This window comes from Platichthys flesus, chromosome 10 (genome assembly GCF_949316205.1).
Source record: "Platichthys flesus chromosome 10, fPlaFle2.1, whole genome shotgun sequence".
Lineage (NCBI taxonomy): Eukaryota > Metazoa > Chordata > Actinopteri > Pleuronectiformes > Pleuronectidae > Platichthys > Platichthys flesus.
Window position 1 is genome coordinate 21,076,537 of NC_084954.1, and position 144,179 is coordinate 21,220,715.

Consider the following 144,179-nt stretch of genomic DNA (forward strand, 5'->3'; position numbering starts at 1 on the left):
TGCTCATCCGAAAGGCTGAGGAAGTCCTTTGTTCCCAGGGCCATTCGGCTTCATATCGCCACACAGAGGGAGAGTGGGGGGGAGAGATCTTCCCGGCATGAGTCGACCATATTCGTGGCACCTATTGCACCTCTGTCTGTCCTGGGAGAGGGATCCCTCACATGTGGCTATCTCTGAGGTTTCTATGTATTTTTACCCTGTTAAGGTTTTTTTTTGGTAGTCTTTCCTTACTCTTGTTGAGGGTTAAGACCAGAGGGTGTCACGCCCTGTTAAAGCCCTATGAGACGTATTGTAACTTGTGAATATGGGCTATACAAATAAAATTTGATTGATTGATTGATTGAAATTCTTATATATATTTAGATATATATATATATATATATATATTTCTGCTGTTTTTATAATATATATACAGTTTATATTTTTGTGTACTATCCACTCCAGCAGCACAAGAACACTTTACTACTGGACACTGAAACAGTCACATCATTGCATTCCATTCCTGTATCTGTAAATATCCTCTCTGTATGTGATGTATGTGATGTATGTGATGTATGTGATTTATTTGATTTATGTATGTATGCCAGTTATGTGTTAAGTGTACAAGCTACTGGATGATCTGAATTTCCCACAGGATTAATAAAGTATCCATCTATCTATCTATCTATTAGGATACGAGTTCTCGAGATATGCGAGCCACATCAAGACAAACAGAGATTTCTGGAATTGGTAGATAGACGTAATCCTACAAAGTGAAACCATCTCTCAGGTACTGTGTGCACACAAGAGTGACGGTTATTGGAAGAGTTGCCACTTTCTGTGTGCAAACCTTTCTGTGCCCCTTAAATCCAGAGCCAGTCTGAAGGTTGCAGGAGTCAGACAGCAGAGCCAGATCCCCCGAGCCCGCGATAAGGAGTCGGTGTTAGATCTGGCTCAAATCCTGATCCCTGATCCACCTCCCCTCCACCTGAAAAGATGAGCGAGGCCGACTCATCTCAATTCTGCAGCACCTGGGCGTTCCCACGTGTCCACAGAAACTCATTTGTGCCTATATTCATTAAGCTGAGCTTCACGTGAACAGAGTCGAACGAGGGAGATGCAGTCCGTCTGATACAGCTGTTTTGTGTGGGGACATTTTCTCAGCAGAGGCAGCTCAGGACCAAAGACTATAATAGCTTATAGCTGCTGATTGTAATAATCCCCCCCCCCCCCCCCATCAACTGTATGAACACATGAGTGAGTGATGGTGATGACATAGTGCAGAGTGAACGGGTTACTGGGGTTTGACGCAGGAATGGTTAATGGGAGAGCAGGTGGAGAGGCATGCAGACAGATGAACAGCGGAGGAGCCTCACACTCAGCTGCCGGAGCCGGAGGAGCAAACAGAGATCGTCGACTATTTGTCTGCAGCGGGAGAGACGGGTGTGATTCCAGCGCACAGGCAGCGACACACGCACGGCGGCTCTGTGTATAAAGCCCGACGCGCCTGTTCGAGTGGACCGGGATGTGGTCTCCGCCCGCCTGGGTCGTGGAACGGGACGCCGGTGAATAATACTCGAGGTCGGGCGGCGCATCGCTGGATAAAAGACTTGAGAAACTCTCGTCGAAGTGAGCGGACGGAGAGAAAAAGCGGCTTTTTTTAATGGGAGATGAATGTGACCGGGAAACAGAAGGCTGAGCTGATCGAGCGACCCGCCAGCCTCCCGCTGCCAACTTCGGTGAGTGAACCTGCACCGTGAGATCCCGCAGCAACGAACTTTATTCACAGATCAGTGGTTTCGATTCCCCTGTCACCGTGTGATCCGCTGAGCCCCGGCTGTCTTTAAAACACTATCCGCTTCGTCCCTCTACTTAGCAATACTTGTCAATTCCCAGCTGCATTTCAAATATAAATGTCCGACATATTTTTAATAAACCGTGGCACTGTTACATGACGCAGTTTCTAACTTTTATAAACAGCTTTAATAAGTAACCCTCCGTCCATCACTGGTGCAAATAACGTTACATCTTCCAGGGCGGCCGCGACCTGTTCGTGCCGCGCTACAAGTTCACAGCGGTTTTCCTTGAACCACTGCAGTGTGTCGTTTATAAATGATCAATATGTTGATGCCGAATCCACCATGAGACTATGTTAATTCCGCTAAGGCTAGTAACTGTCATGTAAAAGTCACGTTCTCGGATCCACGAACAAGTCAACTTGAAATGTGTAGATCTGTGAGTGGAGGCTGGTGTGACGTTCCTCACATGTGGGGGTCCAGGGTGTTTTGGTTACACACAGAGTAGCTTCTCTATTATGACTTAATATCTTGTCTTGGTAAGCACTGTCTGTACATCTGAGAAAGTTGTATTAACCAGCAGCCTGTGTATATCTGTGATCAACATCAATTAGTTTCAGTAAGTGCCAGATAAATAATATATTGTCTGCGTGTTGTATTGTTCTGGTTCCTCAGTTACACAATGGCTGTCATTACCATTATTTTTCTTTTATCAGATACAGACGTTCATACACACAGTGATTCTTAACGGCTTCATACTTAATTGGGCGTTGTGGTCAGGCTACTTGAACAAGAAAGCAAATCATTTTGAATCCTTAACCGCCTTTCATATCTTCTGTGTGGATTGATTCAAATAAAATGCAATACAAACACAAAAAAATTACAAGACAATCTTACTGGGAATAAAAATAATCACACAACATTTGATAATGATTGTCTTACATATCTACCTCCTTCCATGAACACCTTCCATTAGTGTGTCACGTGTCACTCATTTGTTTTTATGTAAGGTTTTAAAGGGTCTAAACAGTGAAGCTGCTGGAGCCCTATTGCATATGTTCTGATCCTTAGTCAGTTCTGCTCGTCCAATCATGACAAATCTTTGCTGATCTTGGCTTTTTCAAGAGATCGTTACATACATCAATCTTGGACTTTACATGCCAAAGACTATTCATCAAAAAGTCTTAGTACGTTTTAAGGCTTCTATGACACCCATGCAATGTTTGGTTTTGTCTTTATGACATTCTGTTGAGTGAAAATTATGAAGGTCAGACCAAACAGGCACTATGTATTGCTTGGTTTTCTTTGACAAATTGTCAAAACAGTTCATCTTTTCTACCGTGGTTCATAGAAACCTTTCCTACTTTTATCAAGATATTGCTTTGATAACCTCAATCAACATGCCAATTGATACATCGGTGTATGAGGTCATGAAGCAGTGTACACAACCTTGAAGTAAAGAGCTTGAAGTGGAGCCACAACGAAGACGATTATGTTCAAGTCTGTCAATTCAACTGTGAGAGGGAGTGAAGTTTGTAAGGAAAGATCACCATGCTTAGCAAAATAGCTCTGGAGTTACCTTTTTGTTTAACAATCTAAATCTGCTTCACTTCACCTGATTTAATGCCAAATCTTGAAAGTCTTGGGTGACTGACGAAAACAACATATCGTGAACAATAAAACAGGATAAATTAATTTAAATCCACCCAAACTGCTTGGACCCCAGAGATTGTCGCTCCCAGCGACAATCTCTGGGTTCAGTTAACAGACCCCTAAGGTTAAATATGACCCATCTTTGACTGCATGGAAAACAAAGTCCTCTTAGGCCAGTCTGACAATTCGGGACCCATCTTTGCGGTACCCCTGGGCAGTTATTTCAACATAACAAGATCAAGCAGGTATCTAAATGAATGGAGCCAGAGTCATAACTACACATTCAATAAAACATTTAATAATAATACATTTATTTGGTATAGCACCTTTCAGAGAAATACTTGCTTCCCAAAACAGATCATAAAAATTTACAAATGTACAACAATAAAAGCATAAACCACAAGAGGAAAGTGTAAGAGAGGACCATAAAAAGGTAGACTTAAACCACAGGAAACCAAGGGCCCCCAGAAGACATAAACTAAAGGACAAGCACTAGGCTTCTCTGGGTGAAACAAAGGCCAATGTGAACAGATGGGTCTGTTATTCAAAAGATTCTACAGAGACTGCAGATCACAAGCCTAATGAAAGAGTTTCTTAATGTTTCTTAAATTATTTTCACCCCCGAATGTCGAACACCCAGTAGGCCCTGGGCAGATGGCCATCAGACCCACTTGTATGTCGTCCTGTTGGATCTGGTTAACAGCCATGCAGCAGCTTCTGGACTATTTGTAGACAGTTCAGAGGTGATTAAGTAGACATTGGAATTACATTAGTCCGGTTCAGGAGGACACAAAAGCGTGACCAATCATCTCCAGCTGGTTGTAAGCACAATTAGTTAATAGATATGGTAATCGAAATGCTTAGCCTGATTGAAGATAAACTCTATCATCTGAAGACGTCTAAGCCACTAAGGGCAACGAAAAATATTTTGGTGCTTTGGTGCAAGTCTCTGTCTTCCATTTGCCATACAGTGTTTACAGTCCAACTAGCAAAGGGACATCAACATCTACAACTAGCGACATTTTGGCTAATCACTATTAACGGCTATCTGAATATGAATGCAGATAAGTGTAATACCCACTAACCGATGCATTTAGGCCAAAGCGTTCCGCCTCTTTTTCTCGTTACAGGGGCTGTTTAACATAATTCGTCAAATTAGGTACTGAAACCAGAAGGCCTCCGGCCCCAAAATCTTGTCAGTCTCCTGTAGATTCTGAATATTCAAGTGTAAAATCTGTTCATAGATTAGATAAAAGTTAACATAGAGATTTCTCAAATTTGACCATAACGGTGAGAAAGGATGCAAATACTCTCAGCAACATGGGGAGCTAATGGTGATCAGAACCTCTGTCTTTTGTGTGTTTAGCTGCATGGTAGTCTAGCAGATGCCAGAAGATACCTGTGTTATCAGTCTTAAAGGAGATATAAAGCTGAATGTCCTCAAACATTGTGTACACGCTGTCTGGCAATTGTTTTTGAACAATGGGCAGCTTGAATATAACATAATATATATAACACTCTATATGCAAAGAATTATATATGTCATGTCTGTTTGCAAAGACCAGATTATTTTCTTTTAAGTCAGTCTGAGTTTACAGATGTGTTTGATGTCAATATTTGAGTGTGTGTGTCAGTTTGAGAGAGCGAGAGAGAGAGAGAGAGAGAGAGAGAGAGAGAGAGAGAGAGAGAGAGAGAGAGAGAGAGAGAGAGAGAGAGAGAGAGAGAGAGAGAGAGAGAGAGAGAGAGAGAGAGAGAGAGAGAGAGAGATTTTTTTGAAACCTTTATTTTCAAAATTAAAACAAAACTACTGTCAAGGTTTCAACGGATCTGTACAGTTTCAGCACAATACTAAAACCTACCTAGAAAGTAATATTAAAAATTAAAACATCATCAACCACAGAACACACTACATCATTAAAGCACCACTGTTTGGTGAAGCCATCCATGTCCTTCATCTCTTTAAAAAACCTAAAATCTACCCACACTCTTGCTTTCAGCAGCGAGATAAAAACAGGAAGAGCTTCTTGTCCTGTCCTGTCCTCCACTTTGTTCTTCCTGCTGCTGTAAACTGACATTTTTGCTTCTCCTACGATTCCAATTTAAAAGTTTTTGCACTCATTCGTTTTCCTATACCCTACTCCTAAAATGAAGACACTCTTAGACCATGTCTCACCAAACTGTTTAAAAACCTTTTGCAGTGTATTAAAAAGGAAACAGAGTCTTTTTCAATCATAAAAAGCATGGAACACTGTCTCTTCTTCTCCACAAAACGGGCAATTGCTCATGACTGTTGGGTTGATGATGGATATAAAACTGTTAACCGCAATGGCTCCGTGTAAAATCCTCCACTGCAGGTCCCCAGTCCTCTTCCTTAAAGGCGGTTTGTATAGAACCCTCCACACCGGTTTGTCATTGATGTCCAGATCCAGTCTCCTCCTCCACACCGTGTCAGGCCTCACATCCAGCTTGCTCCTGTTCAAGGTTAAAACACAGCATTCATACATGGCTCTCCCTTTTGCTGTGTACAGGTCCACTTGCTTCCAGTCTGTTTTATTTAAAAAAGGTCCTGAGAGCCCATCCAGATTCGGGTTAAAACCTAGCTCCGGAAAGGGGTCGCTGTTGTCAGGGGTTTCCGCTCCATCAGAATAATCCTTAAGCATTTCGACCTCCTTGTCCGTGAGTCTTTTAATCCATTCGTTTAAAATCCGTTCTGTCTGTCGCCTGGACCTCTGCCCGATGAGGGTCGCCACCGCCGGGATGTTTTTTAGTCCAGGACCCACTGCATCGACGATAGTCCTCAGGGTCACAGCTCCGGCGGTGCACAGCATGCTGGTGAGGCCTGGTGTGGAGCTGCTCTGGACATCCAGTCTGGCTCCGTTGATCAGCGGCTCTTCTAAAAGCCAGTGTAGAGAGTTTGTATGTTCCAGCCTTTTCCATTTAAAAAGACTCCATGTCTTAAAAAGTGACTGATAAAAAGTAGATAATCCATACATGTTAAAAAGCTTAAAATCCATTAAGAACAGTTGCATGTCTAAAACCAGCCCAGTTGTCTCCCTCAGGATGCTGCTGGTCACTTGCATCCACACAACATCCTGTGGATCTACAAGATACTTTTGTAAAAACTGTAATCTAAAAGTAGATATTCTACTCTGAATGTGCACCAACCCTTGCCCCCCCTCCTCCTTTGGTAAAAACAACACACACTGGGGCACCCAGTGCAACCTGTCCCAAAAGAAGGCTGTTAAAATGGCTTGTAGTTTCATTACTAAGCCTTTCGGTGGTTCCAAGCATGCCAGTCGATGCCACAGAGCAGAAGCCACCAGGTTATTTAAAATCAATGTTCTGCCTCTGTAGGATAACTGTGGTTTCAGCCATTTCCACTTGCTGAGCCTCCCTTGCATTTTCTCAGCCACTCCCTCCCAGTACTCCTGGAACATGGACTCATTGCCTAAATAAACCCTGAGGTATTTGAGACCGTCTCTCCTCCATGTTAACCCCCCGGAAGACTTGGTAGACCCCCTTCCCACCTTCCAACTGCCAGCGCCTCACTTTTCCCCCAGTTCACCCTAGCCGCTGACATTGTTTTAAAATCATCGACAATTTTTCCTGGACGTCCTCCTGATTTTTTACAAAAACGATAATGTCGTCCGCATATGCTGATAAAATGTGACTTTTTTTTAAAATCACTTAAAATCAACCCTTCAATATTTGCTCTTATCTTCTTTAGCATAGGTTCAATAGAAAGTGCGTATAACATCCCTGAGAGCGAGCAGCCCTGTCTCACCCCCCTGTATACTTTAAAAGGTGCACTCAGGCCTCCATTGATCTTCAGTACACTCTCAATTTCCTGATACAGAACCTTGATCATAGCTATGAGACAAGGGCTGAGGCCAAACCTCTCCAGAGTCTTCCAGAGGTAAAGGTGCTCAACCCGGTCAAAAGCCTTTTCCTGGTCCAGAGAAATGAGACCAGTTTTTATGCCTAATGAACTAGAGAAGTCCACAATATCACAAATCAAGGACACGTTGTCCAGGATAGACCTACCAGGCACACAGTAAGTTTGGTCCTGGTGTATCACTTCCTCCATCACCTCCCTCAGACGGTTTGCCAGCGCTTTGGACAGGATCTTATAGTCAGTACATAGCAGCGACACCGGACGCCAGTTCTTGATCTCCTGAAGGTCTCCTTTCTTTGGCAGGAGAGTTATCACCTCCCACTCTCTTTTCCAGTCGTTCTCATTATTAGTGTCACTGTGTGTTTCTTGTAGGAACATCACTTCAGTCCCTTTCAGCTTTAATTGCTGGAACATCAGAGACCTCTTCACAGCGTCTCTGGCTCCGTTAACATTCAAAGAACTGATGTTTAAAAGACTCATAATGAAAAATGTAAAAAACCCACAAAAAAACAGGACTGATTTGTAATCAGGATGCACTTTATTCATCATCATCATCATCATTGTTTTTATCCTGCCTAATTTTCTGAACAATTTTCTTGAGTCTGTATATCTCCTGGTCAGTGAACCCTCCTCTGCCTTTGCTGCTCATGTGCAGCCGGGCAGAGTTTGAAAACTGCTCTTTATCAGATAAATAATCCTCCAATTTCAAACCCTTCATGTTCTTTGTTTTCTGGAGAAACACTTTCATCTTCCCCGCACTGTAGCTTCTTGAGCTCTTCTGGCTTCCTGTCTTGAAGTCGGAGGATTCACTGTCAGCAGAGTCGGTCTCCATGTTAGACTCAGACTCTCCTGCTCCTCTCCCTCCTTTCTTCACTGTCCCTTTCTTAGCTTTTGAGGTTCCACTGTCGCTCCTGGTTTTTCTTTTAAGACGAGGAACTTTAAGCGCCTCCTCGTCCCTCTCCATGTCAATATCACTTACTCGGCCTGTCTCCTCCTGTCTTTCCTCACTCACCTGATCTGCCTGTTGGACCACCTCTGTCCCCTCTTGTCTTTCCTTGCTCACCTGCTCTGCCTGTTGGACCACCTCTGTCCCCTCTCGTCTTTCCTCGCTCACTTGATCTGCCTGTTGGACCTACTCTGTCCCCTCTTGTCCCTCCTCACTCACCGGAACCTCCTTCGGGATCCCCCCTGTCCCTTCCTCATTCAACTGACCCTCCTTTGGGATCTCCCCTGTCCCCTCCTCATTCACCTGAACCTCCTGTTGGACTCCACTTGTCCCCTCCTGTCTCTCCTCACTCACCTGGCTCCTGCTGAACCCCCCCTGTCCCCTCCTGTTGTTCCTGAGTGTCAGCTGTCTTATTTCTCTGAGGACACCCTTTAGCTTGGTGTCCATCTTTTCCACAGCTGAAACACTTTGTGTTGTTTGAAGATACAAATATGACATAATCAAACTCCTCCACCCTGTTCTTGAACACCAGGTTCAGATCCTCAGTCCTGTTATTAAGAATCATAAAGAGATGTCTTCTGTGGGACACCACGTGTTTTAACAGCGGGGACTTGCATCCTGAGGACACTTTCTTCACCTGAGACACGATCTTACCGTGTCTCGCTAATTCTCTCAACAACGTCTCATCTCTTATGAACAGAGGGACGTTGGACAGAGTCACTTTTACCGCCGGTGTGGCGAGGGGCAGAACAGACACGAACGTATCGTTCACTTCAATCCCGTTCGCCAGCACCATGTTCACCTTCTCTACGCTGTCCAGAAAAATGACAACCGCGTTGTTCATCCTCGCAGCGGACTTCACTCTGCTGTTGCCGACTACCCTCCCATAGGGCCAGACTACACTCCTCCACGGAGCACGGGAAAGCCGTAGCGATCTTAATACCGTGCTTCCGGGTTAACCTGGCGAGGTCCATGGCGTTTAGCACGCCAGCCCGCGGCCGACTGCAAACACTCACACACACACACACCACCTAACACCTCATCCGTGTACACCGTAACACCACCAACACTATAACCAACAATACACTATATAACTATAATCAGAATTATCAATAAAGAGATCAAAATCGCACAAACCGCTCATTTACCGCCACCTCTCTCAACTCGCACGCACTACACCACCACACTCAGAGAGAGAGAGAGAGAGAGAGACAGAGAGACAGAGAGAGAGAGGAGTAAACGGAAGGCTGCATTGTATAGATCCTCCATGAAGAAAAATTTGAACCATTTGAAAAAAATAGGAATCCTCAGTGTTGATATTGTGGCCACAAAGAAACAAGTGTCCATGGGCCCATTCGAATGTCAGAGTGATCAGATCTCATGATGCATGCAGGAAGCATTCGGTTGCATTCAGACCTGCACTTTGCACTGACCACCTGTGCTCGAACCACTTTCTCTTGATGTTATTACCAGGTCTGAACACCCCAGAGAGCTGGGACTTCATGTCATCAGCTCATGCATCATTCAAGTTTTTGTTTCAATATCCTCCTCTTCCAAGCTCACTTGAAGTCTGCACCCACTGCCACCTCAGCATGCTTTACAGTTTGGCTGTGCCAGGACATGGTTCCATGGGTCTGTTGTATTCAGGATTCTTTTACTGCTTTGAGTCCTCCCTTATGATATATCAGATGGTATTCTGATGGCTTGTTATTGCCTCCACTGGTTACATAGCATCTTTAATTCAGCTTTCTCCAGAGTCCTGCTTTGTGGACACTTTCTCTTCACAATTCATTTGCTTTTAGAGCTGGATACCTCAGCCTCAGGGCACACAGGTCAGCAGCTTGACTCTGCTCAAGAGTGTGTTCGGTTTTCATAAACACACCTCTCTCTTCATAACTGACTGGCTAAAATTATACAGTAAGCAGAGTTTTGTTGCAGGGCACTTTCTCACAAACTGTTTTGTTTGCGAGGCTTTCAGTCCATCATGCACATTTATGATCACCTGGTGTGCTGTTTTACACTGTTAACAATAGACTTGATTGCTCTTCCACGATATTAATCTGTTATTTTACAGGTAACTATTAACTGAACGTCTCTAATGGTCCAAATTATATGCTCAACAAATTAATGTTAAATGAATTACATATAGATGCCTTTTTTCATGCAGAGAGTCACAAGTTATCTTCACACTACTTACCTGACTGTGTAATATTACAGGCCCCCGTTTCTGGAAAACATAAGCCAGATGTAGTGCTTTGCCAAATAGAAAAGGTAATTATGTTCCAACACAATTTCCATCCAGCGAATCTGTTCTTAAACTGCCAATTTCTGCCAAGTCTCATAGACAGGTTATGTCAGCCTGCTCTCTTCATTATTTTAGTTTGAAATCGACCTTCAATCAGAAAAAGCTTCTTACAAGGTCTTTTAGAAATGATAAATGTTACCTTCTGAAAGATTCAGATAAATCGAGTTCAGTGATTGGCATCACTGACAAATTAGATAAAAGAGGTGAGGAGACACTCCTCTCCTCTGTTTGTTTTCACCATAATACATTAGGTATAAGTCACAAATAGAAGTAGTCCTCCAAATTTCCGCTCTATTTCTGAATCATAAGTGTGAACATTTTAGTAACCGATGCAGGGGACAGGAGAGGAAAGCAAGAGGTAAATTAAATGCAGCTTGCTATTTGATGTTAAAGGTGCTTCTGCAGTTACAGTGAACTGTAGTTCCAGTATACACAGGTCTGTGCCTGCAGTGAATGTGAGCATATTGGTCCGGTTGTGTGTTTGAAATGGTTGTCAGGATATACTAGAGCTATGATGGACAGGCATGGTTGCAGAATGTTTTCCTGCCTCCTCATGCTGTGAGAGACTACCGCCCATCTCTTATTTCAAGCAGTACTACTTGAAAACGCCTAAGTTCAGGTATTGACATTAGGCCCTCCCTTGGTAAAGGCTGAAGAGGTTCTCCAGTTGCATCAGTTCATTTTAAATCTGTAAATTCCCTCCTAAGATCTTAGTAACTTCTAGCTAATTTTAAACTAATGATCCAAGACCTTTTTAGGTATCCACCGCATGGGAGACTGTCCAAGAAGGTCCCATAGAAAAGCTCAGGTTAGTGGCTGTGAGCTCCTTTTTATTGGAGTTGGGTTGGTTAACCAGTTAGAAAATTAATCATTGTTTCTCCATAGCAAAACCCACAAATAGAGTTTGAAAACAATTTCAATGGAGCATAAATCTCATCAATCTTTTTGCTTGTCAAAGTCAGTTAGTGATGGTAAAATAGACACATTTTTACCCCCCACACCCACTGAGGAAAAACAACTGTGGATCTTGCCATCTGTCAAGCCTCAGGGGGCAGTTGTGAGCCCATTATGGCTAAGGGCACCACAATAAAGCGAGCAATGGAAAACCTACTTTAACAAACTAGACAAAGGTGAGATTGTTGCTGTATTAGAAGAGTTTGCTAAAAAGAAGGATGAGTTTAAGGATAATGGTTGGGTTGTCATCCACTGCATGGGAGAGGTTCCTGAGCATGATAAAAAAAGGCATTTATGAACAGCTTTTATCACAAGCTGTAAAAAATACCTTCCAAATGTACAGTTTTATGGAGACAAATAAGGTTTTGAAACTTACTATGAAGTAAGTGCCAGGATAAGATCTGGGCTGGATTTATGTTTTTCGTTTGTTTATGATATCAGAAATGTGCTCCCACATACTTAAACTTTCCTACCTGTTGGTGCTTACTGCCAACTCCAACTTGTCATCCAGTTTAAAAATGACATCATCATGTCTGTTGCATCCACCAATGGTCAACCAAAAATTTGCAAAATTTAAGGCGATTCAGAAAAGGCTCAAACATTACTATGCAAAGGTTTTGTGTTGACACCAACAAAATCATTCCTGCCCATCTGACCCTATTGGCTGGATTTGCCTTCTTTTCAACCTATCTCTTTTCCCCCAAATTATCAATTACATTGGTCTACCACAGGAGGGACATATACGTCAATCGATAAAAAAATTGTATATTATATGTATATATATATATATATATATATGTATATTTATATACATATATATATATAAAAAATTATCATGACTTACAACTTGAGAAAGCCTAACAGTTAGAATCTGCAAACTTCATAATGGCCGAAACCCAAGGCTGCTTGGTGGCTGACTGCTGGTGATATCTACTTGTTGGTCAATGAAGCTTAGAGAAGTAACATGCAGGAAAAACAATCCAAAGCTTAGATCCCAACAATTGGGAATAAATAGAGAGGACTAAATATGATTATCAGACAATCAAAGATTGTCCGCCCCTGTTTTAAAGGCATATTAATATGTAAAATGTCCCAGCCCCTGTGGTCACATGCCTCCGGGCTTCTCTTAGCAAGAGCTGTAGAAGCATAATTATACCCCTGTGAGGTGTATAAGTCGATGCTTTTGTATTCAGGGACTCAAATCATTCCAACCTCCTGTTGGAACATGAACATGTGCCCTATTCTCTTTTGCTTTTCATTGTCCTGGAGCTACTCAGGTAATTGATAAAGACACAAAACAACCAGGCTTTTTATTGTAAAACTGATTCTCAGTTTCTTAACAAAAGTCTATATTAAATTTTCCTGCCATCGCTGGAGTCAGACTGTTTTATTTAATGTAACTAAAGTAACATGTTGTTTCATGCTATAAAGCATTTCCTATATATGCTGTATCAAATTTGTTGTAATACTGTACTTAATAGTTGCATATACATATTTAATTTCCTGTCCGGTGGATCGGGACTTAACTATGTTAATCTCCTGGTGGCATAAGAGCTAACGGCAGGAGCAACCAATGAGCGTTAGGTAATGGGCAAAAGGGCAGAATCCACTGTTACATCATACATTTGTTTTTTTTAAGCTTATAATTAGTCTCTGTAGGAAGTGCAAAGATACATATTATAGCATTGTGCACTCCATTATTCAACTGACATTAAATTCTTAATTAGGTGGTGTTATAATTTTTTAAATGTCAAGAGGATATGTAGTGTCATAAATCTTGATACATCAAAACAAATAGTGCTGTCACTATCTAGAACCCTCCTTGAAATGGTTCCCTAGTAAATAAAGCAAAACTCACCCTCTGCATTATTAATACCCACAGCGCTTCATTAGCATTTTTATTTAGATTCAAAGCAGGAAACTTATGCATTTTAATGTCCCAATTCATTTTTAAGTGAGATATAAAGAAGCCTACCTTGTCCCTGTAGCAGCTGATACTGGATCGTTGTGGACACTTTTAACTTCAAACAACTGTATTTTGAAATGCACCAAAACAGTCCTGGTGTCTAAGTGTGAATATGTCATTGAAATAAGAATAAATTATGTTTGGAAGAATAAACAATCCCAGAGTAAATCCTTAAAATCTACCTTCACCATAACTACCCCCTAACTAATGAAAGAGAAAAATATGTGCATTAGTGTTTAAAGACAATTTTATTTCTCTTAGAGTAATTCCCTTCGTGTAGTTCTTTTTCAGCCACATTCTAAATTCTCATTTTAGATGGACACCGTCCACCGTGCTGATATTTGAGCAGTAAAGCTCTGTGAGATAAGCCTATTCAAACAATGAATATACAATGGCGAGGAAATACGTCAAGTGGTTTCGATTCCCAACAGAGCTGAGCTCTGAGTGGAAGATTGAACAAGGTGCATCACGGGAGATGTACCATACCTCAATATTTTTTATTTTTATTTTATTTTAATGTATTGTATCTTATTGTATTCAAATATACCGGCGGCTATGATGACTTAATTTCCCTTCGGGGTTGAATAAAGTAATCTATCTATCTATCTATCTATCTATCTATCTATCTATCTATCTCTAGGAGTGCTGAGCACTAGAGGAGAGCCTCATCCATAGCTACAGTGTTTTGACCTTGCAGGATATTGATATACAGCATTGTAATGCATACAGTGGATTTACTGACACATAGGGGAATTATTTATCTAAAGCATGTGAGGTAATCAATCTACAGTTATTGAGTAAATGTGATATTCAAAGCAGGATTTGTGACATAGAAACATCAAACACCTCATCACACATCATTATATGCCAAGAAGCTTCTTCGGATTTGTAGTCTATGTGTTCAAATATGTATCGCTAAAATGTTGGTGAACATATAAAAAACTTTTTCTAATGCTCAGCAGCTTCGCTGTTGTATGAGAAACTTTGAAATGCCCATGATAAATTTTGCTTTGAAGTCAAGGTTTGACATTTTAGGAAAACAGTAATTTGCTCTCTTGCCAAGAGTTAGATGACAAGATTGATAACACGCTCATGGCTGCAGGCTAAATATGTGGCTACGGCCAGCAGCTGGCCAACTTAGCATAGCAAGAAAGCTGGAAGCAGAAATTAAACGTAACCGTTTGATCTGTACAAAGAGCAAAGTGGAAAAACCACAATGTGTGCTTTCATTGGCAGTCACTGCACCCAGCCAAGAAATAGTCTGGCACATAATTTCTCTAAATGCTTGTTATTTATGCACGTTGGTTAATTGTATAAAATAAAATAAACATGCTGTATGACATGTTACTTATTAAAAGGTGAATCTGTATTTACTGTTCCACAGTCCTGCTGCAGGTTACCCCTGAGTCATGAGCTGCTGCTAGTAGAAGCATATTCAAAACAAATGAGAGACATGCTGCTCCATTGACGAACATAATCTATCACTGTGAATTAGATGACTGCCAACTGTTTCCTGATACAGTCCTTTAAAAAGCCACAATCGTCGTGGTGTATCTGCAAGTGAAGAGCTGCTCAACCTCTGTATTGCTGCCAATCTGAGGTAAGGGTTAATCTTGATTGACAGGGGTGAAAATAGTTCTAGTAAAAGTAATTATTAATCAGCAGCATGCTAAAGCCACATTCAAAGAAATTATCAAAGTTGTCTCGTTAAAGATGATGCGTGATGGATGATGTGCAGCATTGTATGTTGTTTTTTGCAAACTGAAAGTAACTTTGCCATAGTTTAGCACTGGATTTCTCAAACTTGCATGTTTGCAACTTTGAAATATGCATACTGGCAAAAATGCTATTGCTCACGTTTTGCAAAATATGGGTGCTTGCACTTTTGCTGTGGAAGCCAGACCTGTCTGTATAACCAGTGTTGCAAAAAAACGAAATAAAGAGAATAGGACCTTTACCTATCCATTTCTGATAGTTGATATGCATATAGCAAATGCAGCTGCAAGTTGAAGCTCTCAAATAATTTATTTTTAACAATTAATGATAAAAAATAAACTGTATGATAATTTACATTATTGTGTCACCTTAAGATGGTACATGAGGTGTTGAGCAGTCATCCTCCAACAAGTAGGTCGGCAGTAATGTCCCAGTCTTCCCCATCTGCATGCCGAAGTGTCCTTAGGCAAGATGCTGAGCCCTGAATTTTGCCCTGAATTGTGCCTCATAGATGCAAAAATGTGTGTGAATGGTTGAACTGTAGTGTAAAGGGCTTTGAGCGGTCCTCAAGCCTAGAAAAGGACTATATATAAACCCTTTACCTCTGTGGCCATTTCACTGCTGACATAATCTCAGGGCAGACTTAATTGACCTCAAAATGAAGACACATGCTGAACTCTGGGTTTTGCTTTTTTGTGCTTTCAGCTAAAGCTCAGTAGGATTTTTAAATGCAAAGACCTTTTAAAGTATCCAGTTGAAAGTGCTCAGCTTGACACAAGTAGTAATTGTGACCAAAGCAGGCATTATCCGGTACTTGACATACACACTGCTTAGCCGTTTCCCATCTGAGAAAAAAAACATGTTGTAGAGCTGCAGTGAGTGCATGTCTGAGTCTAAGCTTACCATTCGAGCATAATGAGACCATCAGTATAAAAAAAAAGTGAGAAATTAATTGACACATTAGTAGTTATTTCTTGTTGCCGTATATGGTTAAACGATTAAGGCCAATCAGGATCTGGGAGCCGGTTGGATTTTTCAGGTCTTTTAATATTTCATACTCATTAACAACCTCTAGGTTCAGATGGATGAGCTTTTATTGTAGTCTGGCCTGTAGCCAGAGGCAAAATTGGGAGTGAAGTGTGGTTATGGCCCAGAGACAGCTCCACTGATCAAATCTCATGAATCATGGTTGAAACTGTATGAAATCCATGATGAGGGGGTTGTTAATGTTAAACTGAACTGATGGAACTTAAGGGTGATTCAGTGGGGAGGGCTGTAAGTGGATTAAGGGTAGAAAACGTTCGCCGGGTAGACGTTTTCCAGACGTTATGTGATTGATCAGGATGAAAAAAGGGAGAGTGCATCTGGAGAGTGTGGCACTCAGCCCTGGCTGCTGGCGATGTCTCTCTGTCACTAGTAAGTGTGTGTCACTTGACAGCTGCGGTGCTTTTCAAGGTTATCAGTGTCTGGAAAGTTGTCTTCCACTGCAACCAATGTTAACTCAAATGTCAAATACTTCCAAAGCAAACCGGAGTGGCTGAGGAGGCTGAAATGTCAGGGTTGTTAAGATACGCAGGGGGGAATGATGGCACAAAAACTACCATCCTTATCTAAACACATCAAGCTGAGAAACAAGCTCTGTTCCAAGGCTGGACTTACAAATGCAGTGACAGAGGAGTTTTACTTTACTTACTCATGAAACAGATCCTCAAGTTGCTGCTTGACTTTAGCTCCTCTAATTTCCATAAATGAATACATCCATGTACCAGGGTCACACCATTAACGGCAGGCTTGGTAATTTATTTTGCTGAAATCCTCTTTGCGTCCCAATGGCCATCAATAAGTGTCTGATAAGCCCTTGCAGGACTAATCAGAACCGATTGTTTATTCAGATTGAATGAAATGATTGGTTGGCATACGCACGACACGTTCATGTGCTTTGGGGGCGTAGCTTTGATGAGAGGGCTGTTGGGAATTAATTGGATCAGTTGCATAAAGTGTAGGATGCTCTTGTTCGCTTTTCCAGGCTTACCAACCCCAGCTTAAAGTGGTGTTAAATGCTCTGCACAAAATTTGTGACATATAGGAACTTCTTGTAGGGCTTTGGTCTGTTGGTGATGTGCTAACTGTTAGCTCCATAGTCTGTATAAAAAAATGGATCACATTTCTCCACTTTCTAACACTATCCTTAAATTAAGCTGAAATATGGCTGATTGGAACCATTTGATTCCGAATCAGAGGGCTAGGATTTGATGATAAAACGATTATCGATGCATCAAAGAATTTTATTTCTATAATGATGTTTTTTTTTCAATCACTGTGTGAATCCTAGAGGTATGCGATGATCAATAGCCTCATTATTTGTAATTTTACTGTTATTAAAAGTGTGTTGATTACAGTCAGTGCTCGTCACATTGATTTGACATTCATTCCGTTAGACTTGTGTGCTGCATCTTTAGCTTTTACTGTATCTGCATTACTCTGCTGGTTAACAAGAGATTCTGAGAAAAACTCCAGAGTATGTGATTATCTCCCTGTATGTGTCTGTTTGTGTTGGTCCTAACAAAACTCATAACAACATGTATTTTAGTTATTAATCGATGATGTCGGTTAATTAATCCAAGTTGTTCCAGTCACTTGAACCCTGATGTCCTGGATGCGTGGGTCTCCTTTTGATGAACTACGTGCGCACAGTGTGTTTAAATCCTCATAAACTCTAAAGTGAATCAACAAACAAAGCAATGTTCAGGTCCTAATAACTTCTAATTAGTGTCATTGTTGCAGAGTGGAGGGAGAACACTCAGAAAGGAGAGCCTGACGCGGACGACCGGACCTTTAATGTGTGTCTGTCCTGATCCTGAGGCAACGATGGTTATAATCATGCAGTGGCTTGACATTGGTAAAAAAAATTACCCGGAACATGAATCTATTATTTCTCTACATCATTGCAGATTCGGCCACGTTTGCATCGCATTGCACCTAAGAATCGATAAATTTCACCACCTCTAGTATGAAGTATGTACTGCATCAGAGAAAGCCTAATATTCTCTATCCTGCCAGATTTGACTAAAGAAACTAGAGTAAGTAAGAATATTATTTTTAGTTTTTGAGTGCCTCAACTGCCAGTTGCAGTTGCCCCTGCTTGCTTTCTTAGTTTTTTTCTTAATTATATTGTCACCCTGTTGTCTGCATTCCAGACAACAGGGAGATCGCTGGACAGTTTGAACAAGTTAACAGCCCTAGTGAGTTATCAGTGGGACTGATGTGTTGTGGTCCACAGAGACGTGGCTACAGGACGGTGCTATGGATCCCATCAACACCTTCTAAGTTTGGAACAATAGGAATAACAGGAGAGCAGAGAGAGAAGAGGTGGTGGGGTTGCTGAACCAAATATGTCACATTAGCGTAAAGGAGAGTTTCTGCATCCCAGACGTTGAAGCTGTGGGACTGCGTTCAAACTCCCTGGCAGTTCTCACATCATGTCCTCTTGGTTGTTGTTTACATTCACGGAAACTGTGTGTGACATCATCCACACTGTTTACACCCCACTCCAGCACACTGATTGCTTCATGAGGCTCTCCACAATAACTTGGTTTGTGGACTGTACAACCAGGACCTTTAACTGCTGCATGCTAACGATGAAGAGGACTGGAGGTGCTACCTCCAATACTACTTTCTGAAAATGTTAATTTATACATTTTTCCCTTCACTTACAGTGGATTTATTATCAATTACTTTCAGTTATATTGTAATACTCCCTCTTTCCTATACTGTATGTGTTGCAATTGTAACTTAACAATTACACTGCATTGTTTAATACTAATATATTTCTGATTCAGAAGTAAAACAAAATTACCTCAGGAAGAACCCATACCATTTGGAGCAGATAAAGGAATATATATATTTTTTTTTACTGAACTGTTGTTGATCGTCGATCAGAGACTGGCTGATATGATGGTCTGCCTCCTCAAACTGACACGCAGACAGTTGACTTGTCTGACCCGCTGCAGTTTAAATGTATTTTAAGCTTCTCTGTGACCATACATGGATTGCTTTGTTGCCACCTCCACAAAATCAACACTGATTCATCCCCTCATGCTGATTGAAGCTTGACTTTAATTGTCACGTCTTTCTTTATAGATGTCTGAATTCATTAATTTATTCAGCCCCTTCTCACTCTGCTCCTTCACCTCAGCTCTAACTCTCTCACTGACACTTTGACACACATGGACACGCTTTGCCACACACACACACACACACACACACACACACACAAACAGTGTCATCTGACACATCTGTAAACTCAGACTGAGTAAAAACCACATCATTTGGTCTTAACCAAAAGAAAGAAAGGTCCTGTATATTTGACACAGGGTGGGGAAGTGAAATATAATCACAAGTTGTCATAGCTTTTCCATAATTGCATTCGCTGGTACTAGAGTGTGCCAATGCGCATGTACGCCCACACGCACTTGCACAAATATATCATCAATTGGAGGTTGTTGTGCTAACAGTGGACTATTGGAACATTTTAGCATATCGCTCACCCTAGAGTCACACTTAGTGGAGGTATACACTCTCCTAGTGCATTAGTGCCCTTTGATTTACAGCTTGTCAGACACATTAAATGATCTTTTCTCAGTTTATGCTGTAAATTAATGATGATGAAAGATGTTCTGACATTATCCTCTTTTTGTAGAATTGATTAAGATCTTCTGTGTGCACACCGCATGCATGACTCAAGGATGTATTCTTCCATTTCAAGCCTGTAAGGTATGGGTATTGTAGACTATGCAATATTTTGTGATTTTTTTATTTTCTAGGCCACTAGTATTATGTGCATTTTTCCTGACTGTTATTCTAAACAATACAACTTTATGTAACCCGGGTTTAAATTGAATCTTTAAGTTTAAATTTTTTTAAACTTTATCTTCCATGAAAGTGTTAAAATCCTAATTAGATTTGATAAGGCATTCAAAAGTATTCGGATTTGACACAAAATGCTGTGAAGCCTAGTCCTGCTTCTTAAAGGCAGACTTCAAGATGAGCTTCGTGTGCAGAAAAAAATGGTAAAACCAGTCTGTATGTTTGAGCTGTGTGTTTCATGTGCTGTGAGCCTATTTCCTGCTGGAGAACATGCATCCTGGTGCTCTGATTCCTCATGTTTTTCTGATTCAGTTGTGCTTAACCAACTAAGCTCTCTCTGATTCACTACTTCCAACACTGAAAAGCGTGCTTCAGCCCTCCCAGTGGAGCCACTTCTGTGATCCCTCAGTACAAACACTACAAACAGCTCAGATGGTGGTGGAGACAGTTTGCAGCTGCTCTCACACAATTTAGAGGTGCTACTGTTTCAAACATTGTGATGCTTCGCTCAAATCTTGTTTCCTAGTTGCTTCCTGTTGTAAAAAAGAAGGACTGTTGGTGCCTGGGATGTTTGCTCTGGCAGAACAGAACTCCCATGTAATGTGGTCAGCTGCACACAGTAACCCTGTTTACGTGGACACCAATAATCTGACTATCGACCTTATTCTGACTAAGACATTACAGCGACTATGATGTTTACCCGAGTTGCTTACAGAATGTCTCATTAATATTCGGATTTAAGAGCTGTCAGATTATGCCTCACATCAAAATTACGTCCATTACTGCTTACAACATTTTAACCAGAGTTTTAATACCACAACTAAAACAGTTAAATGCTCAATGCACAATGCTCCATTTACCATTTTGAGTTTTTTATTTCCAATTTTGCAAATATTTTAACTCCTACTTTTCCAAACTTGTTCACACTCAAACTTTGGGCATGCACCATCCAGCAGCTGTAAACGGCTTTAGTTTTAGTGTTTTTTAATGCTTTATCTCTTATATGGGCAATGTCCTTTTAGTCAACTTTGTATTTCGTTTGTTTTTTTCCGCTTCACTACTTGTCAAGCTCTTTGTTAGATTGTTAAGAAAAGTGCTATATAGATAGATATGGAATATATTGGGGCTGTCCAAACTTTTTGTCCCGAGGGCCACATACAGAAAAATATACAAAGGACCGGGCCACTCACGCTGCCACGCCCCCCTGTCCTGGAGCGGACTGTTGACAGTGTGACTCAACCACGTCGCTCAGGGTGGGGGGGCGTGCCAGCGTGGCGGCGTTCTGAGGGACAGCTGGCAAGTCTGGAAGAGAAGTGCAATGCAGTGGGCCATAGTCCATTATATTACATTAAATTTCATTTAGCTGACGCTTTTATCCAAAGCGACTTACAATAAAGGCCGGCACATGGTTCTGCAACTGCGGCTGCAACATTTCATGCAGTTGTGTCTATGGACTCGTTTTAATTTAAGGTTATCCAACGAAGACGACCTTAGCGACGCCTTCTTTGTGTGTGGCAGTCGTCATCGATTGTCTATTACTTTATTACTGTTTCTGGAGGACAAATTTGTCCTTGATCTTTCTCCACAGCTTCGTTCACTCGTCGACCTGAAATCGACCTTAGCCGAGATCTCCTTCCAGGAATGCAGGCCATCTGCAATTCCGTCAATGATGGGTTATATAAGTGGTCATACTTTCGGACCTCTTCTGCCAAACGCTCTTCTATTTGGACCTGCCGGTATTATGAGGCATGAAACTCTGTAATGTGCCTTTTAAAAGAAGTGTAAACTAGGAATACTCCACATAATTAATTAATTTGATTATTGCTAATTCTAAATATGACTGTATTTGGGTTAAAGTAATTAGAAAATGCTCTAGTTAATTTGGTTATTATTGGAATATTGATGTCCTCGTAAATCACAGTGTGTTTGACCAGCAGACTGCGTTAATAATTATTCCAGAGTCGTTATCAACTATTGTCCCATTCTCAAATGCTTCATTGGTCTACTAAAGAACAGTGTCGTTTTTCACTTAAGGGTACTAGATTGAAACTGAGTACGAATCTAGAATGCTTCGGGAGCAGAATAGTTTTCTCTTTCTCTTTATAACCATCCTATTCTGGGATACTTGTGCCTTCACTGACCCTAAGCAGCTGGAGTCAGAGCCTGTGATGAGGACATGATGCTGTCCTGTGGTGTTAGTTGCCAGGTGAACCTGCAGTAAGTGTCATTTGAGGCTCCAATGTCTGTGTGGTGCAGTGAATGACTACATGGTTTCTGGGGGGGGTGTCGAGAGCTCAAATTTGCTACACTTTGACCCAAGCTTTGTGTTGACCTTTGTCGGTGAAGCCAACTGCTGTGCTGAATGATGGATGGAAAACTTTTAGGGTATAATAAAGAGAACAAACTTAAAATTTCCTTTATATCATATTTAATTTATCTGTGCCTGCTCTCTGGGTAATGTAAACACATTCATCGTATCAACAAAAAGACACACAAATTTCTCCTCGGGCACAAAACCAATGTAACCTGCACTGGTGACTTGTTCATAAGCACTCCCCGAGCTAATGTGACCGATCTGTCTAATCACCAACTGTCATGTCAAATTGCAATGCAATGCAATTCATGGTGGACTGAGTGTGTGCACCGTGTATACAAGGAGAAGCTTCGTACATCAAATATAAGTCAGCCTCTGCTTACTCCTGAGTTCAGAAATCTCCAGGGTTGAAGTTCTGTCTATTCTTTAACTCATTCACAATCCCCTGCTGAAATTTAAACGCATTCAAATTAAGAGAGACGGAACTACAAACAAAACCTTTAAATGGCCTTTTATTAGGTCAATGCCTTTAATTTGATGATGAGAACATCGGAATTGTTATACATGTTTTTTGATTTACTAAGACTGAGATGCTCTTTGAAAATCTTTTGGACTTGCAGTCTTTCATAATTTATGTTGCTCTCTTTGATCAATCGCAGATTTCAAGACAGTATGCTTTTTATATGCAATTGCAGCTTTATCTCAGTTTGAACCCCCCACAGAGTTGGGAAGAAATTGTTTTACCCACTGCAAAACAAAAAAGAGAGTTATGACAGGATAAATAAATATACTAAGCAGTGACAAAGTGTGTTGTGAAGCCCTTAACTAGTGTTCTCCACCAAACATACAACCTAAAAAGATTGAAAGCGACTCTCATTTAATCAACAGATGTAAAAGTGAGTTTTCTATTCATCCACTTCTAGTGTGGACTTAAGTGTATAATTTGCATCTTGCCAGAATAGTCCTTTATTGGATCTGTCAAGGTGAATGTGTGAAGGTGATTCTCTCTGAGAGATTCAACTGATGAAATAAAACAGCTGTTTTCTGAAGTCCTATTCTGGTTTTTAAAGCAAGACGGCCAGTCACTATATTTAACAGTCAGAGGTCAGTTTAACAGTGTTTCATATGTAAATACTTTACACAGTTTACACACCGCGCAAAGCTGGGGGTTTTCATATTTTTATCCACTGTACCCATAGGAAGTGCCCGACGGTGTGTCAGGCACATTGTTGGCGCATTGACCAACAGATAGACCAACAAAAACCTGGTCTGAGGTCAATGGCTTGATTTTTTTTTGTTTGCTTTTATTTTAAGGACACTAATGATTATAGTATATGTATAGGACGATGTACAACACACTTATATTCAGCTTGTAACACACACAGGTGGCAGCTGTGGCTCAGTAGTTTAAGCCCCAACCAAACTTACTGGAAGAATGAGCTATTTTTCTTCAAGCTGTGTGATAAGTGCTACATAAAAGGACGGAAACCATCTTTGAAAATAAATTATTTGATGTGTATGTTATTTTTTGTTTGGTCCATGTCCCATCCACTAACATGAAGGAGGTGGAATATGACATATACTGGAGCCACCCACTAGACTAGAGGGACATCAAGCTACTTTGGCTCCACTTTTTGTGGAGAGTTCATGCCGTACCATTATTAGTTGGAACCAAATCATTAAAAAAAAATACAGCTTCGAAGAATAATTATATATAGTCTGAAGGAGACAACATACAAACTCACAAATAAGGACAAGTGAATCCTCAAAAAGACAGGATATATTGCTGTGCCAGTGTACTGAATAGCATTGGGTTTACAGCCTCATCTCCCACAGTGTGGCTGTACGGTTTTCAAGGGAGAAGAGGACACAATTTGTCCACAGTCAGCACAATGAATGCGATAGGCTGTCATGAGATTTTAACTCAATTCAGCTTTGAATATATAACAAATGCATTTGTGTCTGCAGGGGCCGTGTGATATGAATGTTGAAGGTGTTGTTTTCTCCTCTGGATGAAAGACTTTATGACAGACTGCCTAAAGAGAATATGCAACCAGCGTGTGGTGTCTAACGAGATTGTTTTGTGTACAGGTGTCCCACCAGGCTGCTTTTATCCCCTCTATTGTTTTCTGTCTATACAAATGAGATGAGGTTGCAGGATGACACCGAAGTTGCGCAGTCACACATGAACGAGTTGGCAGAGGCACAAGGCCGATAAATGATAAGCTTGAGAGCCGCTACTTTATTTAGGGACATCAGTTCCCACTTCCCACACATTTTCTCACATGACGGATTTCTTTCTAGAGGGCCCTATCGCTAATTGAAAATATGAAACTAATCCATCTTCACCAGAGGAATCCAAAACACCCATGACTGCATTCAAATCAACTTTATGATCAACCCACGGGTAATGAATTGTTTTAGGTCTTTAAATGGGGAGGTACCAATAAGGTTAGTTCTGTAGTGTAGGCTGTACATCGAGCCAATTGGTTCACAGCATTACTAAAGAACCAGCATCAGTAGACTGGTGTGTGAATAATTGCCCAGCCCAGCTGAAAACAGTTATCGAGATCACAGATCACAGATCTTCCGAATTATACAAATGCTATTGTACATTGAAAATACATGTGGAGGTTTTATACCTTTTGCTGGGTTTTCCATTGCAGCGTTGACTGACGTCTGAAGACAGATTCTGAGATGTACTAGCATCTTTACTGGACTGGAACATGTGCTGTATAAGTGTATAAATGTTCATAAAAGGCTTTCTCCTTCATCGGGCTGTTACACAAAGAAATGTAAAGCATCTGTCCTTTTTAAAATCTTTGATGACCCATTGTGTTTCTCTTGGGAATGAGAAGCTAGTCAGCATTTCCTCTCACCGTTAATCAATCTACTATTAACAGAAGTCTGAGTAAACGTGGTTCGCATATCTTGACAACGATTAATCTTACTGTCTTCAAATTTGTCATGTGTATTGTTAAGGCCTCAAATAATTAATTCAAGTTTGATTTTAAGAGTTTGTCACAAAGAGTTATTTTTTTAGATATGTAGTGCATAAATAAACTGTTGAATCTCATTCTTATAACCATCGCTTCAGAGTGTCAGCAGCGAAATAAAATGTGTCCATGGTGCAGTCCTTGGGTTTGCATTTAATTATTTATTAAATTAGCCTATGTCACGCTCATGCACCAACCTGTCTTTGGAAGAAATTCCTTCTTACTACCTACATTTGCAGTTTCTAAATAGATGCTGACATTCACCAATATTTTTTTTTTTTATCAGAGATTTGCTCTTATGTAAGAAAGAATCTATGCGCACTCCAGAGCATTGACTACTGATATGCTTATGTCAAAATAATCAGTCATTGTTGTTGGTATTCTTAAAAAAGAAGGAAAGGTTTTAGTGTATATATTTGTTTTGGAAAATTTGTTTAAATTTCTTTTAGTGTATCACAGATTTCAAACAAAGACATTTTGAAGAGGGGAACACTCATTCATTAACATACTCACTCGTATATAGGTATTTACTCACTGGAGTTAACATTAAATGTGTCCCATATTCCATAGATTTAAAGGTTCGGTGTGTTGAATTTAGTGAAGTCTTAGTGGTAAAGTTGCATGTTGCAGTATTCTAAGAAATTTTTAACTGAAATTATTAATAGCATATGACAGAGTCCTGTTGGTTTGACAACATTGTCTGTTAATGTATGTGTTTGCACTGTGTTGTTTAGATGGATCTGCTGTAAAAACAGCAAAGTAAGTAAAAATAATTCATTCATTCAATAATCCCATAAACACTTCCTGCCTCAGGTGTTTGGTGTAATGGCAGGTGAAACGGTTTCCCCCTGTGATCACAGCCAGTTGTGGAGACTGATTTGTGTTACCATAAAATGTTTCCTCTTGTTTTTTTCTCTTTATCTTATCCACCATATATTTCCACAAAGCTGTGAGATGAAGCTGTAATGTATACCCTATCTTCTTTGTGGGAACGGAGCCTAACCCTCATAAGAGAGAATTGGTTGACCTTACTCACCCACAGACTGATTGTCACCTTTTCATCAATCCGACCACTCAAGACTACGTTGTCTCTGAAAGGGTGAGTCTTCTGCGATTCTACTCAAACCAAGATATTGTCTGCAAAACAACAGCAGAACAGCAAACCAGTAAATGTTTTTATTTCTGGCCCTCTAAGGATCCCTCTCTTAAATAGCTCACCTGAAAAGTACTTAACACAACTGTGATTTAATGATTTCAATTGCAAGTATTCCCCTTTTTAGAAACAGATTCAGCTTTATTGCAATGTATGAGTCCCCATACTGGGAATTTGACTCCTGTGTTGCTTCAGTCAATGTACTTACAAAGATAGACAAACAAATCACAACAGACTATTAGAATCTTGCAAAATAAGCGTGACTACTTGTTAGGACGACCACAATTACGGCTGGACCGTACAGCAAAAGAAGACCAAGGCAGGATAGTTTGCATGTCACAGACAGGTTTATTGTGGTCTCTCAGGCAACATGGCACACGTCCTCCAACTCATGCAGCAACCACACAGGAAAAACCCCCCCTCTCACTGATAACAAAATGGCCCCTTATATAGGGTGCCTCGTTAAGGAGGGAGAAACCATTCTCCATGCTGACATGCTCTCCTTTTGACAACACTTTTCTTTTATCATTATACCCACCATTCTCCTATATAAACACCCCCACACACATTTATTTACAAACACCCCCTCATCCCCAATTCCAGCACATTACAATAATCACATACACTAATCTTCCCACACCAATCACCACTTGGTTTCCCCCGGAACTATAAATATGGTGCTTGTTTCCTGGGGAGGCCTTTTGCCCGAACACCCTGGAGACAAAAGAGACTGGTGAGTACCATTACACACACAAACACACACTTTAACCTTCCCAATATACTAACACACACTATTGCACAACATATGATATTAGTCACATCTCATCTTAGCGTTTAATGTTACCACAAATGCACATTAACTCTCATGTCCCTCTTTTGCAGGTGGAACCATGTGGCCATCACAGAACCTACCAGCACACATTTAAAAAGGACAATAAATGTATCACCCATCAATAAAGATGAACTGTTTTTAAGTGTGCACATATGCCATGTGCAAACTCTGCAAATCCAATAAAGTGCAACTGCTTACAAACGCCTGTGCAATTATTAAAGTGCATGTACCCGGTCAAAGTGCATATAAACACACAATGTACATCACGGTAGTGTATTTGAATAATGTGCAGTATATACATTCCGCGTATAGATTTATATTGTTGGAAATGTGTACGTGTAAACCTGAATTGAGGAACAGTATAAATACATTGGGGTTTCTGATACAGATATAAATAGATTTTTCCTGACACCTTAGACTGGTTGTTCATCAGGGGGATGGCCTGTGAGAACAAGATACTTTTTTCTTGTAATGAAATGTGTGTTTCTTACCCTTAAACTATAATGGAAGCATATTAGAATAATCTTCATTGTGCATTTGTATGTCTGAAAAGTAATTCCTCTTTGTGAAATGAGGGTGACGTATTTGTCCTTAGGACAATAATAGAGCAGTAGTAATATCAAAGCCATGGATGAGTAAAAGGGTTACAATTGTCTTGTAAGACCGTGTGGAAACATGCGGATAACCTTTAGAGGAAATTGCTTGAAGTGTTACATTCAGCAGGGTTCCAGTTATTGTGTCCACTCTTTTCATTTGAAGCTGTTTTCTCAGTCAAGTATCTTTGGTTGAAATGGTAATTGCTTTTCCATCAAATATGAGCTGTTGTCTAATTTGTTTGTCACATCATCCATCAATCTTATTGGCTCTTGTGACTGGGGTTTGATGAATCCCGGGAAAATAATGTAACTCACCCCTTCAATATAGCCTCATCAGAAGACTTCCGGTTATGGAAGCTTAGGAAGCAGACGCATGGTGCCCTGCTCCGCTTACTAGCTTACTGACATTGGCCTTCTGCCGATTTTTCACCAAGTCAACTCGACGATAACCGTGCTCTAATAAGTGGAAACACTGAAAACGAGACCATGCCACCGAAAAAGAACTACGGAAACAAAGATGAGAAGAACAAGCAAGTGCCGTCAACGAGTGCTAGCAGCGGCGGCAGGCTAGCTGACCAGCCTCCACAGCACGCGCCTCAGTGGTTCATCTCTGAAATGGAGAAAGGAATAAATAGGATCGAGTCCATGATTGAGGGACGTTTAAACAGGCTTTCTGAAACAATGGAAAAGATCGTCAATGACAACGAAGCTATTGGACACCGAGTAAAGAGCATCGAGGGGAAGCAATGTGAGTTTGTAGACGCGCTAGCCGCCATGCAGTGTGAGTTGGATGACTACAAAAAAACTACGGACGGCGAACTGAGTGACCTGAGGGAACAACTGGATGACCAAGAGAACCGAGCCCGTAGGAAGAACCTGAGGCTGGTCGGCTTTCCAGAAGGAGTGGAGGGGAAGGACACGGTAGCATTTATACGAGAATGGCTACCCAAGATGCTTGACTTAGAAGGGGAAATCTTTGAAGTGGAGCGTGCTCACAGGTCTCTGCTACAACGCCCAACAGACGGCGCCAGACCCCGCGCCATTGTGATCCGGCTGCTCCGCTTCTCTGACACGGTCAAGATCACCGAGGCAGCCCGAAACAAAAGTTCGCTACAATATGGCAACTCGGCCATAATGATATTCAGAGATATGTCAACAGCCCTGTAAAAGAAGAGGAAGGCCTTTGCACCTCTGAAAAAGAAACTCAAAGAAAAGAACATCACCTTCAGGCTGCTGCATCCAACCACTTTCATAATGGATCTGGAGGGGGGACGGCGCACCTTCACAACGCCACAGGCTGCTGAAAATTATCTGAAGAGATACCACCCAGATGTGCTGCCATAAGTCTAACTTACTACAAGGTAAACTGGATTACGCATCTTGACCCTGTTCCGTGATCTACAAAGATGGACAGGACTGACTTCCGATGGCCGAAGAAACTTATTTCCCCTGCTGGTGCAATTTTACCGCCCAACAGTGCTTGAATGACACGGACCTGTTTGGCCAGAGGATTTTTGTTCTTGCTCCGACGCGGTGTCGCTGTTCCCTGGAGTAACTGCATGTCTGCCGTTGGCATCGTTTTGGACTTGTAACCTGGCTGTCACTCTCCTTCTGGACACTGTTCAAACTTGTTCATCTTTATCGCGGACACCAGATGTAAGTAGGTTACTAGGGGGGTGCATTTGTGTTTTAAACTATGTTTATAAAATGTTCCAAATAACCATATTAAGACAGACATGGTCTTACTTGTGTATATTGACGTTGTTTTGGGTAATTGTTATTACATACATTGTTCCCTCACCTTAAATAGGCTAGTTGTAATTTTCTGGTGTGAACTTGGCTTAATGGCAAATAGATTACTTAATTTTTAAGGAGGTTAGGCACCATTCAATGACGCAGCAATATAGGTTTCAGCTGCGTTAAGAAAGCGTCAGGAAGATTAGGGGTTCAGCACTTCCTCAGTTGGGGAGGGAGTGGGGCAAGAGGGGTGTTTTCTTGTTTTTTTTTTTTGTTTTTTTTTCGTTTAGTCTATTTTTGTTCTTTTTTCTTTTTACATTCTTACTCTGTACACAAGACATAGAAATGTATCCATTAGATAAAACAATAGCCTGGATTTATTGCCTGTTTCTGGACCTTACATCACCTCATAGGAGAAATAGATATCTAGGGGGAGAAAATGACAGCGGTAGCTTTTAAGTATTTGACATGGAATACTAATGTCATCAATGATTTGTCAAAACGCAGAAAGGTACTTAACTTTCTTAAGAATCATAAAATAGATATAGCTCTACCACAGGAGACTCATCTAACCGATGCTGAGCATGCTAGACTAACACGCCAATGGCAAGGGCAGACCTTTTACTCCTCCTTCACATCCCAATCCCGAGGTATCGCCACGCTGATAGGTAAAAATGTCCCTCTACAAGTAGACAATGTTGAAAAAGACAAACAGGGCAGATACTTGATACTTAAAGGCTCCCTATCAGGTGAACCCATCACGTTAGTTAATATATATGGCCCAAATTACGACTGCCCTGAATTTTTCCAAAGTTTACTTTTCACACTAACTTGTCATGCTAGTGAACTTTTCATAGGTGGTGATATGAATTTAGTCCTGGATCCATCTAAAGATCGGTCATCCTTAACCCCAAAACTCTGTCTCAAGCAGCGAAAACTCTCAAAAAAGAAATGGCTGATTTCAAACTTGTAGATGTCTGGACAGATAAACACAAGTCAGTACGTGAGTATTCCTTCTACTCACATGCTCATAAAAGCTACTCTAGAATTGATATTTTTCTTACTCATGCTGACAGATTTCACCTTATATCTTCATGTGAATATCTAGCTATGACTCACTCGGACCATGCTCCTCTCATGCTCCAGATGGCCCAAAAGAACGCTACTAGTAATTTCAGACTTTGGCGATTCCCCACACACCTACTTAACGATGTAGATTATGTTAAACTTATTAGTGATAGAATGGACAGTTTTATTAGCATTAATAAAGGGACTGCCTCGCCAACAGCTGTTTGGGAATCCTTAAAAGCTTATGTGAGAGGTGAGACTATAAGCTATAATTCATGGGAAAAAAACAATACATGCTGAAAACCAAAACAGTTGAATCAGAGATTAGGAATCTTGAAAGGGAACATTCTCAGACTCATAGTGATACGACTTTAGATCTTTTAAACATCAAGAGGACTGAATATAATCTGCTAACCACTAGGGTGATCGAGAATGCTATGGCTAGAACGAAACAACAATATTACGAACATGGCGATAAAAGTGGTAAATTATTAGCCTGGCAGATCCGAAAAGAAGAAAACTCTAGATGCATCCCCTCAGTTAAGACCAGGGATGGTGCCACAATAGTCCATGATCCCAAATGTATTAATGACATTTTTAAGGACTTCTATGTTGAATTGTATTCCTCTCAGGGGGTCGATACTCATAAACTGATTAACTTCTTAGAGGGGCTGGACGTTCCGAGGATGGAGATGGGGACACGGGAGAGCCTAGAGGCAGATTTACTAAACTGGAGGTTTTGAATGCAATTGGTAAACTTTCGGCAGGAAAATCGCCAGGGCCAGATGGGTTCTCTATGGACTTCTATAAAGCATTTGCATCTAATTTAATAACACCGTTAATGGATATGTTCAAACACTCACTTGAAATACATCAACTACCTAAAACTCTAGAACAGGCTCTGATTATTGTCCTGCTGAAACCTGGTAAGGACCCAAAACTCTGTGGTTCCTATAGGCCCATAGCTCTTCTCTCATCAGAATATAAGGTATTCACCAAGGTCATAGCTACCAGGCTGGAGAAAGTGATACCCGACCACATATATAAAGATCAGACTGCCTCATTCAGAATCGCTTTTCCTCTGATAACATTCGTAGGTTCCTCAATGTAATTTGCTGCACCAAAAACATCAACACGCCGGCCGTTGCCCTTTCATTAGATGCTGAAAAGGCATTTGTGTAGCATTCCATTTATTAACTCTTATCACAAGCAAAAACCTGTATCCTCAAATCCAATGATACAATTTACATCACTAATCTGGGATGAAATCAGAGCAAAGTCCTTACCTGGGGCTTTGAGAGATGGTATTACTAGAGAGTGGTATAGCAGAGGTATATGCACCTTTGGACACTTATATGAGCACAATAATTTGAGATTCTTTGAGCAACTGAGGCTCTCTTTTGGGCTCCCCTCTGCACATTTTTATAAATACTTACAAGTCCGGGATTTCATTAGGGTACAGCAAGGTGGGAAACTTACCCCCTTAGAGGACTCTGAGATAGACAGTATGATGCGAGACAAGCATAACTCTAAAGGCTTTTTATGCTATGCTTACAACAGACTAATGAGCCTGTCAGAAAATACAGCTTTGAAGGTAAAACTTAAGTGGGAAACAGACATTGATTATGCCTTTGAGGACTCTGAATGGAAGAAGATTTGTAGTAGCTCTCAATCATTCTCCTTTAACAGCCGACACAAATTATTACAGTTTAATCTTATACACAGGGTTTACTTGACTCCTCATCGTCTCCATAAGATAAGTAGTAACTACTCTGAATACTGCCCTAGGTGTAAGACTGAAATAGGATCCCTTCTCCACATGTTCTGGACGTGTGATTGTTTGGAGCAGTACTGGAGCTCTATCTTGGAAATTGTTAAAAGAATTGTAGGGGTGGAAATCCCGGCCAATCCACGGCTGACACTATTGGGGGACCTGTCGATTTTACCAATTAATATGAGCGTCAACACTCGTTTTATCAGATTAGCCCTGATGGCAGCTAACAAATGCATAGCTATCAACTGGAAAAGTCAGGACCCCCCTGGTGTTTCCTTGTGGCTTAAAGAGCTCTCATCATATTTACCATCAGAAAAGATTTTGTGTGGTCTAAGGGGGAGGCCATCAGTTTTTGATAGGTGTTGGGGAGGATTTGTGGCATTCCTACACAGTGGAGCTGCTCCTGGGCGTGACACGGGTGGTCAACATTGAGATAGGACTGGATACACTGAATGGGACTGTTGTTATGTTGTTACATTGTGTGTGATCTGGATTTTGTTGTGGTTTATTTTTGTTTATTTATTTAATGTATTTTTTTTTTTTTTTTTAATTTATTTTTATCTTTTTTGTTTTGATTTGTCAGTATTATCTTCGCTGATGTTGTTGTTATTTTATTTTATTTTATTTTATTTTTTTTCTTGCTGTGGTTATTGCTGTTGTCCTTTTTCGTTCCACTCTGGCCCATGGGGTGGCGGTGGGTGGGCAGGGATTTGATGCCCTGTATCACTGTTGTTTGTTTGAAAAATTAAAATAAATAAATTGTATCATCGATGGAATTGGGTGGGGGCAGTAATTTGTCTGTATGATTTTAGACATTACAGATAGGATTGTGACTGAAAGGGTATTATTTAAGGGTATTACTCACAGACACACACACAGAGACACACACACTTACACAGTGACACATAGATACCGACTCGGCTGATGTCTCTTACCCGCTACTCTTAAAATGTCAATATGAACACTGATCACCACAAAATCAATACTTTTCATAATTTAATTCAATAGATTTAGCTCGCCCTGACTCAGCTCACTCTCTTCCTGAGTCTGTCATTCTGACGTGCAGTAACACACACACACTCACTCACACACAGTTTCATCCGACATCTGAAGATCTGTAAGGCTTTACAGAGGGTGGTGAGGTCTGCCCAGCACATCACCAGGACAGCGCTACCATCCATAGAGGACCTCTATACCCAGCGGTGCAGGAAGAAGAGCAGCCGGATTATTAAAGACCCCTTTCACCCCAGCCATAAACATTTTTGCCTGCTGCCATCTGGCCGACGGTACCGCAGCATCCGGGCCCGCACCACCAGGCTCAGAGACAGTTTCATCCCCCAGGCCATAAGACTTTTAAACTCCTCTCTGTGGCATATCTGCATATTTGCACTTTTGTGGTTTTAATTTCTCCTCAGCTGTTAATATATATTTAGATATATTTACATTATTTCCTATTTTGATATTCTATTTTATTCTATTTTATAGTATAGGTTGTAATTACTTGAGCATTGTTAGAAGAGAGCATGAGACTCAAGCATTTCACTGCCAGCGACTGCTCAATGTTATTGTTGTGTATTTGACAATAAAAATCTTGAATCTTGAATCTTGAACATGCCTGTGAGACATGGAAGAGCAGAGATGCAGCCATCACACCCAGGCGTTAGTCTCAGGAACCTTTTACGAGGAATTAAATGGTTCCTGCACACCATTGTTTCCATGCATTTCCACAATTGTCTTAGGACCAGCGTATATTAGGCAAATTAGCCTGATGATGTATGAATAATCGATGGCTCCAGCTACCAGCTACCAATGTTTGTAATGCAGAAGACTATTCGCAAATGATGGTGTGAAATTGAGCATCGCTACAACTTGTGCCATTGTGGATTTAAATAGAGACAAACATAACCAACAAAGCGCAATAAAAACACCCCAGGATACAAATTTTATGAACTATTGCATCTTCAGTGCTGCAAGCCCCATCCCTAATTGTGCTTGTATTTTCATGAAGTAGTGCCCCCTGAGTAGGGACTTAGGGGTAAAAACTTTTTCTAGAACTTTATTAAGACCGTGGTCTTGGAAACAGTCCTGTAAAGGTTCTTAGTTCCTGAGGAAAGTTCCAGTAGGAAAGTTCCTCTGTGGCCGTGCTCGGTGAGACTGTATTTTCTCACAGCGCAAACAGCTAAATGTTATGTACAACATGCTAATATGCTCATTGTGACAATGCTGACATGCTTATATTTGGCAGGTGCTGCCCGACTCCTAGCATGACCGGATATAGAAATTCTAATTGGTCTGAATTTAGTTGTGTTAATAAAAACACCATAGGTTCACACACTGGTTGTAGATCAGTATTGTATTTATTGTCATAAATAAATAAAGTACATGCTATGTTAGGCCAATGGCACAGGATGGCCTTAGTCTAACCTGTGCAAGTCAAGACAACATGCTGCTCTTATGAAAAGTAGTAAAAAATGTATTTCTATTGGAAACGGACAAATAGTTGAAACATTTTAGCTTCTGCTGCTCCATGTCAAATAGTATAAATACTCTGAATCCAATTAAAATTAATTTCAAATGAACATGTTTGGAATAAAGGGGTTCTTGAGCTCATTTTAAAGGGGTGTGGGATATTTCAGAAATAAGATTGGGAACCATTGAGCCTTACTATCTGAAATGTGGCTCACGGCATTGAAAGCACCTAATCAATCTGCCACTTAATCTCTAGACAAAATAAAGTTCAGGCTGTTTGTATTTCATTACAGCAGCTCGAGGGTTTGACTCTTTCATTTCGTGTTTTCAGATCAGAGAAAATGCATTAAATATGAGGGTAAGATTGTGCTGCAAAGGTTTATGTTTACAGGTATATGTGGAATCGTCACCCACACAGACCTGGTCTTAGCCTGAAGTGTGACATTGCCATATTTGTACTTTAAAGTTAAGTTGCCATACAATATCCCGAAAATGTTGTGTATCCTGTTTTTTCTAACGTTACGATATGAAATTCAAAACATGCAATCTTTTTTACTCTCTCACACAAAGATACACAGTTTAACAATGTCAAGCAAAGCCAATTAAACCAAAGTCGACCAGCAGACTGGCATACACAAATGACACAGTGAGAAAAGAGGATTAAAATGTTCATTGTGTACATAATTGCTCTGCTTGGCAAAATGTCAATGCTCTTCTCAATTCCAACAGACAAAATCTGGAATTGCTTTGCTGTACAATGAGGAGACCAACAATACCTATGATGTCTGCCTGAAACTGACCAAAGAGGTATTAACCATACAGAAGCTGGATGTGGTTTGCACAAGTGGAAGTGAATCCCAATTAAACGTAAGTGCGCCCGAGGGCTCAAGACTTTCCATTGTAATTAAAGCTGTGTAACTAGAGAATACTGTTTTCAGTGTTCACAATATCCTCTTGCCAATAAGAAACTCCCACTTTCTAAAGCACAGAACTGTTGTACTGCGAAGACAAGCGACCGGCGGTCTGGGTTTAAGCATCAAAGTAAGCAGATACGTTTGATTATGCAGAAGCTGAAGTTGAAACCAAGAGACCCCCGCTCATCTTTTTCTTCCTGCTTTTCAGGGAGGTGCAGAGCACAACGTTCCCGTGGTCATTTCAAAGATTTTCAAAGATCAAGTTGGTAAGAAAGCCTTTACCTCACTACTATGATGTGGAATTGAAAAGGTTTCCAATGCAGTGTTGAGTGTCGTTAAGTTCATTGGAACTGTCAATGAAAGAGACAGTGGATATTCTACAGGTGATACAAAGAAATTCATTATGAAATTTTGAGCATCATACATTTTTTAGTATCAGTTGAAGACACAATCCAAGAGAAATGTTTTTAAATAAATTAGTTTTTGGATGTAAAGGAAGAGGTATCTGAAGAAATAGACTTTGGCTCTCGTACCTTTTGTGAGAGTATATACATTATATCATAGTGGCACTCAGGAGAGTGCATGCCTGCACCAAGCACCCAAACCACTTTAACATTAACAAGATCCATCTTTATTTGGATCTGCACTGAATTGTACAAACTCATAAATATCCGTCAGATGTCAGATTTTTTAAATCAAAGTTACTCAAGTTGTACTCAAATTTCTTCCCTGACCTGTACGTCATCCTTCCACCAAGTTTCATTCATTCATTCATTCATCCATCCAATAGTTTTGTAAGTAATCTTGCTTACAAAAAAAATACATGTTAACCAATGAACAAACATACAGGGGTGAAAACCTAACCTAAATGGCTGAGGTAATGTCTGTGTGTTCAGTGTTTGGCTGCAGTCAGAATGTGTTTAGCCTCGCTCAGCAAGACTAGAATCAGGATGACACAGTGTGGCTATTGACGATGCTACCGGGGTCTCCCACACACAGACAAACACGAACAGGTTGCTTTCCAGCATCTTTTTATTTATAACACCGAGCAAAGATTAATTCAAAATTCAACCTAAACGGGGCAGCAATTTCTGCTGGCGTCTCAGCTTTGCAGGTCAGCTCAGCTTTGTGTCTCTCAGTGTCTCCGTGTCTTTCTTGAATGTTCGTCTCCGTGTCTCTCGTGTGTGTCTCCCTTTTGTACCAGAGGATCAATCAGCTAGCAGCCCTCAGCTCCACGGATTAATCCTCTGGTACAGGGCAGGGGTAGACTCGGAGTCACCTTTGTGCCCACACACACTTACCCTAACATATCCAAAGTGACAATAAACCATGAAACATAATACAGTCAAATTCAATTGTTTTAGAATGCATGAATTTGTGTTAGAATGTAATTTGTGTAATTTGTTATTGAAATAAGTCCCCAGCTAGCAAGAGTGCTAGAGGCCAACAGTAACACATTGCGTGTAGCTTACTTGAGAACTCATCGGGTCACTCTAAGTAGTGGCCCTTGTTCTGGAACTAAAACAGTAAGTGTAATATAAGGAATTTGCTTGAAAAAAGAAAAATGTTCCCAGACTCCAAGTGCTTTACAAGACCATTGCATTAATGGAAGCGTGTTCACTTCCATTAACAACCTTCAGGTTATTTATATAATGAAAATTTCCACAGAGTTAGTGAGCATGTCAGCGTCACTGTGACGACAAGTCTTACGTCTCACTATGAAATATTTTCAGTACATACTTTACATCACATTCCAGAATTACAGTTTACACATTACTGGTTATGTTTAGGTTATAGTAACAAGAGACACTAGCTGTGGGCCATGTAGACTGCGAAGGCCTAGCTAAATTAGCCACTTGGTTTTTTTAACATGTTAACCATCACGTAGCCTGCTGGCGCCATTACCTATTTGAATAACCGAGTATAATTAATTAAAGGATAGTTTGGGCAGGGAAAGATTCCCCTTTTGGAGCCTTCGTTCCTCAGGAAGGAAATTATATAAAAAATTGTTGGCCACATTTGAAATAGTCCTTGAGATGGGACAGTCTAGTCATACCGCATTGGTCTTCAAATGCAGCCTCTGAAAGATGGAGACCCTGAATGGAGGCCCATCTCTTTTTTATGTTAATCGGCTTTGGAAATGCTACGCTATGTATTGTCTTTTAAATAGTATTTTATTTTCTTGCCCCTACACAGACAACAAAAGTCTTGATGCCAAGCTCACCTGAACATGTCCTGACTGCACCTGGACTCTTTTGTACACTTATTGGTATTGAAGAAATGTTTATATGCTCTTTTGATCTGGCTAACTACTTCATAATGAGACATCTTTCAAAGAAAAGGAAAATAAGGTAGTGTTATTTTTACATTTATTATTCACTATGTATCATGTATTGTGTATTTCCACTAAGTCAGTTGGTCATGATCAGCGAGTCAGCTTCCAAAGGACGGCGTGTGTAAAGACGAACACCATGCAGACGAAACAGTTGGCAATTAAATGTAAGAAGTGATGACCTCTCAGTATCCTGCAGCGATTCACCATCAAAGCCTCATGTGAATCCTTTTCCCTGTGATTTAGCCACAACGCTCAGAATGTCCTTATATCCCAGTTGACGCTGAGAGCTGTTTTCTCCGAACTTTTCCAAATCTTCTCTCAACAGAGGCTTCATTGTCTCGTCCCGTGCTGCTCGCAAACGAGTTTATGTCCTTATTAATTTCAAATTTCATGCTTTCCTGTGTTCTTTCTCTGAGTTGCAGGATGTTGACTGAGATTAGTCAGACAGAGTCACTGATTGCTATTCTCGCCACATTACCATGTATGAAATGAGCAATTATGTTCTAATGTTTTCATTAACCTCTGACACATGACCATTGACGCCTGCAGCCGATTTGTCGGGGAAGCTGTTCGTCGGGGATGCTGTGTTGCAGGTTGGTACATTAGTTCATGACTTATTTGCTTCAGGGTTGATTTGGGTCACAGGCAAGAGTGTTGACTTGTTGAATCTTAATTTCGACACTGTTTTATTTCATTGAAGGATATGAATTGCCTTTTAATATATTATTTTATCTGCATGATTCTAATCCAATGAATCTGTAAATGTCACAATGAACTTTTGCAAACTGTTCATATATACTAAATCATGACACAAGATTTAATTAAATGAGACAATTACCTCATTTGTCAAAAAAGCAGAACCAATAAATAAGAATATTTTTTCCTTATATTCATAAAAAAACTTATGTTGCTAGTATTTGCCAGATATACATTTGATCTTGAGTCCACCTGGCAGGTTTATTGGCTCTGTTGTTTATCTAGAATATCAAGCAGACTCATTGGACTGCCAGGCATTATTAATATTAACAATCACACTGGAAATTCTTATGAATTACATTATGATATGATTTGCCTTTGCTCTCACATTTGGCTCGCCATTGTTTCCTATTTCCTATTTATTTGAAATGTTATTCGAATTGTCAAGCTGCAGAATATTGCATCTATTTTCATACGTTAGGGAGGACAGGCCGCAAATCCTGGGGAGGGCTCATACATTCATTTGAATAAGCTTTTGAAGTTTTTACTCAGTTGTAAAATGAGTAAGAAGTATTTTCGGACTCAAACTCAATGCCCTGGTTCTCTGTGATAACAACATAAAAAAACTCCTTAAAAATAGCTTTATTTTACTGAATGCCAAATAAACCACTGTAAATATTTTAAAAGGGAATATAAGGATGAATTATGAGACATGGGTCTCAATGCGTCTAAATACAAATACTCTGTGATCATTGTGTATCTCCATGCTTTTGCATCTCTGTGTTTGTTTTTCTTCTGTTATACCCCGTTCAAGACCTGGTATTAATGCCTGTCCTGACTGATCAGATCACAAGTGGTCTGAACTCAGTACAGGGCTGAGGTGTTTCCTGAGATCCGATCATCACAAACCACACTCAGAACTGGTTTGGGGCACGTGTCCACATTCTTTTTGCTGTGGTAATGCAAATGTGTCCTGGGCCACATTATGAAGGACCACCTACCCAGCGGTGATGTCCTCTTACCCAGTTTCAAAATTAATTCACTCTACTGAGTATCCATACATTGATAATTATTTTGCCTCCGCCACAATATCATTGGCATCATCACCGCATAGTGATTAATACTTTTCTTAAATTGGTCAAATCTTTTTCACAGCAGAACGCTGAGATTCATCCAAACCCTCCTGATTCCTCTCTCTCTCTCTCTCTCTCTCTCTCTACCGCTCGATTGTGACGACAACCATACACAGTGACATTATACACACATCTGTTAACTCATAATTTGCTATTTGCATATAGAGCGGGCAAGGGAGTAGTCAGGATTCCCTTCCCTGTTCAGGACACATTTTAAAGTTAGGTTTTAACAGATGACTTAACGCTGACCACTTCTCAATGCCAGGTCTGATTTAAGCCTTAGAGGTCATTGAATGTGTTTTCATGGTTTTTCACCTGTTTTGCGAACATTTTGTATTGTCGTTGTGTCTCAATGTGGCCATGGCCTCTTTTCACCCCCTTTTCAACTCTTTTTGTTAGTTTCTGTTTCTTCTTGGTCGTTTTGTGACTGCTGTTGTTTTGCATCTATTTATAGCAGTGCTGCATTTCTTTGTGTCTGCTTTTGCTTTGCTTTCGTGTGTTTTGCATCTCGCTCAGCTCATGTGTATCTTTGAGTTGTTGGTTAATAGGCTTTTTATAAAGGTTAACAAGGGTCACCCCAATCCATCCATGATACTATCGAGCCAACTAATGAACCTCTGACTCTGATAAGGGGCACCAGGGGTTCGCGGTTATACCCCAGAAGGGCAACTCTTGCAATAGAGCTTCAAAATTACACACTTTCTCCACTAGAAAAGTACTTACCTGCATTTCCTCTCTTTATGCTTTCTTTAGGTCAATGGCATAAATGTAGAACACTGCACCCATGAGGAAGTTGTGAGTATATTTGTATTTATAGTAAACACCCTGCCCCGTCTATCTATATTGTTGCTCAATCCTTCAGCTGGGTTCAACACCTAATCCCTGCATTTATTGACTCTGAGGTGAACCTCAACAATATGAGTTGTCATCTTGGCAGGACGCTGTTTTTCTCTTGGTTTACACTGTGACAAATTGAAAAGATTGAAAAAGAGTTGATCACTATCAAAAGATGCACATGTATCGAGAGTGAGCATATTCAGCTGAAGTTTTTCTCGAATTTAGCTCCCTCGCCTTGTGAAATGTTTCCCTTTTGTTTTCTGCAGCCCCACCACACACATGCACATACACACGCACATGCACACACACACACACACACACACACACACACACACACACACACACACACTTCCCTCCCATGTCTGTCATCTCTGTCTCCTCGTGCAGACCCAAACAGCTGTTCACTATATTCTCTTTCAGAGTGTCAAAACACATAATGAGCAGTTTTTCTTCAGAACACAATCCAGAGCTTTTAATGGCAGGCTGTCACACTCTCAGCTCTGACAGACGCTCAGGCACAAGTCACAACAGCTAACACAAATTGTCGGAGACCATGTGCAGATGTGCTGTGACTAGGGAGTTTAGAAATGACCGAAATTTGTTTCATTCAGTTCCCCATTTTATTTTCTCTCTTTCTTCAAGGATTCTTGGAAGACACATTTAGTATGTCTTTCTTTAAACCCAGCTGTACTTGAACGTTTCTTTGAGACTAACGTGACATCTTTGAGGATTCTGCATCACTCGGACATCAGATAATCAGAGCTTAATTACTCAGTGTTTTGTCGGCTGTCACTTTGCTACTACCCTCACATGAGAGTGACGCCTGCCTTCAGCTTCCAACTTTGATAATATAAGTGAAGCCCCCTTCAGGCAGGCTTCAACTCCAGATTACATATTCTTCACTCATCTCCTGTTACATTTTGTGGCGCCGACCAGCTTGACATCAGTGTGGCTTGTTTCATTTATGAGATTACATTTTATCTCAGTGCATCACTCACAGTCTCTCTCCTGCTGTCAGGTTCACCTCCTGCGTACTGCAGGAGATGAGGTCACCATCACTGTTCGCTATCTGCGAGAAGTGCCATCATTTCTAAAGCTGCCTCTCGGTAAGACTTTGGTTGTTTTGATGTTTTTTGTTTTACATTTAAATTGTTATAAATAAAGCAATAAACTCTTTTTAAGAATATACCTGATGAATAAGCTTTGCTAGGAGATTCCAATTTATGCTCCTAAGCTGTTAAGGAGATGGGTGTTTATTTCAAAGTTATAAATTGACATGCTAAGTAGCCTTATATGAGCAGGAATGTCAGAGCTGCAGCCTCCTGCTCCTGAAATTAGCTCAGCGGCTTAAAGAAAATCTAAAGACTAGAGACTGAAATTCTTCATGTTGAGCCGAGAAAAGTTGAGAAATGATTGTATGCAGGGGAGGGAAGGGAGAAATTGAAGAGGTTGGAAAGAAAAAAATTGAAATACCTGGACAATTTGGAAATTTCATTGTATTAAAGTAAGTAGGACGCCTTTACTTGTTACTGCAGTGGAGGAATACGTGGTTCTTCCGCTAAAATAACTTCATGTTGCAATCATCAGTTTATAATTTTTTTATTTGTGGCTATACATATTACAAATTTTCACAACTAAAAAACTTGACTTCATTGTTTGGGTATTGATTGTAATGTCTTATAGTGATACATTCATCATCTTTGTAGCTATTAGTTGAAACTGGGGACATTCTGTTACAGAATGATTTGGGTTGTCTTGTTTGGACAAAACAAGTCATTAGCTTGGGTTGATAAGCACATTCTCCTCAAAGTGAGAGCTGAGAGAGATTTCGCCCACACATCTTGTTGGGAAGTTAAAAGGAAAGCATCAGTGCTCGTACTTTGCTGTCGGGTCTTTCGGTCGCTGAATCATGTTTCGTTGACTGAGGGAGAAAAGGTTCAAGTCGTATTCACTCTTAAGACATTTTTTAAACTGTGTACAGTGGCACAAATGACGAGCAGGAGAGGCCAGGAGCAGTATGCCGCACTTATCTGAGTGTGACCGAATCAGAAAGCAAGTCCCCTTGACGCCAAGCCAGTATCACATCAAAGAAGAACATTTTTCTCTTTTGGATGCTCTGCACCATTCACACATACATCAACACTGCTCGGCTTGAAGGCAGAGCAGCAGAATACAGTCAATAATAACCCTGAAGACTATCAGCTGAACCACAGTCTTTGAGGTGTAGGTGAAATTATTGACTTACTGTCTTTGTTTCTGTAAGAATAGGATAACAGATCCAAAGTGAAGCAGTACTAAATATTTTAGAGGTTATTCTTCCGTAGGCTTTTTGTTAAGAACATGAATCATTCTCCTTTCTTTCTCAGGTTCTCCTGGGCCGTCCATGGATCACAGCAGAGTATCTTCTCCCGTCTTTGACAGCGGTTTACATTTAAATGGAAACGGAAACAACACGGTAAGAAAGATTGATTTGATGTTTCATATTTGATGTTGATTGCATCGTGGTTGGTACCTTGAGTTTTTTGGTTTTTAAAAGGAACTGGCAAGCTAAGCTCTGCTTTAACAACATGGGCGTCGCCTGGGTTGGGCTTCAGTGAGTGAGCAGTGTGGCGTGTATTGTTGTTGTTGTGAACACGTCTGAGCAGAGAATCTCCTGCTGCGTTTAAATGTGAAGAAAAACTCCAGGCATAGACTGGACCCAATTGTTTGCATGTTCTGTGACACTCGTGTGTGAAAAAGGCTCTTGACCAGTTATTATATAATTTTATTTAGTTCTAGGAAGGCATTTAATCATTTATGCTGAAGCAGCTGTGAATGTAGCAGGTGTAGCAAGTAAAATACCTTATAAAGAGTTTCATATACAGGGACATTAGATATATTGTGAGCTTGTTTCTCTGATTCGTGGTGAGATACTGGATCATTAAAGCAATTTGAAATAACTAGATTTCTCTTATAGAGGCGACCAATTTTTTTAACTGCTAGTTTTCTCCTTAAGTAGATGATTTAAATATTTGTTATATTATTCAGTGTTTAAAATCTTCATTTTAAATTAACTAAAGCTGTCCATTAAACGTAAATGAGTAGAAAATACCATAATTCACTCTTAACTGTCCAATAGGATGCAAAAACCTACATGTAACATAGAGAGTGACAGCCATTCTAGCCATTCATGGATGTGCTGTTAGAATGGGTTGACATAAGTAGAGGGAGATATATGCAGATGCTATGGGAGAAATCTTCAGACTTGGGACAGACAATTGTTGCTCTGTCAGCGTTTGTATATTGTTCCACCTTTTGGTCTCTTCGATGCATCAAGTCCAGTGGTTTGTTCCATTAACGGTCCGTTAGTGTGTTAGCTTGTTTGCTGTTTTAGCAGGAGTTGGAGGAGGATTTGAATCAGATCAGCTGGTTTGGCTGAGCCTGGTGCAGCGATTGGAAGTAAACGGAGTCTCGATCTGCATCTGTGCCTGGATCTGCATCTGTGCAGATCGAGACTGATCATAGGTTCCTTGACTCCCTGTATGAATGTGTAAGATGATGAATGGGTGAATGACAAAAACTGTGCTTTAAAGTGCTTTGTGTGAACATCAAGACTAGAAAAGTGCAATTTAAAAAGAGACCATTAACATGACAGTTTTAATTCGAACCCATTGTTTTATTTTCTATTTCTACATTTGAAAACAGAATATAAACAGAATGAATGTGCACATTGAGACATCATAGGTGTTGTGAGTGAAATAGTTAATGTTTAGTAATTACTAAAATATTAAAGCTTTTTATGGAAAACATGTCATATTTGTGTACTTTGTGGTTTTTTCTTTACATTTTAAATAGTTTAAATAGTTTGCTGCTTAAGGGCCCTTTCAATACAGAAAACAGGACCCAATCAAACTCTATTCAGACTCTGTGTTTTTCATTCCAGTTAGCTCAGCGGGACTAATCACTAGTCAGGCAGCAGCACTATCGGCAGAAGCCTGAGCCTCCATCTCTCTATGTGGACTCTGGCTCATACAAATCTGCTTTGACTTTGACATGTTAATAAATGTGCAGTAATCCATAACGTCCTCTATGCATATATGCCGTGACTGTGTTTGTCTGTCAAAAATATGGCTTTGAACCCTGATAGCTCACTGCTGCGAAACAGGTCCCCCGGCTGAGGGAGGAGAATTAAACTTATCTCAAACAAACTGTCCCTGTGGTTATTCCACCCTTCACTGATGGTAAATACATTTTGTCAGAGGGCAATAGAAGTAAACTATTATGTTAGCTACAGTGGTGCAGAGAGTATTGGCAAGTATGAGCCCCTTTGTCTATGACCTCTATGACTGAATACTGAAACAAGTCAATGCAAAATGATCATTACTTTGTTGAGGCACCCCTTTTGGGTAATGTCTAAGTTGAGTGGGGCATGGTGCTTTTCATTGATTTGAAACATCTCAGCCTCTTTTAATTAAATGATTATCGTTGAGATGCAGAAGATGGCACAGCTTTGATCATACAATGAAGAACAAGGGGAAAACAAATTGTTAAATGCTGCATTGAATATTGCAGTTGATATGATATGCCATGTACAGCTGCAGGATCTTGTGGGATCTCTGCACACTGTAGCAGTCACAAAAATACCTGAATGAAAGGTCAGAGCTTTTCTTATGGTTCTGAGTTATCCCACAAAAAAAATATGATTCAGTTGGGTCATCAACCTAACAAATTCAGCACTGGCTTCCAAAACAAAGTACATGGACCAAATGGATATCTGTGATTGGGAAATCACAACTGTGTCACTAATGCTGCAGAAATATCAAGCAAATTGGACTTGATTTGAAATGTTACCTACTGAGCATAATGAGGAGCAATTATCATATCCCCAAAGCCAACAGTTCCCCATTTTATTAGTGAGGATTCAGAAATTGCATTTTAATATGACAATCTATAATAAAAAGAGGAGCCGTAAAGACTGAATCTATGGTTCATCATCTTACATGAATTATTCAGAGAATGCAAGAAGGACAGCAGGGGGCCCACTTTAACCTATATATAATCTAGATTTAAAGGGTTATCATTTGAATCTCTAGCAGGAGCAGAAGACCCTTCTCTTCTCTGTATGTGCACATGCTTTATCTAAGAACAGAAAACAGACCTTGACAAATGCCTACCTAGGCAGAAAAAAACGACACAGTATGACGTAACAGGTCAGCTCGCTGTAGCACAGATTACATTTAAATCTGTCATTGCAAATGACAGGGCTGACAAACACAATTAGCCAGGCAGTTTCCTGACCTAAGAAATAACTTTTGAAGGAGTGAAAAGTACAAATGGCAAGTACTGGTCTCACTCTAGTTTTTGCAGAAAAGTAATGCAAAGCAAAGAAAGATATTGCCTGTTTTAGGGAAGTAAGCACCATATGAAAACATGTATTATATGTAACCTGACAGAAGAAAAGGATTGTTCCAACAAACTCAATAAGACTTATCATTCAACCTGGCTGCTCTAATCAGTGCTGATTGAGCTCGATAGTTAGCGGTTAATTAGCCAAAACGGTAGTACCAATGAACCAAACATAATTCTGATACCTAAACAACTAGTGTGAACGTTGGACTTAGATTTGTCCCGTTCCCAGAATCTTTAGCCCACACAAATGTTAATGTTGCTCTGTCTGCTGAATGTGTGAATCAGCTGTTTCGCCAAATTGGCATTATAAGAAGATATACAAGCATTAATGCAAATGCACTGTTTTTACCTATTTTTGTTGACCCAAAGTCTGCTCTTTTTTTTTCTAAACTCACCATTGTTCATTAATGTTCAACCATCCTACGTGCAGAGCAAGGCTAGACATTGAAAAACAGCAATTTCTCCACTGGCTCCAGAGCCCAAATGCGTGTAGCCACAAGGGACCTGGTGGGCTGAGGTGCAATATGCTACCATTTTCTTGACGGGAAAGACATTGCTTATTTGAGCTAGATATTGCTCTCAGTACCTGTGCGTTAAATGACTGTATGCTGCAAGGCCAGCTGAGTTCATGTCCTAAAGCGATCTGGAAAAAGAAGACAAACATGGATGACAGCTTCAGGGATAAAGAAATCCTTAGCCCTTCATGGAAGTAATTAATACCAATATTCCTTTTATGATTGGGTGATGGTGAAAGTTTTGTAGCCTGTAACGCAATAATACCCAGAACCTGACCCTGTAATCTATCACATAATTACACTGTGAGCTGACGTATCTACATTTTTCCAGTTTAACTTTTGCCTGCACTACAACTATTCCTCAGAATGTTTAAGGAAGAGGGAGACAAGGAGAAACATTGGGCTTCTTTTGGCGAGGGTTGGGTACCGGTTCCTCTTCAGTCGGTACCTACTGTCACGAATCATAATGAAAGTTTCAGAGCCTTATTTGGATGCATAATCTATAGTTGCCCTGCTTACAGGCAACATAAACATCAGTGCACGTGCCCATGACATTTAACTGGTGGCAACACACTCTTTACATGTCTCTGGCTGCATGTAACGTTGGCCTAGGGTTAGCTAGTGGTTACCTCATACACGAGTCAACACGACAACAAGATTCTGCAAGCTTAGCGGTCGAAAGTATGGCTGTATTTCCTCTGAATGGTTGCCGATACTGCGACATGCAGCAAATGAATTACAATTCTGTGTAATTCTGAGTTCGGAACACGGTAAACCTGAGGAAGCACCCATTGATGCACAGGACACATTTGAAACCAAAGGGATGCATAGTACTGTTTGCATGACCCGATGTCAATTACATCAGTAAGCAATGTGGTCATCCCTGTTGCCGGCGGTGGGGAGCTGTAGTATTTCTCAGGACCCTCCTGATGATCGACACACTTGTCTTCACATGTCATGTGGTCATGTCAAGCTGATAAGAATAGTTTCAGTCTTAGAAAAACGAGAAGTATTTTCTCATACTCTTTTATCCCTAATTATGAGAGATTGTCAAAGTTGACAAAAGTACATGGTTGAGCAAATTATTTCCCCCTAACCCATTTTTACATTCATCTTTTCTGTAAATGATTATATTTCAAGGAGCTTCTTTGCTCTCATTAAAATCTTCTTACAGAATTTTGTCTTTTCACTGCAGGCCTGGACCATCTACCTCATTAATTTATTTAGATACTCAAATAATTATGCTCATCTCTGAAATCCATTATCACTGATGTGAAGAACAACACTGTGGCTTTAGTTCCTGTTTCCCTTCTTCTGTGGAGGCAAGTGCTTTGTCCGTGTAATCCACTCTGACAGTCTGAACGTTTTTTATTCCCTGCCACCTCGCCCACTCTCGGCAGATCTCCACTGTAGAGTTAACTAAAACATTTTGTTCTGGATAGACATAAATGGACCAAAAGATAATAATTTTTGTAAGAAAGGTAGTAATTACTGGTGCGCTCTGACAGAGTTAATCAATGATTTGCATCTCAATTTGCAAAGGTATGCAGTTTTTCCTCTGCTGTTTACTCTTGACTACCTTCCACCCAAAGGCCATTTTAATACTCTAGTAATATGCTTAGCTGCTTTGCACTACCCTGCCCTCTTCCTGCCCTAACTGTATTGTGTCTATACCATTGACAGGGCTACACCTGCTTCTTTGTCTCTAATCTTTCCACTGTTTGCTGAAGCTAAATCTGCAGTTATTTGAACCCCAAGCTTGTAACCCATTAGATAATATGTAATGTTTACAGACCTTTAGAATGTTTCGTATGGTTCATGTTGGCGCCAGAAAACTTTCTTTATCAGTCTCAAATTTATCACAGTTAAAAAATCCTCCTCTGCACTGTTATAATTTTGTTTCAAGTTCTAAACCAACCAAATGTGCACCATTGATGATCCGACCCCACAAACAGTTATTAAATCTGGAAGGATGCCCTCTTCTCAGGTTCATCCAAAGAAAATCTCTGACTTTTACAATCACTGCTTTTGAAATAGCTGTGGTTTCCCCTTTACTGCAAAGACCTAACCTTGATTCTCAAACTCTAAGGGATTATTGATTGATTATTAAAATCTCCAACAGTCCAAACACAAGTTCTTGCTGGCAAACCCAGATTCCACTTGTGTACAATCTTCAAAATCATTGAAGGGGCTATTCTTAATCTGCTCTCAAGTTGCACACAGGTTACTATACAATATGTATTTGGTTACTATACTGTATTTGTCTTGCCAATTTTTTTGATGATACAATATTTTCCCCCAACATAAAAACTCATTGGTGATTTGCATTATTGCTTCATTGGAGAGCTGTATGCTGTTTTCAGTTTTCCGCGAGCATAACTAAGCTTAACGCAGGGCTTGCTCTGTCAAGCTATTTTCAGACATAACCTCAAGATAATTTGGTCCGCACTTTCTCATGAGGTCTCCTTTCACACCGGCACAACGCAGCAGGAGATTCTCTATTCTTATGTGTTTACAACACATACATCTGCGGAGGTGTTAGGAGTAATGCAACAGGCAGAGGCAGTTTACAGATAATCCTGGTGAGGATCTCCTGCTGTGATCTCACATTGGATCCTTCAGACTTTCTGCAGATTTTTTACTGGAAAGTCTAGATACATGAATGTCCAAAGGATCTTAGTGAATGACATTAAATGGTGAAGCTTGCATGCTTCACCTTGTATCCATATAACATAAGTAAATTGCTCAGTGTAGTAAATTGACATACAGGAAGTAATTATTCTGCTATGGCTGAACCTGCCCTTTGGTCCGCTTACTGCAAGTTCTTTAGCCAGGTTTAATCTGTTCTGGATATAACTAAATCACATTGTGTCCTTACGTCTTGCCACTGGTGAAATACATTAAAGAGAGGGTGAGAGTTGAAGTTTTAGCCTCTCTGTATGGTGCATCTGAGTTAGATATGAAAGTCTTAGTGTAGACACTACAATTCATTGTTGGTTGGCCCTTTATCTATAATCTGACCTTGGGTACTGCTTAGAGAAAAGAAGGGTTTATCTGTGGAATAAGACAGGCACTATTCTCCTAATTGTGTACATATATAATGTAATATACACTAGAAACATAATATATAGTGGTATAGTAATGTGTGAAGATGGTCAAAAGTTCCTCAACATGACCTTTATAATCCACTTCACCTAGTGAAAGTCGAATACTGCAACCTAACTTTGCTTAAAACGCTGCAGCCAGAGTCTCAAGAAGCTCTGACAATCTTATTATACTCAATTGGTAGATAGTATTATCTTTGTGCTCCATCACATGATTTATGTTGTCGATGCTGCATATTTATTCCTCATAGATTATAGGAAAAATCTTATAGCAGTAAAGGAGTCTTTGCTCATCAAGCATTCCTTCTGTGTAATAAAAAAAGTAAATTTGAGAAGCACGTTCTGTGAACATTTTCAAATGTACGTTGTTTTTTTTCTCTCCGTGCAATTTCGTTTCCAGTTTCCAATTGTTTAACCAACTCCACTTTGAAAATATTCACCTGAATTTTGTCACTTCTTTCTGTTTGGCAATCTCTCGCTCTCTCTCTCTCTCTCTCTCTCTCTCTCTCTCTCTCTCTCTCTCTCTCTCTCTCTCTCTTCGTGTGGGGCTAGTGTTTTGTTTGAAGTTGGTCTCCGTCACCACCCCAGTCCACCCCTTCAAACAGCTGATTTCCACATCAACACATTTCACAGTTTTTAACAGGTTATTAGCTACTGCGGTTTTGTTGTCCCAGACCCAGACCTGTAGACCCAGACTGCAGGCTGCTTAGGCTATTCTCTCAAATCCTTAAAGGAGGAATTGTGGTAGAATTTCACTTTGCAGAAAAAACATTTGGTGAGGGAAATTAAAGCATGTTAAAAAATGAATTAAACATTTGCAACAATATTAAAGCAATTTTGCCATTTTAGTTTCCTTGAAAACAGTTTCTTCTTTGTAAAGGATGTCCTCGCTTTTAAAAAGGAGTCCGCCATGAATCTTTTTTTTTTACAGCCATGTGAAGCCCTCAGGCCTTTGTCAAAAAAGAAAACTGATGTTGAATTGCTCAATAGTAACATGAAGTCTCACCTTCTGCCATGTGCGTTGCCACCATCAGAATGTATAGCTTTCTAAAACACAACCTGTTCCCATGCAACGTTAACGCTATTATTGTTATCACTGTTATTATTATGAACATCTTGAAGCTGCATCTGAGACTTTACTGACATTCATTAGTGGTTTAGTGCCTATAAATAACACAAATGCACTTGTGTTTTTGCCTCAGTCAGTCTCATTCTGCTGCACTGTTTTCAAAACTCCATTAGAACGAGCTCACAGAGACTCACTGCCGCCAAGCATGAATGTGATCCATCTCTTGAAACAGAGAGTGTATTTTCCCCAGATATGACTTCATAACTCAACAGCACTTAAAGCTGAGATTGTATCAGACCCAGTTTCATTCTGTCATTAATGAATGTCAAGAGGCATCTACTGAGGGTCGGTTTTTATCCACTTTAGCTCCATTCTCTGGACCCACTTGTGTGTGTGTGTGAAGTGTGGAGGTGCAGCCTTGTCGGTTGGATGAATCTGTATGCTGTGAAGTCTTGCTGACTGTACTGCTATCTATTATTGGTAACATCTATTAACTTTTTATGTTTAAACATCTATTCCTGTTTTCCTTTGAGTGTTACTCTCTGTCTTGTAAAGATGGGACTGATTATCTGTATTCAGTAAAGTAGCTGTGGTTAGAGAAGGAAGAGCCGCTTCACTGGTGATAGCTAAGACGGAGTCAAATAAACGAGCAAAAACAAATTCTAGCTTCTACTCTGAAGACAAAGAAAAGCTTTTGCTTCAGCTTGCTGTGCGGCTTGACTGCTGGTTGTCCTCCCGTTTAAATCATGACTTTAACTGATACATTTTCATGATCTAAAATTAATTAAATTAATTAATTTAATTAATGGCCCAGTACAAAAGATGTAAAAATTAGTGAAAAAAGCCCCAAATGTCTTTAGATTGCTTGTTTTAGTCTAAAATGCCCTTAAATATTTCGGTCAAATTCTGAGCTGACTGGCATCAAAGCAACTATAGAATATAGTATATAAGTAACTATAAAACACTCAGCAAAAAAAAAAGTAGTTTAACTGCTTCTCTGTATCTGCTCCTTTAACAAATGAAAGACACAGTGGTCTCCTTTGAGATTTTTGAAGCGGACTCGGACCTGTAGATTTTAGTGCAGAGTAAAATAAGAAGATTCCAAAAACTCAATAAGCTGGTATTGAGTATTTAAAAGTCGTATAGCTTGACTGTTTATTTCAGTGGATAATTGAAGAGTGGGGTGTTGATGCCTTGGTCATAGCTCAGTTATAAAATCCTACTTCTCAGCGGAGTGTCTCTCCTGCTGCGCTACTGGCAGCGTTTTCATCTGGTGCCAACTGGGCAGAAAACTGTGGTTCCTGCTCTAGCTATGTATATTCCAGTGACAGAGATGCAGCTCTCAGCAGGAAGTTAGAATTCGTCAAACACAGAATGGCGGATCTGAGAGGATCAGGGCTTCCTACAGCAACGAGTAGCATCCTCTGATTATGCAATAGTAAATGTTTGTACCAAAATCGACAGAGCAACGGCCAATTGGAAAACGCCAACACTCGGCCCTGTGACCAATGGTGTCACAGACATAAGTGGTGCACCCGCGGTTGCGTTCCAGCCAAAAACACAAGTTCTGCTGTTTGTAATGTTCTAATGTCAGGTCAGAAAATGGACAGTAAGTCAGAGAGCATATATATAGCATTCTAGACGCTTTTTTTAATGGTAACAGGCATTTGTATAATTATGGAGCCAATCTGGTGACATTTGGAGAAAATAATATTGTGCAACTTATTAAGTTGTAGTAGCCTGATAAATAACTAATTGACAAAGAGATAAAAATGTGTTCTTTACTAACAAGACCGGTGGAACTGAAGTGAAGAAGGCTCTCGATGAGAGATGAAACATTTCACATAATCACTTGACGTATCCTCTATAATGAGCTTTAGTTTGGCTCACCCTTTCAGGCACTGACTCTGAGGACACACTGTGGTGCAAACGTTTGCAATAAATAGTCAATAAAAACACATGAACCTATTTTCGATTGCCATGGCGCAGGGATTGTTACTGTGTTAATTTGGTATTTTGGAGACAGGATATGCCTGGTGCATCTGGAAACAGGGAGAGATAAAGATCTATTGTGTGATTCAGCATCAAACAACCAGAGATTGTTTTAAACTTCCCTTATCCTTCCCGTTAAGGAGAGTGAGCACCGCAAAACAGTGTAGTGTCCTTTTGGTGAGGGCTGATTACGTGAGTCTCAGAGAGAGACCCTTATTTTTTTTCAATCAATCAAATTTCCATCAAATTTTATTTGTATAGCACATATTCACTTTCTCAATTTGTCCCATAGGGCTTATTGAGTAGTAATTGTCAAAAAGTTGAATTCTGTCTCAACTCAATAATGCGCCTGGCTGCGATGAATGAGCGCCTGCTCTCAGCGCTCCGCTCTTTAAGTAATGCACAAGATTCTCTTTTTCACATTTTACAGAATGTAATTCATATTTTACACATCAATGATGTATGATGCCACCCACTCAAACCCATCCTCTATTAATAAGACATTTTTACAACAATACCTACACAACCTGCAGATCAACCGAATGTCTGCAGGTATAACTACCATCTGATATAACTGAGTTTCAGAAAGTATTGTGCATGTGAACGGCCCCACTGTGGTCCCACTAAATGATCTTAAGTCGCAGGAAGCTCATCACATTGTTCGTGTATTCCACACAGGCTCCATCACCTCCTTCGCCCTCTGCTAATGAACCAAAGTATGAGAAGCGCTGGTTGGATGCCGTCTCGCTGCCCTTGTTGATGGCCAGAGTCTCCAGGTACAAAGCTGGCACAGATAAATTAAGGTAAGGGTAATCCAGCATTATATAATTCACCTCTGAGGTGCACAGTTCACTGAGCACAGTTGTTGGCTTAGCAGGCACTTCTAATTTAGGCAGGAGGATGTTAATGCCAATATCTATGCACAGGCATAAACGGCTTAAAAGGTCACCACAGCTGTGAGACACTGGCTCAGGAGGTGGGACCTTGAGAACACTGGTCAGGGTCTCAATGCTTTAGATTATCATGCATTTTCCTTTTGTATTGATTTGAACAGTTGTCACTACACAATCACCATTATCTGTCTCCAAACTGTGAGACAGAATAAACATGTGTATTGTTTGGAATTTGGTAGTGATTAACGTAACATGTAGCAAATGCTAACACAAGAGACTCAACCACATTCGTTCATTACACCAAACATGGGCTCAGCCAGGATTGTATTTCATAGTATACACAATAACTGGTTGAGTGTATTTAAGGGTTTACACACAGTTTAACCTTCATTATTTGGGACACATGCAGTGAAATTTAGAGAAGCAAATAGCTCTCCAGTTGGCCTCATCAAAAAGGTTGTAGGTTAACGGTCATAGTGTAGTACTGAGACATAGCAGGAGATTGATTGGCAGTTTAGCATTCACTTACATGCTCTACACAATATCTCAGGGGGAAAAAACATTAATTTCTGCCCCAGCTGCCTTGACTCCGCCCATCAGCAGCGCGAATAGTAACCACTTTAGCAGGGGAGCTTTGAGGCTGACTGGAAAGTGTCTCTCCAGTATACAAATCCAAACCAAGGTGGTAAAATAAACAATCAATAAGATGAAAGCATCAGAGACTTTCAGAGAACATCATGGACGCAGGCAGAAAAATATATTCTCGAGCACATTGTGTTAGCAGATTTTATTTTCATGATACAAGGTTGAGCTAAATTGTGAAAAGCATGCAGGGTGCATATGGGATTGTGCCTGCCAGCGTCTGTACCACTTGATTTATTTTTCTCAGTCACTGTGGATTGATGTTACGAATCTTTTTGTAGTTTTTGTTCATTTCATTGCTGATCACAGCTCAGTTAAATTTCTGGTTTTAAACTAATGACAAACTTTTGATCAGGTCTGACAAGAAATTCATCATTTTGATCTCATTAGTTCTTGTTTCACATTGTAATTCATGGAGCACACTTAAAAACTTTGTATGCCATATGTACGTCCTGTTGTCATCATCTACGTAGGCTGTGTCTGTATACACTTGGAATTCTGTTCCGTTATTGTGTTCACCAACTTTTTTAACAAAGTGCATAGGAAAAAAAGTAGTCTTTGAATTTGAAGGAGAAGGTGAAGGAACTGGTTAACTTTGACGATTTCATTGTCACTGTATTGTCCTTATTCTATTACTACAAGCAAAATGAACGTCCTCCTCGTTCAAACTTTATACTGTCAAGGGTAAAGACTACAAGCAATGCTGCAAACTGCTGCTTTGTCTTATTCTATTGGTTAATGTCGCCACCTCCTGCAATTGATCCGAAAATTCAAACTATTCAAATGCGGACCAAGACCACCTTTGTTGTTTCGGACAAAATTTTGATCTGGTCCGAAAAACCTTCCCCTGAAAAGTCTGAAAGTCTAGGACCAAACCAGGTAGGTTTGAAAGCACCCTTGATCTGACTTTTATCACAATGGTTTGCTAAAAGTAAAGTTTAGAGTAGTTCAGGGTGTTTCAGTGCTTTTGCCTTATCCCTAAATGCCTTTTTAGTTACTGTTATGTCAACATGCTGTGTAATGAATCCTTTTCAATTTTTTTTATTTCTTCGAATTGGAAATTAGTTGTTTCTTGCACTCGAGTTGTTGTTGGAGCAGAAACGTCTTCCTCTTTAGGCGCGTACAGCTGCATAATTTAGAAATTGCAGGTACATGATTATAAATAAATAATGGAAATTCTACTGTGCACAGTTCATTAAAGATGTTTATTAAACCTGGACACCTTATGTCCAATAACAAGACCCGGGCAGCTGCCAAATATAAGAAAATTTTATAAAAATGCTCCACTCCTTTAGAGAATGAATCCATAGAGGTCAGTTACGGCACAATAGCTCCAGTTCAACCCTTTGTGTGTTTGTTGATCCACAGATCCCCAGCCTCAAGCTTTTTTCTTTCCATGGCTGCTGAAATTTAAGCTGTAGTTACACCCGAACATTGATCACCAAGATACCTAGGAGGATAGAGAAGAGATAACTCCAAGCATAAGCTGTATCATACCGATTGGTGGGAATTATGATAATAATTGTTATAATAACTATATCATACTTTCTACAGAATTCAAAGCTGTAATATTTCTGCACAGAAGACGACAAAGTACCTAATATACTGATATATGTTACTTTAATTTGACATTTTTCATTTATTTTTACTTCCCTACATTTCAGAGAAAAATGTGTTACCTGACTACATTCATTTTGCAGTTACTTTACAGATTTTACATCCAACGCAGGGTATAAAATATGATGCTCTGTTACAATAGTAATAATATAACACTGACTATTGCAATTCTACATGATTGGGCCATGCTCCCTTTTTTGCTTATGATTCTGTTGGCTACTTTTACAATAAAAAATGTTTGAAGGCTGGACTTTTGCAAGTAAATTATTAAAATATTTCTTACACTTCGAATAGAGTTCATTACTATGGGTCATTAGGTCTTAGTATTCTCACTGCATGTGATGTTAACCTAAGTACACTCTAACAATAACTAAACAGAGAAAATATGAATTAGTTGGCCAACAGGGATAATGCATGCCTTTTAAAACAAATAGTTGAATTAATAAGGTACATTTGAAAATATATTTCTAAATACGTATATGTTTGCAGCAAGAGTGCAATCTGCATTTGTATTACAATTTTACCCCTCCGTATAATGAATTATCAATAATGCAAAATTCCCCTAATGAACAATAATTCTATCTTTAGTGGCAGTGTTAAGCTATTGATCCTTTTTCCATATTCACATTGTTGTGATGGTATCTATGGATCATGGTGGTCTTTCATGCATCTTTTGTCACATAACGTTTTCATAGCCAAAACTTGTTCTTCTAAACATTTGCTATTTGTTTTTTAGAGTGTTTATTTTTAAACAATTAATCGATTTTTGATGTGTTGATATTGTTCTTCGATTCGACTCCTTTAAAAAATAAGTTCTATATAAGTGTAATACCAAGATTATCTGGTTTTTATAGAAGTCTTTTGATAGGGCACCATTTATTAAGGCTTTTTCTTCAGAAAGAAGTTAATTAATAGTGATTAGTAAATAATTCATTCATTTTTTTAGATTAGTTACAAGCCATTAATAAAGATATGTTTCAGGTTGATAGATTGTCTTTTCCTCTTTTATAGAGAAATGCTGCAGATATCTGGATCAAAAACAGACTACATATTATTGTACACAACTACAAAATGTATTATGGTATATGATGTTATTATTTATTTATAAATTATTTTAAAAGAAAATTCAAAGCAATAATCACAAACAGTGCTTGAATCTATACCCTTAAGTTACTTTGACCCTCAAGTGCCTCTAAAAAATAAATAAATGTGTTTTATTGAATAAAGAAATATCTCACAGCCTGTTTAAGCTGTCAAAGAGGATCTATTAGAAAGGAACCTTGCAAATTAACATGTCTTTTCCTGTTTGTCCTTTGTATAAAGTCTTAGACCAAAAACACACCTTGTAAAACTATATCGTCAGAAATACAACAGAAGAGCAGGTTTGTATGTTTACAGTGGAACAAAAATCTTAAAAGCTAATCCAGTGACAATGTAGTTGCAATATAGAAGCGTTTCTTAAGAACGATCACAGGCAGCGATTAGTCTTCCTGTACCTGCAACTCTGAGCCGATGTAGAGACTGAGCGTTGAACATGCTATAATCAGTTACATTTGCACCAGATTACGTGCATGCATTGTTCTCCTGTAAATCTGAATCCAGTGTGGCCACTGCCAGTAATAACTATTTAAGCCAGTGGCCTATATATACATAATTATTGAATGTAAATACAATTCCATAACATTTTCAACATTCAATCAACAATCAATGGCCGGATATGTTGTTTAACTCACTAATCGGTGGATGTGGCACATTTTCCCTCTTGTTGCCATTCACACCACAACAAACAGCTGGAGTCTTCTCAAACCCCCATTTATCCTTTGTGTATCACCCTGTATGTCGACTGGGTGATATGTCTCTGCTTTGTCTCAAAGGATGTATTACTGCCTATTCAGCAAGCAGGGCACAATAATTTGTGCTGCCGGGAGTGGTTCAGATGTATGAGAAGAATCGCAGTCCGTAGATCCCATCGCTCTGGGAGGATTTCAGTCCTGCTCATTGGAGGTGCAAGGGCTTTAGCAGCTCCTCTGTGTTCTGCTGACATTGATCTGCCGGCTGTCCATTCCTTTGATTAATCTCTTGGTTTGGAGCTCTTCACTCATCGCACTTTCATCCTCTCACATTTCCCCATTACAGCTCAGTCTCAGAGGTTCTGCATTAATTGAAAGGGATCCGACTGATATACTGAAGATATCTGCATAATCTTTTGCTCACTTTTCCATTGCCCTCAAAGAGATATTTTGGCATTGCTAGTTTTAAAGTAATTCGGGAAAAGAATTATGAATACACATTGGCGATTCTTTGTGGTTGCACAAATCATACAATAAAGCTAATTTGAGTCAAGCAAATTGACTCTGCAATAATTTATACTCTTGTTAAATCAAAAAACAACATTAAGCCCATTGATAATCACGACTAGAGAGCAAGGGAGTTAGTACACAGCCAGTGGGACATAAGATTTTAACAAGCTTATTGCAGATACAGTTTGAAAGTCATGCTCACCAGAGGATTTGTTAGGAATGCTGATTTTGTACCACCTAACCTCCAGGAAGTGCTGTGTGTGTATAAGTTAGGATGATACTGTTTGGTTTAGGGGGCTGTCTTAGTAGATTTTCTCACTTCTTACTGTGCATTCAACGCCGGTCTGTAGATCCTCTGACTTTATCAGGCTTCACCTCACGTATACCTCTACAACATCTCCCCTGCTTCTCATGCAATCTTTCTTCAAGAGAATTTTCCCTCTAAAGTGTCACAAATGGGAAGCTCAGTAACGCTTGCATGTTTAGTGACAAGTATCTCAGAGGATAAAAGTGTCAGCAGCGTATAAACGCTGTGAAATTGAATGTCAGAAAGTATCACATACAGCCGATGAGTGTGATCTCTCTTAGATGACCTCATCAACACCCCATCAACACAGAGATTTAATTGTCTTAGTATAGCAGTGCGTTTAACCTCCAGGCACTTCAAGAGGGTGATGAACTCAAAATATGCAGAAAAAAAATATATTCGCTGCTAAAGAAAAATGTAATCCTCATATATTTCTGCAAATGCTTAGTGAAGTGTAATTATCTCAATCTGAACTGTAGGCTGAATTATTTTCACATGTCTAAGCCAGTCTGGGGATGTCACTTTATTTTATTTACTTTTTTAATTATCCTGTCAGTCATTATGGGATATACACTTATTTGCTTGCTAGAGAAAGAGTAAGATGGTAAAATTTACACCAAAAATGTAGCCAGCAACCTGTTAAGGCGTTAACATAATCTCCATGTCTGCCAGTCCCCTATTGTCCACTGTGGTCCTAGTAACGTTTAATGTCTTCATCCACCAATGTCCACTAGGGAGTGCATGAACCCTTATGCGGATGTCCGGATGTCTTAGTAGGAATGAGACCATGGGCATGTACGTGTGAACGAGTACCCAGCAGACACAGAACAAAGAGTATGGTCCTCCCCTCATCTTATCCCATCTTAGCTTAGAATAAAGTTAGAGTTATTCTTTTGGCTGTTTCTTGTACAGATTAAACAGACACTTTATAATGTGTTGCACTCAGCGAGCTTTTAATGTTTTATAATGTCTTAATGCTCAGGTAAACTAACCAGGTGTGGGTGGTACTGACCTTCTCATCTAACTCTCTCTTCATAAAATATCAAACCATTCTTTTAAGCTTTTGACTTCAGCCACATCTTGTATTCATCTGTACTTTTGTCCATGCTCCCTTTTAATTAGAGCCATTTTCTGAGCTCTCCTTCTTTTTATCTTGAAGAGGTATTTAATTGAAATCTATAGAATGTTGTAGACTATATAATAACTAAAGAACTGCGTCTTCAGATCCTTGGTTGTGGAGATATTTTATAATTAGGTGCAGCCCATCAGGCACATGAAAGAAGCTCTACTGCATATAAGGCAGTGATACAAGTCGTACAGCTGAAGTAACAGACTGCTTCAGCTCCACTGTGATTTTTTTTTTACCTTCAATCGACTGCAGTATACTTCTAATTTTGACCTCTGTGTTCCTCCAGGTCCAACTGTTTTGAAGTATTCGCCTTGGATGGAGCCAGCACCAATATTCTTCAATTTTGCACTGCAGCAGAAAGTACCGACTGGCTCCAAGCAATATCCTCAAATATCAACGATTTGACACAAGAAAATGTAAGTCCATCTCTCAATGTTAGAGGCCTCGCTTGGATCTTATCTTGAGTCCTGATTGAAAATGAGGGTGAAAAGTAAAGCAGAGATTGATGGGGTTTGTGATCTTTTTAAATGAAGGAAGACTTGAACTACTCATATGACATTTAAGTGCTTTTCTTGGCATTGCATTTAATGTATCTTTAATTTGGTTGCTCATGTCATCTAATTCAATATATCTGGTTATTTTAGGTAGTACAAGGGGGGCGGACTTTTAGTTTAGAGATTCACACTTGTTTATCATCCGATTGGTAGACTTCTTGTTTATAAAGACAGTATTATAGATATATGATATCATAAATATGTTTAGCCCACATTCGCTGCATGTTTTCTCTCATCACAAAGACCCCTCCTGACAATTACTCATTGAGTCACAGGCTGCCGACAAAAAACAGGCTCTCACACCTAATTAATGACTGCTAAGTAGTCATTCAGCACATGCACTCCTCTCTCTCATTTCCTCCTATTTCACTTTGATTATCACACTGATGATGCCGTGCATTTTTGGTCAGGATGCAGACGCACTCTCTGCCCGTGCTCGTCGACTGCGCAGCTGCCTTTTTTTAAATGGTGTGATTAATTCATGACTGCATCACCTAATTATTGACGTGGAGTGTGATTGCTAAATGGCCAATCAGGATGTACTTGTGTTCCTGCTTTTGGAGGGAGCAGAACTTTTGCTTTAATAACCTACAACCTTTAAATAGACTGTGACACCCCTGGGTTCCCTCATGTGGTTTTCATGGAGATGAGAGTCATCTGGTTTGGCAGAGGATTAATGGATGTCTGTCTGATGTACCTTTACAGACACTACAACTAAGATTCCAGCTTGACAGAGCAGATGGGGGACCACCATGCTGAGATATGCTGACACACAAGGGGTGCATTCAATGCAAAAATGTTTAGCACTGGTCATCAACATTTTTCTCTGTGGGTGTGTCTGTGTTCCGTACACTTTTTAGACCTTCATTTATTTTTAATGGAACAAAAAATGGTAAATCACTCGGAGGGAGCACATTAGAAAAAAGGTCAAATCTGTTATTGACAAATTTAGTTGTTTATTTTTAAACTCAAGGTAACCTCCAGTTGGGCTGCATCTTAATGTCAGCTTATCTGATACCTGAAGAAGAAGCATGTGACTGTTTCAGGACATTATTTTGTATCTGTCTAATCTTTTAAGGTCATTGCATCTCGTACCCAAGCCTTTTTTGGTTATTTAACAAGCTGGATTCGTATTTCTTTGTTAAGGAACATCACACAGACATCAAGTAATTCTCTGCCAAACCAGAGGACTGTCATCTCCATGAAAAACACACGAGGGAACCCACGGTTGTCACATTCTATTTAAAGGTTTGCAGATATTAAAACAAAAGTTCTGCTCTCTCCTAAAGCAGGAACACAATTACATCCTGATTGGCCTTTTAGCAATCAAAAGCCACTTCTATAATTAGGCAACGAAGGCATGACTTAATCGCACCATTTAAAAAAAGGCAGCTGCGCGGTCAACGAGCACGGGCCCTAGAGTGCGTCAGCATCCTGACCAAAATGCACGTTATCATCAGTGTGATAATCAAATTGAAATAGGAGGAAATGGCGGAGAGGACTGCATGTGCTGAATGACTACTTAGCAGTCATTAATTAGGTGTGAGAGCCTGTTTTTTATCACCCGACTAATGTGGGCTAAGCATGATATACGAGGAGTTACTTACTGTACATTTTTTTCAAACACATTCATACAGTGAATCTATGTGTAGTACTTATGCTCGAGGCGGTAATTTCGACACACTTTGGCATGGGGAAGACTGTGATCTAGCTGCTGATCTTGGGGGGGGGGGGGGCTGACCCAATCTAACCCCTGAGCCACAGCTGCAGCATGTCTACTGCATTTTTTGCTTGTGCAAAGAGCGAACGTGTTTGATTTGCTGTTTTGTCTCCTACCACAGCATGAAATTGATATAGTTGTATTCCTGTTTGAAAAACAAAGGCAATTCAAATGTCTCTAAAGCTGCTTTCAGACACGCTCTGAGCTGTATGTGAGAACGCAAATGGTGCTGGAGATTTCTGTGTTGATGTGCAAACGTCTTAGAGGAGAATCTCCCGGTGTGTTCTTCATGTTGAAAGCTAACCTCCGGAGAAAGTCCAGACCCAGTTGTGCAAACATTCTCTGAAATTCATGTCTGAAAACAGCTTAAATAAACTATTTTGCCTATTTGGTCTTTCGGGTAGATATAATGCTGATTGTATAATGACACTCAATAAATGCAATTTTGACACATATAAGTACCTCATATAAGATTAAGATTAAGATGCATTTATTAGTCCTAAACACATGCACAGGCAAACTCATGCAGATAGCGAAATGTAATCTCTGCTTTAGACCCATATGGTGCAGTACACACAGAGCAGTGAGCGACCATGTACGGCGCCCGGGGAGCAGATGTTGGGGGAGTAAGGTGCCTTGCTCAGGGGCACTAGACAGGGTAGGGAGACTCTTGGATTTTTGGACAGATCAATCCAGGTTCGTCTTTTGTTGTCTCTCCGTGGAGTTGAACCAGAGACCTTCTCTGCCCATAGTCCAAGTTTCTGCCACTTGTCAGACCTAATGACTGAAACGTTGATTCATGAACAAGTTGTGTTACCGACTCTCGTTTTGTCTTCATTTCCTTCCTAGATAAAGATCATCAATAAATACTGTGCTTCAGATGATCAGGTATGCTAACCCAGACCTATTGTGATCTATCATGTCTAACATACCAAAACCTTCTGATGTGACCAATGAAGTGGATGCCCCTTAAGATAACCATGATCTTACACACTGAACGTTTCCAACTGCATCCCCATAGTTTGTGTAGATGCCTGTTCAGGCAACGCCTCTCCCCTGTATGGCCTCTGCATACAGCTGCAGCTTTTGGAAGCCCTGCATGCAATCTGTGGGGCACGATGCCAAATAATTGCAAATATTCAAGTCACCTAAGCAATTAAAAAATAGTTTTAAGAACATCTTCATCTGTGAAGCAGCCGCAGGTATAATTGTGTCACAAGAGAAATGAGGTTTGCTGGGTAGGACAGATTTTTATTGTATGTCATTTTACCATTATGTTACAGAGTGGTGTAAGTGTGTGCATGTCATCCTCTCCATCTTTCCAGGTTGTTCACATGGGCTGGGCGTGTGAAAGCCCAGAGGGCAGCACTACTGGTCCAACTGCTGCGTTCAAGTTCCTGGCTCTGAGAGGACCTTATTTTTATATCTTCACAAGCCCCCCGGTAACCAGTTTTTTTGTTTTGTTCAAGTTTCCCTTACAATTCAGTTTGCCAATAAAGGAACTGTAGTTTCATGTTAAGCTCATCTGAAATAGGTTTGTCTAAAATCTGAAGAATTTCACAATGACCCACATGACTTACACACCAATGGGTAACTTAGCCTAGCTTTGCATATATTTGCTCACAGACTGGAACTGTGACAAGTCACTGAGGAGGACACTACGCTCAGCCAAGCAAGAAAAGTCCAATATTAAAAATGTACTCACTGTTTTTACACCTAAAGTCATTTTGAACTTTTTTCCTAATGGTTTCTATACCTTTATATTTACTTCTCATATATGAGGGTGTCATCGAGTTACAGCTGATTCTCAGTCAGCACTCCATCACTGCACTTTCATTTGACGCTGACACCAGCCACTTTTGTTGGAAGTGAAGTGCTTCTTCTGGCCAGGATAATGTCGCTCTGTTATTCAACTTGCGTATGTAAGCATAACGCAGGTCATCCAGGATTACACGCCTGCTGAAGACCATTGCATTTCGTCTTGAGTTCTGTCTCCCTCCAGTCTGCTCCTGACTTCATATCACACAGCACACATCGGCGATTCCCTCTATACATCAATGTTCCCCCAGGATCTGTCGTGTATACGTTTTCAGATGGTCACTGCAGCTGTTTGCTCCCATTGCAGAGACCAGAGTATGCCCTTGTTTAAGCTAAGGCTCTCAAACTGGGCTTTGTTGATACCATCAAACAAGCGTGTGCAGGGAACGGGGGCTCTTTGGTTCTGCTCTGAGGTTTTGCCACAGCAAAGAGAAAACTATCACTGCTGGAGAGTTTTCAGCAGCACTGTGGGTGACGTCTGTATTTTTTACAGGGATGTCAGTTATCAATGGTCTGTACATAAGCTTCCAAACTCTTGTTAGACTGAAATGGTCCTTTATACAGAAATATTATGAATATAACCACAGCTACCCTGTTTCATTCGGGTTCATTCTAAACCATTACCAAACCTCTGCAACATTACTTATTAACTAAATGCTTGAGGAAATGTAACTGATATTTCCCTTGAACAGAACATGCCACAGGCAAAGAATGGGAAGGTTTTTCTGATGGGGAGTCAAGAGTTTGTCTGAAATTGAGGCATTAGAAAACAACCTTTTTGAGCCCTTTTGGTGATTTAACAAAACCAGAAAGGGAAAGAAAACATTGCTTTATCCTGGGAGCAGGTGAGAGCTGCAGGAAACTTTTCAGAGACGACTGTTATTGTAGGTCATAAATTGGGACCAACAAATACTGATGATGAGGTTTTAGTGACAGAAGTAATCTGCCAGGATTTTAATGGGTATGCTTTCAACATAATAAATGTATTGAGTGGAGTGGATTTCAATTTCAGGAGGCATTATGCAGCTGCTGGTGTGAAATGCCAGAGCGGTTCTCAGGCTTTTGTTGAAAAATGGCTGTGGGCAAGTAGGTGATTTAACTGTCCTGCATCGCATTAAGGTAGTATTAGTGCTTTTATAAAACACACCCTGGAAAACAAAGTGTCAGTTAGTGTGTATGTCATATAACGATATGCTCACTGCTCATTGTAGCATGTTGAAAACTGTTATCACAGCCATTCATTTAACCTGGGGATATTGGAATCAGCACTTTAATAACTCCTCTACACCAATTGCATGGGAGAAAAAACGTATGTCTGCCAGTGGTGTGAAAGGGTCAAGATGAGTAATCTGAACCGATTTACAACCCTGCTCGATGCCTTGTAACTTCCCCTGGCTGTCAAGTCCATTGGTTTATCTTTATGAAAAGGTCATTAACATCTACTTTCATTTCAAAGTTTCCCCTGAAACTCCTGTAGTTTTTAGCATAGGGAGAAAAATTACTAGTTTATAGTAATGTACAACTTACAGTGTTCCACAATAAAAGCCCTGTTAAGAAATACAGAGTTTCAATGATATTTTAAATGGATAGAGGAGAAGTTGTGTTTCTATTAACAGTAACTTAAACAGGGCAAACGGGAGCAGATTAAAACAAGTACCACCAGTGATATTTATATCAGAAGGAATAACAAATAAATACATTTTATCTCGTCTGGTCTCATGTTACATAAAATCCGTTCTCTTATATAAATGACAATTTTATTTGTATCTATATTGTATTTAAAGCTTTTTGAGCTGCATTTCTTGTATAAAAGGTGCTATACAACCTCACTGTATTATTAATTATTATTATTATTATTATTGTTAATCTTATTGTTCATTGTTGGTTTCAGAATTTTCATAGGATTGTTTCACTGAAATGCTTCTTATATTACAGGGAAATTGTTTTGTTGACCCCACAGGATATGAAGAGGAGCTCAGGGTGGAGGTTTAGACCTGAAAAACATGATAGTGTGCAGTTTAAATGGTGACTGAATAAGAACTTTGTGCTCTGATCCTCTGATCTCCTCAGAAAATGAAATAAAACAACAGGTTCAAATTGAATTGAATGCTCTTGATATTTGGCAAGTTAATGTTTCTTTTCTGTACTCGGCTGAATTTGTAAATGAGTTCTGCACCTCAATTTATTCCTAATGTAAAATAAAGGATGATGAATAGATCCTCATTCAAGGGATATAGCTAAAGCAAGGTCCATCATCACATCGACCAAAGTACAAACAAAGCGCTATATACATATAACATGAAAACCGAACATTACTATGTGGTTACAAGAGAAGTGAACTGGGTCTGTACATTACTGTGCTTGTCGTAGCATCGAGAAACAGAAGTCTTACTTTCTTGATGTAAATATTCTACCTACTCAGGTTTGGATAAAAAGGTTAAATACATTGTGTACCCTGATACTGTCAGTTATTTCAAACATTCACACAACTAAACTACAGTGCTTGCCTCAATTTCACATGCTTTGGTATTGGCATAAGGAGGTGCTGCTAACAAGTGCAAAAAAAGAGCTTGTTTTGATTCACTGCCTCTTCATTTCACACTCCTTCATGTTTATTTCTCAGATCAGTGCCGCTGACTGGGGACAAGCTGAAACAACGTATAACCTCTATGAGGTTCTTTTCAAGGTTCACAAGGTATGTTAAGAGCGGGTGGCTGTGATGTGCACAAGGGCTGTTCAAAATGCGACCACTGCACTTTTCATCTCAGTATGGGCGGTTCTCCCTCTTTTTTACCTCCCTAAAATAGTGTGTCAGGGTGCCGACAAAGTTCAGGCCCCTTAAGTTAAAACTGAGAACTAAAATCATTGACTTCATTAAAGAAATATTAAACAAGTGCAGAGACAGCAATATCTTTTTTGCATCATGTTATGATGAAGATTCTGTGTTGCAGCTGTGGATGGCGGAGGACTGCTGGCTCCAGGCGAGGCTCTACTTGGGCCTGGAGCATTCACCTGAGCAGCAGGAAAACGAGTGTCTGAGCTTCAGCATTCTTGTCGGCCACGGCCAGAGCCACACGTTCAGGGTCGAGCTGGCCACCGACCTGGCTATCTGGGAGAAGTCCTTCCAAAGAGCTGTCTTCTTGGAAGTGCAGCGAATACGAGTGAGTGTTTCCTCAGCACTGTGTAACGGGGCAACATTTTCTGTTGGCTTAAAGGGGTTCCGGAAGCTCTCACAGCCCCTTTTCAAATAGCAGCATGAAGCATTTTATTTTAAATTGAAGACCACAGCACTTTGTGTTCTTTCAAGTGGGTTTGAGAGCCAGAAGCCAGATAAGCACTGTCGTCAGCTTCAGATGACAGCTAACACACATTCTGAAGACTACAAATTCTCAGAGTAGAACATTATCAGCCTTGAATTCCAGAGTCACTGTACAGAACTGCATTTGCTTCCTGTTATTGTGTTCAGTCCTGCACAAAGGCATTAATTAACACAACACATAGCAGCTGCATTCGTATAAGCATCAACATTAACAAAACATAATTACATTAACACAAGAGAGTATATCCATAATATAAATACAATATTGAATTACATTAAATACATTTCTAACACAAAAGACGCAAAGGCCTAGAGAAAATATGAAGTCACGTAGTCATCAGAACTAAAAGCAACACAGCCGATAGTTTCAACTTGACATACGCTTGTTTTGTAAAGATTCCTATTCGATGGAATTGTAAAAATTAACTTTTTTTCATTTTTAGCTGACATATAGGAATGTGTTCTAGTTTTGGTCAATATAACCTGACTCCTTCCTGTTGCACATCCAGTAAAATAGTCAAGTGTCAACCAAAAGAGTTTTCCATGATCATGCGGAGGTGCAGGCTGTGCGCTCATTCTGAAGCGTTGTCCATACGTTCTGCACAGTAATCGAGATTTAATCAAATCCAAGAACTAAATCGATTATTAATCTGAGGCTTCTGTCAAATACATTGCCCCTAATTTATTACAGCAAGACAGTTTCCCGTGTCAGTAGGGATTATGATTGATGATTGAATGATCAATCGAGTCCTGCTGCAGCTTTATTAGTGTTGAAGACCTAGAAGATACATTCTGCGAATTGGTCACTTCGGGTTTTTAATCACTTCTATCCTTTCCTAACACTAATTTAATGCTTCAACAGTGAGCAGTGATTGCACTTGATGAGATGTGTTTTATGTTGACACATTATGGTTTCTGGGCTGTTTGAAATTTTTTCTTATTAAGAAATTAATTGAATTTGAAATGAAACATGGGCACTACTCTGTTTTCCATAAATGTTATCGTTACTTTAAAGGCATTTAGCAGGAATAACCTGAAGAATGAGTCCTCACCTCAATGAGCCAATAAATTACCTCTTAAGCAAATATGTGTCGAGGGTAAAGGCGGTCAGCTCCCGGGGAGAGTGCGTTGTTAAGCACTTCTCAGTAGCAGCTGCCTTGTGTCCGCCAAGAGGCTTAAACATGAACATTAATTGGAAAATGTACACGCAGAGGACGATTCCTTATTTTTCTAGTTTTAACATCTTTGTGTTCGATTTGTGTTTACATTTTGTATCACTTACCTGACTGTGCATCCATTTACTGTCCACGCTTTCAGTGATTACAACTGGGAAATACCTCCATGTAATAGTAACAATAGTACAATATGTGATTTTTTTTCTTTCTTCTCCGTTGTGACTCACCAGGCATTATGAATTGAGGAGGTATGTTAACACAAGTGTAAATACAGCATGGAATATAGCAACGTTGAGGGGCCGAGATATTAAATATGTAGTCACAGTAATATAATATATAATATAGTGGTTAAAATGGGCAAGACATTTCTGCTGAGGTTTTTTGTTGGTTGCTTTATCAAAACTAGGAATAATTTAGTATTTTAAGTGATAAAAAAAATGTTGAAGATCTTGAACATGTAGATGTTAATCCTGCTAGGCTCTGCCTGCTGCACCTCTACCAGTGCCAGTCTGGTTAGGTGCAGGGTCCTCAGGTGGGGACCACTATGCATAGATGTTTTGCACCTTATCCTGGAACATCTCCTGGTGGCAGAGCAGTGAACAGGGACATCTCCCTGACTAAGCTAAGCTCAACTATCTCAGGAGCTGCTGCCTCCTCAAATCGTGTCCTCCCCTTTTTAGCCATAGCTAGAAGCTGGTCTTCTCTGTATCTTCTGAGAGTTCACTAGTGGATTTAAATAGCTCTTTTACGCATAGCTGGGGCAGGTACAATTTTGGGCTTTAAACAATAAAAGTATTTTGCACCAATCTCTACTGGACAGAGTTTTTGTTGTTAGACAAGTGGAGTGTAGAGTTGTGTAAATTTCTGGATTCTTAGATGCATCTCGATGCGGACTTGGACGACTCTTCATCGATGCAGTGACCGAACATTATCGATTCATGTTTACCGCTACGTTCATTGTTTTAGCGATGCCCCGCCATCTAGCGGAGTGTGGGTGTGGTCCCTGTGGATCTGAATAGTTCTCCTGTGTTTTTCCACTAATATTTGTACCTTAAGAAAGCAGAAAACTCAACATTAAAGTTTCAGGTTTGAACCTTTTTTTCTCCTTATTTCCTTCTCCATCTAACCAGTCTTTCTAAGGAAAAGGATGAACAGAGCTGGGAGAAGCACAAAGCACATAAGCTTCTTCAAATGAAGCACTATTGTAATCATTCATGGGTCTTATGTGTCAGTTCTTACATCGGCCTCTTATTGTGTTTTATAAGCCTACCCCTACTCTTAATTACACAATATGTGTATTTTTATTCAGGAATTAAGAAAGTATTGCACATGTAAGGTCAGAGATTTCAGGAAATGGCCAGCGGCACCTATTACAATTTTACTACATTCCCATCCTTTCGCCTCTAAAGTGCAGCCAACCAACTGTAAAGGCTGAAAGTGCGGTGAAACCAGAGGGCTTTGGCGCTCAGGACCCTTACGTTAGAACATTTATTAATAGAACAATGCAGAGCACCTGTCACAAGATATTTGAATCACTAGAAAAGTGAAATACTTTCCAGGTCAGCATGGTAACCACATATAATTGAATGGCATCCTGTTCACCAGTTGTCCTGTAGTAAGTGTTGGCATTACAGCAGAAAACACCAAGGCAGACTCTGGCCTGGGACACTGTCACTTTAGCCAAAACCATCAATCTAAAGGGGTTAGAAACCATATATAATCCACTTATGTTCACAGGGCTCATGTGGCCCCCTCGAGTTTAGAGTCTTAATTTCACTGAACTCTGTTACATTTTCTGTTGGTTCTGAATGTTCTAATGATTAAACATGGAGGGGATCTTTGTGTTTTATTTACAATAATGACATAATTAGTGCACAAGTCAGACTTACCATCTGATTACTGATATCTTTGCTGTTTGGAAAATGTGAGTGTGTGATTTCCCTGGTGTGGCTCTGTTGATAAATCTCTGTTCTATCAATTAAACATTTGATTGGACCATCAACTTCACATGATGCATTTGTTATTGATGGGACTGGTACCCATAGAACAGGGTTTTTTCTTCCCACCATGGGACATCTTTGACATGATACCAAACAAAAATAGTGTATGAATAATGTGTGATAGAAAAATTGCAGCATATAGAAGTGCTGTATGAATGTGTTTGAATGGGTCGATGAAACTTGAGCTGTCCATAAGACTTCCAAAGTACCATATAAAATGCAGTCAATTTACCATAGCAGGCCAGACTATAAAACAGGAGTTATCTTGCTATATTTGTCAGGGTTTTTCAATATCTCATACCATGTCAGTATTCTCTGTGAAATATCTTCCTGGCAAAGCCTTGTAATTGTACTTGATCTCTGTGCAGGGCCACAGTTGCAGATAGTAGTTGTCAGAGAACACTTCTTCTTAAGGCCTTTACGTCTTGATGAAGTATTATCTCAGACACTGTTGTATGTGAAGGGATAGTCGATGCTTATAGAGTTTTGGGTGTTACAATGGACGATAGAATAATTTGGGAACCATCTCATGCAGTCAACAGAAAATGAGTGGACGGAAGTGTTAGTGATGCACAAAAACAAGAGTGAAGAATGTGCAAGTTTCCTTCTGTCTTTTTTTATAACAATATCAAGCAAATCCCGATGTAGAGCTCCTGCTGCACAAGGCCACATTAGCTTCAAAGGGGAATAATAATAAGCAGAGCTGTTTGATGCTGGAGTCACACAGTTAGCTTTTTAGCCAGCTATGATGCATCCAGCCAGGATGTGACATCAATGTCAACTGTCCAGCTGCATGTGACGTAAAGGACAGTTTTGAAATCTAGCCTCACTGACGCACGCCAAACTCGAATGTGGTTTAATCTAATGGAGCAGTGTTTTGATTTTCGACTCCGACGTACAAGAATCAGACTTCTGGATCTGTAAAAATAGATGATGGATAGAACTAACGTCCCACAGTGAAGTGGACATTTAATGAGGATTGTCTCCAATTGACTATGGCGTTCAGAGTCATGGACAGTTGTCCCCCCATCAGATAAAAGCTAAGAAGAGGAAATATGATAATATAGCATTTTTTCACGCTTAAATGATGCAAATGTGGGTCAACATCATTTGGGAACGCAGTGAAAATGATGAAGGATTTCAGTTTGCCTGTGATTCTCTGTTCTCCAGCCAATTAGGCGAGCCTCCTGTGGCTTCTGAGTAGCACTGAGCACAGTCCAACGTCTGCTGACCTGCAAACTGACGTGTGTAACACACACACACACACACGATGTGTGTGTGTGTGTTACATAAATACTGCTGATGGGGTGCAAGCAGGGGGTATAACCGGATAAAATTGACTTTGATGGTCACAGCAAGACATCAAGTTTTGTCAAACATCAATTTTGCCGAGTCGCACTGGCTTAAAGGTTCAGTTTCTGGAATTTTGTGTAATCTTGTGGTGAAGTGTTATGTTGCAGCTGAATACACCCTTACCTCACACCCCCTTTCAAAGTTGTCGTAAAAAATTCATGGTGTTAAATTTGTTCAGTTTGGACGACTGTAAAAAGGAGAGGACCCATTCCCGATGTAAATATAGTAAATAAGTATTTAAATATATCCCTTTCACCTGAAAGTGAAAAACAAAGAACAAATTGGGATTTTCAAATTTTCTGTCAGTTAATATCAAAGAAAACAACTTAGTCCCCTGATTTTTTTGTTTACCTTCATGCTCGATAATGTGTTTGTTATGTGACGACTAAAGAGAGAAGATTCTCGCTGTGTCGTGGCAGAGACGTGACTTCGTCGTAAATCACTGTCTGCTCTTTAGGACATGCAAAATCGAAAGCATTTGTGATTGACTTTCAGGATAAAGAATGCATACAAACATGGCGTCCAAACAGTGCGTCTGATACTGGCTGTGTTGAGAAGCCGAAAAACCTTCCAATCAATTCCACATTGTCACACAAACAATCATTCTATCCGACATCATTCCTCTTTCATTTCGTCAGGTTTCGCATTTGTGCTTGGCTTCATCTCTCCCGCCGTCAACTCTTCTCCTATTGATCAACGTCATAGAGATGACCAAACGTGTCAGGAAAGATGGAGTTACATCAGGTTACATAGTCTGTTAGGACGCCATGAGCGGCCCCTGATGTGTAAAATAATGTATTGTCTTACCCAATGTCCATTTAAAGTTATAGAACACACCAGAAACTCCATGTCTTCAGGGGCACATTATACTTGTGGCTGGTATAGTTTAGTCTGAGTCTGACCCCAGCATCTTTTGTCTTGGGCAAAAATAATCCTCAACTACATTAATCCAGTTATTATGACAAAGCATTTGATTGTTATGCTGTGACTTTCACATAGCAAGTCCACACCTGCCCCGCCTTAACAGGCGTGATCTGCCCTAATTGTTTAAAACTAAACAGGCCGGGGCTGGTGAGGACTTATTATGTGATAACGCTGATAATACTAAACTTCCTCATCCCCTTGATCAGATTATACAGTTATTGAATATTTGTGATCCACATACAGACAAAGATTTCTGAAATTAGTAGATAAGACAGCTTTGGAGAACAATAGTCCCTATTAACATTTTTGAACAGCCGGTGAAACTTAGACTGGCATCTCAATGGTTGAAGGTGTGGCCTTGCCAAAGTGATGATAGCAGGGTGTTGTCTGTAACATTGCTTTTGGGTGAGGTTACCTGTGTGACAGAAAACGCTTGACTGTGCAAACCGCCCTCAGGTATAGATAAAGTATATCTCTTCAGGTCTTAAGTCACAGCTTCTTACTTTAACCTTCTCCTCACCCTTTATCTCTCTATTACCTAAGTGCAGCACCACACTCTCTTACCTGTCCTCTGTTTTATTTAATCCCTCACACATGCTCTTCCTTCTGTCGGGCCTGGCTAAGGCGATTTTCTTTTCCCAAAAATATTTCATCTTGCATTACATGTCGCTAATTCCCACAGAAAAAAATCCCCTGCAATTAGTGAAGTGTAGTCACTGCTCACCATGTCACAACACAGCCGTGCGTGTGGTGACAGCGAGAACTCAGCAGCTGGCCTGCCACTGTGTTTTTTCATCCGTGTCGCAGCTGAATTCATGACGCTGCTGAAGACAGGCGGGTGAAAGCCTAAATAAAAGGACTGCACAGTCCCAGGCCATATTCACCGCACACAGCTCTCTATAATTAAAATCACCAAGTCCCCTCAGTGTTCTCGAGTGAAAGGAAAAAACAAAATGGAAATTCAACAAACAGAGAATCTGAATGCCCATCTTACATTTGTATTCAAATTGAATGGACAACAGAAAAAAGAAAACATGTGGCAAGAAGAGCACTCTGAGGGATAGTGTTCCACAGAGAGCAGGACGCTCACACATCAGTGCCTTCAAAAGACCGGTGAAAAGGATTGTGAGCCATGCGCCTGTTTGTGTTGCAGTAGCAAAAGATGAATGGCTTCCAAAATGGATTTCCTCTGTCATGTGTTCTGACATTATCAGGAACCTGCACCGATTCTGCTGTTCGTCAGCAGCCCGTGCAGGACAAAGGATCAGATTTGCTCTTGTTAGAAGATCTTCCGAGCCTGACGGGTCCAACTAGCACTTTAACTTAAGCTCTCTTTGATCATATATACATAGATCATATATCTATATATATATGATCAAATAACAAGCGTAAAGTACAGTTAGAACAGTCAGTCATCTGTTTAGATGAGGTTTCATGACACAATGATTCATACACCAATTTGTTTTTACACTGGGAGCTGATTTTTACAATAACATTACTATAAGATTGTTAGCCTTATACACAATGTGTTGACCTATTACCACTTGTTATTGATACTCACATAATCCGACTTGATGCAATATGGGCGGTGGCAGAAACACTTTCTGACTGAGTGTTATAATCAATGTAACAATGGTCAGACTCATATAATCATCTTGTTAATGATAACAGCAGCAATGATTATGACTGCATTTCTCTCATGCCATGTAGAATCTGCTTCTTCTTTGTGAACTCACTGACATAATGTAAAGTGCTCCTTTAGACTCCATATAGATTGCTCTGGTCGTGGAAGCTCACAATGAGAACTGCACCATAGTATAACATTACAAAAATGTATAAGTCAGCATATCCATGGTTATCAATTGTCTGTCAACAGTCCACAAGCTACATGTGCAGCAGCCAGGGGAATGTGCTGTGCTTCACCATAGACTTTGGATCGGGCTTCACCTGCTCAGAAGGCTCTTCAAAGGTGAAGTGTAACTGAGTTAATCATTTCTCTTGCCATTCTGGCTCAGCGCTGTTCCCTCTCTGAACTTTGATGCTTTAATTCCCGCTATTGACAGCCATGTTCTCGTTCTCATTCACTTAGTCTACCATAGTGTCTGAAAAAAGAATTGAAATAAATCCGAAATATATGCATTTCCACGAAAGATACACAGATAGTGTTTAAAATGTCTCTATCAGATGAAGTGCTGTTGGTTTTATAGGTACATTGGGAGATTATTTTAGCAGCAACAGCCTTGCAGTGGAGACATTTTATTTTCTTTGAATCAGAACTGCACTTATTTCCAAGCACTATGCTCTATTGTTATAAATGATATGTTTCCTCAAAGCACGGTTGAACATTAAAGTGTCACTTCTTGATCATGATGATCTGTGGTAAGACATGGTTATGTAAATGTGCTCATTACTTAAATCCTTGTGCTGCTGTGTTGTATAATCCCCTCCCTTGTAGAGCGTGCTGTGGCGATATAAGTTCTCTCAACTTAAAGGCTCCTCTGATGATGGGAAAACCAGGGTAAAACTCCTTTTCAAGAATGCTGAGAGCAAGCAGATAGAAATGAAGGTAATGCAGTCGTTTTATTTTCAGTTTAAAGATACAAAGTTACATGTTGAGTTATAGTCATGTGTTTTTGCACTGGTTACTCAATGATACTGGTGCATTTGCTTGTATAGTGAGGAGCCTTTCCTCTAAGGTGTTTGTTCATTTCTGTCTCCTCGACTTTTTCTTCTGACAGGAACTGGAGTTTGCTAATCTGACCGCCGTTCTCCACTGCATACATTCTTTTATCGCTGCCAAAGTTGCCTCCATGGACCCTCTCTTTATGTGCAGTCAAAGCTTCCCCGGAAATTACATGAACTGTTGAGAACTCATCGTCATGTGCACCCAAGGCAGCATTTTATGCACAGAGCCAGCTGATATGTATATCTTGTTCTTGCTATTTTTGTATGAACTCCTGAATAACAAAGGTTTGTAAAAGATAGTAGAGTAGATAATGTATTGGGAAATGTTTGGAGGAAGATGTTGTTTAATTTGTATTATTTAATTGAATTTTTGCGCAAAAAAGTTGTTCCTTTCATTACACAATGAACATCGATTCTGATTGCAGTGGTATAATCTGGCCCCAGTGACCATACGGTGTGACAATGCCAAACAATTAACAGCATGACACAGATTTCCAGATAAATCAACTGTTACTGTGATTAGCAGAAAATCGGTGAAGACTTTTTCATCTTGTGAGAAATTACTTTTTCTCTGACTACATGAATCTGATGCTGGTTAACTATGACAAAAAAGTTCACATCTGCCTCAGACTCTTTCCTTTCAATTCATTACAGAGCTGTAATGAAACACTGATGTTTCTTTGTTCCCAGCTCCTCTGCTTTACTTACTTTTCTTTTGTCTGTTAAGAGTGAGAGAAAATAACACAAACACGCAGTACAATTATCCTCCAAATGCCTGATCACTCAGACGAAACACATGAATCTTCACAGAGTGCACTGTTGGACTACTTATTGTTTTATGGACCTGTGAAATGGTCAATACATGTTTATGAGCATCACAAAATGTATAGTCCAACAATACTTTCTTGTCTAAAGAAGCACGAACAATTATTTAATCTGGATTTATTTGTTATGGCAGCAAACAGGAAGTCATCTTGCTTAGCCAGCAGAAGTTCATGGACATAAATGATCTCGCACAAGCTGGTTAAAGCTAGGGTGGTAGTCTTTTAAATGTTAGCAAGAGCAGACCACACTGAAAAAATGCAACAGATACATCCCAACCCCTCCCATCAGCCCTCTCGTCAAACCTACGCCCCCAAAACACATTAACGCACACTGCATGACAACCACTACAACGGGCAGAGTGCGTGCCAGCAGTTAGTGAGCCAGTACGACAGCCAATCATTTCATTCAGTCTCTCTTGCGAGGGCCACAGTCTCCAGCTTTTTTTCTTTTGTTTTTAGACTTACTTTATTGATGGCTATTGTTCTTTTAAGCTATTTAGTATCAACAAATAAAGTATAAAGTGTGTAAGAAACAACTTACCAACCTTACCTTTAACACACAGTGTGTGCTGCCAGTACACCATGAAAAACAAGATCCTCATCAGGTGAGTAATGACATAAGATTGTTGGCCGAACTAGGTCACGGGAGGCAGCACTTCACATGATGTTTTTCCCGTCACCAAAAAGATTGAACTCCTTTTGTTAGGCCCATTATTGTTTTGAGGTTTTATAACCAGTCAGGCAGGCAGACACCCTAGCGTGTCATTGACCTTTGTCAAATGTTAACAAATAAGCAAGGCCTAAAACACCTAAATCTGATTATTGGTTTACATTACTAACACCATTTACTGCCAAGGAATGTAGTTTGGGTTTGTTGTGGTGTGTTTATGAGACCGCTATGGCAACCACATGGTGGTTTAATAATCTTCATTACATGATACTTTATTGATCAAGTGTTACATTCCAAATAACACCAAGAGAACAATAGTTGTCTTTTTTAATTAGAGGCACCTGCCCTATCCAGGAACACTGGGCATGGCTGGCCCTGGGAACCGCCGCCCTCTTTTTTTCAATTTGGACTTTTATGCTAGTGACAATGTCAGTCACAGAGGATACAGGGTCACTTAGAGAATCTGTGATCAAGGCTTATCAGTGAGCTGAATCTGACATAATTATACCTTTCGCGTGTCTTTGTTCAATGAATACAAAATAAACCCTAATATGTTGAAAAGGTCTCACTAAGCCTGTTTCCTCATTTGAAAGTGGAGCTTTTGACACTTCATGTTGCGTGAAGCATGAGCATAATTGAACCAAATCCACTTCACACACGGTTTCATGGCAAAGATCCTTTTAACTTGAATTTCAAAGTTTTCCTGGTGCACTAAACAAATGAAATAAAAAATTATTTGGATGTTACAATACTCTTTCCTCATGCTTGACTGTAGTTTTCAAATCCATCTTCACGGTGTTTATCTCTCTATTGTAATACAATCAATTTCAACAATATGTATGTGCTAAGTAAATACAATCTCAACAGGTATAATTACTTGTAAGTGTAAAAGGGAAACATACCTTGTTAGCTATGGCCCTGTCGAGCAAATACTACACCTCTCCTAGGCTAATGTGTTAAATAGTACATTAACTAACTTCAGTTTACATAATTTTGGAGTTCACTGACTTAAATCTAAGGTCCTTCTAATGAGGCCTTCATACCTATGTATTGCAGCTTGGCCACAGTATAAGTAGAATGTTATTGTAGAACCAGTTTTCTTTTGTTATGATGGTGTTATATAATGTATGACAACTGTCATCTCACTGACAGACAGTAAGCCTCGGCCTTGGTGTGTTTAAGCTTTCAAAGTCACCCTCCATAAGTGAGTTATCAAAGGCATCATTAGGAAACTTAGAGGGATAATGCAGGGGGTGAGTGGCTGCTGGGCCATTACTTTTAAATGAGCCAACTGGGAAATTGGAGAGGGGACCACATTGGCAGAAATGACCATAATGTGGATTCACCACCTCCTGATGGTGAAAAACTGAGCCTTAGCCTACTAATGGTAGAATTGACTGTCCTTACATCAGTGGCGGCTGGTTATAAGATTTACACAATATCAATCTTTTCATTGAAATGTTTTAGGTCTCACACCCCCGTCGTTGTCTGCAATACCTCTGTGCCGACACGTTAGAACAGCCAACAGCGGAAGCAGTTACCAACACTGCATCCAGTTAGTCAACTTTGTTTCTCATAACGAGCGGGAAAAGCCCTGGGAGTAAATTCACCCTCTGGTCGGTCTGGACCAAGCTGCCTTTCTTTTTCTTTGACTAAACGCCTTCTGAAAGAAATTCCCACATTTGCCGCAGTTCCATTTGAAGTCACCACATCTTTCAGCTCACAGCTGAAGTAACTCAGTAACAGCGTCGAGGGTCGATTTAGATCAAAATAAATATTAAATAATAAATAATAAATCAATACCTATTGGCTGTAAATTAAAGTGGGAGTGTCCAGAGCGCAGAGAGCTTTGTAAAATCTGCACCAACCAATTAAAGATCAGCCTCAGGCCTTGTGGCAGCCAAAACCTTAAAAACCCACATTCACATCCACTTGGCCGGAGCCCCGCACCAGGAACTATCTATTTATACAGAAATTAACCAAACACAATTTGGAAACAAAATATATTAAATGCCTACAGGCACTATTATTATCAAATAAAAGTATGTTTAAAAGGCTTTATTTTCTCAGGATGTTGGCGCAGGCGGCACCCAGGGCCCCATATTAACCACCCGGTACTGGCTTACATAGTATTGCATGGCTCTGTTTTGTACAGGTATCAGATATTTTGACTGTTATCTACAGTTTGTAACATTAATTAAAGATAAGTAGTTAGTACAGTTCTGCCTGATGCCACATTGGGGATGACATATTCTGAATGTGCCAAAAAACATTCTCATGAAGTCAAAGTCTTCTCATTCTCAACAAACTCTGAAATTTACTTGTTGTTTTTTTTGACTGAAACACTTCTGTGCTGAAGCTAAAGCAGTCACCGTGACAACAACAGGGCACAGGGCGCCACATCGGTGATGATCTTTAGCCCCCTGCTGAGGTCACCACTAGCTGCTGCGACACACACACAGCATCATGAAGTTGCAAAAGCACCACGTCAGGCATGAATTTCAAGTATACTGCTCAACTTTCAATGGGCCGTGACTCTCACAGTTGACTCCACTGGTGGCACTGGACCCTGAATGCTAACTGAAGTATTTGTGACGGGGAGGAAGTTTCCAGGGCCACTTCATGACCGCTGCCGTGGCCTTTCCCTCTGTTAGAAATCCCTGCAGTCTGCTTTTAAAACTTAGAAAATAAGTTTAGGAGGTTGGATGCACAGAGGAGGAGGCAGGACCACGAACCCATTACGGCACTGGAATGACTGCTGCTGCTACTGTGCCCTTTTATTTCATCAGTTCTGTCCTTGAAGAAAAGTTTGATAGAAAGACAGTGACAAGTTCTATCAGTAAGAGTGTTGTCAGGGTTATAGCTATTAAAAGAAGATGTAAGCAGCCCTACACTATTTTGAATTAATTTAATTACTGGCGTGATTAATATTGCGATAGATGGCTCTGGTGAAAGCATTTTAAACAGTCGCTGAAAGGCCAAACAGCACAGGATAATGACAAATGCTGAGCACTAACTTCTTTCATTGATGGCCTCTGTACCTCCAGATAGTTTGAGGTCTGACAACATAAGCATTTCAAATGGTGAAAATTTGCTACAAAATCAATACATTCTAATAGAGTCATTGGATTAGTTCGATTTGCTCTGTAGAGTAACTTCCCTCATTTACTTTTCTCTGTCAAAGTATAAACTACAGAGCCAACATAGGGTCACTGCAAGGATTCTTAAGAGGAACACTTTTTCATTTCTTTGCAACTCTTTTGTGTTATCTTGCAATACTTAATACTAACTTAACTACAATAGTTGCTTCCCAACCCTTTTTTCATTTTCATGTTTTCTCTGGTGGTGTTACACAAGAGATCCAGGACATACCAAATATCCAAGTGGCGGACAGAGTGGAAGGAACATTTTTTTTTTTTTTTAAATCAGTCAACCAATAACAAGAGAAAAGACTGAATCTCTGAGTTCCTCCAGTGAGGTTGGTTTATTTAACCCTGGACTCTCTGACTTACCAGTAGGACACATATTTGTTATAGGGAAAATCTTTGACTCTTCATTTATAATTTGCCACAAAAAATGGCTTGTTTTTTCAAACTATCTTTTCATGCAGTGTTGATTTGCATTGTTCCCCTGAGTTTTGCAACTGATGAAGCCGGACAGCACGACTGTAAGTAAACATCTAAATGTGCAATAACCACTGTTAAAGAATTAGAAGGATTGATTAAAATGCAGTTTACTATTGATAAATAATAATTTAATTTATCTAATGATAAATAACCACTAATAAATATATTTTTTAGGTTTTTAATCTTTACTATTGATTTGAAGAAGGTGGAATGGGGATTCTTATAATATTCTCGTATGTATTTCCTATAGGTCCTTCAGTCTCAAGCTGATTTGCTGCCAAATTTGATAAACTTATGCAAAAATAAAACATTTCCTGATTGCCTTTGTGCATTGATTTAATGAAGCCTAAAATATATTGAGATAATAACTATTAACTGACAATCAAAATTTTACATGTAGGATTCAAAAACCAACATTGTTTGACAGAAAGCCAGTGATAGAAGAAAGACTCAGAATAGAAATATTTGCTTACATTTAGAGTGAATGGGTCTGTTAGTGTGGCTCCATCCTTTTCTTGAATAGTCCACTAAAACTAAAGTAAAACAAACTCAGCATTCCAGGTACTCTGTTTGAAATTTTTTACTGAAACTTTCTTTTTGTATTAGAAAGTAAACGGACAAAGAGGTTCACTAATCTACTAAAGAACCGTGGATTGGGGTATGAGCACGGTTGAAGACTAGTGTGCCCGCCGCTCTGTAGCTTCAACAAACAAACTAAACCAGTTTTTCACAAATGGCTCTAACAGTGACTTTCTTTGAAATTTCTTATTTCTGTCACTTATTCTGTTTTACACATTAGATCAACATATTTAGCCTTTCTGTTATCCTTTACACGTTTTTTAACCACACCAGCAGATAGAATGGATATTCTATTTATCTTTTTTTTTCTATTTTCTATTGATTGAAATTTCTAGACTCATTTAGCAAGTAGCAGTTAAATCGTTATCTCTAAGGTTGCTCCTTTTGTTTCTATATATAATTCAAGTATAGTTCTTTTGTAAATGTACTTTCACCCCTCACAGTGTACATTTGATACAATGTGAGTAGGCTTAGAGCATCTCATGTCATTTAAACCTATTTTTGTGATATTTTTTGTATCATATCTTCCAGTACCTATCAGGGAGTTGATTATCTCCTCATATCAAGAAAGCCTCCAACTTGTAGATGAAGCCCCACTCCACTCTAGACAACGGTAACTATCAAATGAAATAACTCATCATCTGTTTCAGGTTCTGAAACAATATCCATGCAAAAATAGACAAAAAGACACTGTCAATTTCTCTGCACAGACGGAACGAGCCTTCGTCCTCCACTCATATGTTTACATTCCATCGGCAAACCGATCCTGAGACCCTGGAGATTTCCAGAGCGGCAGAGGTTTTTCAAACAACTCTGCAGGTCCTGAAGAACAAAGCACGACAGAGATATAAAAGGGACGTCACGGCACTAGGTAGAATTGCCTTCTTTCATTACATCCAGAGGATCTCACAATGCAATAAAACATTAGAGGCAGTTGGTTGCCAAGAAGTCAAAGCAAAGTTTCCATTTGGTCCATTTAACAATGAATAATATAGATGGATGCAGGCTGTTACCAAAGTCCTCATTAAGACAATTTAAAAAAAAAAAGGGAGATATCCTCAGCTGCTGTTTGCTGTTTGATGGTTTATATCCTTTCAGATTTAATAGGCTTTTAATGTGTTCTCTTGTGTTAACTTTACTATGTCACTAGAGTTGTTGTCCTCGGAAGACATTGCCCTGATTGGAAAGCTGTCGAAGTGTCCTGCAACACATCTAACCGTCTGTCCTCACTTCTCAAAGTATCGCTCCATATCTGGCCTTTGCAACAACAGGTAGAGAACTGACCTCTGACCTTTGGTAAAGTATCAGGACCATATTGTTACACAGTCAAAGGTCCAAGATGCAATGTAAAATAAATATTCGGTAAACGACGTTCAGAAAATAAAACTGTGTTATTGCTGCTGGTAAAGATAATAATTTTTAAATCCCTACCACCAGCCCTTTATGCTGCTTAAAAACATAAACAATCATTTTGACTCAGAAATGTATTTATTATTTGGGGGGAATTAAATCAAATCAAAATATCACAATAATAAAGTTATAATTTAACTACAGAAGATGTCATCATATTACAAGCCAAAAACATTGTTTAGCTATTAAGCAGCAAGGAGAACTCATGCTCTCTGGAGTTCCATTACATCTGGAACTCATTGTTTCTTCCGAAATGACACAGTCCTTATTAAATATCACGCAGAACTGACCAATGTCCACCCTACCACTATCAAACATTTCATTCTTCACAAAAGAGGCAACTTAAAAAATCTGTCTGGTTCTTTGTTCAGAATTGACACTGTTTCTTACTCAATATCTTCCAAGTGCTGACATGATAATGCGTTGCTGATGAGATGAGTGATCTTCTGATATATTCCCCTTGTAAAATGACATGAAGCGTTAAAGGCTATTTTTTTATTATGAATCCTTTCTTGTAAAACTACGACTTTATCCTTAATATCTAAGATATAATTAATTTAAATAATAAAAAAAATAAAGCCCTGTTTGTTCAAAACATCGAGACACAAACTGCAGCGCAATCAGTGACCTATCAGTCAGAGAGTAAATCCCTCAATTAGCTAACTCAGCATAAGATGTTGATTTCATGTGGGTAAAGATTTAGCATTTTAAAGTCTTGCTGACCATGTGGTGATAAACCAGTGCTGCTGAATTGGGTGAAGGCTTTACTGTACTGTTTTGTAACACCGCATTTTTGAACAGGCTTCATGATTCTTTTTGTCAGGCAAATTCCTCTCTGGGGAGCAGCCAACACTCCCATGGTCAGATGGCTTCCAGCTGAATATGAAGACGGAGAGAGACAACCTAAGGGTTGGAACCGAGGATGGCTCCATAATGGATTCCAACTTCCCCCGGTAATCTACACAATGCTACACCGACCGACACTGAAGTCTTGGTGGAGAAATTAGAAATGAGGCAACTTGCCCTGCAAACCCAGAGTTAACGTTACATTCTATTTATTTTTCGACCCTGTTTTACAGCAGATTAAGTCCACGGCAGCAGCAGGAGCAGCAGACGTGTTTGTGAGATAAATGACACAGATTTCAGCAGCATTCCAGTGTAATGGCCTCTGCTGTAAAAAACAACATTTCCATTGCTTAAAGGAGCTGGTTTCCAGAAGCTGTGCTGATATTTGCATTGCATTAATTTATGCACTCATTACACAGTGAGAGTGAAATCGTATGGACAGTAACATCCAGCCTTCAGTTAACCTCTAACAATCTTTTAGTTTAGGAGAGAGAAGAAGGAGGACCACACAGTCCCTTTGCCATTTAGGATATTTATGTATTAAAGAAATGAATGAAACAAACAAGAAGGAGGATCGTTGAGATTGAGGTATGTCATATGATTGGAGCAGCGCAGCTTGAGTTACCTGAACTAGCTGGAAAGCATTGCTCCATTTCAGTAAAATCATTTTTTACTTATTTATAAACAAAGACATGTACTAAAGCAAATTCAGTTTCATTCTTATGAAAAACATTGACAATGAAATCTTCATTGCAGATAAACCAGGTATAACTTCACTCTGCACCATAGACTGTGTATAAAAGCTCTGCACACAACGTCCAGCACACAAACAATAAAAAGTGACAGTATATGGTAGAATAGTTTGAGAAGGACTCAATAATGACAAGGAATAATTCTGAAGTAGCTCCGGGGCATCAACACAGACCCAGTTTAGACCAGGCACAGCACTAGTGTCTGTTGGTGATGAAAACACTGACAGACAAATTGATGGTTGGGGTGTGAGGTGCAATTGTACACTGAAGAATGAAGAACACACCGTCAGCCAATATAACAAATCCGCTTGTGCCAACAGCCACGTGAAGTCAGCACGGACATAATTAAGAGCTCCTTCAAAAGTAAAGATGAGGCCTATTCTGTGTTGCTGGTGGAGTGGGGGCAGTACATGAGCCATGACATCACCTTCACCCCTCAAAGCACTGGCCTTTCAAGGCCCACTGTGGACTGTCTGAGCACATGTGAAAATCTGCATCCGTGCTTTCCCATTGAGGTAATCGCAGCACGACACACATCATCAGTCCGTCCACATTTTACTCATCTGAGTCTTGATCGATCTGTTTTCCTTGTCGTGTGTTTAAACATGTTCCACATTTAACGTGACCAGCTTACTACTGTCTCTCCAACCGGTATCTGATAAATCGATGTTCGCTGATTGACTTTTCACCTAACCAACAGAAACGGAAGAAGAAGTCACAAAAGTCTTGAAGAAAAAATCCTGCACATAAATCCTCTTCAACACAAAAAATGTATTTAAAACTTAAATTGTCTGGATTAAACAAATCAGGTACACCTAAAATGTTAGTGGAGCTTTAGGTGTTGAAAGGTAACTTTTTTCCCACTGGACAGAGCCAGGAAGATCTTTATGCTAAGCTAAGTTGTGGGAGACATAAGTATCAGAGATAAATAAAAGGAAAGTCTTGTCTTCTAATTAAGTAAAAAGCAAATTAAAATTTTCCTAAGATAGTATAGTTTTCCGACAAAATTTAATTATCACAAGAATAATACATTTGACAAGGGGGTTAAAAGTAAATTTTTTTGTCTTCTCTACAGACACATGATGGCTGCATGCCATTTCATCGCTCCTTACCGGCCTGTTTTGTCAATCCTGAGTTAAACATTGAACAAGCTCTGCAGCGACAACAGATGAATTCCATCACATCATTCATGGATGCTTCGGTTTTGTATGGCCACAGCCTGAAGATGGAAAGCTTCCTCCGTGATCTCTCTGGCCTCAATGGGAAACTCGCCGTCAACGACCTATTCACGGATCCAAAAGGAAGACCCTACCTTCCGTTCGTGGACACTTTGCCGTCAACATGCCGTCAGAATCAGGAGGGGGAGAGGGTGGAGTGTTTCAGTGCCGGAGACACCCGTGCCAACGAGGCTATTCCCCTGACCACATTGCATACGTTGTGGCTCAGGGAACACAATCGAATTGCAGAGGCACTGAAAGGCATCAATCGTCATTGGACCCCGGAGACCATTTACCAAGAAACTCGCAAGATTATTGGAGCTCTGCATCAGGTATATTATTAGTAATTGAAATTGTTTCAATATGTCAAAAGTTAAACCAGTTTAAACTGAGTGAAAACTGCACAGTTCTGACTGCGCCAGAGTATGAAGTAGTGCCTAACCGATCTGGGATTTGATACGATATGATACCAATGTTCGGGGGGGAAATTACCCATATAGTAGCTAATATTATGAAGTTGTGAGTCAATTTTGATTTTGGGGTGAACTCTCCCTTTACTGTAATAATTCTGTGAGCAGTGAGGCTCTACAGTTTTGTCATGTTTTCTGCAGTGAAGAGCAGCAGCCATTTCTAACTCATGCCTCTTGCCGAAAACCTTTTTATTTTTCAGCTGCGGCAAAGTGCTAACACCTGTAAAATAAAATATTCATCCAGCTTTGTCAGAACCAAACCGAGGTCTAAAGTTAGATGCAAGAATTATGTTTTAAAAGTGGCTTTTTGACCTTATACAGAACAGGCGTGTACAGTAAAGCAGATGAGTCAACTTAATGCTGTTTGACCGTGAACTTGCAGAACTTTGCAGAAAGAACTGTGACAGACAAAATACGTTGGTTTGTTTTTTAACCTGCTGGTATGGCCACGTTCATAGGGATGACATATGAATATAAGTGTAGCCATGACCTGATTTTGCTGGAGTGTACACAGCAGAACTGGCCACACTTAGTTTTTACTACTGCACAGTGTAACCATATGCACTTTATCCCCCATTAAAACACCATTAAAGATGCAGGAAGACTAAATTTCACAGAGGTGTTGTAAAAACTCATTGTGATATCAAGATGTAATTAGCAGAAAGCAAACCCGGCTCCTGCTGTGGTTGGTATAAGGTCAGGACAAGCTGAATATTGAGAGATTCACATTTGGCACCATTACTGTTAGATAGTAGACACGAAATAGATTCACTATAACTTCTATAAAGTTAGTATTGAAGAACTGATGATAAACTAATCCAGCCTCTGTGTGTTTGGTGATTTTATAATCTTTAGAAGCCAGTTTCAATTATATTAAAAGATGATAAACTGATTTGAAGGACGTAAAGATGAGGGTTCTTAAAAAAACCTTTATGTGATGAAGCAAATCCCGACTCAGGGTCGATACCCAGCTCACAATGCAGAGAAACACACGTCCTGACTGGAGGGATAAAAACAGAAAATAAAGCTTCCCAAAATCAATAACAACATCAATATCAAGATCACATTAGAGCTTTAAATCCTGATGTAAAAACTGCACTGTGCTGCAGCCTGATCAATTCATTAAGCTGACTGTTCAATTTGGTTGGAACAGGGGTCAGGTTAATAAAAACAAATGATATCACCATTACATCACCTTATTACCACAAGTGTGCAAACTGAAGGTGTGACCGAACGGTCCAGAACTGCTCCTAAAGTGTTTCTCAAGTGAACTCAATTATAACCTTTGAACCTCAGTAATTTGAGGACATTTCTGATTTCTATCGAATACATTGTCTGAATGTTATAGGAGAAAAGATGATCTTACAGTGAGCAAACACCAGTTAGGATGCTGGTTATCCTCAGTGTGTGCATTTATGTGATGACTAAAATACAGGTTGAACAAGTCAACATAAAGCTAAATAGTGAAAAGCTTCCTCTACATGGGGAGCTTCCATATGATATAATTAATTCAGAATTTGTAGGACCCTGACTGCTGCCGTTTTAAGTCTGATGACTGTAGGAATCAACCAGCCGTGGGAATCCGCTGCTTTGCTGTCATTGCAAAGTCTCAGCACAAGGATCCTTTACAAATCACTTCAGTGGTGATGCTGCAGTTTCCAAAACTGGCTTCTAACACCTCCTCTGAGTCAATGTTCAAAGTGACAAGGCTATAAACAACTATTTAAAACAACTTACCACAAGACAACTTATATATATATCAAAGGGGTTTATTCTATTTGAATAAATACATTTCACTACCAATCAATTATTGTATTTATTATGTCAATTTTAATCTTATTTCTTATCGTTTCTGCATAAATCTGAAACAACTTTCCCTGCCTGTGTTGAATTGCCTCTTCTTCTCAGCTAATATCCGCTTGATGCTAATGTGGCTCTGCGGAGCACAAGTTCCAGACACATTCTGCTTATATGAAATAAGGCTCTTCATAGCAGGGCAAGCTGACAAGCTGTAATCCTTCATTATATAAACAGTCTCTGTGCAATGAAAAATGAATGGATCTGTTACTGTCTCTTACTATTGTCTGTATTTGATTCAATGCCCAAAGCGAGGCTTTGCAGCTGCTGTTACCTTTTTGTAGCGGTTACTGTAGAGATAGATGACAGGAAGAATGTGCAGCAATGACTGAATGGAATGATTGTTGGTAGCAGCTCTGTCATTTTCCTGCTGTTTGAAAACATTACTTAACGTGATCTTTGGGAACAGTGTTGTGCCAGTTCAGCTACTGGCTGTACAAGTAACTAAGGCATTTTTGAGGGGGGGGGAATAGGTCTGTTATTTGGCACATTTTTTGGGGGTCTGACATTCGACAAGATCAATTTTCAGGTGACTCAGGGATCAAGTCAGAGGAAAAGAGGTGTACAATATTAAAAACAGATAGGTCTGAGGTGAAAGGCTTACTTAAGAACATAAAAGACATATATTGTAGATGATTTAAATACTGGCTTTATTTAAGACAAATAAATGCTTAGACATTTGCAATATCAACCTATAGGTTGATACATATAGGTTGTGTATGATTGTGCCCTCATCATTGATTGTGCCTCATCATTATTTATTAGAACAAAGTTTGGCGCTGCTTTAGTGCAGGATTACAGTCTCTGCAACTGTGGTGTGTTGAATTAAATGAGAAATAGATGCTTGAGTCATCTTCATGGACACAGAATCTTGTCTGCAGAGGTACTGTAGAATATACAGTGCCTTGCATAAGTATTCACCCCCCTTGGACTTTTTCCCATTATGTACTGTTACTAACTGAAATAGACTTAAATAAACTTTTTCCCGTTTGATCAACAAAACATGCATAGTACTTTGGAGGTGCAAAATAAATTTTATTGTGACACAAACAATAATGAGAACAAAAAAGTTGACATCTGTTGGGTGCATAAGTATTCACCCCCCTGACTCAATACTTGGTAGAACCCCCTTTCGCTGCAATTACAGCTGCAAGTCTTTTGGGGTATGTCTCTACCAGCTTTGCACATCTAGAGAAAGGTTTGTCCATTCTTCTTGGCAAAAAAGATGAAGCTCAGTCAGATTGGATGCAGACCGTCTGTGAACCGCAATCTTCAAGTCTTGCCATAGATTCTCTATTGGATTGAGGTCTGGGCTTTGACTGGGCCATTTTAAGACATTAACATTCTTTAATCCAAATCATTCCTTCGTAGCTCTGGCTGTATGTCTTCCAGCTGGAAGATGAACCTCCGCCCCAGTCTCAAGTCTTTTGCAGACTGCATCAGATTTTCTTCAAGGATTTCCCTGTATTTGGCTCCATCCATCTTTCCCTCTATTCTGACCAGTTTCCCTGTACCTGCTGAAGAGAAGCATCCCCACAGCATGATGCTACCACCACCATGTTTCACTGTTGGGATGGTGTGCTCAGTGTGATGGGCAGTGTTGGGTTTTCGCCACACATAGTGTTTTGCATTGAGGCCAAAAAGTTCAATTTTGGTCTCATCTGACCAGAGCACCTTCTTCCACAAGCTGGCTGTGACTCCCACGTGGCAAACTCCAAACGGGATTTTTTATGGATCCCTTTCAACAATGGCTTTCTTCTTGCCACTCTTCCATAAAGGCCAGATTTGTGGAGTAGACGACTAATAGTTGTCCTGTGGACAGATTCTCCCACCTCAGCTATGGATCTCTGCAACTCCTCCAGAGTAACCATGGGCCTCCTGGTTGCTTCTCTGATTAATTTTCTCCTTGTCCGACTCTTCAGTTTGGGTGGACGGCCTCCTCTTGGTAGGTTTGCGGTTGTGCCATATTCTTTCCATTTTCTTATGATGGATTTTATGGTGCTCAGAGAGATGTTCAAAGCTCTGGATATTTTTTTATAACCAAACCCTGCTTCATATTTCTCCACAACTTTATCCCTGACCTGTTTGGTGAGCTCCTTGGTCTTCATGATGCTGTTTGTTCAGTAATGATCTCCAACAAACTCTGAGTCTGTCACAGAACAGGTGTATTTATACTGAGATTAAATTGCAGACAGGTAGACCCTATTTACTAAGTATGTGACTTGCAAATGTGACTTGTGAATGCAATTGGTCGCACCAGATCTTTGTTAGGGGTTTCACAGTAAAGGGGGTGAATACATATGCACTCAAAACTTTTCAGATTTTTATTTGTAAATAATTGGGAAATCCATGTAATATTTCCCCCCACTTCCAAATGATGCACTATTTTGTGTTGGTCCATTACATAAACTCACGATGAAATAAATTTTAATCTGTGGTTATACCATGACAAAATGTAGAAAAGTCCAAAGGGGTTGAATACTTATGCAAGGCACTGTAAATGAAGAATAATAATGGGCCCAGGAATGAACCCTGAGGCCCTCCATGAGTTCAGCATTTCCAGTTACCTATGGTCACACAGAATGTCCTTTCAGAGAGATAGGAACATAACCAATTCGAAACTGTTCCCGATAAGCATACCCAGTGTGTAAAGCATTCAACAGAAATCAAGAAGTCAACTGTATCAAAAGCTGCATTGCAAAAAACTCTCTGAAAAAGCTATTCTTATTTTTTTAATTATTGTTTATGTCTGGCTACTAAAAAGTAGACAGGCACTTGGCTAGAATTAAGATAAATATTGATTATAGACAGCATAAATGATAGATAGATTGACATGGCTATTGTATATCTTATTAAAGAATGTATTATATGGTCTAGCTATCCCATGTTAACTTAGAGTGTCTCGTAAAAAAGTTAAGTTGTGATTAATACAGTTAAGACTCGGTATTGTGTAGCTCTAAATTAGATAAAGACCCAAGAGGAAGCAGGCAGATTCACTTAGCGTTAGCAAAGGTTGTTTCAATCATTTCATCCCAATAGAATTGCACAGTAGTCAAGACTATTGCCTAACTACTATGTTCTGCGAGAGGCAATAACATTATTTTCTACAGGGGAATTACTTTAAAAAGCTTTATCATTTTAAAGGGCCAGACCTTTGCTGATTTGTGTTGTGAGTGTTTCAGTGCATTAGGTAAAATACTTTGAATACTTGACTGCTGAGAAACACTTATGAGCTCAGCTGTCAGAAAGTTAAACCTAAAACTTTCAACATTATGCAGGGGACAATTCAGGAAGAATGTGAGTTGCTGAATTCTCTCGATCTCTTTTGTCGGACTTCCAGCCAAAGAAAAAAATGAAAACGTGTATATCAGTAATACATTTTCAACACAATACATTGCGAACTTGAAAACTGACACATTTTCTTCCATCAACGTTTGTATAGTTAAATCTGCTTGCTTGCATGAATGCATGTTTATGCGGATAGGGGCACTGTATGTGTTAGGATTCAGGTGGTGAACAGAGGCCTTTATAAATACTGATGTGGGCAGATGAAAGTCTCTGCAGTGACTTGTGAGGGAACAAATGTGAAGTTACAGAAAATCTCCTGTAGGAATTTTTTTCAGCTGTACACATTCACCAGATATTTTTTAATAAGTTCAGAGCAGGATTTATTGTTAATTTTTAAAGTCTGTTAAGTGATGTCCCCTTTCTAGCATTTACAGCATTAGGCAAAAGTAAATTAAGTAAAATGTGTGGCTCAGATTCAGATTTTCTTTTATGAATGTTTAAGAGATTGTCTTGCTATCTTTTTTGGACTCCCAGGTCATATACATTCGAGATTATGTTCCAAAAATTATTGGTTCAGCGTCTTTTGAACATTACATTGGACCCTATGGCGGATATGATCCCACTACGGACCCCTCAACTGCCAATGTGTTTGCAACTGCTGCATTCAGGTTCGGCCACGCTACCATCCCTCCAATCCTCATGAGACTGAACGAGAGCTTCCAGGCACATGAGGACTTCCCACACTTGAGACTACGAGACACTTTCTTCAGTCCATGGAGAATAGTCAAAGAAGGTCAGTGCACTCGTAGTAATAACCTGTAATTGCACTTATCCTATGAAGAGAGAATGTGAAATTTTAAAATAGCCAATATTTGGGTCAGCTGCAGAGCTTGTTTTAGTGGAACACTTAGTTGCATACAATTCTATAGACTCGCTTCTTGAGTTCCCAGTCACATGAGACTCATTACATAAGGTGCAAGCATCCATTTGACATACTGCAGGAACCTTCTTCACTAATTATCAGTAATTTACCCTTTACTACTCACTTCTTATTTGTAATATAGTACTGTATCCATCATATACAGACCATGAACACTTGAATACATATAGCGAAACGAGATTCTCATCATTGGGATTATTACAATTATGGGTGATGCTAACTTTGCACTCACCACCTTTATTGTGGAGATTCAGTTAATATGGACTGATGCAAAACAGTGTAGATTGTGGCAAGCAGTTTAAACTCCCTAAAGCTACTAGAATGAACCTAAATTCTCCCTCTAATTTATAAATACTTCACTGTATGTTCAGTTCTATACCAGAGGCCCATGCTCACATTCATGTGCTGAAGTCGAAAGTTTCTCTGTGCTCCCTTTAGGCTGAAGACTTTAAGTACTGTTAATCAAAGTATAATGTTTATGTGTCTATAAACCATGTCTGAACTGTCTTTAAATTTTATATTATCATTTCATGCCAGATGAAATGAAAACAGAAATTAATCCTGCTGGATTAGCTACTGTAGCAAACTGCATGGAGGTCTACTTCTGGAAATGTCGAGGCCTGTACAGCTCAGTGGTGATGACACAAGGCAAGCCGCCTACTGCAGTTCTTCAGCTCTTATTGAATTGAAATACTAAGTGTTATGAATGTCAACCTCTGAAAATGATTGAAATTGTTCGCAAACATTTGCCTATTCAAGTATTCATGTTGCTTGTCCCGACTGAGGGACCCCTGTGGGACCAGGGTCCTCACTGAGAAATGTCATGTTGGCAGATTGTTTCCTTGATCTTGCTGTTTTTACTGCTATAAGCTGATGACCACAGGTGAGGCTTGGAAACTCTAGTCTTCCAAGCTTCAGAGCTCAGCTCTCACATCCCCACTTCACAGTCCCTCTGCATTACTGCCGTCAATCAAACATGAAGACGCTGCCAAATGTCTAAACACACATTGAATCAATTTGAAACTGTCTTGGAGGAACTGTTCCTCATCCTGTCTGTGTCTGTTGCATTTCACTTGCACATTTGAGACAATACACAAATAATAGATAATGCTATGAACACTCCATTACACAGCACTGTGCTGATTCTGTGTAGAGCAATTACACATTTTAAATAACTAATGTCAGCATGTAGGTATCTTTAGATGAACAGGATAGATTTCAGGTGTCAGCACATCAAAATGATCTTACTAGCTGTCTTTTTCTAATGTCTTTCTCTGACAATAATGTTAATTATATTAGAATTGCTCTGTAATGCTTGGATTCTTTTTTTGTTTGTTTTCAAAAGAAATTTCAACAAATAGTCAGAAACAAAATAAAAGGCCGTCAGCACTGTACCAGTCCATGACTGAGTCACCAACCACAAACAAGAAGAGATTGCCTCTCTGTTTTTTCCCCTGGTGGGTCCTGTTTGACATCATGAATACATAAAAAGAGAGACGCTCTCTCACCTCCCCGTCTAAGTACATTCACCTAGGTGTCACATCTCCATCACTCCTGATTGGAGCTGGAGACTATGGAAGACAATGTGTACAGCAAAGTCAGACTGAATGCTGATTGTAGACATTCCCATTGCAGACAAAATCCAGATACTAGTGGGTTGTAGTGGGTGTTTTGACTAGTGGAAAAGGGAATAAATAGAGTAGTTATCATCGTGCCTTTATCCGAAGCAACTACTACAATACCGAAGCTTGAGTGCAGTGAGAGAATATGAAGTAAATACATAGAGCTAATTATTTTCAATGTGCAGTGGATCAGATGAAGAAGAGCTCTGAAGTAAGTGCCAGTTAGGCATGTTGGAGATGTTGGTGTTTGGAGATGAGTTGCTCTTTAAGGTGATGAGTCCTCTTGAAGGTACAGAGGGATGCCATTGGTCTGATAGCAGTTGGCAGCTCGTTCCACCATCAGGGAAATTAAAAAAAGAACAGTCTATACTGTGATTTCCTTGTTTGCTAGGTTACAATGCCAGACAATATTCGTTGGAGGAATACAGTGGCTGGGAAGGAGCACACACCCATATGATTGAGTTCAAGTAAATGTGTGCAGACCCAAACGTTGCTCTGTGTGTAAGCAGAGACTATGCTAAATATTAAATTCCAGGCAAGCAAATACGATTATATACTAAATGTATTCAAGTTGTTTGTCATCAACTCTGTAATTGCTTTAATTAAGTCTCTATGTTAGTTAGCATATCCAACTCATATTCAGACATAACAGCTGAAATAAAACATGGTTTGGCTAGTGCTAAATTAGAAATCCTATGCCAAAATGCTTTTCGCACTAAGAGACAAAGTTGAGATGAAGATGAGTACATTTATAGACCTCCACTGGCTGCATTTCTGCCCTGACACAATGGTCAGTAGTTTTTATAGAGAGCACAATCGTTTTGCCATTTTCCCATCCATTCATCTATCCATATTCTCTATACCAGTGGTCCTCAACATTTTTTCAATGATGTACCCCTGTGAAATATTTTTTCAGCCAAGTATCCCCTAACCAGGGCAAAGTATTTTTGGTTGAAAAAAAGATGTAATACATAGCGCTGTGCCATCAGTGTCTGATTTATTAAATTGATTGAATATTTATTTAATAACTAATTTTAAAGGGTTTTTGAATGGATACTAATTTTAAATATATTTAAAAAAGTCTCACGTACCCCATGGAGTATTAGTACCCCCATTTGAGAACCACCGTTCTATAGCACTTTTCTTCGGTGGATCTTGGGCGGAGTTGGAGCCAGTCCGAGCTGACATAAGGGGAGAGGCTGGGTACACCCTGGCAGGTGTTGCAGGGCCTTAACATATTACTCTTTCTATGTGTATTGTGATTGTATTGTATTGTATTGATTGTACATTGGTAATCCTTGCAGCACACAGAAAAAAAAGCTGTGTGGTTAGTTGACTGTAAGATAGCCTAAACAATAGCCGTACTGTTTTGTGTGAAGGTGGAATCGAACCAGTCCTTAGGGGTATAATTGGAACTGCAGCACCAGCCGTTAACTCAAACATGCTGCTTGCAGAGGATGTTACGGAAAGTTTGGTCATCTCTAAAATAGATCGGCACATGGACCTTGCTTCCCTGAACCTGCAGAGAGGACGAGATCACGGTCTCCCAGGTGAGTCCTGGGCTTTGAGTCCTGGGCTTCAATGCCATTCACTAGCATTTGCTTAAGCCTGTCAAATCACACTTAATGCTCTGCTTAATCCTAAAGATTCAAAACCAGTTTCTTCGTCATTCACTTTCTGAGTAAACATAAGCACGTTGTGTTTCTTGAATTGTGATCATACTCAAGCAAAGTGATGTTTATACAGTAGGTGTGATTCACAGACTTGAGAATAGAAACGTTTGATCATATGAGAAGCTATAGCCAGCATAGCCACCAACCAATAAGCCTGAATTGGCTCGAACTTAGCTTAAACAAACATTGTTTCCAGTTGTTGAAAAGCACAACTTCACGTGAAAATTGTAGGATTTTTGATGCTTCAGTGGTAGCTAAACACATTCTGATATATTACTTCAAGTGATCTCAGATGAAGTTGCATTGTGGGTCATATTGTAGGATCTCACATTTGGTCAAAATCCCTTTGGTAGCCAATCAGAAGCTTGAACAGTTGTAATCGATGTAAATTTCATAATGTTGTCAGTTCTTTATCATTCAATAATAAAACACCATTGCAGAGTAGGGTCTGTTTGTTTGGCTAACATACAATTGATGATCCAAACTCAGAATTGGCACAGCAAAGTCATCTCCACATGTCATAATAGATGATTATTTGCACTATTTAAAAAGGAGCATTTTGAAATTCTCTGTTTGGAGGTGAATTTGTAGGCAAATTACTTCCTTACAGTGTCAAAAAGATGTCACTAGCATGGTACATTCCTGTGCAGCTAGCAAAACTTGAAATGCAACGCAAGGCTCGTCGCAAGAGTGTGTCCAAAAAAATATATTGGCAACACAGTCAAACTTAAAAGCACAATGTTAGCACAAAATATTCCATACTGTGGGTTGCTACAAAAGAGTCATACTGCACTCACTGTATATATATGTAACTGGAGCAGAGTGAAAATCCAGCTGTCTGGACAATTTTAGCTCAACAATGTAATCTAAAGTCATTAGTCTTCTGTTCTATCAACTGTAACTTATTTCTAAAATGAAGCTGTAAATGTAACTTTCAGAGGTGCTGGTTGGTGGACTATGTTACCTTTGGACAGCTAACCACTTGTTTCCAGCTAAGCTAAATTAACCATCTCTATCTTCAGATTTTTTTTTCTGACGATATTCCAATCTTCCTCTCTAACTCTTGACAATAAAGCAAGATGATTAAGTGAATGATTCATTGTTACTTTTCAGGATACAATGATTGGAGAGTATTCTGTGGACTGAAGTACATTAAGACATTGGAGGATCTCAAAGAGGTTGTTGGAGACAACAAGGTTGCAGAGGAGATACAGAAGAAATACCAACATCTTGACAACATTGATGTTTGGCTCGGAGGACTTGTTGAAAAGTTGTTGCCTGGCTCAAGAACTGGTCCCCTCTTCGCTTGTCTGATTGGAAAGCAGATGAGAGTGCTTCGTGATGGTGATAGGTACGTTCACATTAGGAAAATAACAATAGAAGTTAATGCATAGGTAAGACACATTTATAAAAAATGTTACTTTTGAAAGTAATATCAACTATGTTAAATGTTCAGGTTTTGGTGGGAAGCTGAGGGAATGTTCACCCAGCAACAGAAGGCTGAGCTTGTAAAAGCTTCTCTGTCTCGGATCATCTGTGACAACTCTGACGTAAGGGAGGTCCCCTATGATCCTTTCAGATTTGAGACATACCCATCTAACTACCTCCCTTGTAATCATTTACCATCAATAAATCTGGAAGCTTGGAGAGAGGAGAGAAGCAGTGGTGAGACTGAGGCTCGTCCTCGTCCTATTATTAAAAAAGTAATTTAAATTTAGTAATTTTTTGTCATTCTACTGAACATTAACATGAAAGACTTTTTTAACTCAATTCCAGACCTGGAGAAGTGTGGCTCTCCAGCAAAAATAAAGAACGGGGATTTCATATTGTCCTCTGCATCTGGAAAACTGATGGCTCTGTACTCCTGTTACCATGGTTTCCAATTAAAAGGTGCTGCTGCAGTAGTTTGTGAGGGGAATCGATGGAGTGATCAGGCCCCACAATGTAAAGGTATGTCAACTATTTTTGAAACATATTGGTGTGATATCATACAGTGATGCCATGTAAAGCAATTTAATATGAAATAGATTACACTGTAGGCTGGACCTTGTTCTGTGAATCATTGCATACTGTAGATTCAGAAACCTACACACACATATATATATATATATACATATGTATATATATATGTATATATATATATATAAATGTGTGTGTGTTTGTGTGTGTGTATCTTATCCTCAGTCTTGCAATTCTTTCCTCTTATCTGACCGGTGCTTTACTGCTATCTGCTGGTACTTATGGTGTAAGGGTATGTTTCAATATTAAAGAATAAGGCCCTTTTGTTTCTGTGCAGTTATCCAATCCATCCGCATTATAAGTTAGATTAACTTTCAATATCACTTATTTTACATGCAGGAAGCAGCTTTTGAATGAATGTAACTCACCTTTCAAGAAGTAATTTGTCAAGGAAATATAAATAGAACCTTGAGAGACCTGAACCTTAGTTGAGACTGGTCTTATCGAAGTGAACACAATCTTGTTCATGATTCACATACGGGGCTCTTTTCTTTATCTAATGATTTTCATTTTTCACTCTGTGTGCTGTGTGTGATTTTACTTGACATTGTCATGCCTGAATGTATGCAGGCGAAAATAAAAGCTGTTCCTCGTTTCTAATGGTTGATGCTAGCGGCTGTTTTAATTTAGATGACATGATATCTAAAGAGCAACACTTTTTTTCTCCCCAGGGAATCATCATTAAGCTGTTGCAGTGGATCAAGAAAAACTTCAAGACTGGACACTTTTATCGCTGCTGTGCTTATTAAAATGTCATGGTTTTGTTGATTGAGAGTTTGTTTCTGGAAACCGGAAATAAGCCATATTTGAAATTTTAAGTGTGATAATTGGCAATATCAAGTTGTTGATTCATATTTGGTAGCTTCTTAATATCAATAAAATGAACACACTAAATTGTGAATCACATCACTGTTATCATGCTTTCCTTAAATTGCAACATTTCCACAAGCGACCATTTTTATATTTTCCCTGCCCAGCTTTTGCTACACAGTGCATGACTGTATTTTTCCTAATGGAACACAGACATGAGCTTTTGTGAATAAAAATAATAATCATTACCATAAAAACCGAGCGAAGAATAGGAGCCACACAACATGACCGCAATGCACACGGATGAATGTCTGAACTTGGACCTTTCATTCGATTCCTATTGAGTCAAGACAAAATGTCGAAAGAACCTCTGCAACTACATCTCAAAATGACTATATCACTTAATGACAGCTCCAACACTCCTCTCTTAGAAGTTACGTACAGTTATCAACTTCTTTTCACCCATTATATCAGTGCTTTTCATATAGTTTCATACTAGATACCAGATAGTTCTGAAATACGATACAATATATTTTGTGTATTTCATCAAATGTTTTCATTACAAAGTAGTACACTTGAGCCAAATGAGTCACACATGCTACCTATTACTAATAACACATCTAACAATATCCCTGAGAACATGACTCATTGCTCTACCTTACTGCTCCTGAGATCCAGTTGACCAGTTGACTTGAATTTTATCAAAAGATAAAATAAAAACTAATAAAGAGATGTGTCTTTATTGATACCTTGTAGGTGAAGTCCATTTGACACTTCAACAGATGGGGAATACAGGTAACATCAAAGATCGAAATTCACACTGGCAGCAGTGGCTTAATCTATCATTGTGCAAGGTGAACAGATGAGTAACCTGTCATGAATGTACACTTGCATGTCTTTTACTGATGCCAATACATATGGCCCATCCCTCTCTGGGATAACCAAACAAACCTGAATAACAAAGCCGAAAGTTCTTCTTGCAAATTTAGAAGGAAAAGAAAAGGGAACATGAAAAATAGGCTCTAGAAATGTATTTTTAATTAATTTAGGGTACTAACAAATGTGTAACTTCACCGTTAGAGTGTTTCTCCCTGGAACGGCAGGGCTAGGACATGGCTAAGAAACACCAAACCTCCCACCCCACCACTACATACGCAGACATCATAAACAAACACAATCAAACAATATACCAATTATCCTGCTAAAGCGCAGAAATATTCTGAAGAACAGCTGGGGCTAAACCATGTCTGAGGAGCGCGTAGGTGCCGAGCATTAAAACTGCTGGCACAGGCAGCTGTCTCAGCCAGCGGTTCATACCTTGTGGGAGAGAATTACAGTTTATGTGCAGAGCTTCAAATTTATAGATCTGATCATTTAGAGCTTCCTTTGTAAACAAATAGGTAACAATGTTTTTAACAATATTTTTATTAATTTACAGATTGTTAAATATATGTTAATGGAAAGCTGAAGATGCACATATCTGGTAACTCTATTATGAGAAGCATGCTCTAAACAGATGTTTTTGCCATGGCTGTGCAATTGTGTTCGAATCAGGAGTAAAACAGGGTCAGAGATTTAAAGTCTGTCAAAATAATGTTGTTAGAACACTTTCAAATTCCAAGAAGAACAATGAGTTTGATATATATTGAGCAACTACAGACAAGGTTAAAATCTGTTAATATTTACCATTACATTTATATAATATAATCAAAATATTCAATACAAACTTTATTTACCATTCACAATAAAATCAAAGACATAAAAAAAGATAGAACATAAGAAAACGAGAAAAAATCTATAAAACAGAGAATTTACATTTTTTTTATAAAATCAATGTTTTTTAAAAAGAAGATAAATTAATTAAAAGCAAGATCATAAAAATAGGCCTAGAGTTGGTTCTTAAAACAATCAACTGAAGCTTTTCTGATGTGTGGTGGGAGGGTGTTCCAAACCTTCGGTGCGTAACAACAAAAAGATGCTTCCCCAAACTTTTTATATTTTGTACCATCAAGAGACTTTAAAACAAGTAAATAACTTTAAAGTACATGACATTGTCCCTTCAATGCTTACAATACTTCATGAAGAATTTGTCAAAACAGGGATGGTTGTTAAAAAGTTCTCAAGGTAGATGGGAGACACCATTCTAAAAATAAATTGGTGTGCTTGTGACGTCAAAGCTTAGAACACAGGAATATTTGTTTTTCTGAACGGCAAAAACACCATTGATCATGGTGTCCGCACCCATTCATGCTCTAGAGGACTTGATTTGAAGCAAAGATCCTGGGTTGTTATAAAATAAAAAATAAAATGCAATGGAAAACAGCCAAAGGTTTGAACAACCCTGCACAGGAATGCTAGAACACCAGGCTCCTCCCACATCATCCATATTATATTTCCTTTTGGCGACTGTGTTTGTTCAGGTGGATGCGTGTTTTGATATACATGTGTCATGAATCCCTCTGTGAACAATTATATTGTCTTTCAAGCTGATGTGTCATCTTTGAAAGTCCCATACTGGCAGAGTTCCTCAGGTCAACGTTCTACTTGTCTTCATTTACGTGCAGAGAGGATGGTGTCCTCAGAGGTTCTGTATTTTGAATTTAAACTGAGAAAGATTCATGTATCTCCACATAAGCTTATAGAGAACACCTGCCTGTCTTAAAACCTACAGTTAACTACAAGTATTTCACAGATCGGGAAAAATAGGTGGCTGATGTGATTATTGCAGGAGGCCCTTTACACTAATTAAACACCCATAATGAATTGGAGTCAATTGATAAAGCCCTTTTTACAAGTAATAACAAGCACGTCTAACACCTTCTCACTCCTCTGCATTCAATAATAAAATATATCAATTTCCCTAGACTATTCAATTTCACCAAAACATATATATGAAATTAACTGCAGACATAGCATCATACAATTATATTAATAATTGCAGATTGTAATTTCATACGAATGACAAAACATAACCGTAAATGTCTGTCCATTTGATTTTTTTTTTATGATCAATAACCAATTATGGGGCATTATATTTTACCTTGATCTCCTCTAATTTTACAGTTTTACAAATGGAAGTATTGCATCTTTTCCAACAAAGAGACTGGTGTTGCAGGTCCAATGCTGACTTTCTTGTAGGCGCACAGTAATTTGTTAGGAAGTATTGATAGGATTAAATTTGAAAAAAAGAAATTCTGATTTTCAGTCTCTAATCAATGGGACAGAATTAAATGTGAAAAGGGGAGAGAGAGCAGGGTAGACCTGCAGCAAGGGGCAGGTTGGATACAAATCAGTGAATGCGGAAGCATGACTCAGGCCTCTGTGCATGGAGCACCTGCCCAACCAGGTGAGGTACTTGGCACAGCTCTCTTTGTTCATTAATCATTTAGTACATCCTAATTAGGACATAGAATTTCGGTAAGTTTAATGTCCCCAAAACAAAACCAAATGAATATATTAGCTGTAAAAGTTGATGTTCACGAAGTACCCCTTGCTTCAGAAACAGTCTGGCAGTTCTGGAATGTGTTGGATGGGCACTTGAATGTGACAGTAATCAGCACAAAGAGGGTGGTGCCAGTGGAAGGATATTCACGGTTGATTAGCAGGTTGACTTTCTTTTCATTGACTCTGCTGAGGAACAGAATGTGACTGTGCAGCTCCCTACCTTTTTTTCCATGTAATGATGCCAAGTGCCTTCACCTTCTGTTTTAAATCAAGGATGAAACAGCCTAAAAAATGTATTAAATAATATAAGATCAAGCATTTGGAGGTTTGAATGAGTTTGTTAGTGCTCAGAGGTGCTGAGTTATAATTATATGTTCTTATATTATTAAACAGTGTGCAGTTCAAAACATTTGTAAACATTGTTGGATTGAATACTCTATTCCCTGAATGGTTCTGCATAGATCTCCGAGCTAAAATTATGTATAATAACTTGTGCTATAATTCTAACAAGATGTTATTTGAGAATTTGTGGACCCTGTTACCTTTATTCGCTGATTTGTCTCATTTGAAATTTGGCCTTGACCTCACACATTCACTAATAACAGCATTAAGGAATTAAATTAAAGGCTGCATGTGTTTTCTTATTTAGTGCTGCGGAACAACACAAGCTCACAGACAAACTGAGACCAAATGCTGAGTTGTGCAAAAGTAGTAGATGGTAGTTCATGAACTTACCAAAGAGCTGTGTGGTTTTAATCATGATTTCTGTGCATTGTAAAGATCATTGTTATTTATCCAATTCCAAAACTGATCAACAGGTTTTGCACAGTGCTGACTTCATTTAAATGGAATTTTCCGCCTCCTGCCAAAACATTCTCAGCATCGTGCACAAGCTTTTGTTCCTGACTCCTTACTGAAATTCAGCTATGATTGTTTTCTCAGGGTTTCCCCACCCCTTGTATACCTGCATTACCTGTGAGCAGAAGCCTCACTTTCTCTGACGGAGCAAAGACTGAAGGGTGAGCTCAACCATTTTTCTATGACCTAATCTTACTTTCTGACGTAGAATCGCTGAGTTTTATTATAATATATATATATATACATATATATATTTATTTAATAATGTTACTTCTTATTATTTATTCTGATTTGTTTTATTATCATTTGATTCTGTTATTATCATTTGCTTTGTAATCTTAAGAGTGCATTGGTTTCTGAACTAATTACATTTTTTTTACGATTTTTTAATCGCTTGTAAAGCCCTTAGAACTGTGATCGATGTATTTGAAGGGTGCTATTTAAAAAACTTTGATTGATTAATTGATAAGTCTCTCAAGAACATATACGTTCTTCAAGCGTTAGCAGAACCAATTTGTAATTGTGTTATTGTGGTAAGGTCTAAGTCAATGATCACACACAGATGGACCTACTTCTTATTTTTTCTCCCAGTATTCCTTTTCCTCTTCCGAACGTCAACAACCTGAGAGTCAAAATAGTAGAAAAGGTGACAGAAGTCTGTTGTCACTATGGGGGGCCGCAAAACGCCAGCCCAAGTTCTGCTGCTTTCAGCTGTCGGGGTTGGTAAGTGTCCACCCCCTGTTCTTTTATGGCACTCCGATGAGGATCACCAACTGTTTAGACAATACAAATGATACAGATTAAAATTAAATGTGTGTATCTTTCTTGAATTCCCTCAGTTTGTCTATCGACACTGGTCTCCACAATGGTAAGTCCTGTTTTATCGCAGCTGTAGATATCACACTGAGTTTTGTGTAAATATGCCTATTGATCCTGAATATGTAAACCCTATTTATATTCTTTGTTTCAGCTAACTACAACAACAGGTTGGAAAAACTTTTCTTTATTCAAACTGATTTATTCTTAATTGTCACATTACTGAGTAAGCTGTTAGACTGTTAATTCTATGTAATCACTATTATTTTTATATTTGTAGGGCCAGATCCACCTGAAAACAGGTTAGTATGCACATTTCAAGATTTTTATCTCATTCGTATATCAGTGTCCAGGAGGAACACATTTTCAGTAATGTCATTCATAACTTCTATTTTGTTATATTTTGTTCTAAGCCAACCCAGTCCAAGTAATGGTTACCAGAAAACTTGCCAAGCAGAAAATCTGCGAGATGCCAGTCACAGAGTAAGTTCACATTAGAAGAAAATAAGAAATGCCCCTGAAACCCAATAATCTATGTAATTTTAGAAAGTCACCACCAAGAAGTGTTGATAAATGACACCCTCTTGTGTTAAAAAGCATGCAGTACATGCCAATGTTCTTTTCTGTGTTCTTTAATAGGTATCAACTGCTGTTGACACACTGGCAGTGGAACTATCCTGTAAAGGGAGAACAAATGGAAGCTTATCCAAAGACAAGTCCATGGAGTTGGAACAAAATCTCAGAAAGATTGTGGACTTGACTTTGAAAGTCTTCTTTGACCTGGTAAAAGAAAAGAAAACATTTATTGAATTTGTCCCTTTATGTTTGTATTGTTATTATCGACTGATTTAGACTCAAAAACATTCATGTCCATGCTTTGGAAGGAAATAACAAAGATCAAAGCTCAGCAAATGTATAGCCTACATAGATTATTCAAGCTAGTGAAAGACATTTTGTCAAAATAGAAAAATAGTGCCAATATTTAAAGGTGAGTAATGCAGGTGCATTGTTATTGGAACACATTTTTAAGTTTTAAGGCCCTACTTGTAAACATATGTAGGGCATGGTCACATTCAGGATTACATTAAAGAATAGACATATCTATTTTTAGATACTCAACATGCAATATATGGAATTCATTTTGCATTCCTCAATTATTCATAATAATAAGATATAGACATCATTATGCAAGTCTTTAAAAGCATCAGAAAATACTTACACATTTGCTTAGAGTTAGTGTTGAACCCTTTCAATCATTGGTTGGGGGTCAACTATAGTTGATTTATTTTAAATGTTAAATTATAAGTTTCCAGGGGCTTTTTTTAGCAATTAAAGAATGATCATTTGAAAAATATATGTAATCAGCTTTAAATAATAGTAAACTTACAACTTTACATTTTAACAGAGTGCCAATGAATCTGGATTCAATGTTCTGGACATATTTGGCATCTTGGACAGTCTAAGTCTGGGTAACCACAGTGATCCAGGATTCCTCAGACTGTGGTTCTCACTAAAGATGGCTCCCCTTTTGCCCCATGTTGATGAAAGCTTTTTGGTCAGCCTCAGTCAACAGAACTTCAGCTGCAGTGCTTTCAGAGAATTGTAAGTGAATTTCAATGTCCAGATACATCCAGATTAGGTCCATCTGTTTTAATGAACTGAACTGTTAGTACTGTAAAGTTAGAGTCACTGGGTCAGGAAAGAGCATTAAAAAAGGTGTTTTTAAGGGCTCAGCAACAATCATTCATGCCTGATAAAACCCAACTTGTTTCACTCCGTCTAAAATAGCAGTACTTGTATTAATATGATCTCTGCTATTTCTAGGGCCTGAGCACTGACAGAGCGAGGTCCCTTTTGGAATTGTTTCGACACATTGATGCTGCCTTTTACATAATTAATTTTAATCAATATCTCTTAACATTGAAGACTTAAATATGTCCCTTTAAAGCATAGAAAAAGGGGAAAGAATGGCAACTTGCGAGCCGTAGTGAATCTGGCTCTTAGTCTTGTTTTTTTAAATTATTATTTTTATATTCTGGTTACAAACAAAATGTTTGAAATGTGTATGTAAAACTTATCAGAATAGGACAGGGTGGTCATACATCTTGAACAATTGCAGAATATCCTGCCCAAGTGATGGCATTTTTTTTATTTTATTTTTTTATTTATATTTAAAAAGAAATAACATGAATCAATGCAAGAAAAATGTACAATTTGACTTTCCACTGAATATATGTAATTACACTGAAAGTTTGAAAGGTTTTTTACAACATTTCTTGCATTTTTGCATTTCAGTTCTGTCTGGCGACTTATGATCTAAACAATTTTGTTTTGAGATTAAACACTAATTAAAATGTATTATCAAGGGTTGGGGCAATGGGCGAAGAACTGGAGACTTCTGAGAGGATGAAGAGAAAACTGATCTACATAAGCTTTATTAAGGCCTATCTTTCAAGAAAGAACTTACCAGGTAAGTCAACATATTTGTGTACAGGATCAGGAATATTCAAGTAAAAAGCAGACCACTCACAGGTGACCGTGTTTGTATTACTACAATTGCAGACCCTGGATGCGCCAAACAAGTGAATCAGAGTGAAGAATGGATGCAAAGATACATTGGAAATTTCTTTGCCTATGCAAGTCTGGAGGATCTAAAAGAAATCAATCCCAATTTCAAAGCAGTGAGTGATATATTGTTTAATAACTTAATTAAAAATTTTAAAAAAAGTGTTGATAATTCTCTGACAAAATGCTTTCTCAATCAAAATGCTTTCTCAATCAAAAAAAAAAAACAGGAAGAAGTTTTGGGTAAGCTTTCACCAAACCAGAAGGCTGAGCTGATCCTGGATCCCGACAGTGGGGCTTTGAGGAATGAGACCATTGTAAGGGAGATGTTCAAAAGCTTGGCCAAGTCCGACGATGACAAACAGCTTAGTCTGTTTTTCCTGGCTTTTACTCGCATCAACATACAGGTGAATGCTTAATAATTTTTTTTTAAATATCCACATTTCCCATTTGGTTGCCTCACAAACAGGTAATATCAGATTTTTTCTGGGCTCATGGCATGTTTGCAGAGTCAAAATAGTGGCAAAGCTTTGGATAAAAATTATGTATTTCTGACATGCTTGTTTAATGAATTGTTGCAGATAATTGTAAATGATCCTCTTGAACTGAAACGTGTATCCTGTCACCTCCAGAAAAACATCACCTTGATCACAAACCCAGCTGTACGAGGCACCATCTTGAACCTGACCTTAACAGCCCTTGCTCCGGGATTCAAAGACTTTGAGCCTGAAGACTTTACACTGTGGTTCCAGGTCAATTTGGCCACTGTAATGGCCAGCATCCATCCCGGCAGCTTGGTGGTGATTCCAAGCAATATCAGCTGTGCATCCTTCGCAGCCATGTAAGACATGATATTTCTAAAGTCCAAAGTCATATACTTTGGGTTTGCATGATGCCAAACTGTAGCTCCAGAAAAGTCACACAAAATTGTTTGCTTCCTTTCAGACTCACTGGTCTTGTGAAACCTTTGGAATCCTTGACAGAAGATCTTTCACACGATGTGAGATCAGCCATAGCTTCATTCAAGAAGACTTTCCCACGTACGTTGATACACTTTTTCAGGCAAGCCAACTATGACTGCTGTAATTATAGATGCAATAATGCCATGCCTTCATTTCATTTTTCTCTCAAACAGGTTGCGCAGCTGCAGAGTCCTTGATGGTAAGTTCATTTGTATATGGGAAAGCTACATGGAATGAAAGAATGAAATCATATTTGGTCAATATGTACAAGACACACCTTTGGCACATGAGCATTGTTAAGGATGTCATGGTACAGTACTTTAAATGTCAGTGTTTTTTGCCGCTTGACTAACAGTTATGCTTTGCTTGTCTGCAGTGCAAACAGACCTTGGTTGATGGTAAGTTTAAAAAAAGCCATATACTTCAACTGTGATGACAATATCGCATTCTGAGGGTGCAATATCTCATCTTCAAATTGTGTCTTTTCACAGAGAACCTCATCTGTGCTGCTGCCAATAGGTAGGTGAATCACAGTTTTGTGCAGTAGTGACGTTGGATGGGCAAAGTTCCTTTGCATAGCCTATCTAGGATGACAATGATTTTTTTTTTCATTCTTTTTCTCAGATCACAACTGGACCAAACCTTGTCAGTTGGCAATTCCTCTGAAGCCATGTGCAATGTTCCTGTCATCGGGCATGCCTGTTCCTCTGTAAGTTTATTGAATTTGTTTAGAGCAGCTTACCGACATTTGGCTTTCACTACATTGCAGTCCTGAGCAGCATCTTTATAAGCTCTGGTATCCTTTGTCTAATACCTGCCCACTTTTTGTCAAGGCTACACATCTCACACCCAACAACTTGGCGAGACTGCTGTTATGCACACTCGAAAGCAACAGGACATATCCGGTGGAAGCCTGGAAGCTTCTCTTCCAAAAAGCTTTGCCTTCAGTAGACCGTGCTCTTGAATTATTTGCTACCATGGTAAATCCAGCCCCACAATTTTCGCGAAATCTGTGTTTCTCAGTGCAAATTTTGAGACCTAACCAAAGCGATTTTTCCAAACTCAGGCCGGCAACAACAGCTTTGCAGCCTCGTCAGATGCTCTCGATGCTCTTGGAGAGGTCAGAATTGCCAACTTCACCCAGGCACAGCTACAGAGTGGCGACTTTGTCAAAAGCCGGTTCCGGACATTGCGTCCCCTTTTGGCCTCGCCAACGTCCAACTTCCTATTCTGCCTGAGCGCCAAGAACTTCAGCTGCCAATCATACCAGACTGTGTAAGCAAATATGTGATATATTTCACCAGTGTGAACCAGATTGCAGAAGCTCCTGTAGTGTACCTCTTGTTTAGATGTGTAAAGGGCTTTTCTCGAATTTTAGCATCCAGGTATTCAGCAATCAAAGGCAATTCATGGAGAAAAAGATACAGAACAGAGTCTTCACACACTTTGTCAAACCATTCCTCTCAAGAAATGACTCCTCAGGTAAAGGCAGACACTCAGGCTCATTTTGCTAAAGTCTTGGCCTCAATAGTGGTAGCATTCCACCAATGTCTTTGTTTCTGTCTCGTTTGAAGATCCTGGCTGTGTCTCATCTGTCAATGGGAGTAAAGAGTGGCTACAGGCAAACATTGGCGGCTTCTCTGAGTTTGCAGCTCTGAAAGATTTGCAAGACCTCAATCCCAAATTCTCCAGCGTGAGTGGAGACTGCTAAAGCAACATTTTCCCCTTGCAAACTGAAATGTCTTCACGATGGTTTCGAAATTGCTGCCATTTGATTGTATGTTGATTTCCTTTCATAGGCCGAATCCTTGTCGGTCCTCACTCCTGCTCAGGTGGCACAGCTGCCTCTGACCTCAGGAGCATCCAATGACACAGACCAAATCGACCGCGTGTTTGAGCGACTTGAGGAGGGCAATGCTGCGGACAACGTGGCTGAATTCCTCACAGAGCTCACAGCTGAAGACAAGGTAGGCTACTCTTGGCACTAGGGAAAGAAAGACAATCCTGGGCTTTTCACTCAGCAACAGCACTCCTTAGATTTTTTTTGTGAGCCTCAACAGCAGTTGTAGGGCACCCAGTCATATCCAAAATTTTGTTACGCACCTCCTAGTATCCTGTATGTTGTGCTTGTTTACTACTTGTTAACTGTTTCTTTGGGAGTTGTACAATTGCACATGGGCAACCTTGACTTGGCTGGGTTTCTTGAAATCTTTTCAAACGCCATCCAAAAGGATTTTTTTATTCTGATAGATGGGTCAACTGTTTGGTGTTTATACCCCCTCTTTTGTTTTTATTTAACAGGACCCTGACTTCCAACCTTTTGTGAGAGATCGTGTCATGAACAGGACCTTCAAAATCATCAGTCCCTATTTCTTAAACTTCAAGACAGGAGACTGGTTTGTGTGGTTCCACGTGAGACTGGTTCCTTTCCTCTCCAGTTTCAGTGCAGTGATGCTCAAGAATGCCACCTCAACAATTAACTGCACAAACTACCATGTTGTGTGAGTAGCATTTGACAAACAAACCAGATTGCACTACACCAAAGTACACAAATACTGTCGAGGGACAATGGAAGAATTTCCCTTTTCACTTTTTGCAGTGTGAGCGGGATGAACAAGGCTTTACCTAAAATGCGCATGGACAGACAAAATGAAATCTCAGATGTTCTGCTTGGCTACCTGACAAAAGCTGCTAGTGTCGTCACAGAGCCAGGTAGGGCTGCCGCAATGATCTGCACCATGTGGTTGTTTGTGTGAGCTTGTCCATGGGCTGGAAATTTGGACAAATACTGAAACGAGATTGAAAAGAAAACTGGCAATGGACTTGTTTCACGTGTATCAATAAAAAAACTATTCTTGCCAAATGATTTGCATGCTAACGTTTATCTACTGGCCCTCAGGTTGTAGGCAGGGAATTCAGAGTGATGCCCAATGGCTTGAGATGAACTTGGGTGGATTCGTTAAGAACAGGAAATATTCTGAACTCAAAGTCTTCAACCTCTCTGTGGTAAGTACTCATTTCCCTACAAATGGTTCTTGATAATAGCAGCGCAATTTTCAGAACTAGGAAAGTCTGCACACAAAAGTGGTTTTGCCATGTCAAAGAGAATAGCAGTTTGTGTTTCCTTTGTTTGTGTCATCAGGAGGCAGTTTTGGTCTCCCTCTCACCAGACCAGAAGGCTGAGCTGATCCTAGATCCCGACAGCGGGGCTTTGAGGAATGAGACCATTGTAAGGGAGGTGTTCAGTAGCTTGAACATGTCCCACGATGACAATGAGCTTCGTCAGTTTTTCCTGGCTCTAACTCGCATCAACATGCAGGTGAATGCTTAATTTAAAAATGTCCACCTTTTCCCATTTGGTTGCCTGACAAACAGGTCATGTTCAATTTTCTCTGGGCTCAGGGCATGTTTGCAGAGGCAAAATAGTGGCACAGCTTTTTGTCTGAAAATGATGCATTTCTGACATGCTTTTTTAATGCATTGTTGCAGATAATTGCCTAGTCATGTCCGTCATGCACCGAAGTACAAGGACACTCTATGTCACCAAACTTGCTTTCTTTTGAGTCAAGCCTGGTAAATGATCCTCTTGAACTGAAACGTGTATCCTGTCACTTCCAGAAAAACATCACCTTGATCACCAACCCAGCTGTACGAGGCACCATCTTGAACCTGACCTTAACAGCCCTTGTTCCGGGATTCAAAGACTTTGAGCCTGAAGACTTTACGCTGTGGTTCCAGGTCAATTTGGCCACTGTAATGGCCAGCATCCATCCCGGCAGCTTGGTGGTGATTCCAAGCAATATCAGCTGTGCATCCTTCGCAGCCATGTAAGACATGATATTTCTAAAGTCCAGAGTCAGACACTTTGGGTTTGCATGATGCCAAACTGTGGCTCTAGACAAGTCACAAACAATCCTTTGTCTCCCTTCAGACTCACTGGTCTTGTGAAACCTTTGGAATCCTTGCCACTACAGCTTTCACACGACGTGAGATCAGCCATAGCTTCATTCAAGGAGACTTTCCCACGTACGTTGATACACTTTTTCAGGCAAGCCAATTTTGACCGCTGTAATGATAGCTGCATTGACGCCATGCCTTCATTTCATTTTTCTCTCAAACAGGTTGCGCAGCTGCAGAGTCCTTGATGGTAAGTTCATTTGTATATGGGAAGGCTTCATGGAATGAAAGAATGAAATCATATTTGGTCAATATGTACAAGACACACCTTTGGCACATGAGCATTGTTAAGAATGTCATGGTACAGTACTTTAAATGTCAGTGTTTTTTGCCGCTTGACTAACAGTTATGCTTTGCTTGTCTGCAGTGCAAACAGACCTTGGTTGATGGTAAGTTTAAAAAAAGCCATATACTTCAACTGTGATGACAATATTGCATTCTGAGGGTGCAATATCTCATCCTCAAATTGTGTCTTTTCACAGAGAACCTCATCTGTGCTGCTGCCAATAGGTAGGTGAATCACAGTTTTGTGCAGTAGTGACGTTGGATGGGCAAAGTTCCTTTGCAGAGCCTATCTAGGATGACAATGACTTTTTTTCATTCTTTTTCTCAGATCACAACTGGACCAAACCTTGTCAATTGGCAATTCCTCTGAAGCCATGTGCAATGTTCCTGTCATCGGGCATGCCTGTTCCTCTGTAAGTTTATTGAATTTGTTTAGAGCAGCTTACCGACATTTGGCTTTCACTACATTGCAGTCCTGAGCAGCATCTTTATAAGCTCTGGTATCCTTTGTCTAATACCTGCCCACTTTTTGTCAAGGCTACACATCTCACACCCAACAACTTGGCGAGACTGCTGTTATGCACACTCGAAAGCAACAGGACATATCCGGTGGAGGCCTGGAAGCTTCTCTTCCAAAAAGCTTTGCCTTCAGTAGACCGTGCTCTTGAATTATTTGCTACCATGGTAAATCCAGCCCCACAATTTTCGCGAAATCTGTGTTTCTCAGTGCAAATTTTGAGACCTAACCAAAGCGATTTTTCCAAACTCAGGCCGGCAACAACAGCTTTGCAGCCTCGTCAGATGCTCTCGATGCTCTTGGAGAGGTCAGAATTGCCAACTTCACCCAGGCACAGCTACAGAGTGGCGACTTTGTCAAAAGCCGGTTCCGGACATTGCGTCCCCTTTTGGCCTCGCCAACGTCCAACTTCCTATTCTGCCTGAGCGCCAAGAACTTCAGCTGCCAATCATACCAGACTGTGTAAGCAAATATGTGATATATTTCACCAGTGTGAACCAGATTGCAGAAGCTCCTGTAGTGTACCTCTTGTTTAGATGTGTAAAGGGCTTTTCTCGAATTTTAGCATCCAGGTATTCAGCAATCAAAGGCAATTCATGGAGAAAAAGATACAGAACAGAGTCTTCACACACTTTGTCAAACCATTCCTCTCAAGAAATGACTCCTCAGGTAAAGGCAGACACTCAGGCTCATTTTGCTAAAGTCTTGGCCTCAATAGTGGTAGCATTCCACCAATGTCTTTGTTTCTGTCTCGTTTGAAGATCCTGGCTGTGTCTCATCTGTCAATGGGAGTAAAGAGTGGCTACAGGCAAACATTGGCGGCTTCTCTGAGTTTGCAGCTCTGAAAGATTTGCAAGACCTCAATCCCAAATTCTCCAGCGTGAGTGGAGACTGCTAAAGCAACATTTTCCCCTTGCAAACTGAAATGTCTTCACGATGGTTTCGAAATTGCTGCCATTTGATTGTATGTTGATTTCCTTTCATAGGCCGAATCCTTGTCGGTCCTCACTCCTGCTCAGGTGGCACAGCTGCCTCTGACCTCAGGAGCATCCAATGACACAGACCAAATCGACCGCGTGTTTGAGCGACTTGAGGAGGGCAATGCTGTGGACAACGTGGCTGAATTCCTCACAGAGCTCACAGCTGAAGACAAGGTAGGCTACTCTTGGCACTAGGGAAAGAAAGACAATCCTGGGCTTTTCACTCAGCAACAGCACTCCTTAGATTTTTTTGTGAGCCTCAACAGCAGTTGTAGGGCACCCAGTCATATCCAAAATTTTGTTACGCACCTCCTAGTATCCTGTATGTTGTGCTTGTTTACTACTTGTTAACTGTTTCTTTGGGAGTTGTACAATTGTACATGGGCAACCTTGACTTGGCTGGGTTTCTTGAAATCTTTTCAAACGCCATCCAAAAGGATTTTTTTATTCTGATAGATGGGTCAACTGTTTGGTGTTTATACCCCCTCTTTTGTTTTTATTTAACAGGACCCTGACTTCCAACCTTTTGTGAGAGATCGTGTCATGAACAGGACCTTCAAAATCATCAGTCCCCATTTCTTAAACTTCAAGACAGGAGACTGGTTTGTGTGGTTCCACGTGAGACTGGTTCCTTTCCTCTCCAGTTTCAGTGCAGTGATGCTCAAGAATGCCACCTCAACAATTAACTGCACAAACTACCATGTTGTGTGAGTAGCATTTGACAAACAAACCAGATTGCACTACACCAAAGTACACAAATACTGTCGAGGGACAATGGAAGAATTTCCCTTTTCACTTTTTGCAGTGTGAGCGGGATGAACAAGGCTTTACCTAAAATGCGCATGGACAGACAAAATGAAATCTCAGATGTTCTGCTTGGCTACCTGACAAAAGCTGCTAGTGTCGTCACAGAGCCAGGTAGGGCTGCCGCAATGATCTGCACCATGTGGTTGTTTGTGTGAGCTTGTCCATGGGCTGGAAATTTGGACAAATACTGAAACGAGATTGAAAAGAAAACTGGCAATGGACTTGTTTCACGTGTATCAATAAAAAAACTATTCTTGCCAAATGATTTGCATGCTAACGTTTATCTGCTGGCCCTCAGGTTGTAGGCAGGGAATTCAGAGTGATGCCCAATGGCTTGAGGTGAACTTGGGTGGATTCGTTAAGAACAGGAAATACTCTGAACTCAAAGTCTTCAACCTCTCTGTGGTAAGTAGTCATTTCCCTACAAATGGTTCTTGATAATAGCAGCGCAATTTTCAGAACTAGGATAGTCTGCACACAAAAGTGGTTTTGCCATGTCAAAGAGAATAGCAGTTTGTGTTTCCTTTGTTTGTGTCATCAGGAGGCAGTTTTGGTCTCCCTCTCACCAGACCAGAAGGCTGAGCTGATCCTGGATCCCGACAGCGGGGCTTTGAGGAATGAGACCATTGTAAGGGAGGTGTTCAGTAGCTTGAACATGTCCCACGATGACAATGAGCTTCGTCAGTTTTTCCTGGCTCTAACTCGCATCAACATGCAGGTGAATGCTTAATTTAAAAATGTCCACCTTTTCCCATTTGGTTGCCTGACAAACAGGTCATGTTCAATTTTCTCTGGGCTCAGGGCATGTTTGCAGAGGCAAAATAGTGGCACAGCTTTTTGTCTGAAAATGATGCATTTCTGACATGCTTTTTTAATGCATTGTTGCAGATAATTGCCTAGTCATGTCCGTCATGCACCGAAGTACAAGGACACTCTATGTCACCAAACTTGCTTTCTTTTGAGTCAAGCCTGGTAAATGATCCTCTTGAACTGAAACGTGTATCCTGTCACTTCCAGAAAAACATCACCTTGATCACCAACCCAGCTGTACGAGGCACCATCTTGAACCTGACCTTAACAGCCCTTGTTCCGGGATTCAAAGACTTTGAGCCTGAAGACTTTACGCTGTGGTTCCAGGTCAATTTGGCCACTGTAATGGCCAGCATCCATCCCGGCAGCTTGGTGGTGATTCCAAGCAATATCAGCTGTGCATCCTTCGCAGCCATGTAAGACATGATATTTCTAAAGTCCAGAGTCAGACACTTTGGGTTTGCATGATGCCAAACTGTGGCTCTAGACAAGTCACAAACAATCCTTTGTCTCCCTTCAGACTCACTGGTCTTGTGAAACCTTTGGAATCCTTGCCACTACAGCTTTCACACGACGTGAGATCAGCCATAGCTTCATTCAAGGAGACTTTCCCACGTACGTTGATACACTTTTTCAGGCAAGCCAATTTTGACCGCTGTAATGATAGCTGCATTGACGCCATGCCTTCATTTCATTTTTCTCTCAAACAGGTTGCGCAGCTGCAGAGTCCTTGATGGTAAGTTCATTTGTATATGGGAAGGCTTTATGGAATGAAAGAATGAAATCATATTTGGTCAATATGTACAAGACACACCTTTGGCACATGAGCATTGTTAAGAATGTCATGGTACAGTACTTTAAATGTCAGTGTTTTTTGCCGCTTGACTAACAGTTATGCTTTGCTTGTCTGCAGTGCAAACAGACCTTGGTTGATGGTAAGTTTAAAAAAAGCCATATACTTCAACTGTGATGACAATATTGCATTCTGAGGGTGCAATATCTCATCCTCAAATTGTGTCTTTTCACAGAGAACCTCATCTGTGCTGCTGCCAATAGGTAGGTGAATCACAGTTTTGTGCAGTAGTGACGTTGGATGGGCAAAGTTCCTTTGCAGAGCCTATCTAGGATGACAATGACTTTTTTTTCATTCTTTTTCTCAGATCACAACTGGACCAAACCTTGTCAATTGGCAATTCCTCTGAAGCCATGTGCAATGTTCCTGTCATCGGGCATGCCTGTTCCTCTGTAAGTTTATTGAATTTGTTTAGAGCAGCTTACCGACATTTGGCTTTCACTACATTGCAGTCCTGAGCAGCATCTTTATAAGCTCTGGTATCCTTTGTCTAATACCTGCCCACTTTTTGTCAAGGCTACACATCTCACACCCAACAACTTGGCGAGACTGCTGTTATGCACACTCGAAAGCAACAGGACATATCCGGTGGAGGCCTGGAAGCTTCTCTTCCAAAAAGCTTTGCCTTCAGTAGACCGTGCTCTTGAATTATTTGCTACCATGGTAAATCTAGCCCCACAATTTTCGCGAAATCTGTGTTTCTCAGTGCAAATTTTGAGACCTAACCAAAGCGATTTTTCCAAACTCAGGCCGGCAACAACAGCTTTGCAGCCTCGTCAGATGCTCTCGATGCTCTTGGAGAGGTCAGAATTGCCAACTTCACCCAGGCACAGCTACAGAGTGGCGACTTTGTCAAAAGCCGGTTCCGGACATTGCGTCCCCTTTTGGCCTCGCCAACGTCCAACTTCCTATTCTGCCTGAGCGCCAAGAACTTCAGCTGCCAATCATACCAGACTGTGTAAGCAAATATGTGATATATTTCACCAGTGTGAACCAGATTGCAGAAGCTCCTGTAGTGTACCTCTTGTTTAGATGTGTAAAGGGCTTTTCTCGAATTTTAGCATCCAGGTATTCAGCAATCAAAGGCAATTCATGGAGAAAAAGATACAGAACAGAGTCTTCACACACTTTGTCAAACCATTCCTCTCAAGAAATGACTCCTCAGGTAAAGGCAGACACTCAGGCTCATTTTGCTAAAGTCTTGGCCTCAATAGTGGTAGCATTCCACCAATGTCTTTGTTTCTGTCTCGTTTGAAGATCCTGGCTGTGTCTCATCTGTCAATGGGAGTAAAGAGTGGCTACAGGCAAACATTGGCGGCTTCTCTGAGTTTGCAGCTCTGAAAGATTTGCAAGACCTCAATCCCAAATTCTCCAGCGTGAGTGGAGACTGCTAAAGCAACATTTTCCCCTTGCAAACTGAAATGTCTTCACGATGGTTTCGAAATTGCTGCCATTTGATTGTATGTTGATTTCCTTTCATAGGCCGAATCCTTGTCGGTCCTCACTCCTGCTCAGGTGGCACAGCTGCCTCTGACCTCAGGAGCATCCAATGACACAGACCAAATCGACCGCGTGTTTGAGCGACTTGAGGAGGGCAATGCTGTGGACAACGTGGCTGAATTCCTCACAGAGCTCACAGCTGAAGACAAGGTAGGCTACTCTTGGCACTAGGGAAAGAAAGACAATCCTGGGCTTTTCACTCAGCAACAGCACTCCTTAGATTTTTTTGTGAGCCTCAACAGCAGTTGTAGGGCACCCAGTCATATCCAAAATTTTGTTACGCACCTCCTAGTATCCTGTATGTTGTGCTTGTTTACTACTTGTTAACTGTTTCTTTGGGAGTTGTACAATTGTACATGGGCAACCTTGACTTGGCTGGGTTTCTTGAAATCTTTTCAAACGCCATCCAAAAGGATTTTTTTATTCTGATAGATGGGTCAACTGTTTGGTGTTTGTACCCCCTCTTTTGTTTTTATTTAACAGGACCCTGACTTCCAACCTTTTGTGAGAGATCGTGTCATGAACAGGACCTTCAAAATCATCAGTCCCCATTTCTTAAACTTCAAGACAGGAGACTGGTTTGTGTGGTTCCACGTGAGACTGGTTCCTTTCCTCTCCAGTTTCAGTGCAGTGATGCTCAAGAATGCCACCTCAACAATTAACTGCACAAACTACCATGTTGTGTGAGTAGCATTTGACAAACAAACCAGATTGCACTACACCAAAGTACACAAATACTGTCGAGGGACAATGGAAGAATTTCCCTTTTCACTTTTTGCAGTGTGAGCGGGATGAACAAGGCTTTACCTAAAATGCGCATGGACAGACAAAATGAAATCTCAGATGTTCTGCTTGGCTACCTGACAAAAGCTGCTAGTGTCGTCACAGAGCCAGGTAGGGCTGCCGCAATGATCTGCACCATGTGGTTGTTTGTGTGAGCTTGTCCATGGGCTGGAAATTTGGACAAATACTGAAACGAGATTGAAAAGAAAACTGGCAATGGACTTGTTTCACGTGTATCAATAAAAAAACTATTCTTGCCAAATGATTTGCATGCTAACGTTTATCTGCTGGCCCTCAGGTTGTAGGCAGGGAATTCAGAGTGATGCCCAATGGCTTGAGGTGAACTTGGGTGGATTCGTTAAGAACAGGAAATACTCTGAACTCAAAGTCTTCAACCTCTCTGTGGTAAGTAGTCATTTCCCTACAAATGGTTCTTGATAATAGCAGCGCAATTTTCAGAACTAGGATAGTCTGCACACAAAAGTGGTTTTGCCATGTCAAAGAGAATAGCAGTTTGTGTTTCCTTTGTTTGTGTCATCAGGAGGCAGTTTTGGTCTCCCTCTCACCAGACCAGAAGGCTGAGCTGATCCTGGATCCCGACAGCGGGGCTTTGAGGAATGAGACCATTGTAAGGGAGGTGTTCAGTAGCTTGAACATGTCCCACGATGACAATGAGCTTCGTCAGTTTTTCCTGGCTCTAACTCGCATCAACATGCAGGTGAATGCTTAATTTAAAAATGTCCACCTTTTCCCATTTGGTTGCCTGACAAACAGGTCATGTTCAATTTTCTCTGGGCTCAGGGCATGTTTGCAGAGGCAAAATAGTGGCACAGCTTTTTGTCTGAAAATGATGCATTTCTGACATGCTTTTTTAATGCATTGTTGCAGATAATTGCCTAGTCATGTCCGTCATGCACCGAAGTACAAGGACACTCTATGTCACCAAACTTGCTTTCTTTTGAGTCAAGCCTGGTAAATGATCCTCTTGAACTGAAACGTGTATCCTGTCACTTCCAGAAAAACATCACCTTGATCACCAACCCAGCTGTACGAGGCACCATCTTGAACCTGACCTTAACAGCCCTTGTTCCGGGATTCAAAGACTTTGAGCCTGAAGACTTTACGCTGTGGTTCCAGGTCAATTTGGCCACTGTAATGGCCAGCATCCATCCCGGCAGCTTGGTGGTGATTCCAAGCAATATCAGCTGTGCATCCTTCGCAGCCATGTAAGACATGATATTTCTAAAGTCCAGAGTCAGACACTTTGGGTTTGCATGATGCCAAACTGTGGCTCTAGACAAGTCACAAACAATTGTTTGTTTCCCTTCAGACTCACTGGTCTTGTGAAACCTTTGGAATCCTTGCCACTACAGCTTTCACACGACGTGAGATCAGCCATAGCTTCATTCAAGGAGACTTTCCCACGTACGTTGATACACTTTTTCAGGCAAGCCAATTTTGACCGCTGTAATGATAGCTGCATTGACGCCATGCCTTCATTTCATTTTTCTCTCAAACAGGTTGCGCAGCTGCAGAGTCCTTGATGGTAAGTTCATTTGTATATGGGAAGGCTTCATGGAATGAAAGAATGAAATCATATTTGGTCAATATGTACAAGACACACCTTTGGCACATGAGCATTGTTAAGGATGTCATGGTACAGTACTTTAAATGTCAGTGTTTTTTGCCGCTTGCCTAACAGTTATGCTTTGCTTGTCTGCAGTGCAAACAGACCTTGGTTGATGGTAAGTTTAAAAAAAGCCATATACTTCAACTGTGATGACAATATCGCATTCTGAGGGTGCAATATCTCATCCTCAAATTGTGTCTTTTCACAGAGAACCTCATCTGTGCTGCTGCCAATAGGTAGGTGAATCACAGTTTTGTGCAGTAGTGACGTTGGATGGGCAAAGTTCCTTTGCAGAGCCTATCTAGGATGACAATGACTTTTTTTTCATTCTTTTTCTCAGATCACAACTGGACCAAACCTTGTCAATTGGCAATTCCTCTGAAGCCATGTGCAATGTTCCTGTCATCGGGCATGCCTGTTCCTCTGTAAGTTTATTGAATTTGTTTAGAGCAGCTTACCGACATTTGGCTTTCACTACATTGCAGTCCTGAGCAGCATCTTTATAAGCTCTGGTATCCTTTGTCTAATACCTGCCCACTTTTTGTCAAGGCTACACATCTCACACCCAACAACTTGGCGAGACTGCTGTTATGCACACTCGAAAGCAACAGGACATATCCGGTGGAGGCCTGGAAGCTTCTCTTCCAAAAAGCTTTGCCTTCAGTAGACCGTGCTCTTGAATTATTTGCTACCATGGTAAATCCAGCCCCACAATATTCGCGAAATCTGTGTTTCTCAGTGCAAATTTTGAGACCTAACCAAAGCGATTTTTCCAAACTCAGGCCGGCAACAACAGCTTTGCAGCCTCGTCAGATGCTCTCGATGCTCTTGGAGAGGTCAGAATTGCCAACTTCACCCAGGCACAGCTACAGAGTGGCGACTTTGTCAAAAGCCGGTTCCGGACATTGCGTCCCCTTTTGGCCTCGCCAACGTCCAACTTCCTATTCTGCCTGAGCGCCAAGAACTTCAGCTGCCAATCATACCAGACTGTGTAAGCAAATATGAGATATATTTCACCAGTGTGAACCAGATTGCAGAAGCTCCTGTAGTGTACCTCTTGTTTAGATGTGTAAAGGGCTTTTCTCGAATTTTAGCATCCAGGTATTCAGCAACCAAAGGCAATTCATGGAGAAAAAGATACAGAACAGAGTCTTCACACACTTTGTCAAACCATTCCTCTCAAGAAATGACTCCTCAGGTAAAGGCAGACACTCAGGCTCATTTTGCTAAAGTCTTGGCCTCAATAGTGGTAGCATTCCACCAATGTCTTTGTTTCTGTCTCGTTTGAAGATCCTGGCTGTGTCTCATCTGTCAATGGGAGTAAAGAGTGGCTACAGGCAAACATTGGCGGCTTCTCTGAGTTTGCAGCTCTGAAAGATTTGCAAGACCTCAATCCCAAATTCTCCAGCGTGAGTGGAGACTGCTAAAGCAACATTTTCCCCTTGCAAACTGAAATGTCTTCACGATGGTTTCGAAATTGCTGCCATTTGATTGTATGTTGATTTCCTTTCATAGGCCGAATCCTTGTCGGTCCTCACTCCTGCTCAGGTGGCACAGCTGCCTCTGACCTCAGGAGCATCCAATGACACAGACCAAATCGACCGCGTGTTTGAGCGACTTGAGGAGGGCAATGCTGTGGACAACGTGGCTGAATTCCTCACAGAGCTCACAGCTGAAGACAAGGTAGGCTACTCTTGGCACTAGGGAAAGAAAGACAATCCTGGGCTTTTCACTTAGCAACAGCACTCCTTAGACTTTTTTGTGAGCCTCAACAGCAGTTGTAGGGCACCCAGTCATATCCAAAATTTTGTTACGCACCTCCTAGTATCCTGTATGTTGTGCTTGTTTACTACTTGTTAACTGTTTCTTTGGGAGTTGTACAATTGTACATGGGCAACCTTGACTTGGCTGGGTTTCTTGAAATCTTTTCAAACGCCATCCAAAAGGATTTTTTTATTCTGATAGATGGGTCAACTGTTTGGTGTTTATACCCCCTCTTTTGTTTTTATTTAACAGGACCATGACTTCCAACCTTTTGTGAGAGATCGTGTCATGAACAGGACCTTCAAAATCATCAGTCCCCATTTCTTAAACTTCAAGACAGGAGACTGGTTTGTGTGGTTCCACGTGAGACTGGTTCCTTTCCTCTCCAGTTTCAGTGCAGTGATGCTCAAGAATGCCACCTCAACAATTAACTGCACAAACTACCATGTTGTGTGAGTAGCATTTGACAAACAAACCAGATTGCACTACACCAAAGTACACAAATACTGTCGAGGGACAATGGAAGAATTTCCCTTTTCACTTTTTGCAGTGTGAGCGGGATGAACAAGGCTTTACCTAAAATGCGCATGGACAGACAAAATGAAATCTCAGATGTTCTGCTTGGCTACCTGACAAAAGCTGCTAGTGTCGTCACAGAGCCAGGTAGGGCTGCCGCAATGATCTGCACCATGTGGTTGTTTGTGTGAGCTTGTCCATGGGCTGGAAATTTGGACAAATACTGAAACGAGATTGAAAAGAAAACTGGCAATGGACTTGTTTCACGTGTATCAATAAAAAAACTATTCTTGCCAAATGATTTGCATGCTAACGTTTATCTACTGGCCCTCAGGTTGTAGGCAGGGAATTCAGAGTGATGCCCAATGGCTTGAGGTGAACTTGGGTGGATTCGTTAAGAACAGGAAATACTCTGAACTCAAAGTCTTCAACCTCTCTGTGGTAAGTAGTCATTTCCCTACAAATGGTTCTTGATAATAGCAGCGCAATTTTCAGAACTAGGAAAGTCTGCACACAAAAGTGGTTTTGCCATGTCAAAGAGAATAGCAGTTTGTGTTTCCTTTGTTTGTGTCATCAGGAGGCAGTTCAGGTCTCCCTCTCACCAGACCAGAAGGCTGAGCTGATCCTAGATCCCGACAGCGGGGCTTTGAGGAATGAGACCATTGTAAGGGAGGTGTTCAGTAGCTTGAACATGTCCCACGATGAAAATGAGCTTCGTCAGTTTTTCCTGGCTCTAACTCGCATCAACATGCAGGTGAATGCTTAATTTAAAAATGTCCACCTTTTCCCATTTGGTTGCCTGACAAACAGGTCATGTTCAATTTTCTCTGGGCTCAGGGCATGTTTGCAGAGGCAAAATAGTGGCACAGCTTTTTGTCTGAAAATGATGCATTTCTGACATGCTTTTTTAATGCATTGTTGCAGATAATTGCCTAGTCATGTCCGTCATGCACCGAAGTACAAGGACACTCTATGTCACCAAACTTGCTTTCTTTTGAGTCAAGCCTGGTAAATGATCCTCTTGAACTGAAACGTGTATCCTGTCACTTCCAGAAAAACATCACCTTGATCACCAACCCAGCTGTACGAGGCACCATCTTGAACCTGACCTTAACAGCCCTTGTTCCGGGATTCAAAGACTTTGAGCCTGAAGACTTTACGCTGTGGTTCCAGGTCAATTTGGCCACTGTAATGGCCAGCATCCATCCCGGCAGCTTGGTGGTGATTCCAAGCAATATCAGCTGTGCATCCTTCGCAGCCATGTAAGACATGATATTTCTAAAGTCCAGAGTCAGACACTTTGGGTTTGCATGATGCCAAACTGTGGCTCTAGACAAGTCACAAACAATCCTTTGTCTCCCTTCAGACTCACTGGTCTTGTGAAACCTTTGGAATCCTTGCCACTACAGCTTTCACACGACGTGAGATCAGCCATAGCTTCATTCAAGGAGACTTTCCCACGTACGTTGATACACTTTTTCAGGCAAGCCAATTTTGACCGCTGTAATGATAGCTGCATTGACGCCATGCCTTCATTTCATTTTTCTCTCAAACAGGTTGCGCAGCTGCAGAGTCCTTGATGGTAAGTTCATTTGTATATGGGAAGGCTTCATGGAATGAAAGAATGAAATCATATTTGGTCAATATGTACAAGACACACCTTTGGCACATGAGCATTGTTAAGGATGTCATGGTACAGTACTTTAAATGTCAGTGTTTTTTGCCGCTTGACTAACAGTTATGCTTTGCTTGTCTGCAGTGCAAACAGACCTTGGTTGATGGTAAGTTTAAAAAAAGCCATATACTTCAACTGTGATGACAATATCGCATTCTGAGGGTGCAATATCTCATCCTCAAATTGTGTCTTTTCACAGAGAACCTCATCTGTGCTGCTGCCAATAGGTAGGTGAATCACAGTTTTGTGCAGTAGTGACGTTGGATGGGCAAAGTTCCTTTGCAGAGCCTATCTAGGATGACAATGACTTTTTTTTCATTCTTTTTCTCAGATCACAACTGGACCAAACCTTGTCAATTGTCAATTCCTCTGAAGCCATGTGCAATGTTCCTGTCATCGGGCATGCCTGTTCCTCTGTAAGTTTATTGAATTTGTTTAGAGCAGCTTACCGACATTTGGCTTTCACTACATTGCAGTCCTGAGCAGCATCTTTATAAGCTCTGGTATCCTTTGTCTAATACCTGCCCACTTTTTGTCAAGGCTACACATCTCACACCCAACAACTTGGCGAGACTGCTGTTATGCACACTCGAAAGCAACAGGACATATCCGGTGGAGGCCTGGAAGCTTCTCTTCCAAAAAGCTTTGCCTTCAGTAGACCGTGCTCTTGAATTATTTGCTACCATGGTAAATCCAGCCCCACAATTTTCGCGAAATCTGTGTTTCTCAGTGCAAATTTTGAGACCTAACCAAAGCGATTTTTCCAAACTCAGGCCGGCAACAACAGCTTTGCAGCCTCGTCAGATGCTCTCGATGCTCTTGGAGAGGTCAGAATTGCCAACTTCACCCAGGCACAGCTACAGAGTGGCGACTTTGTCAAAAGCCGGTTCCGGACATTGCGTCCCCTTTTGGCCTCGCCAACGTCCAACTTCCTATTCTGCCTGAGCGCCAAGAACTTCAGCTGCCAATCATACCAGACTGTGTAAGCAAATATGTGATATATTTCACCAGTGTGAACCAGATTGCAGAAGCTCCTGTAGTGTGCCTCTTGTTTAGATGTGTAAAGGGCTTTTCTCGAATTTTAGCATCCAGGTATTCAGCAACCAAAGGCAATTCATGGAGAAAAAGATACAGAACAGAGTCTTCACACACTTTGTCAAACCATTCCTCTCAAGAAATGACTCCTCAGGTAAAGGCAGACACTCAGGCTCATTTTGCTAAAGTCTTGGCCTCAATAGTGGTAGCATTCCACCAATGTCTTTGTTTCTGTCTCGTTTGAAGATCCTGGCTGTGTCTCATCTGTCAATGGGAGTAAAGAGTGGCTACAGGCAAACATTGGCGGCTTCTCTGAGTTTGCAGCTCTGAAAGATTTGCAAGACCTCAATCCCAAATTCTCCAGCGTGAGTGGAGACTGCTAAAGCAACATTTTCCCCTTGCAAACTGAAATGTCTTCACGATGGTTTTTGAAATTGCTGCCATTTGATTGTATGTTGATTTCCTTTCATAGGCCGAATCCTTGTCGGTCCTCACTCCTGCTCAGGTGGCACAGCTGCCTCTGACCTCAGGAGCATCCAATGACACAGACCAAATCGACCGCGTGTTTGAGCGACTTGAGGAGGGCAATGCTGTGGACAACGTGGCTGAATTCCTCACAGAGCTCACAGCTGAAGACAAGGTAGGCTACTCTTGGCACTAGGGAAAGAAAGACAATCCTGGGCTTTTCACTCAGCAACAGCACTCCTTAGATTTTTTTGTGAGCCTCAACAGCAGTTGTAGGGCACCCAGTCATATCCAAAATTTTGTTACGCACCTCCTAGTATCCTGTATGTTGTGCTTGTTTACTACTTGTTAACTGTTTCTTTGGGAGTTGTACAATTGTACATGGGCAACCTTGACTTGGCTGGGTTTCTTGAAATCTTTTCAAACGCCATCCAAAAGGATTTTTTTATTCTGATAGATGGGTCAACTGTTTGGTGTTTATACCCCCTCTTTTGTTTTTATTTAACAGGACCCTGACTTCCAACCTTTTGTGAGAGATCGTGTCATGAACAGGACCTTCAAAATCATCAGTCCCCATTTCTTAAACTTTAAGACAGGAGACTGGTTTGTGTGGTTCCACGTGAGACTGGTTCCTTTCCTCTCCAGTTTCAGTGCAGTGATGCTCAAGAATGCCACCTCAACAATTAACTGCACAAACTACCATGTTGTGTGAGTAGCATTTGACAAACAAACCAGATTGCACTACACCAAAGTACACAAATACTGTCGAGGGACAATGGAAGAATTTCCCTTTTCACTTTTTGCAGTGTGAGCGGGATGAACAAGGCTTTACCTAAAATGCGCATGGACAGACAAAATGAAATCTCAGATGTTCTGCTTGGCTACCTGACAAAAGCTGCTAGTGTCGTCACAGAGCCAGGTAGGGCTGCCGCAATGATCTGCACCTTGTGGTTGTTTGTGTGAGCTTGTCCATGGGCTGAAAATTTGGACAAATACTGAAACGAGATTGAAAAGAAAACTGGCAATGGACTTGTTTCACGTGTATCAATAAAAAAACTATTCTTGCCAAATGATTTGCATGCTAACGTTTATCTACTGGCCCTCAGGTTGTAGGCAGGGAATTCAGAGTGATGCCCAATGGCTTGAGGTGAACTTGGGTGGATTCGTTAAGAACAGGAAATACTCTGAACTCAAAGTCTTCAACCTCTCTGTGGTAAGTAGTCATTTCCCTACAAATGGTTCTTGATAATAGCAGCGCAATTTTCAGAACTAGGAAAGTCTGCACACAAAAGTGGTTTTGCCATGTCAAAGAGAATAGCAGTTTGTGTTTCCATTGTTTGTGTCATCAGGAGGCAGTTTTGGTCTCCCTCTCACCAGACCAGAAGGCTGAGCTGATCCTAGATCCCGACAGCGGGGCTTTGAGGAATGAGACCATTGTAAGGGAGGTGTTCAGTAGCTTGAACATGTCCCACGATGACAATGAGCTTCGTCAGTTTTTCCTGGCTCTAACTCGCATCAACATGCAGGTGAATGCTTAATTTAAAAATGTCCACCTTTTCCCATTTGGTTGCCTGACAAACAGGTCATGTTCAATTTTCTCTGGGCTCAGGGCATGTTTGCAGAGGCAAAATAGTGGCACAGCTTTTTGTCTGAAAATGATGCATTTCTGACATGCTTTTTTAATGCATTGTTGCAGATAATTGCCTAGTCATGTCCGTCATGCACCGAAGTACAAGGACACTCTATGTCACCAAACTTGCTTTCTTTTGAGTCAAGCCTGGTAAATGATCCTCTTGAACTGAAACGTGTATCCTGTCACTTCCAGAAAAACATCACCTTGATCACCAACCCAGCTGTACGAGGCACCATCTTGAACCTGACCTTAACAGCCCTTGTTCCGGGATTCAAAGACTTTGAGCCTGAAGACTTTACGCTGTGGTTCCAGGTCAATTTGGCCACTGTAATGGCCAGCATCCATCCCGGCAGCTTGGTGGTGATTCCAAGCAATATCAGCTGTGCATCCTTCGCAGCCATGTAAGACATGATATTTCTAAAGTCCAGAGTCAGACACTTTGGGTTTGCATGATGCCAAACTGTGGCTCTAGACAAGTCACAAACAATCCTTTGTCTCCCTTCAGACTCACTGGTCTTGTGAAACCTTTGGAATCCTTGCCACTACAGCTTTCACACGACGTGAGATCAGCCATAGCTTCATTCAAGGAGACTTTCCCACGTACGTTGATACACTTTTTCAGGCAAGCCAATTTTGACCGCTGTAATGATAGCTGCATTGACGCCATGCCTTCATTTCATTTTTCTCTCAAACAGGTTGCGCAGCTGCAGAGTCCTTGATGGTAAGTTCATTTGTATATGGGAAGGCTTCATGGAATGAAAGAATGAAATCATATTTGGTCAATATGTACAAGACACACCTTTGGCACATGAGCATTGTTAAGGATGTCATGGTACAGTACTTTAAATGTCAGTGTTTTTTGCCGCTTGACTAACAGTTATGCTTTGCTTGTCTGCAGTGCAAACAGACCTTGGTTGATGGTAAGTTTAAAAAAAGCCATATACTTCAACTGTGATGACAATATCGCATTCTGAGGGTGCAATATCTCATCCTCAAATTGTGTCTTTTCACAGAGAACCTCATCTGTGCTGCTGCCAATAGGTAGGTGAATCACAGTTTTGTGCAGTAGTGACGTTGGATGGGCAAAGTTCCTTTGCAGAGCCTATCTAGGATGACAATGACTTTTTTTTCATTCTTTTTCTCAGATCACAACTGGACCAAACCTTGTCAATTGTCAATTCCTCTGAAGCCATGTGCAATGTTCCTGTCATCGGGCATGCCTGTTCCTCTGTAAGTTTATTGAATTTGTTTAGAGCAGCTTACCGACATTTGGCTTTCACTACATTGCAGTCCTGAGCAGCATCTTTATAAGCTCTGGTATCCTTTGTCTAATACCTGCCCACTTTTTGTCAAGGCTACACATCTCACACCCAACAACTTGGCGAGACTGCTGTTATGCACACTCGAAAGCAACAGGACATATCCGGTGGAGGCCTGGAAGCTTCTCTTCCAAAAAGCTTTGCCTTCAGTAGACCGTGCTCTTGAATTATTTGCTACCATGGTAAATCCAGCCCCACAATTTTCGCGAAATCTGTGTTTCTCAGTGCAAATTTTGAGACCTAACCAAAGCGATTTTTCCAAACTCAGGCCGGCAACAACAGCTTTGCAGCCTCGTCAGATGCTCTCGATGCTCTTGGAGAGGTCAGAATTGCCAACTTCACCCAGGCACAGCTACAGAGTGGCGACTTTGTCAAAAGCCGGTTCCGGACATTGCGTCCCCTTTTGGCCTCGCCAACGTCCAACTTCCTATTCTGCCTGAGCGCCAAGAACTTCAGCTGCCAATCATACCAGACTGTGTAAGCAAATATGTGATATATTTCACCAGTGTGAACCAGATTGCAGAAGCTCCTGTAGTGTGCCTCTTGTTTAGATGTGTAAAGGGCTTTTCTCGAATTTTAGCATCCAGGTATTCAGCAACCAAAGGCAATTCATGGAGAAAAAGATACAGAACAGAGTCTTCACACACTTTGTCAAACCATTCCTCTCAAGAAATGACTCCTCAGGTAAAGGCAGACACTCAGGCTCATTTTGCTAAAGTCTTGGCCTCAATAGTGGTAGCATTCCACCAATGTCTTTGTTTCTGTCTCGTTTGAAGATCCTGGCTGTGTCTCATCTGTCAATGGGAGTAAAGAGTGGCTACAGGCAAACATTGGCGGCTTCTCTGAGTTTGCAGCTCTGAAAGATTTGCAAGACCTCAATCCCAAATTCTCCAGCGTGAGTGGAGACTGCTAAAGCAACATTTTCCCCTTGCAAACTGAAATGTCTTCACGATGGTTTTTGAAATTGCTGCCATTTGATTGTATGTTGATTTCCTTTCATAGGCCGAATCCTTGTCGGTCCTCACTCCTGCTCAGGTGGCACAGCTGCCTCTGACCTCAGGAGCATCCAATGACACAGACCAAATCGACCGCGTGTTTGAGCGACTTGAGGAGGGCAATGCTGTGGACAACGTGGCTGAATTCCTCACAGAGCTCACAGCTGAAGACAAGGTAGGCTACTCTTGGCACTAGGGAAAGAAAGACAATCCTGGGCTTTTCACTCAGCAACAGCACTCCTTAGATTTTTTTGTGAGCCTCAACAGCAGTTGTAGGGCACCCAGTCATATCCAAAATTTTGTTACGCACCTCCTAGTATCCTGTATGTTGTGCTTGTTTACTACTTGTTAACTGTTTCTTTGGGAGTTGTACAATTGTACATGGGCAACCTTGACTTGGCTGGGTTTCTTGAAATCTTTTCAAACGCCATCCAAAAGGATTTTTTTATTCTGATAGATGGGTCAACTGTTTGGTGTTTATACCCCCTCTTTTGTTTTTATTTAACAGGACCCTGACTTCCAACCTTTTGTGAGAGATCGTGTCATGAACAGGACCTTCAAAATCATCAGTCCCCATTTCTTAAACTTTAAGACAGGAGACTGGTTTGTGTGGTTCCACGTGAGACTGGTTCCTTTCCTCTCCAGTTTCAGTGCAGTGATGCTCAAGAATGCCACCTCAACAATTAACTGCACAAACTACCATGTTGTGTGAGTAGCATTTGACAAACAAACCAGATTGCACTACACCAAAGTACACAAATACTGTCGAGGGACAATGGAAGAATTTCCCTTTTCACTTTTTGCAGTGTGAGCGGGATGAACAAGGCTTTACCTAAAATGCGCATGGACAGACAAAATGAAATCTCAGATGTTCTGCTTGGCTACCTGACAAAAGCTGCTAGTGTCGTCACAGAGCCAGGTAGGGCTGCCGCAATGATCTGCACCTTGTGGTTGTTTGTGTGAGCTTGTCCATGGGCTGAAAATTTGGACAAATACTGAAACGAGATTGAAAAGAAAACTGGCAATGGACTTGTTTCACGTGTATCAATAAAAAAACTATTCTTGCCAAATGATTTGCATGCTAACGTTTATCTACTGGCCCTCAGGTTGTAGGCAGGGAATTCAGAGTGATGCCCAATGGCTTGAGGTGAACTTGGGTGGATTCGTTAAGAACAGGAAATACTCTGAACTCAAAGTCTTCAACCTCTCTGTGGTAAGTAGTCATTTCCCTACAAATGGTTCTTGATAATAGCAGCGCAATTTTCAGAACTAGGAAAGTCTGCACACAAAAGTGGTTTTGCCATGTCAAAGAGAATAGCAGTTTGTGTTTCCATTGTTTGTGTCATCAGGAGGCAGTTTTGGTCTCCCTCTCACCAGACCAGAAGGCTGAGCTGATCCTAGATCCCGACAGCGGGGCTTTGAGGAATGAGACCATTGTAAGGGAGGTGTTCAGTAGCTTGAACATGTCCCACGATGACAATGAGCTTCGTCAGTTTTTCCTGGCTCTAACTCGCATCAACATGCAGGTGAATGCTTAATTTAAAAATGTCCACCTTTTCCCATTTGGTTGCCTGACAAACAGGTCATGTTCAATTTTCTCTGGGCTCAGGGCATGTTTGCAGAGGCAAAATAGTGGCACAGCTTTTTGTCTGAAAATGATGCATTTCTGACATGCTTTTTTAATGCATTGTTGCAGATAATTGCCTAGTCATGTCCGTCATGCACCGAAGTACAAGGACACTCTATGTCACCAAACTTGCTTTCTTTTGAGTCAAGCCTGGTAAATGATCCTCTTGAACTGAAACGTGTATCCTGTCACTTCCAGAAAAACATCACCTTGATCACCAACCCAGCTGTACGAGGCACCATCTTGAACCTGACCTTAACAGCCCTTGTTCCGGGATTCAAAGACTTTGAGCCTGAAGACTTTACGCTGTGGTTCCAGGTCAATTTGGCCACTGTAATGGCCAGCATCCATCCCGGCAGCTTGGTGGTGATTCCAAGCAATATCAGCTGTGCATCCTTCGCAGCCATGTAAGACATGATATTTCTAAAGTCCAGAGTCAGACACTTTGGGTTTGCATGATGCCAAACTGTGGCTCTAGACAAGTCACAAACAATCCTTTGTCTCCCTTCAGACTCACTGGTCTTGTGAAACCTTTGGAATCCTTGCCACTACAGCTTTCACACGACGTGAGATCAGCCATAGCTTCATTCAAGGAGACTTTCCCACGTACGTTGATACACTTTTTCAGGCAAGCCAATTTTGACCGCTGTAATGATAGCTGCATTGACGCCATGCCTTCATTTCATTTTTCTCTCAAACAGGTTGCGCAGCTGCAGAGTCCTTGATGGTAAGTTCATTTGTATATGGGAAGGCTTCATGGAATGAAAGAATGAAATCATATTTGGTCAATATGTACAAGACACACCTTTGGCACATGAGCATTGTTAAGGATGTCATGGTACAGTACTTTAAATGTCAGTGTTTTTTGCCGCTTGACTAACAGTTATGCTTTGCTTGTCTGCAGTGCAAACAGACCTTGGTTGATGGTAAGTTTAAAAAAAGCCATATACTTCAACTGTGATGACAATATCGCATTCTGAGGGTGCAATATCTCATCCTCAAATTGTGTCTTTTCACAGAGAACCTCATCTGTGCTGCTGCCAATAGGTAGGTGAATCACAGTTTTGTGCAGTAGTGACGTTGGATGGGCAAAGTTCCTTTGCAGAGCCTATCTAGGATGACAATGACTTTTTTTTCATTCTTTTTCTCAGATCACAACTGGACCAAACCTTGTCAATTGTCAATTCCTCTGAAGCCATGTGCAATGTTCCTGTCATCGGGCATGCCTGTTCCTCTGTAAGTTTATTGAATTTGTTTAGAGCAGCTTACCGACATTTGGCTTTCACTACATTGCAGTCCTGAGCAGCATCTTTATAAGCTCTGGTATCCTTTGTCTAATACCTGCCCACTTTTTGTCAAGGCTACACATCTCACACCCAACAACTTGGCGAGACTGCTGTTATGCACACTCGAAAGCAACAGGACATATCCGGTGGAGGCCTGGAAGCTTCTCTTCCAAAAAGCTTTGCCTTCAGTAGACCGTGCTCTTGAATTATTTGCTACCATGGTAAATCCAGCCCCACAATTTTCGCGAAATCTGTGTTTCTCAGTGCAAATTTTGAGACCTAACCAAAGCGATTTTTCCAAACTCAGGCCGGCAACAACAGCTTTGCAGCCTCGTCAGATGCTCTCGATGCTCTTGGAGAGGTCAGAATTGCCAACTTCACCCAGGCACAGCTACAGAGTGGCGACTTTGTCAAAAGCCGGTTCCGGACATTGCGTCCCCTTTTGGCCTCGCCAACGTCCAACTTCCTATTCTGCCTGAGCGCCAAGAACTTCAGCTGCCAATCATACCAGACTGTGTAAGCAAATATGTGATATATTTCACCAGTGTGAACCAGATTGCAGAAGCTCCTGTAGTGTGCCTCTTGTTTAGATGTGTAAAGGGCTTTTCTCGAATTTTAGCATCCAGGTATTCAGCAACCAAAGGCAATTCATGGAGAAAAAGATACAGAACAGAGTCTTCACACACTTTGTCAAACCATTCCTCTCAAGAAATGACTCCTCAGGTAAAGGCAGACACTCAGGCTCATTTTGCTAAAGTCTTGGCCTCAATAGTGGTAGCATTCCACCAATGTCTTTGTTTCTGTCTCGTTTGAAGATCCTGGCTGTGTCTCATCTGTCAATGGGAGTAAAGAGTGGCTACAGGCAAACATTGGCGGCTTCTCTGAGTTTGCAGCTCTGAAAGATTTGCAAGACCTCAATCCCAAATTCTCCAGCGTGAGTGGAGACTGCTAAAGCAACATTTTCCCCTTGCAAACTGAAATGTCTTCACGATGGTTTTTGAAATTGCTGCCATTTGATTGTATGTTGATTTCCTTTCATAGGCCGAATCCTTGTCGGTCCTCACTCCTGCTCAGGTGGCACAGCTGCCTCTGACCTCAGGAGCATCCAATGACACAGACCAAATCGACCGCGTGTTTGAGCGACTTGAGGAGGGCAATGCTGTGGACAACGTGGCTGAATTCCTCACAGAGCTCACAGCTGAAGACAAGGTAGGCTACTCTTGGCACTAGGGAAAGAAAGACAATCCTGGGCTTTTCACTCAGCAACAGCACTCCTTAGATTTTTTTGTGAGCCTCAACAGCAGTTGTAGGGCACCCAGTCATATCCAAAATTTTGTTACGCACCTCCTAGTATCCTGTATGTTGTGCTTGTTTACTACTTGTTAACTGTTTCTTTGGGAGTTGTACAATTGTACATGGGCAACCTTGACTTGGCTGGGTTTCTTGAAATCTTTTCAAACGCCATCCAAAAGGATTTTTTTATTCTGATAGATGGGTCAACTGTTTGGTGTTTATACCCCCTCTTTTGTTTTTATTTAACAGGACCCTGACTTCCAACCTTTTGTGAGAGATCGTGTCATGAACAGGACCTTCAAAATCATCAGTCCCCATTTCTTAAACTTTAAGACAGGAGACTGGTTTGTGTGGTTCCACGTGAGACTGGTTCCTTTCCTCTCCAGTTTCAGTGCAGTGATGCTCAAGAATGCCACCTCAACAATTAACTGCACAAACTACCATGTTGTGTGAGTAGCATTTGACAAACAAACCAGATTGCACTACACCAAAGTACACAAATACTGTCGAGGGACAATGGAAGAATTTCCCTTTTCACTTTTTGCAGTGTGAGCGGGATGAACAAGGCTTTACCTAAAATGCGCATGGACAGACAAAATGAAATCTCAGATGTTCTGCTTGGCTACCTGACAAAAGCTGCTAGTGTCGTCACAGAGCCAGGTAGGGCTGCCGCAATGATCTGCACCTTGTGGTTGTTTGTGTGAGCTTGTCCATGGGCTGAAAATTTGGACAAATACTGAAACGAGATTGAAAAGAAAACTGGCAATGGACTTGTTTCACGTGTATCAATAAAAAAACTATTCTTGCCAAATGATTTGCATGCTAACGTTTATCTACTGGCCCTCAGGTTGTAGGCAGGGAATTCAGAGTGATGCCCAATGGCTTGAGGTGAACTTGGGTGGATTCGTTAAGAACAGGAAATACTCTGAACTCAAAGTCTTCAACCTCTCTGTGGTAAGTAGTCATTTCCCTACAAATGGTTCTTGATAATAGCAGCGCAATTTTCAGAACTAGGAAAGTCTGCACACAAAAGTGGTTTTGCCATGTCAAAGAGAATAGCAGTTTGTGTTTCCATTGTTTGTGTCATCAGGAGGCAGTTTTGGTCTCCCTCTCACCAGACCAGAAGGCTGAGCTGATCCTAGATCCCGACAGCGGGGCTTTGAGGAATGAGACCATTGTAAGGGAGGTGTTCAGTAGCTTGAACATGTCCCACGATGACAATGAGCTTCGTCAGTTTTTCCTGGCTCTAACTCGCATCAACATGCAGGTGAATGCTTAATTTAAAAATGTCCACCTTTTCCCATTTGGTTGCCTGACAAACAGGTCATGTTCAATTTTCTCTGGGCTCAGGGCATGTTTGCAGAGGCAAAATAGTGGCACAGCTTTTTGTCTGAAAATGATGCATTTCTGACATGCTTTTTTAATGCATTGTTGCAGATAATTGCCTAGTCATGTCCGTCATGCACCGAAGTACAAGGACACTCTATGTCACCAAACTTGCTTTCTTTTGAGTCAAGCCTGGTAAATGATCCTCTTGAACTGAAACGTGTATCCTGTCACTTCCAGAAAAACATCACCTTGATCACCAACCCAGCTGTACGAGGCACCATCTTGAACCTGACCTTAACAGCCCTTGTTCCGGGATTCAAAGACTTTGAGCCTGAAGACTTTACGCTGTGGTTCCAGGTCAATTTGGCCACTGTAATGGCCAGCATCCATCCCGGCAGCTTGGTGGTGATTCCAAGCAATATCAGCTGTGCATCCTTCGCAGCCATGTAAGACATGATATTTCTAAAGTCCAGAGTCAGACACTTTGGGTTTGCATGATGCCAAACTGTGGCTCTAGACAAGTCACAAACAATCCTTTGTCTCCCTTCAGACTCACTGGTCTTGTGAAACCTTTGGAATCCTTGCCACTACAGCTTTCACACGACGTGAGATCAGCCATAGCTTCATTCAAGGAGACTTTCCCACGTACGTTGATACACTTTTTCAGGCAAGCCAATTTTGACCGCTGTAATGATAGCTGCATTGACGCCATGCCTTCATTTCATTTTTCTCTCAAACAGGTTGCGCAGCTGCAGAGTCCTTGATGGTAAGTTCATTTGTATATGGGAAGGCTTCATGGAATGAAAGAATGAAATCATATTTGGTCAATATGTACAAGACACACCTTTGGCACATGAGCATTGTTAAGGATGTCATGGTACAGTACTTTAAATGTCAGTGTTTTTTGCCGCTTGACTAACAGTTATGCTTTGCTTGTCTGCAGTGCAAACAGACCTTGGTTGATGGTAAGTTTAAAAAAAGCCATATACTTCAACTGTGATGACAATATCGCATTCTGAGGGTGCAATATCTCATCCTCAAATTGTGTCTTTTCACAGAGAACCTCATCTGTGCTGCTGCCAATAGGTAGGTGAATCACAGTTTTGTGCAGTAGTGACGTTGGATGGGCAAAGTTCCTTTGCAGAGCCTATCTAGGATGACAATGACTTTTTTTTCATTCTTTTTCTCAGATCACAACTGGACCAAACCTTGTCAATTGTCAATTCCTCTGAAGCCATGTGCAATGTTCCTGTCATCGGGCATGCCTGTTCCTCTGTAAGTTTATTGAATTTGTTTAGAGCAGCTTACCGACATTTGGCTTTCACTACATTGCAGTCCTGAGCAGCATCTTTATAAGCTCTGGTATCCTTTGTCTAATACCTGCCCACTTTTTGTCAAGGCTACACATCTCACACCCAACAACTTGGCGAGACTGCTGTTATGCACACTCGAAAGCAACAGGACATATCCGGTGGAGGCCTGGAAGCTTCTCTTCCAAAAAGCTTTGCCTTCAGTAGACCGTGCTCTTGAATTATTTGCTACCATGGTAAATCCAGCCCCACAATTTTCGCGAAATCTGTGTTTCTCAGTGCAAATTTTGAGACCTAACCAAAGCGATTTTTCCAAACTCAGGCCGGCAACAACAGCTTTGCAGCCTCGTCAGATGCTCTCGATGCTCTTGGAGAGGTCAGAATTGCCAACTTCACCCAGGCACAGCTACAGAGTGGCGATTTTGTCAAAAGCCGGTTCCGGACATTGCGTCCCCTTTTGGCCTCGCCAACGTCCAACTTCCTATTCTGCCTGAGCGCCAAGAACTTCAGCTGCCAATCATACCAGACTGTGTAAGCAAATATGTGATATATTTCACCAGTGTGAACCAGATTGCAGAAGCTCCTGTAGTGTACCTCTTGTTTAGATGTGTAAAGGGCTTTTCTCGAATTTTAGCATCCAGGTATTCAGCAACCAAAGGCAATTCATGGAGAAAAAGATACAGAACAGAGTCTTCACACACTTTGTCAAACCATTCCTCTCAAGAAATGACTCCTCAGGTAAAGGCAGACACTCAGGCTCATTTTGCTAAAGTCTTGGCCTCAATAGTGGTAGCATTCCACCAATGTCTTTGTTTCTGTCTCGTTTGAAGATCCTGGCTGTGTCTCATCTGTCAATGGGAGTAAAGAGTGGCTACAGGCAAACATTGGCGGCTTCTCTGAGTTTGCAGCTCTGAAAGATTTGCAAGACCTCAATCCCAAATTCTCCAGCGTGAGTGGAGACTGCTAAAGCAACATTTTCCCCTTGCAAACTGAAATGTCTTCACGATGGTTTCGAAATTGCTGCCATTTGATTGTATGTTGATTTCCTTTCATAGGCCGAATCCTTGTCGGTCCTCACTCCTGCTCAGGTGGCACAGCTGCCTCTGACCTCAGGAGCATCCAATGACACAGACCAAATCGACCGCGTGTATGAGCGACTTGAGGAGGGCAATGCTGTGGACAACGTGGCTGAATTCCTCACAGAGCTCACAGCTGAAGACAAGGTAGGCTACTCTTGGCACTAGGGAAAGAAAGACAATCCTGGGCTTTTCACTCAGCAACAGCACTCCTTAGATTTTTTTGTGAGCCTCAACAGCAGTTGTAGGGCACCCAGTCATATCCAAAATTTTGTTACGCACCTCCTAGTATCCTGTATGTTGTGCTTGTTTACTACTTGTTAACTGTTTCTTTGGGAGTTGTACAATTGTACATGGGCAACCTTGACTTGGCTGGGTTTCTTGAAATCTTTTCAAACGCCATCCAAAAGGATTTTTTTATTCTGATAGATGGGTCAACTGTTTGGTGTTTATACCCCCTCTTTTGTTTTTATTTAACAGGACCCTGACTTCCAACCTTTTGTGAGAGATCGTGTCATGAACAGGACCTTCAAAATCATCAGTCCCCATTTCTTAAACTTCAAGACAGGAGACTGGTTTGTGTGGTTCCACGTGAGACTGGTTCCTTTCCTCTCCAGTTTCAGTGCAGTGATGCTCAAGAATGCCACCTCAACAATTAACTGCACAAACTACCATGTTGTGTGAGTAGCATTTGACAAACAAACCAGATTGCACTACACCAAAGTACACAAATACTGTCGAGGGACAATGGAAGAATTTCCCTTTTCACTTTTTGCAGTGTGAGCGGGATGAACAAGGCTTTACCTAAAATGCGCATGGACAGACAAAATGAAATCTCAGATGTTCTGCTTGGCTACCTGACAAAAGCTGCTAGTGTCGTCACAGAGCCAGGTAGGGCTGCCGCAATGATCTGCACCTTGTGGTTGTTTGTGTGAGCTTGTCCATGGGCTGAAAATTTGGACAAATACTGAAACGAGATTGAAAAGAAAACTGGCAATGGACTTGTTTCACGTGTATCAATAAAAAAACTATTCTTGCCAAATGATTTGCATGCTAACGTTTATCTACTGGCCCTCAGGTTGTAGGCAGGGAATTCAGAGTGATGCCCAATGGCTTGAGGTGAACTTGGGTGGATTCGTTAAGAACAGGAAATACTCTGAACTCAAAGTCTTCAACCTCTCTGTGGTAAGTAGTCATTTCCCTACAAATGGTTCTTGATAATAGCAGCGCAATTTTCAGAACTAGGAAAGTCTGCACACAAAAGTGGTTTTGCCATGTCAAAGAGAATAGCAGTTTGTGTTTCCATTGTTTGTGTCATCAGGAGGCAGTTTTGGTCTCCCTCTCACCAGACCAGAAGGCTGAGCTGATCCTAGATCCCGACAGCGGGGCTTTGAGGAATGAGACCATTGTAAGGGAGGTGTTCAGTAGCTTGAACATGTCCCACGATGACAATGAGCTTCGTCAGTTTTTCCTGGCTCTAACTCGCATCAACATGCAGGTGAATGCTTAATTTAAAAATGTCCACCTTTTCCCATTTGGTTGCCTGACAAACAGGTCATGTTCAATTTTCTCTGGGCTCAGGGCATGTTTGCAGAGGCAAAATAGTGGCACAGCTTTTTGTCTGAAAATGATGCATTTCTGACATGCTTTTTTAATGCATTGTTGCAGATAATTGCCTAGTCATGTCCGTCATGCACCGAAGTACAAGGACACTCTATGTCACCAAACTTGCTTTCTTTTGAGTCAAGCCTGGTAAATGATTCTCTTGAACTGAAACGTGTATCCTGTCACTTCCAGAAAAACATCACCTTGATCACCAACCCAGCTGTACGAGGCACCATCTTGAACCTGACCTTAACAGCCCTTGTTCCGGGATTCAAAGACTTTGAGCCTGAAGACTTTACGCTGTGGTTCCAGGTCAATTTGGCCACTGTAATGGCCAGCATCCATCCCGGCAGCTTGGTGGTGATTCCAAGCAATATCAGCTGTGCATCCTTCGCAGCCATGTAAGACATGATATTTCTAAAGTCCAGAGTCAGACACTTTGGGTTTGCATGATGCCAAACTGTGGCTCTAGACAAGTCACAAACAATCCTTTGTCTCCCTTCAGACTCACTGGTCTTGTGAAACCTTTGGAATCCTTGCCACTACAGCTTTCACACGACGTGAGATCAGCCATAGCTTCATTCAAGGAGACTTTCCCACGTACGTTGATACACTTTTTCAGGCAAGCCAATTTTGACCGCTGTAATGATAGCTGCATTGACGCCATGCCTTCATTTCATTTTTCTCTCAAACAGGTTGCGCAGCTGCAGAGTCCTTGATGGTAAGTTCATTTGTATATGGGAAGGCTTCATGGAATGAAAGAATGAAATCATATTTGGTCAATATGTACAAGACACACCTTTGGCACATGAGCATTGTTAAGGATGTCATGGTACAGTACTTTAAATGTCAGTGTTTTTTGCCGCTTGACTAACAGTTATGCTTTGCTTGTCTGCAGTGCAAACAGACCTTGGTTGATGGTAAGTTTAAAAAAAGCCATATACTTCAACTGTGATGACAATATCGCATTCTGAGGGTGCAATATCTCATCCTCAAATTGTGTCTTTTCACAGAGAACCTCATCTGTGCTGCTGCCAATAGGTAGGTGAATCACAGTTTTGTGCAGTAGTGACGTTGGATGGGCAAAGTTCCTTTGCAGAGCCTATCTAGGATGACAATGACTTTTTTTTCATTCTTTTTCTCAGATCACAACTGGACCAAACCTTGTCAATTGGCAATTCCTCTGAAGCCATGTGCAATGTTCCTGTCATCGGGCATGCCTGTTCCTCTGTAAGTTTATTGAATTTGTTTAGAGCAGCTTACCGACATTTGGCTTTCACTACATTGCAGTCCTGAGCAGCATCTTTATAAGCTCTGGTATCCTTTGTCTAATACCTGCCCACTTTTTGTCAAGGCTACACATCTCACACCCAACAACTTGGCGAGACTGCTGTTATGCACACTCGAAAGCAACAGGACATATCCGGTGGAGGCCTGGAAGCTTCTCTTCCAAAAAGCTTTGCCTTCAGTAGACCGTGCTCTTGAATTATTTGCTACCATGGTAAATCCAGCCCCACAATTTTCGCGAAATCTGTGTTTCTCAGTGCAAATTTTGAGACCTAACCAAAGCGATTTTTCCAAACTCAGGCCGGCAACAACAGCTTTGCAGCCTCGTCAGATGCTCTCGATGCTCTTGGAGAGGTCAGAATTGCCAACTTCACCCAGGCACAGCTACAGAGTGGCGACTTTGTCAAAAGCCGGTTCCGGACATTGCGTCCCCTTTTGGCCTCGCCAACGTCCAACTTCCTATTCTGCCTGAGCGCCAAGAACTTCAGCTGCCAATCATACCAGACTGTGTAAGCAAATATGTGATATATTTCACCAGTGTGAACCAGATTGCAGAAGCTCCTGTAGTGTGCCTCTTGTTTAGATGTGTAAAGGGCTTTTCTCGAATTTTAGCATCCAGGTATTCAGCAACCAAAGGCAATTCATGGAGAAAAAGATACAGAACAGAGTCTTCACACACTTTGTCAAACCATTCCTCTCAAGAAATGACTCCTCAGGTAAAGGCAGACACTCAGGCTCATTTTGCTAAAGTCTTGGCCTCAATAGTGGTAGCATTCCACCAATGTCTTTGTTTCTGTCTCGTTTGAAGATCCTGGCTGTGTCTCATCTGTCAATGGGAGTAAAGAGTGGCTACAGGCAAACATTGGCGGCTTCTCTGAGTTTGCAGCTCTGAAAGATTTGCAAGACCTCAATCCCAAATTCTCCAGCGTGAGTGGAGACTGCTAAAGCAACATTTTCCCCTTGCAAACTGAAATGTCTTCACGATGGTTTTTGAAATTGCTGCCATTTGATTGTATGTTGATTTCCTTTCATAGGCCGAATCCTTGTCGGTCCTCACTCCTGCTCAGGTGGCACAGCTGCCTCTGACCTCAGGAGCATCCAATGACACAGACCAAATCGACCGCGTGTTTGAGCGACTTGAGGAGGGCAATGCTGTGGACAACGTGGCTGAATTCCTCACAGAGCTCACAGCTGAAGACAAGGTAGGCTACTCTTGGCACTAGGGAAAGAAAGACAATCCTGGGCTTTTCACTCAGCAACAGCACTCCTTAGATTTTTTTGTGAGCCTCAACAGCAGTTGTAGGGCACCCAGTCATATCCAAAATTTTGTTACGCACCTCCTAGTATCCTGTATGTTGTGCTTGTTTACTACTTGTTAACTGTTTCTTTGGGAGTTGTACAATTGTACATGGGCAACCTTGACTTGGCTGGGTTTCTTGAAATCCTTTCAAACTCCATCCAAAAGGATTTTTTTATTCTGATAGATGGGTCAACTGTTTGGTGTTTATACCCCCTCTTTTGTTTTTATTTAACAGGACCCTGACTTCCAACCTTTTGTGAGAGATCGTGTCATGAACAGGACCTTCAAAATCATCAGTCCCTATTTCTTAAACTTCAAGACAGGAGACTGGTTTGTGTGGTTCCACGTGAGACTGGTTCCTTTCCTCTCCAGTTTCAGTGCAGTGATGCTCAAGAATGCCACCTCAACAATTAACTGCACAAACTACCATGTTGTGTGAGTAGCATTTGACAAACAAACCAGATTGCACTACACCAAAGTACACAAATACTGTCGAGGGACAATGGAAGAATTTCCCTTTTCACTTTTTGCAGTGTGAGCGGGATGAACAAGGCTTTACCTAAAATGCGCATGGACAGACAAAATGAAATCTCAGATGTTCTGCTTGGCTACCTGACAAAAGCTGCTAGTGTCGTCACAGAGCCAGGTAGGGCTGCCGCAATGATCTGCACCATGTGGTTGTTTGTGTGAGCTTGTCCATGGGCTGGAAATTTGGACAAATACTGAAACGAGATTGAAAAGAAAACTGGCAATGGACTTGTTTCACGTGTATCAATAAAAAAACTATTCTTGCCAAATGATTTGCATGCTAACGTTTATCTGCTGGCCCTCAGGTTGTAGGCAGGGAATTCAGAGTGATGCCCAATGGCTTGAGGTGAACTTGGGTGGATTCGTTAAGAACAGGAAATACTCTGAACTCAAAGTCTTCAACCTCTCTGTGGTAAGTAGTCATTTCCCTACAAATGGTTCTTGATAATAGCAGCGCAATTTTCAGAACTAGGAAAGTCTGCACACAAAAGTGGTTTTGCCATGTCAAAGAGAATAGGAGTTTGTGTTTCCTTTGTTTGTGTCATCAGGAGGCAGTTTTGGTCTCCCTCTCACCAGACCAGAAGGCTGAGCTGATCCTAGATCCCGACAGCGGGGCTTTGAGGAATGAGACCATTGTAAGGGAGGTGTTCAGTAGCTTGAACATGTCCCACGATGACAATGAGCTTCGTCAGTTTTTCCTGGCTCTAACTCGCATCAACATGCAGGTGAATGCTTAATTTAAAAATGTCCACCTTTTCCCATTTGGTTGCCTGACAAACAGGTCATGTTCAATTTTCTCTGGGCTCAGGGCATGTTTGCAGAGGCAAAATAGTGGCACAGCTTTTTGTCTGAAAATGATGCATTTCTGACATGCTTTTTTAATGCATTGTTGCAGATAATTGCCTAGTCATGTCCGTCATGCACCGAAGTACAAGGACACTCTATGTCACCAAACTTGCTCTCTTTTGAGTCAAGCCTGGTAAATGATCCTCTTGAACTGAAACGTGTATCCTGTCACTTCCAGAAAAACATCACCTTGATCACCAACCCAGCTGTACGAGGCACCATCTTGAACCTGACCTTAACAGCCCTTGTTCCGGGATTCAAAGACTTTGAGCCTGAAGACTTTACGCTGTGGTTCCAGGTCAATTTGGCCACTGTAATGGCCAGCATCCATCCCGGCAGCTTGGTGGTGATTCCAAGCAATATCAGCTGTGCATCCTTCGCAGCCATGTAAGACATGATATTTCTAAAGTCCAGAGTCAGACACTTTGGGTTTGCATGATGCCAAACTGTGGCTCTAGACAAGTCACAAACAATCCTTTGTCTCCCTTCAGACTCACTGGTCTTGTGAAACCTTTGGAATCCTTGCCACTACAGCTTTCACACGACGTGAGATCAGCCATAGCTTCATTCAAGGAGACTTTCCCACGTACGTTGATACACTTTTTCAGGCAAGCCAATTTTGACCGCTGTAATGATAGCTGCATTGACGCCATGCCTTCATTTCATTTTTCTCTCAAACAGGTTGCGCAGCTGCAGAGTCCTTGATGGTAAGTTCATTTGTATATGGGAAGGCTTCATGGAATGAAAGAATGAAATCATATTTGGTCAATATGTACAAGACACACCTTTGGCACATGAGCATTGTTAAGGATGTCATGGTACAGTACTTTAAATGTCAGTGTTTTTTGCCGCTTGACTAACAGTTATGCTTTGCTTGTCTGCAGTGCAAACAGACCTTGGTTGATGGTAAGTTTAAAAAAAGCCATATACTTCAACTGTGATGACAATATCGCATTCTGAGGGTGCAATATCTCATCCTCAAATTGTGTCTTTTCACAGAGAACCTCATCTGTGCTGCTGCCAATAGGTAGGTGAATCACAGTTTTGTGCAGTAGTGACGTTGGATGGGCAAAGTTCCTTTGCAGAGCCTATCTAGGATGACAATGACTTTTTTTTCATTCTTTTTCTCAGATCACAACTGGACCAAACCTTGTCAATTGGCAATTCCTCTGAAGCCATGTGCAATGTTCCTGTCATCGGGCATGCCTGTTCCTCTGTAAGTTTATTGAATTTGTTTAGAGCAGCTTACCGACATTTGGCTTTCACTACATTGCAGTCCTGAGCAGCATCTTTATAAGCTCTGGTATCCTTTGTCTAATACCTGCCCACTTTTTGTCAAGGCTACACATCTCACACCCAACAACTTGGCGAGACTGCTGTTATGCACACTCGAAAGCAACAGGACATATCCGGTGGAGGCCTGGAAGCTTCTCTTCCAAAAAGCTTTGCCTTCAGTAGACCGTGCTCTTGAATTATTTGCTACCATGGTAAATCCAGCCCCACAATTTTCGCGAAATCTGTGTTTCTCAGTGCAAATTTTGAGACCTAACCAAAGCGATTTTTCCAAACTCAGGCCGGCAACAACAGCTTTGCAGCCTCGTCAGATGCTCTCGATGCTCTTGGAGAGGTCAGAATTGCCAACTTCACCCAGGCACAGCTACAGAGTGGCGACTTTGTCAAAAGCCGGTTCCGGACATTGCGTCCCCTTTTGGCCTCGCCAACGTCCAACTTCCTATTCTGCCTGAGCGCCAAGAACTTCAGCTGCCAATCATACCAGACTGTGTAAGCAAATATGTGATATATTTCACCAGTGTGAACCAGATTGCAGAAGCTCCTGTAGTGTGCCTCTTGTTTAGATGTGTAAAGGGCTTTTCTCGAATTTTAGCATCCAGGTATTCAGCAACCAAAGGCAATTCATGGAGAAAAAGATACAGAACAGAGTCTTCACACACTTTGTCAAACCATTCCTCTCAAGAAATGACTCCTCAGGTAAAGGCAGACACTCAGGCTCATTTTGCTAAAGTCTTGGCCTCAATAGTGGTAGCATTCCACCAATGTCTTTGTTTCTGTCTCGTTTGAAGATCCTGGCTGTGTCTCATCTGTCAATGGGAGTAAAGAGTGGCTACAGGCAAACATTGGCGGCTTCTCTGAGTTTGCAGCTCTGAAAGATTTGCAAGACCTCAATCCCAAATTCTCCAGCGTGAGTGGAGACTGCTAAAGCAACATTTTCCCCTTGCAAACTGAAATGTCTTCACGATGGTTTTTGAAATTGCTGCCATTTGATTGTATGTTGATTTCCTTTCATAGGCCGAATCCTTGTCGGTCCTCACTCCTGCTCAGGTGGCACAGCTGCCTCTGACCTCAGGAGCATCCAATGACACAGACCAAATCGACCGCGTGTTTGAGCGACTTGAGGAGGGCAATGCTGTGGACAACGTGGCTGAATTCCTCACAGAGCTCACAGCTGAAGACAAGGTAGGCTACTC

The 144,179-nt window shown here is 40.7% G+C and overlaps 2 protein-coding genes across 2 annotated transcripts; both read left to right on the forward strand.

The window, feature by feature from the left end:
* Positions 1–1,390: 1,390 nt before the first annotated feature.
* sntg2 (syntrophin, gamma 2) lies at positions 1,391–77,594 on the forward strand. The gene is made up of 17 exons (XM_062397241.1): positions 1,391–1,718; positions 35,745–35,882; positions 36,000–36,056; positions 36,138–36,195; positions 38,814–38,857; positions 40,847–40,888; positions 41,949–42,036; positions 43,297–43,385; positions 53,677–53,801; positions 60,173–60,302; positions 63,010–63,048; positions 63,486–63,602; positions 66,602–66,673; positions 66,930–67,139; positions 74,626–74,718; positions 75,205–75,315; positions 75,488–77,594. The coding sequence occupies exons 1-17, from the start codon at positions 1,650–1,652 to the stop codon at positions 75,614–75,616; spliced, it is 1,611 nt and encodes a 536-aa protein (XP_062253225.1). The 5' UTR covers positions 1,391–1,649; the 3' UTR covers positions 75,617–77,594.
* Positions 77,595–81,615: 4,021 nt separating this feature from the next.
* Positions 81,616–98,669, forward strand: tpo (thyroid peroxidase). The gene is made up of 12 exons (XM_062397527.1): positions 81,616–81,746; positions 81,844–82,004; positions 82,284–82,404; positions 83,367–83,496; positions 84,462–84,656; positions 85,217–85,690; positions 91,508–91,766; positions 94,915–95,085; positions 96,322–96,559; positions 96,665–96,873; positions 96,985–97,158; positions 97,899–98,669. Exons 1-12 carry the CDS (start codon positions 81,616–81,618, stop codon positions 97,910–97,912), a joined length of 2,277 nt encoding a protein of 758 aa, XP_062253511.1. The 3' UTR covers positions 97,913–98,669.
* Positions 98,670–144,179: the final 45,510 nt, after the last annotated feature.

Excerpts from the sequence above, each read along its gene's own strand:
- sntg2 (XM_062397241.1), top strand. The coding sequence starts at position 1,650 with ATGAATGTGACCGGGAAACAGAAGGCTGAGCTGATCGAGCGACCCGCC. Across the intron at positions 36,057-36,137 it reads GTCTGGGTTTAAGCATCAAA|GGAGGTGCAGAGCACAACGT; the intron begins GTAAGCAGATAC and ends CCTGCTTTTCAG. Across the intron at positions 67,140-74,625 it reads TGGAAGTGCAGCGAATACGA|TCCACAAGCTACATGTGCAG; the intron begins GTGAGTGTTTCC and ends GTCTGTCAACAG.
- tpo (XM_062397527.1), top strand. The coding sequence starts at position 81,616 with ATGTCATTTAAACCTATTTTTGTGATATTTTTTGTATCATATCTTCCA. Across the intron at positions 81,747-81,843 it reads CCACTCCACTCTAGACAACG|ACGGAACGAGCCTTCGTCCT; the intron begins GTAACTATCAAA and ends TTCTCTGCACAG. Across the intron at positions 96,560-96,664 it reads GTGCTTCGTGATGGTGATAG|GTTTTGGTGGGAAGCTGAGG; the intron begins GTACGTTCACAT and ends TTAAATGTTCAG.